This window comes from Vombatus ursinus, unplaced genomic scaffold, assembly GCF_900497805.2.
Source record: "Vombatus ursinus unplaced genomic scaffold, bare-nosed wombat genome assembly UNPS02014973.1, whole genome shotgun sequence".
NCBI classification, from domain to species: domain Eukaryota; kingdom Metazoa; phylum Chordata; class Mammalia; order Diprotodontia; family Vombatidae; genus Vombatus; species Vombatus ursinus.
Genome location: NW_020954751.1, coordinates 5,285,298 through 5,429,476, shown reverse-complemented (window position 1 = coordinate 5,429,476; position 144,179 = coordinate 5,285,298).

The window sequence follows — 144,179 nt, the reverse complement described above, 5'->3', positions numbered from 1 at the left end:
TAGAGCACTATATAGACATCAGCTATTTTTCTATGTTCACAAGACAATTGGTAAGTGTGATACAAACAGCAGTGGAAAATTTGCAAGTCATTCCTCATGATCTCCCCAGGAAGCATGTGGATCTTTTTTAGTCAAAAAAGCAAACTTAGCAGACTGCCCTTTCAAAAACATACACCCTGTGATGAGCATTCTGTGGCAGGAATGAGAAGGCCAAGTGGTTTCTTAATTGTCTTCAGCCCTACTGAGTCGCTCCTTAAGGCAGCAAGGCAAGGTGGAAAGAGCACAGGTTCTGAAGTCATGGAATCTTAGGGCCATAGAACACGAGACAGAAAGGACCTCAGGAGCCAAGTCTAACCCCCTCATTTACAGGTGAGGAAACTGAGGCCCAGTGATCACACTATGATCATTTCTCATCCTTTTGGCTAAGATGAAGTGTATCCCAGGCTCTTGTATGTCCTTTTATAAAAATCTTCCTAGAGGACTTTTAATAATTTAAAAAATACTCTACGGTACTGTCTCAGCACCTACAACTTAAGTGACTTATCTGAGGGAATAGGTTTTAAATGTGAAAGACAGGATTTGAACCCACTGCCTCTGATTCCAAAGTCACTGTTTGTCTCTTATGTTTACTACCTGTGTGACTTTGGGTAAGTCACATCATTTCTCTGTGTCTCAGTCTCCTCAATTTTAAAATAATAGGGTAAGACTTTTTGGCCTCTGAAGTCCCTTTCAGATCTAATTCTATAATGCTATCCCATGATGGTAGCCAGAATATAACTTAATACAAGACTGGGAAGATTCAGCAACTTTGGGAGGAACCAAGAGGCAAAAACATGAGGCTAGGAGGCCCAGCTCTTTTAGTTTCCACTAAGTTTAGTTTCCACTTTAGTTTTCAATAGTGAACAAGACGCTCTCATAGTAGAGCTTCAGTTTCTTCATGTGTAAGGAAAACATTTTGTAAACCTTAAAATAATTTATAAATAAGCGCTCTTGTTATTATCCCTCCATTAGAGTTTTAGTCTCATATAAGTCTGACCAAGTTATAAACTCTTCCAATATAGACCTTCCAATAGTCTGAGTGCCCATCACAGAAGCTGAACTAAAGGGCTAGCACAGGAAAGTTTAAAAGTTTTTTGTGTCATAGATCCCTTTTATGGGCTGTGAGCTACTTGAGAGCTAGGACTTTATTTTGCCTTTCTTTGTATCCTCAGCACTTAGCCCAGTGCCTGACACATGTTAGATGCTTAATGAATGCCTATTAAAGCAATATTATAACAATAATCAACTGTGAATTTTAGCTATTTTAATCAATACAATGATCCAAGACAATTCCAAAGGACGCAAGGTAAAAAAAAATACCATCCAAATCCAGAGAAAGAATTGATGAACTCTGAGTCCAGATTGAAGCATTGTTTTTTCACTTACTTTTTCTTGCTTTTTAAAAAAATTTTGCAGCTTGGCTAATATGGAAACATATTTTGAATGACCTCATTTGTGTAATTGATATACTTCTTGCCTTTCTCAATGGGTGGGGAAGAGTGGTGAGAGTGAGAAAATTTGAATCACAAAATTTTAGAAAATGAATGTTAAAATAAATAAAGTATAACTTTAATAAATAAAGAAATGTCTGTTGATTGAGCGACTGACTGGTGTAACCTATGGATCCCTTCTCAGAATAGTGTTTTTAAATGCATAAAAATATATATAGGATTATTAATGAAGGCAATTGAGATTCAGTTACTAAATTTGCCAACTGAATGCTTTGCTTTTCTTATTGGTCTTCCTGATCCATCAAGTATTCCTTCCTTGCTAAGTATCTTACTTATAGTTATCAAAATATTAAAAAAAAACACAAGTTTGAAGACAACATGTTAAGACTCTCTGCCATTTAGAGAATCTTCATTAGGGCCTTGGTCACCAGCTGATGAGTTTTTGTCCATAGCAGTTCACAAAAGTCACCTCCCTACCAAGTCATGGAAAGGCTCCAACTCTGTATCAGTAAAAGGAAGCCCCATAACAATGAAATCATATATCTTGGAAGCATTAAAGGATAATTATTAACTCAAACACTATCTCCTACATGGGGTTCTTCCTGCCACTTCCACTGCATTGAAATTACCTCACGTTTATTTTGTGTTTATTTTGCATATATTTATGTGTGTACATGTAGTTTTCCCTGATAGAATTTAAGCTACTTGAGAGCAGGGACTGTATTATTTCTGACTATGCATCCCTAGCACTCAGCACAATACCTGGAGTGTATTAGGCACTTGATAAATGCATGCTGATTGATGGGTTGATTGGTTGGTTGATTAATGCTGATGATGTTAATGATGAGGATGATTGCTCATTTCAGTTAGCAAGATGGTACCTAGAAAAACATTCAAATCACTGGATCTTGGTCTTCTCTGTTTCTCCTGCTCTGCACTGGGTAAGACTTTGCCATATAGTTAGATTTATTGGGTAGTAATTACCCATATTTCTTTTTCTCTTTCTTAAAAATCGCTACCATTTTGTACTTATCGTCTGTGACTGTTCAAAACCAATTGCTCGGCTCATTAAGCTTATTAGATAGTTCTCCTGCACCTTGAGACACAAACACTAAATTTTCCGACTGAATGCTTCTGGGAGCTCTTTTACTTGTCTTTTGTGATCTGCCAAATATTCCTTCCTCACTCACTGAATATTCTGCTTAACTTCCTAACTGGATAGCCAATTTAAGACCCAATAGAAAATATACCAACCTAGAAGCCAGAAGACCTGGGTTCAAATCTAGCTCCAAGATTCATTAGCTCTGTGACAGTGGGCAAGTCATTTCCATCTTTAATCTTCAATGTCCTCATCTGTTGAAAAAGAATAATTCTTGCACTGCCTACCTCACAAGCTTGTTCAATAAGTCGATCGACATGAATTCATTAAGTGGTTACTATGTGGCAGATACTGTCATTGGCAGTAGAGATGCAAAGACAAAAACTAAACAGTACCTGCCCTCAAGAAGCTTATATTCTAATGGGGAAACTGCATGTACAGATACAAATATATGCAAAATACTTATATTCTATGAAGGGACATTATGTATAAAAGCAATGATACAGAGATTATCTGCAAAATAAATATAAGATAATTTTGGGCATTGGGGAAAAGGAAGCACTAGCAGCTGGAGGAATCAGGAAAGGACTTATGCAGGAAATGCTGTATGAGCTGAGCTTTGAAAGAAGCAATCAATTCTAAGGGATAGGAAATAAGAAAGAAATACATTCCAGGTATGGGAATCAACCCATGTGAAGATATGGAGATAGGAGAAGGAATTACATATTTGAAAACAGCCAAAAAGTCAGTCTTAATAGACCACAGAATGTGTCAAAGGAAGTTATGTATACTAAGTGTGGAAAGGTAGGCGAGAACCAGACTCTAAAAGGCAAGTGCCTAACAAAGGGGTTTGTATTTGATTCTAAAAGCAATAAGGAGGCAATGGTGTTTATTGAGCCCACGAGAGTCATGGTGAGGCCTTTGTTTTAGTTCTGTGGAGGATGGAATGGAGAGGGGAGAGACTTGAGGCAGGGAGACTGGAAATAAGATTTGGGTTCTAGCCTCAGTTCAAGGACTGAGTAGCTAAGTGACTTTGAGCAAGTTGGGCAATCTCTCTTGAGCTGTGGTTTCCTTGTCAATAAGATGTGGATAATAACACTTGCACTACATGCCTCTTATGGTTGTTGTGAGAGAAAAAAAAATTCTCTATAAACCTTAAAGTACTATGGAAATATGAATTGTATTTATTTTTAGAAGCCAGGGCTTCTGATTCTCATTTCCATGACTTTCCCATTCTACCATAGCAAGCATCATCAGTTACGCCTACCTACTGTATATCCCAACTGCATACATTCGTGGCACCTGAAACTCATCATGTATAAAAGAGCTCATTATTTGCCATCCCACACCTGCCCTGCCTTCTTACTTCTTCATTGCTTTTAATGGCACCACCACCCTCCTAGTTAACAAGGCTGGTAACTTTGGAATCACTTACTATTGCCTCTTTCTTAACTCTTGTGTCCAGTTGCCAAGTCCTGTAGTTTCTAAACCCTCTCCAAGCTCTCTACAACAACCCTACATCAGGCTCCCATTACCTCTCACGTCAACTATTATAATATGCTCTTAGCTGATGTTATTGTCTGGAATCTCTCCCCTCCACAATCCATTATCTGTACTGTTACTCAAGGAATCCTTAGTTTGATTATTACTGCACCACTTCCACACTCAAAAAACCCTCAATGGCTGCTCATTGCCTACTAAATAGAGTGTAACAAATTCCCAACCATGTTATCTAAGGCTTTCCCCAATGTGACTCCAGCCTATCCTTTCCAGTTGTATCACAATGTCTCAGTAATGTAGCCTTTTACCCCACCCCAAATCCATCTGTTCAAATCCCTTCCTTCTTTTGAGGCCCACATCAGGTACTACCTCCTCCATGAAACCTTCCATTACACATCCTGATGAAAGCGTTCTTTCACTCCTCGGGTTTCCCATAGCACTTTGTCTTGATCTCTCCTCTACATTTATTTCATCTGTTCCGTAATTATTTGTGTTCTAGTCCTCTAAGTAGATTGCAAAGTCTTTGAGAGAAAGTCTTGTGCTAAATTTAACTTTGAGTCTCACACAGAGAAAGTACAAAACAAATACTGATTTAAATTGAATGGCATGAATACATTTACTAATTCTTTTTTAAACTGAAGGGATCTTTTAATTGGGAGCTGGGGCAGGGAGCAAGCAGGAATGCACCAAGTGCCTTAAAAAGGGAAGATAAGGGGGTGCAGCTAGGTAACTCAGTGGATAGAGCACCAGCCCTGAATTCAGGAGGACCTGAGTTCAAATCCTCAGACACATAACACTTACTAGCTGTGTGACCTCGGGCAAGTCACTTAAACTCATTGCCTAGAAAAAAAAAAAAAAAAAAAAAAAGGGAGGACAAGACACACTATTATTTGAAGACAAAAAGCAAAAGGGAAGACTAGGGTCTGCAGAGCCCAATCCCACTTCCTTTACATGATTTTGGCTGGCTTGAGAGGTTTTTTTTTTTTAATTTGTGGAATAAAACAAGTATTTCCATGATATAGTATAATAATAATTATTATTATATTATACATATTATATATTACATATGTTATTATAAAGATTGCACATGATTATAAATCTATTATGTACAATTTGCTATTCCACTTAAATATATAATAAAGTTATCATGTAAATTTATTTTCTTTTTTTCCTCTTTTTTCTTTCTTCTCCTCCCCCACCCATTTTTGAATTTAATCTCTGATATCATTGATCTAGAGAACTCTCAGTGAGGATATTCTTTCTACCAAAGCAGATTAGCACCTGTCAGCAACTTAGTCTTGGGAAGTTGTCTAGGACAGTAGTCTCAAACTCAAATAGAAATGGGAGCCACCAATCTGGACACAAGGATTCCTGCAGGCTGTATATTGACTTAGTTTTAAAATGTAACATTTTCTCTGTTTATTATATTTTTACTTATTTTGTAAAATTTTCTCCCAAACAAATTTTAATCTAGTTCCATGATACTCAGGGGAATTAAGGATCAAATGCAACCATTGGGCTAAGTGTTTGATGCTTCTGGTCTGGAGTGCTGAGAAATTTAGTTTTGCTTAGTCTTACACAGCCAATATGCATCAGAAATGGGACTTAAACTCAGGTCTTCCTGACTGAGACCAGCTTTTGATCCATTTGGCCATGCTAAATATTATTTTCCTAAACCCCATCTCCAAGAACTATTTATCTAAAAGAGAAATGAGAATTTTAAGGCAAACTGAAAAACCAATGTTCATCAGAGATGCAAGTCTTTCTAATTTAAGTGTCAAAGTATGGCGATGGGGGTTAAAAGGATGACTGGGGTAGGCAGGTTGCAAAGCAGAGTTGGGGTAAAGGAGACAGTGGCAGCATATTTATCCTGCAGGGTCATACCCCAGAGGTAGCAAGGAGGATGGGATGACATAGAAAAGAATGGAGAGTTCCCAACTCTGCTGAGGAGGCTACAAAAGAGAAAGACTTGTTCTTTAGAGACATTTGAGGAGATAGGAGAGAAGGTAATAGCAGATATTTGTTTACTGAGACACAGAGGCAATGAAACACAGATCACCTATCCCAACCAAAGGCTTAAGAAATGTGGCAAATTATAGGTTTTTGAGGTAATGGGCAACTCCAGGAATGGCTGAGCTAACCACAGGCTTTTATCATAGTCTATCCCTAGGAAACGACATGGGTAGTGAGTGATTGAGTTTGTGTGTGTGTGTGTGTGTGTGTGTGTGTGTGTGTGTGTGTGTGTGTATTACACAGAATGGCCTCCACAAAGGCACTAGAATCATAGTTAGCATTAAACCAGAGGTACAAAACATATGGCCCAGGAAACACCATTCCCAAATGTAGCCCAGACTAGAACTGGGAAAAACAAAGTAAATAGAAATACAATAAAACATAGATAATATTAGATTTTAAATCTAGGTCAAATGAGGCCTGCAGGGGTCCTTATATATAGATTAATGACCCAGGTTTCTATTTGAATTTGACACCACTTCTGTAAAAGTCCCCTTTCTGTTCCTGTTGTTTCAAATATGTATAGCCTGGCTCCCCAGGAAGATGATCTGTTTCTCCAAGGCAGGGGCTAGAGCCATTGATCTAGGATTCCCCACACCTAGAACAGGGCTGCCCAGGTGTGGGCACTCAGTAAATGCTTGTTAACTCACCGACTTGTTGACTTGGGGTCAGTAACTTGTAATGGAGCAGGGTAAATGGGCTCATAAACCAGACAAGGAAGCAGTTGCTGGTGGTGTGGACAAAGTCACCATTTCCTAGGGTTTCTGGAACCTGTGAAGAAAGGTCTCTCCCATCTACAAAGTGATCTTGCTCTCCCTATTGTGTCCCAGAGAAGTTTCAGTGAGTAATGCATTCATCATCACCTTTTATCTTCTTAACAGTTTCTGATAATCACTTATTTTTAAATAGTGCTTTACTGTTACAAAATACTTCCCCACAGAGCTTCAAGTATTTGAAAGGCTGTCCTCTATCAGGGGAAATACCTTACTCTGTTTGGCCCAATGAATGGAACCAGGAGTAACAGGTGGAAGTTAAAAAGAGGCAGTTTTAGACTCAGTGTAAGACTGTGTGAAAATTGAATGAGCTGCTTAGGAGGAGGGAGAGGAAGGAGTCTCCCATCACTGGAAGTCTTCAATCTAATTTATCACTGACCAGTGATATTATAGACAAGATTTGTATTTCCATTCAGTTCAACAAGCATTTATTAAGTAGATATGGGTCAAATGAGATGACCTCTGGGGTCCCTTCCTACTCTACATATCTATATATGTCATTTTCCATATGTTTTATGCAACTAGAAACCGCCATCGAATTCACTCATTCATTTCTGCATCTATTGATTAAACAACCATGTACTATGCTCCTGTGATGACTATAATACTGTATCAGTTATAAGGCAGTGTGATACAGTTGATAAATAGTTGACTGGGCCCATGTCTTACTTCTAATACATACTGCTTGTGTGGTCCTGGGATCTTTCAATACCTTTAAGAGTACAAGTTTCAGACAGAGTATTGATGTGCATTAGTAAGGGAAATTCCTAAATAGGAGTTCTCTATACAACAAAATTGCACATCTGGTTCAAAAAAGAAAAAGACACAGGATAGATACAAAAGATATTGTCCCTGCCCTCAATGTAATTTGCGTAGTTCTGTCATTCATTTTTCCTGTCATCTCTGTATCTTTACACAGCCATCACCATAGTTCAGAACCATCACCAATTACTCAGACTATTATAATAATTTCCTAATCACTCTCTCTACCGTTAATCTCTTCCCTTTCCAATCTTTCCTTCACAGAGCTGCCATATAAAATCTCCCTAAGGAACTGTTTGTGACTAAGTCACTCCCCAGCTCAAAAATCATTAGTGGCTCCCTATTACCTCCAGGATAAAATATGAACTCCCTAGTCTGACATTTAAATCCTTTAACAATCTGGCTCCCACCTTTAGTTCAAATTGTATTTCCCAATGTTCCCACTAATGTACTGTATGTGGCTGCCTATCATTCACTTGATGAAGGTTCATTCTAAACTGACACCTCATTTAAAATATCATGCACACCTTTTTGTTATATGCTTAATAGATCACACACAATCCTCCATGCAACAGCAAACATTCATTTACAAAATACAAAAAAAAAGAGTCTCAAGAGTTCAGTTGCAAAAATACTTGATATTCACAACATTCATCCTCTAACAAGTTGTCAGAGTGCCTCCTATGTGACCAGGACTGTATCAGGCACTGTCAGGAGTACAAAGAAACACATAAAAGGGCCACACATCTCATGGAACTTACAGTCAAGTCATTTCTCCAAGTTATACCATCTGGGGCCAAGTGGAGCAAGTTTTAATACTCTTTCCAGATGGGAGTCCCAATATCTAAGAACAGTAACTATGTTCCCAAGTGACAGCCTTTTACATACCTAAAGCTAGGCACCATCCCTACCTCTCTCACCCCACAGAGTTACTTTTCAAAATTATAAATAGGAAGGGAAAGTTTTTCACCAAACAAGAGGTAGAAGTGTTCATAGCAGATAAAATGGACCAATTTGACTACATGAAATCTAAAAGCTTTTGCATAAACAAAATCAATGCAGTTAGAATTATAAGGAAACAGTGAACTGGGAAAATATCTTTGCATCAAACTTCTCTGACAAAAGGCTCACATATAAGGTATATAAGACCATTCCCCAACAGATAGTCAAAGGATATGAACAGGCAGTTCCAAAAAGAAGTGAAAGCTCTAAACAAACATACGAAATAATGCTCCAAATCACTAATAATAAGTTGATTTCGAATTAAAACAACTCTAGGGTTCCACAACACACTCACCCAATCAATAAAGACAAAAAATGAAATGACAGTTTTTGGAGGGACTGCAGAAGACTTTTAGGTGGTCTTTCTGCCTTAGATCTCTCCCTACTCTAACTCATCCTTCACTGAACTGCAAAGTGAATTTCCTAAAACACAGATCTCATGGTGCCACTCCTCACTCATTCCCCAATAAACCCCAGTGGCTCCCCATTATCTCCAGGATTAAGCACAAAATTCTCTTTCTATAGTTTAAAACCCTTCACAACCTGGTCCTGGAGCTAGGATGCTAACTTTCCATCCATTTTATTTTTCATAATTTATGTCTTTATTGCTGTTGTTCAGTCATGTCTGACTCTTCATGAGCCCATCTGGGATTTTCTTGGCAAAGATATTAGAGTGGTTTGCCATTTCCTTCTCCAGATCATTTTAAAGATGAGGAAACTGAGGCCAACAGGGTTAAGTGACTTGTCCAGGGTCACACAGGCAGTGAGTGTCTGAGACCAGATTTGAACTCAAGAGAATGAGTCTTCCTGACTCCAGGCCCAGCTCTCTATCCACTGTGCTAGCTAGCTGCCCTGGATTTACATCTATTTGTATTTTAAATGACTGTTTACCCCCAAAGAGTGAAATTAATAATAAAGGCTTATGTTTGTAAAGCATTTTACATATAGTAACTCATTTGATTCTCTCAACAATTCTGTAAGGCAGATGCTATTAATTATCCTCATTTGCCACTAAGGAATCTCAGACTCATAAAGGTTAAGCAACTTGCCCAGAGTCACAAGACTTGTGACTGAAGAGAAATTTGAACCCAAGTCTTCCTGATTCCAAGGCCAATATTCTTTTTATTACTTCATGCTAGAGATATGCATACATTAGTGGAAAAGTGAGGAAGCTTCTTAATAAAAGGATATTTTTTAATCAGAAGTCTAAAGGGTGTTTTTTCTCCATATTTTCTTAGCAAGTAACTACTGAGGTTTTGGTTCCAGGAGGAAATCTGATTCAACATTGTCCTCTGATGAGTCGTATTGCTCTGGTAGACAGCTGGTACTGCCTGAAGAAGGGAAATCGCTCTGTCTCAGTTCTGGTTTTTTCTTCTGTTTTGGGGTAGTCATCCTTCCTCTGAATACAATTTAGAGTGCCCTAAAAATAACATGTAAAGAATCCTGAGCGCTGAAGAGAAGGGTGAGGAAAGGTGATGCTGTGATGTTTGATTTTTTTTATTCTTGCCTTTGTTCCAGGAGGCAGCAAGGTATAGTATGCAACACCTGGAATCTGCAAGACCTAGGTTCAAATCCCACCTAGGTCATTTACTAGCTGCAAGTTCATTTGCAAGTTTTTTAACCTCTTAGGGGTTCAAATGTGTTAAGTGTCAGTTAGTATTACTGCAGCCTTGAGAGTCCATCCAACATACAGCTGTGGTGCCACCATAAGAGCGTTCAATTCGGCAACAGAAGACAGAATTGTGGGTGATCTGTGGCTTCTGCAAAACTCCCAAAAGATTCCCATTTAATTTCTAATGCTGACCCACAATATATCAAAACTGCAATGGGGAAAGTCATGATATGGAAGGAATAACTGTAAAGCGATTTGCAAACTTTAAAGTGCTTTATAAACATTAGCTATTATCATAGTTCTTATTTTCAGTATTGAATGAATAAGTAGTTGTTGAATGTTGAGCCAATATGTGCATTGCTTGGAAGAAAATAAACATACAGAAGACAGACTCATGCCCCACCTTCAGTTTATTAGTGGTGTGATCTTAAGCAAGTCATTTGATTCCCTGAGTCTATTTTTTTCTTCTGTGAAATGGATATAACAGTAGTCACATTGCCCGCTGCACAGGGTGCTCTGAAGAAATTGCTTTGTAACTGTAAGTCCCTTGTAAATGGGAGCTATGATCAGTTGTGGAGCAGGGATGGTATTTCCTTTTATATAGGTATCATGTTGTAGTAGATAGAGAGCTATCCTTGGTATTAGGAAGACTTGGGGTCAGATCCTGACTCTGACATATTCTGAATGTGTGTCCCTGGATACTTCTAACTCCTCAATGCCTCTGGCCACTGTCTAAGGATATTCATTGCAGAATAACTATTGACCTGCATTGATAAATGGAGCTTCCTCATTGGGAACTCTGTACACTAATGAAATCAGAAATCTGGACAGCCTTCCTAAAACAAACAAAGAAACACTTTCTGTATATTGATCACATGACTGCTCGTAGAAATTAGTTCTGGTCTTGTATAGGGGGAAGGGATGTAGTAAGTGATCTTTTTATGGCTTGTCTTTTAAAAATAAGGAAGGTAAAAATATGAAATGGAGCTAAAGAAATAAATCAGCAACTAGGTGAACAGCTAAATTAGGAAGCCCCAAGTTCACATACCAACATGGGTGCTTACCCTGTAAATCTTGGCATGCCATTTGATCCTCAGTCTCATTTTTCTCCTCTGTATAATGGGAATAATAGTAATTCCTACCTCACAGAGTTGTTGTAAGGAACAAGTGAGATAGCAAATAGAAAGTGCTTCACAAATCTTAAAGCATTAGACAGCATAAATGCTTTATTATTATTTTATTATTAAATCATCAGTCATTGAGAAGGTGATACAAAAGAAGTTCACTGGGTCTATTTACATACATTTTTTTAAATTGTCAAATAGGGAACTCCCTGGTTCAGGGTGGAGTTTTCTGCATGGTTAGGTTAATCAAAACACAGAGAGGAAGTGAAAGTCCAAGAGAGCCGAACCTTGGCCTGTGATGCAAAATTTTATGCTGTTGCAATTTTTGTAGGGTTTGATATGTAAGGACTTAAATCTGAGTCCTATAGGGTCAGAGTTATAGTACTTTAGAACTGGAAGAGACTTTAAAAATCATTTAGTCCAATCCACTCTTTTCACAGATGAGGAAACAGACTCAAAGAGGGAGGGATTTGCCCCAATTCACAAAGCAAATTAATATCAGAGCCAATCTTGTCTATACTACACCAAAACCACCAGTCATTTTAGTCATCAGTCAATCAAATGACCCAGAGAGTTTTTTTTTCAAGTCTAAACTTTTGTTTTCTTTACATTTTTACTTAGGGAATGGAGGTGGGGAGAGGGAGTGGAAATGATCATGACAGAGTTGCCCCTTCCATACTCCATGTATCCGGTTACTTCTAAAGGATTTCAAAAAGAGCTCTTCTCTGAATTCTTTGATGTATATAGTGCATATTAATAACAAAAATAGTAATAATAGTAAATGTATGTTATGATGATGTTACCAAGAACAATGTTCATTGTATTTCCATGGTACAACAAAAATCTTGGGTTTGTTGATCAAGTAGTATAATTCCAATTTTACTAATAGATACATTGAGATAGAGGTCACACTGGGAATTCATTATTTCATTCAAGAAACATTTAACTGTCTACTATGTACCATGCATTGTGCTCATGGTTGGATCAGAAATAAAGGCAAACACATTCAAGGAAGTCTATATTAATAGGCAAAATGGTGGAGTGGAAAGAGTTTGAAAAATATGGAGTACAACATAGATTTTGCTCCCAGATGTAAGACCTTTGATCTTTGTCAGTCTCATTTCCTCATCTGTAAAATGGGAACAATAATAGGACCTAGTTCACAAGGTTATTGTGAGGATCAAATGAGGTGAGCCAGTATATATAGAGTGTTCAACAAAGTTTCAAAAATTTTTTAAAAGTTAGGTATTCTGAATTCTTCAAAGATCCTAGTATTCCATGATTCATGGTCACACATCATCATTGGAAGAATGCTATAGTTAATGAGATAGAAACAGCAAGGAATAGCTTGGAGATCATAAATTTTCCAAATTAAGTCCATCACCACAAACCATGCTTCACCCTTCCACTTGTACTCAACTATGAGTCCATTTCAATATTCATCAAATATATTATATATAGGCATATGTATGTATAAATATGTGTGTACATATATTATATTTATGTAGTAGGGAGAGACAAAGAGAGAGAAAGAGAGAGAGAATTGTTGTTTGGTCATTTTTTGTCATATTTGACTCTTTGTGACCCCTTTGGGGTTTTCTTGGCAAAGATACTAGAGTGGTTTGCCATTTTCTTCTCCAGCTCATTGTACAGATGAGGAAACAGAGTGACTTGCCCAGAATCACACAGCTAGTAATTGTCTAAGGTCAGATTTGAGCTCATGAAAAATGAATCTTCCTGACTCAAAATCTGGCCTAAGACACCCTGTTTGCCTCAGTTCCTCATCTGTAAAATGAGCTAGAGAAGGAAAAGGAAAACCACTCCAGTATTTTATTAAAAAAAAACAAATGGGGTCACAAAGAGTCAAACTTAACTGAAATAACTGAACAACAACAAAATATGCATAATGAACATGTATACATATATACATATTTGTGTGTGTATACATGTATGCCTAGGCATATGTTCACACATGGGTATGTCTGTGTAGGCATACATGTGTGTGTATATAGATAGACTTACTCAATGTCCTGGTTGCCCATCTAGCTGTGTGGTACTGTTATGATTATTATTGTTTTAGTATCACACTTGAAAGATTATGTCAATACAGAAATCCATTTTGACTGACCTACCAGGTCAGTTTTGCAAGAGTACTAACCAATTTAGTGAAACAGTTAGTTGATTTGGGGATTTTTTCCCCTGCCTCATTGATTGGTCAAGGCAGTTAAAACAGTCTATGCAGGAGATGCACAAGCAACATTTAATCAGACTATAAGAAAATTACTGGATATTTACTAATAAAAATCTGTTCTCTTTTTTAAAAAAAAAAGCCTCTGAAATAATGGTAAAGGTTTCAGAAATACTTTAGAAGCGAGGACTGTTTGCTTATTCTGCAAGGATTCATTTGATAAATATAATCAAATCTCACTAAGTCACATCAACTAGGGGTAGGCCATTTTAGTGGTCTTCTAGTAGCTAAAGATTGGAAGAGCAATCAGAATTTTGCTGATTGTTCCAGAGGGCAATTCAATTCATAAAGCATTTATTAAGCATTTCCAATATAAAATGTGAGTGGTGTGACAAAATGGATAGAGAGCTGGCTTAGATGCTAGGAAAAACTAGGTTCAAGTCTCACCTCTAAGACATATGCAATGTCACTTAATACCTCAGCCCTCTAAGGCAGTGGTATTGAATTTAATTAGAAACAGGTGACTAAAACATACATAAGAATCCATGAGGGCTGCATATTGACTTAGAAAATCATATAATAATGTTATCTATGTTTATTGTATTTTTATTTATTTTGTTAATATTTCCCAATTATATTTAATCTGGTTGGGCCACACTCAGGAGTATTATGGGCCATGTACTGGACACGTTTACTCCAGTCAATTCTCCAAAGCTAAAAGTTGCAGAGAAGATGCCAACTTGTATTGGCAGAGTCATTTTTCACCTGGGAGTTCCCTATACCAATCAAATTACAGGTCAAGTACACATCCCTCATTTCTCTATACAAGCTGCTGGTGGGGAAGCAGAGGTTATCAAGATAAAATCAGAGTCCCTGCTCTCAAGGAGCTTGTGATCTAATAGGAGGGATCCAACATATATAAAAATGAGTTTGAAACAAGGCATAATGTGATGAGGGCAAAAGAGAGATCTGGGCCATTTTTTTTTTTGCTCTAAAAAAATATGAGAATAAGTGGAAAGAAGTTACATCAAGGCAAATCTTGTCTCAAAATAAGCAAGAACGTCTTATTAACTAAGACTGACCACAGATGAATGGGCTGCCTCAGCCAGTCACTGGAGCTCTTCAGGCACACATTGCATGATTATTTGTGTGAATGTTATAGCAGGAATTCATCCTGTAGGTATGGGTTGGACTGATATTGAATAAAAATTGTTCTCTGGGGAAAGCAAACAAAAAACCCACGTGGCTTGTATTTGGCATCTTCTTTGAGTAAATGAACAAGAAAAAAAACCGTCATATAATGTCTAAGGTCATTTCCAATTAACTCTGAAGTTCTATGATTCTCTGAATAAGTTAAAACACTGATTTACAGACTATTTAAAAGGAATGCAATTGTTCTATTTTCAAACTAGGCAAACAGTAATATTTAGTAATAGTGTATTGGTCACCTGCTTTAGTAAAGAAATAAGAATGATTTGATAAGCAATCATCTGATTGATGGGGTATTTTTAAAAGTCCAGAGAGTGTACATATGGTGTTCTCTTCACTATTTTTAATGTGTCCCAGGAATTCTGTTCACACTATTTACTTAGGAAGAAATGAAAAGTACAAGAAGTGCTATATTTGCCATGTTTCCAAAACCAGGTAATACAATTCCCCTCTTTCTTAACCATCTGCCCATAGCCCTAGAATCAAGGCAGACGATTCCATATCATTATCTTGAAATGTTAATAAATTGAGGAAATACAACTCATGGTACGGTCATCTTCAAACAGGAAAGATGAAATCACCACTCATCAGATCAAGAAGAATGAAGAAACTAAGAAGAGAAATGTGGGGGGAGGGATGTGGGGGAATGACCATTGAGGAAGAAAATCCAATCAGAAAAGAGACAGCAACAACACAAGTTCAGAGGATATCTCAGTTTTTTCACAAGTCAAAGTTAAAAAGAGGCATGATGAAGGGTGGAGGAAACATATTATACAGACCAGTAGTCATCAAAATTTGTGCCAATCCAACTCAATCCAAGAAGTATTTACAAAGTACCTAGTCACTCTTAGTACAGATTGAAGCATACTTTTTCACTTTATATTTTTGGGGGTTTTTTTTGCAACATGGTTAATATGTAAATATTTTTTGCATGACTTCACATGTATAATTGAAATCACATTGTTTGCTTTCTCAATGAATGGGGGGAGGGAGAGGATGTGAAACTAAAAAAAAGTTTTAAATGCATGTTATAAATAAAGCACCTAGTCAGTGCAAGGCTCAAATCCCAAATAACATTAACAATAAGAACAATAATAATAGCTAAAAATTATATAATTCTTTTAGGATTTTCAAAGCACTTTACAGATATGATTTCATTTGATCCCTACAGCAACCCTGGAGAGTAGGTGTTATTATTATCTTCATTTTGCAGACATGGAAACTGAGGCAAACAGAGGTTAAGTGACTTGCCCAAGGTTACTAGCCCAGCCAGCATGCAAGACAGAATTCAAACCTCAGGTTTTCTTGCTACAGGTCCAGCCCTCTACCCATTATGCCACCTAGATTTGAAATACATAGTATGACTAATAGATGTCTAATCAATCAACAAACATACGTTAAGTACCTTCTATTATCCAGACACTATTCTAGCTAGTAGCTGGGGATAGAAATGTAAAAGTGAAACAGTTCCTGACTTTAAGGGATTTACATTCTCCTCATATATTCTACTCATATATTCTAAACACACTGAAATCTGGCAATAACATGGTCATAAGACTTTTTATTTATAAATTTATTTATTTATTATATTTATTTTATTTCATTCTGAACTTAAGAAATAAAACAAGCATATCTATAACAGTAGAATAGAAAAAAAAAGATGATTGCACATGAAATTGGAATTCTATTATATACAACTTGCTATTCCTTTTAAATATATAATAAAGTTATATTATTATATTACATTATATTTTATAAATATATTAAAATATTATATACAATAAATATATAATATGTAAATATATTATATAATAAAGTTATATTATATTGTATTATATTATATTATCATGTAACTTTCTTTTTTTCCCTTTTTTCTTCCCTCTCCTCCCACCCCCGCACTAGAGATTGCTACCATTAGACTTATATGTGTATATATGTATATTATATATATGTAAAATCATTCCATACAGACTTCTATTTATCAGTTCTTTCTCTGGGTACAGATAGCATCTTCCTTCGTAGGTCATTTGTAGTTAATTTGAGTATTTATAATAGTCAAAATGACTTAACTGCTCAAAGTTGTTCTTAAAAGAATATTGCTGTTAATGTACACAATGTTATTTTGGTTCTGCTCATTTCATTCTTCATTATTTTATGCAAGTCTGTCCATGTTTTTTCCAAGATCATAGAGCTCATCATTTCTTATAGCACAATAGTATTCCATCACAATTATATACCACAAGTTGTTGCAATTTCCGGTTCTTTGTCACCACAAAGAGAGAGGCTACAAATATTTTAGAACATATAGGTTCTTCTTTTTTTCCCTAATCATTTTGGGAAACAGACCTAATAGTGATACTGCTGGGTCAAAGGGTATAAGCAGTTTAATAATTCTTTGGGCATAATTCCAGATTGCTCTCCAAAATGGTTGGATTAGTTCGTAGTTCCACCAACAGTGAATTAGTGTCCAACATTTGTCACTCTCCCCTTCAATCATTTTAGCCAATCTAATAGGTACAAAATGATATCTTAGGGTTGTTTTAATTTGCATTTCTCTAAACAATAATGACTTACAGCATTTTTTTCATGTGACTATAAGTTGTTTTGATTTCTTCATTGGAAAACTGCCTGTTCATACCCTTTGACTATTTATCAATTGGGGAATGACTTGCATTCTTACAGATTTGACAAAGTTCTTTATATATTTAAGATATGAGACCTTTAACTGAAAAACTATTTATAAAAATTTTTTCCCATTTTTCTAATTTCCTTCTGATCTTGGCTAAACTTACTTTATTTGTACAAAACTTTTCATTTAATGTGGTCAAAATCATCCATTTTATGATTCACACTGTTCTCTATCTCTTATTTATTCATAAATTATTCATCTATCCATAAGTCTGACAGGTAATATGTCCATGTTCTTCAAATTCCTTACAATATCTCTCTTCAAATCTAGGTCATGTATCCACTTTGACCTTATCTTGGTAAATGGTATAAGATATTGGTCTATACCAATTTCTGCCAGACTGCTTTGCTGCTTTCCCAACAAATTTTTTCCAAATGATGAATTCTTATTCCAAATTCTAAAGAGAAGCAACCATCACAGAATGCAGTACACATATTAGTATTTAAAAAAGAAGAAAGTGCTAAAAGAGAATTATTAGATTTGGAAGAGTTTGGGCCCTAGTTCTGACTGTATGACCTTAGGCAAGTCACTTTAGCACTCTTGAGTCTGAGTTTGTTGATCTGTAAAGTGTAGATAAGAATAAAGTTTGCAAAAGGTATACCTTGCCTCATTGGATCCTCAGAGCAATCCTGGGAGTTAGTTAGCACCAGTATTAATAATGAAATATCTCACTTTTCATGCTACAGCACTCATGCTCTTGTTGTGTGGACTCAATGATTAAAATCGTTTGGTAAACCTTAAAATGTCCTAGAAAATACAGTGCCATTGAAAATTTCTCTGAGGAGAAATCCAGATATATCTGATGCTTTCAGTCAATGTCCTTGGCCCATACTGTTTGGTTTAACACTCCCCAGTCCTGGCATCTTCAGTCTAGAATGTTCAGGGGATAGTTGAGCATTAGAGATGTAATAAATTCACAAAGAGACTAGTATAGATAATTAGCTGATGCTTGAGGAAGTGTTCATTTGATAGGCAGATAGCCCTAATTAGAAACTTGAGGTGCTGGCCCTAGAAATACTTGTGGGATTTGAATACTTCAGAAAGAAGAGGGTCACTTCCCAAACACCTTCTAACTCTTTGGATCAGGTGGCATTTGGGTCTCATACAATACTAGCCCTGATACAGAGTAGAAATAGAGGAGAAGGGAAGAATTTATAACCGAACAAGAGATAGAGAACATTATGGAACAAAAAATGGATAATTTTAATTACCTTAAATTAAAAAAGGTTTTGTACAAACAGAACCAATGCAACCAAGATTAGAAGGAAAGTAGAAAGCTGGGAAACAATTTTTACAGCCAGTGTTTCTGATAAAGGCCTCATTTCTCAAATATATAGAGAACTGAGTCAACTTTATAAGAATACAAGTCATTCTCCAATTGCTAAATGGTCAAAGGATATGAACAGCAGTTTTCAGATGAAGAAATTAAAGCTATCTATAGTTATATGAAAAAATGCTCTAAGTCAGCATTGATTAGAGAAATGCCAATTAAAACTACTCTGAGGTAGCACCTCACACCTATCATATTGGATAACATGACAGAAAAGGAAAATGATAAATGCTGGAGAAGATGTGGGAAAATTGGAACACTAATGCATTTTTGGTTGAGTTGTGAACTGATCCAATCATTCTGGAAAGAAATTTGGAACTATGCCCAACGGGCTATAAAACTGTGCATACCCTTTGATCTAGCAATACCACTACTAGGTCTGTATCCCAAAGAGATCATAAAAGAGGGAAAATGACCCACATGTATGAAAATATTTATAACAGTTCTTTTTGTGGTGGCAAAGAATTGAAAATTGAGGGGATATGCATCAGTTGGGGAACATCTGAACAAGTTGTGGTATATGAATGTAATAGAATACTATTGTGCTATAAGAAATGATGAGCAGGCAGATTTCAGAAAAAACTGAAAAGACTTACATGAACTAATGTTGAGTGAGGTGAGCAGAACCAGCAGAACAATGTACACGATAACAGCCACGTTGTGAGATGATCAACTGTGATAGACTTAGCTCTTCTCAGCAATACAATGGTCCAAGACAATTCCAAAAGACCAATGATGGAAAATGCTGTCTACATCCAAAGAAAGAACTGTAGAGTCTGAATGCAGATCAAGGCATACCATTGTCTCTTTTTTTGTTTTTTCTTTCTCATAGTTTTTCCCTCTTATTATGATTCTTCTTTCACAACATGACTAATGTGGAAATACGTTTAACATGATTGTACATGCATAGCCTATGTCAGATTGCTTGCTGTCTGGGGGAATGAGGAGGGAAGGTAGGGAGGCAGAAAAATTTGGAACTCAAAATCTTATAAAAATGAATATTGAAAACTATCTTTACATGTAATTGGAAAAAATAAAATACTAGTAAGTGTATTTTTTTTAATTTGAACATTAATTTTTTTTAAAAAAAATAAATTTCCTCTATAGAAAAATGACTCACATAAAATCCCACGTGTAGTATTTGATGTCTTCTTTAAAGGAGAGAAGCAAAGTCTGAAGCTTAAAGGAAGAGACAAGACCTTTGGCTTCCCTTCCAAATATTCAACCCAGTTGGTCCTAAACAGAAACTCCTCCAGTGGAGGGGAATTGCAAATAACCACCATAAGGCCTCAGGATTCAAAGCTTCCTTCTTCCCAGTCCCTTTTAATTGTGAAGGAAACAAGAATCAAAGGGCCCTGATGGGAGTGTCATTACCATGAAAAAAAAAAAACACAAGGGTGCTAGACAGAAAATCGATGGGAGTGCCACTGGCACTCAGGATTTTTTTTAATAATCAAAATAAAACAAAACTCAAAAAGCCTTTAAAAAAATCCTTTCCTGAAATCCAACCTTAATTTCCAGGAAACAATGGGACATGTTTAGTGCTGCAAAGTGACGAAGTTGGGAAGTTCTACATTAAAAAAAGAGAAAACAAAACAAAATAAAAAACAAGGTTACCTCAAATCCATTGGTATGACTCATATCACTAAGCTTTATCTTTCTTTTGGGTTTTTCTTTTTGCCACAGAGGAATTGAGAGGACTTAAGACAGTTTCTCTGGAAAACCTTAAGAGAAAGTTCCTGCTAGCACTTTGGAGACAGATTTTCTCCATTGGTAAGATTTAGTAACTGAGACATAATAGGAACTATGAGGCAACTAGGTGTTATAGTGGATAGAGTCTTAGACTGGGAGTTAGGAAGTGCTGAGTTAAAATCCTAGCTATATGACCCCAGGGAAGTCACTTAATGTTTGATTAGCTCAGTTTCTTCAACTGTAAAATGGAGATGATGATATCTACCTTACAGAGCTGTTGTACTGATCAAATGAGATAATATTTGTAGAATGCTTAGCAAAGTGTCTGGCACATAGTAGGTGCATAATAAATGCTTTCTCCCTCACTTAATAACTGCTTCTGGAAGGTAGAAAGGAAGAAATGAAGGATAATAGCAGACATGTTTCTTTCAGGTTTGCTAAGCACGTTACAAATCAATAAGCATTTAATAATCACTCACTATATGCCAGGCACAGCTAGAGATTAAAAGTCAAAAATAGAATGATTACTGCTCCAAAGAGTGAGACAACATGTATGTATGAACATATATTGATATATACAAAATAAGTATAATTCCTGGAGGTAGGCACTAGCAGCTGGGGGAATCTTTGAAGGAAACTAAGTATTCTTAAAGGTAGGAGGTGAGAACAGAGTGCATTTCAGGCATCTGCAACAGTCTGTGCAGAGCCATAGAGATGAGAATTGAGGCATTGTGTGTGAAGAAGAGCAAAGAGGCCATTCTGACTAAACTAGAGAGTGTGTAAAGGAGAGTACTGTACAATAATGCTAGAAAGGCATTGTTGGAGCCCTATTGTAAAGGACTTAAAACGCCAAACAAGGAGTTTCATTGGGTGTTTCCAGAGTTTGTTAAGTAGAGGAATGTCTTGACCAAATGTATGCATTAGGAAAATGGCTTTGCCAGCTGTATTCAGGCTAGACTGGAACATGGCAGAGGCTTGAGGCAGACAGATCCATTAGGAGGCTATTTTAAAAGACTAGATGAGAAGTAAGGAGGGGCTAGCTTAGTGGTAGCTATGGTGGAAGTGTTGACTTTGAGTAGAAAAAAGGGGATGGAGGTTAGAAGTGTGGAGGTAGGAGGAAAAAAAGTATGACAGCAACAGATTAGATATGTGATGTGAGAGAAAGTGAAGACTACAAGAATAATCCAATGTTGAAAACCTAAGTGACCAGAAGGATGGTGGTGCCCTTAACAGAAACAGGAAAGTTCAAAAGAGGGGCAAGTTTGGGGGAAAAGATGAGTTCTGTTTGGGACATACTGAGTCTGAAATGCCTGGATACAATTTTCTAGGTACAAATTCTTTTATATGATTTTTACAACAACCCTATAAAAGTAGGTGTTATCCAAATTTTTCATGTATGGACATATGCGAAAATTGAAGCTTACGTTCTTCAAAATTTTCTTGTAATATGTCTTTTTATATCTAGGCTATGGAAATGCTTGTTTTATTTCTTAAGTTCAGAATAAAATAAATATAATTTTAAATTTACAAAAAAAGAAATTGAGGTTCAAAAAGATTAAGTGATTTTTTCTAAGGTCATATAGTTAGTAAGCATAAGAGGTGGAATCTGAATCCCATTCCTCCGATTCTAGATTCAATGCACTATACATATTGTCATGAGGGAAATGCTCTAGTAGAATGGAACAAAGAGGATAGACCTGAATTTGAACCTTGCCTTTAATACTTCTGGCCCACAAGACCTTCAGCACATCTCTCAGTGACTCAGCTTCCTTGATTATAAAACAAAGAGATTGGATCAGATGACTTCTGAAGTCCCTTGTAGCTCTTATCCTATCACCTTCCTCTCCCCATTGGGAAGAAGGCAGCAGCTTTTGGAATGACCCACAATTTAGCCGCTTCAGGCTGGTCAGAGGGCAGCTCTATGCAATAGTTAGTTCTATCCCTGTGCTCTGGATGAAACACACCAACAGAGCACAGTTCAATTCCATAGTTCAAGTTTGAAGTTACAATTAAAAGGACCTTAAGCCTCAGAGAGTGTTTCTCAGACCCATGGTATTTTCCCTTTTTCTTGAGAATGAATTTCTACATTGGAAAGTAGAGCAATGGGGCATTCAATAAATAATAATGCTACAAAGGGTCATTTAATAAATTAACTTATTTCAACAATTTACAGAGCAGCTACTGTGTAGCACTGAATTAGATGCTAAGGCATAGTCTGTCCCCGACTTCTCTGAGATAAGTATTAGTCAATCACCAAGTATCTATTAAGTGCTTACTGTGTGCCAGGTAGTATGTTAAAACACTGGATATAGATATAAAGAAAAAGCAAAAACCATCCCTGCCTTTAAAGAACTTACATTCTAATGAGGAAGGCAACATTGACAAAAATAGGGAGGTACAAGACACACACAGAGTAGACAAAAGGTAACCTTGGAGGGGAAAGCACTATAGTTGGGGAGGTTGGGAAAGGCTTCTTATAGGAATTAACACTGGACTTTAGTCTGAAGTAGTTAAGGATTCAAAGAGGCAGAGGTGAGGAGAGAGAGGATTCCAGGCTGGGGATTTTCCAGGGGCCTTGGCCAATGCCTTTTACTTTTGTAGGCCTTAGTTCTCTCAACTATAAAATGTCAGTTAGACCTAAGTGATTTGTTAGATGCCCTTTCCAACTCAACAGAAAGCCTGAATGCCATGAGTAAAGGCATGAAGCCAAGAGACGGAGTGTCACGTGTGAGGAGCAGCAATAGCTGGATGTATAGCTGGATGGTAGAAAGGAGTAATGCATAAATATTAGGAAGGTATGAAGTGACCCAGGTTGTAAGGAGCCTTAAGTGTCCAGCAGTAGATCATATTTGTGCTGGAGGTAATAGGAAGTCCCTGGAGTTTATTGAGAGCAGGGAAGTGATGTGGTCAAACCTTCGCTTTCAGAAAGCCAGTTTGGCAGCTGTATCTCAGAGAATAGACTGGAGTAGGTGGTGACTCGAGTCCATTTAAGAGGATATGGCAACAGACCAGATGAGAGACGTCAAAGACCTTAAACAGTGTGGTGGCCATGTGAATGAAGAGGAGGAAATGGATGCAAGACTTCTTGTAGAGAAAGAAATCAAAAGATTTGGCAACTGATTAGATATGTGGGGTAGTGAGAAAGACGAGTGTATTTACGGATGACACAAAGCTGGAAGGAACAGTTTTTTTTCTGAATTACAGAGTTAAGAATTAGCAAAGATCTTGTTAGGCTAAAAGCATGGGCCAAATCTAAGATTAAATTTAAATAAAGATGAATTTTCTACCCTATGACTGATCATTCAAATTTAACTACCAACTATAGAATGGTGAGACACACCACTGCATCAAAGATTTTCAACTTGAAGATTCATCAGCATTCATCTAGCCAAATTCCTTCATTTTGAGAAAGAGGAAAATGAGGCCCAAAGAGGTTAAGAAACTTGACTAAGGTCCCGCAGGTAATTAGTGGCAAAGCCAGGATTCAAACCAAGTCCTGTAACTATAAATTCAGTGCTCTGTTTCATAGTACGCTCCCTCAGGTAACATTTTGTGTTTTCTTGTGGCAGTTTCAGTGGATTAAAAACTCCACTTGAGCTTGAATCAACCTATGACATGAGTCAATAATATGACATGGCAACCAACAAAGCTAGATTGATAGTAATAAAAGAATAGTGTATAAGATGAGGAAAATGACAATCCCACCATACTCTATACTAGACAGATCACATCTTTAGCATTGCATACAATTTTGGGTACCTTACTTTAGGAAGGATCTGACAAAACTGGACAGTGTCCATCCAAAAGAATACAGTTACAATGGTGAGATGATGGAGGCCATGATGTATGAGAACTATTTAAAGAAAATAGAGAGGAAAAAAAGAAGAGAAAAATCAGAGGAAGAAAAAGAAGAGAATTAGAGGTTTAGAAAAAAAAAGAGAAGAATTGGGGGAAGGAAAGGCAACATGACAGCTGTCTCTAAGTATTTTAAATACTGTCATAAGAAAAAAAAGAGTAGATTGTGTTTTCTTTTGGGTGCAAAAGAAACTATTTCTTGAGAAATATAGAAGTTCTTTAACATGGGTGATGATTAGGAGTATATTGCAGCCTACTTATTTCTGCCATGTATCTCTCTATTGCTCTTTGGTAGACTACAATTTTAATTCCTTAGAGATTGTGGTGTTTTAGGGTTCACAACCACAGAGCAGCACAGGGATAACATAGGTGTTAAAAATACAGTTTATTTTGGGAGTAGCTTTTGGAATCACGGAAAATGTAGCACCATTTCCTGAATAAAATTGATACCTTTCTTGTCTTCCTCTTCAGTTTTAGGCTTAGATTCTTTTCCATTTGCAACGCCTGTCTTAAATGTATGTACTGATATAGTTACTCAATGGACTGACCTTCCAACACTATGTGATTGTCTGAACAGTGTTTTCCAATCAACTAATTTTTTTCCTATACAAATCATTTGGTCAATTATTTTTAGTAATTATGTATCTCATTGAAAAGGCTTAGTAATGTTCTGGGGCTTAATGTAATCAGCACAATGTTGTATACAAACAGGAGAGTCTGGTCACTGCTTCATCAGGGTTCTGAAATCCTTCAAAATTTCTTCCTTTTATGTTATTATAGTCTTTGTATTAATTGTTTTCTTGGTTTTACTGTCTTCTTTTACTAGACTGTAAGCTCCCTGAAGGTAGAGATAGTCTTTCTTTTTCATGTATTTATATTCCCAGATCTTACCACAATGCCTGGCAAGTAGGAAGACTTAAAAAATGCTTATTGACTTGACCCTAAATCCCTACACTTGAATGACATGTGCATTATACTTGGGTTCAGAAAAACAACTTCTTCCATTGCCAGCTTGTCATAGAGGGTATTCTACTTAGGTTTGGGTTATACAGGTTAGTCTTTGAGGTTCCTTCCAACTTTGAGATTCCATTTGTATATGACAATTTTTTCAAGTATTTGAAGTTCATCATATGCAAAACAGATTAGACTAATTCTGGTTGGCCCTAAAAAGCAAAAATGCCATGGACAAAAGTTGCAGAGAGGTCAATGTCAGGAAAATCTTCAAAAGAACTGGAGCCATTCAAAAGTAGGATGGAATGACTTTAGCAGCAGGGGCTTCCCCAACACTCAGAGGTCTTGAAGAGGGCTCTAACATTAATCTCAAGCAATGGCCATTAGGCACCCACCTTGGGCATCAGGATAGAGAAGGAGGGATTAAGAAGAGAGGTGGAAAGGAAACTAAGAAAAGCTTTTTTAGACTTCACAATTACCTAAAGGTCCGCACCAATAATAAGTAACACGCTACTGAGATACCCACAATGAGATAAGACCACTTTAAATGGATAGTGCAGAGGCTGATTACAAAAGCAGGAATCCTTCAGCAATCTCAGCCATCCATCTCCCTACAACATACACCCTTGTCAAATATGTCCCTTTACCTGGGTCATTCAGTAAAATAGTTGTTTGGAGAGTGAGTAAGCTGGAAATGTGACCTATTAGAGGAAAAGGGATAGGTCTTGACCCTTGTAATTTGAGTTAACATCAAATGGAAACTTGGATATATGATAAATATAGGAGTTTCAAAAGAGCAAATAACAGGAAACTGCTGACAAAGCACACATCAGTGACAGTATCTTTCTCTTTATCCCATGTACCCAATTTCCTATTTACTCTAATCTACAATGAAAAGATGCCATGGGGTTCTAGCATCAGCTGATATCTATAGCACCAACATCAACAACAACAATTCACACTTATACAGTGTTCTAATGTTTGAAAGCATTTTTGTCACAACATCCCTGAAGAGGTAGGTAGCATAAGAATGATTAGTCACATTTTCCAGATGAGGAAATTGAGGGCACAGAGAAAATAAGTGATTTGCCCAAGGTCACACAACTAGTCAGAATTCAAAAGAAGGGAAGTAGCGAATGTTTTTATTTTAAAGCATCGGATTAGACCTTGGGGGCACTGATGTTATCATGATTCAATAATACATAAAATATACCCGTGAGCCCTGTATAAACTAAATAGTACTGCAGCTAACACAGTGCTTTGTGCACAGCAGGTTCATAAGATGATTATTGAATTGATTTCTTCCTCTAAAGGATGTGCTTCCTCACATTGGGCTCAGATCCTACGTCTGTAGAATGAAAGGACTGGACTCCCTGATCTGTCAGGTATCTTCCAAATTCTCCAACTCTGAGTTAGAAGACTGGATTTGGGTCCCATCTCTGCCACTCTAGCTGTGTGACCTCTAGTAAGTCACTGCCTTCATCTCTTTGGATGTCAATTTCATTTTCCATCAAAGAATGGAGTTGGACTAGGTAGTCAGCCACTCAAGTCTCCTCCAGTTCTTAGGATCTGTGAATCTAAGCCCCATGCTTTCCTTTCTTTTGGTTCCAGAGTCATGTTGAAATTAGTGTCACAGGAGATGAACGGAAACACTGAGGCAGGAGAAAGAAAAGAAAAGACTTTTATTCTTGTATGTCCACAGTATCTAGAATTGTGCCAAGCACATAGTAGGCACAATATATTGCAGTGTTATAAAATTCTGGACTCGGCATTAAGAAGATCTGAATTTGAATTTTATCTCAGACATTTACTAGTAATTTGGAATGGCAAATCATTTAACCTTTTCCAGCCTCCTTTTCCTTATCTAAGAAATGAAAAGAAGAAAAGAATAATGACACCTATTATTTTATGTCTGGCCTCAGACACTAGCTGTGTGAACTTGGACAAGGTACTTAACCTCTGTCTCCCTCAGTTTCCTCAACTATAAAATGGGGCTAATAATAAACCTCAAAGGGTTGCTGTGAGGATCAAATGAGATTTGAAAAGCACTTAGCCCAGTAGCTGGCACATGTTAAAAGCTTAATAAATGTTCATTTTCTTCCTTCTTTCTCATCTACTTCACAGGGTTATTGTAAGGATCAAATGAGATATTGCACTCAAGGCACTTTGCAAAATCTTAAAGTGTATGTGTATACATACACACAAACACATGTATATACATATGTACAAATATGTATATATATATATATATATGTATGTCTCTATCTATAGATATATAAATAGAGATAAAGATATAAGCTAGCAGTGGAGTAGATGTTTCATTAAACTGAAAACTGCCAAATGAAATTGACATGACACAAAATCAGTCAGTCAACAAGCTATTGTTTATTAATTGTTATTGTTATTAATCACCTATTACCAGGCACAGCATTGGGGATACAAAGAAAGGTCAGAACATGGTCCCTGCCTTCAGGAGGCTTGCAGTCTAATGAGAGAAACAACACATAAATGTACATCCATGATATATACAGTGTAAAGGGGAGGCACCTTCTCAGAGGGAAGGTACTAGCTATGGAGTAGGAGGAGGTGGGGATGGACTGCAAGACCTCTTGCAGAAGCTATGATTTGTGCTGAGAGGGGAAGGGAACAAATATTGAATAAGAGTCTCTATGTGCCATGCATTGAACTAATATCAAATATCTCATTTAATCCTCACAACAACCCTTGGAGGAAGATATTAAGTGCTATCATTATTCTCATTTTACAGTTGAGGAAACTGAGGCAAATAGAGGCTTAGTGACTTGCCCAAGCTAGTAAGTATCTGAGGCTAGATTTGAACTCAGGTCTTCTTGACTCCAGGGCCTAGCACCCTATCCACTCCAAGGCTTCTTAAACATTTCCCACTCCTGACCCCTATTCACTACAGTGTTTGTTGGCATTGCCTGGCCTGAGGGCCTCTGCAGGTCAAAGTGTGCATGCTTTGTGTTCAGAACCAGGGTTGCAGTGAAGTTACATGATACAACACAGGCTAGCATTGCCAGAAACACCTCAGATTCATTACGCATTTGATTTTGAATTAATTTTTGTCCATTGAGCATTCGTAAACTTAAAGGCTAGGTTTGAGTTGATCCAGATCTTCTCGAGGTCTAAGTTAAGTGTCTAGGAGAATATGAGGCATCTTGGGAAATTCCATTTTCTGTTCATGTATGGGCTCGTGTAGCTGGCATGATGCCACAAGGGCACCAAAGAGCTAAGGTTTCTTCCTACAGGATTTACTCATTCTTCATGAGAAGCACTCAAAAACTTGAATTCATATCCCAAAGTTGAGTCTTATTGGATTTTTAGCCACGATGGGGAAAAGGCCCGGGATTATAGACTAGTAGTACAGGAAGGAATCTTAGATATCGTACAACCCAACCCCCTCATTTTATAGATGTAACTACAAAGGCCCAGAGACAAGAAGCCTTGTCCAAAGCAAGCACCCCCTTCCAGCAGAGTGAGACAAGCGATGTGCAGCATGATGCACCAGAAAGGACACTGGCCAGGAGCCAGAAAGACCTGGCAACCTATATAACACTAAAAGGTAATTAACCATCTTAACCTTCAGTTTCTTTATATAGCAGATGGAAATAATATCTGCCCAGCCTCCTTCAGAGGATGGGTTCAGATGAGATACTGGACATTGAGAACCAACAAAACTTGTAGCAAGAGATTGAACCTGGAGTCTGGAAAGACCTGGGTTTAGATCTAGCTTCTGACACTTACTAGCAATGGAAACTACATATAACTTCTTGCTATTTTATTTTCCTCGTTTGCTTAATAAAGATAATACTACATGTAGTACTTGCCTCACAGAGTTGCGATGTTCAATGAGGTCAAGAGATTTGCACACTTTAAGGCGCTAAATAAATGCCAATTATTGTAAAAGGTGTGTGTGTTGGGTTTATATATGGGTTCTAGTTAGCATGTTAAAGGAGTGGGGGTAGGGCAAGGAGAGAGAGTGTGGCACATTACAAAACTTATCATAATAGGATTTGATTATATAATATCTTGATTATAACCCAATGTCCCAAGAATTTCTAGCAGGCTGCTGCCAACAATTTAGCTTATCCCAGGCAAGAAATGCAGTGAAGAGAGGTGCTAGGTGGCTTTGTAAACGCCAGTCCCCCTGGCTGTGAGAAACCTGGCAGCTACTTAAATATTTATCCCCATGACCCTCACTCTGCAGCATTAAAGCCTCAAAAACTGATAACAAGGAGCACAATCCAAACTTTCCACTTCTTCCTTACTGATCAGCTGCACAGTAGGTCATTACACAAAAATCACTTCATTTCTGAGAAATGCCAGGGTCATTCCAATGGTCCTGCAGCCCACGACCCAGCCAGGTCCTGCCATTCCAGGAACTAAGACCCATTGAAAAGGCTAACGACAGAGAACTTGTCATACAGGTGTCCAAAAGGGCAGAATTTAGTAAAGCTCAGAGGGCAAGTGAGTGGTTTTGACCCCACATCACCCTGGGAGGCCAATGCCTTTTTTTTTTCAGTCCCATTTCCCTTTTTTTAATTTTTTTTTTTAATTCTCTTACTGAACTCAAACATCTTCCTATAACCAATCATCTAGACTGGCTTTTAAAGTGTTCTGAAAATTCATACATGAAAGTCCCATAAATTGCTTTTATCATTTTGTTCCATTACCCCCTTGTTTGCATTATTCTGCTGGTAAATAGTTTTGTGTAAACAGCAACCTTTTAATTGTATTTGGTAGAGCTTTGGGTATTGCCTGAGATACTTCCAGGGTTAAAACGCAGACTGGCTCCAGATTGGTGCTAATGCCGAATAGGAGCTCTATAGAGTTAAGAAACTCATGCAAGACTAGTTACCCTACCAACCTCAAAAAAAAAAAAAACACATACATTTCAATCTCTTTGGAAACCAGTGGTGTACCAAGCTTTTCCTTGTGTGTGTGGTAGGGATAGGGGGTGGTCCACAACCCAGGTTCATGGGAAACTGATGAGTCTCAAAAAGTTCTGAGTTTGAGTCCTGACTTCCTGTTTGACTGTCAAAAAGCCACTTTACCCACCTAGGCCTCAGTTCCCTCATTTGTAAAATGAGTTGATTCTTCACATTTTTTGTACTATGGACCCCTTTGGCAGCCCAGTGAAGCCCATAGACCCCTTCTCATAATACTACTTCTAAATGCATAAAATCAAATACAAAGGATTAACAAAGGAAAACGATTGTATTGAAACACAGTTATCTAAATTTTCTTGAAAACAAGTTCATGAGCCCCAGAATAAGAACACCCTTCATTAGATGATCTCTGGGTACCCTGTGTTTCTGGGAGAGCAAAGATCATTGGTGGAGCCCTGTGGTTCTCTTTCTACCTCTCCATCTGTGGGAAAGATGGAGATGGGTTCTAATGTGAGCTTGTAGGGTTACTAGAGGTAGCCAGCGCTGATGAGACCTGGTTCCAGACTAGTCTGGTGAGATTCATGCTCAAGGGTATTGTTTTGCATCCCACCCTTTCACTGACTCCACTCTATCTCACTCCATCCCTAATGGCAGATAAAAAAGACATTAAGGGAAAAAACAGCATCCTCTGAATGGAGTCCCTTCCAGCAGATTTCTAAACAACAAGAAAACAATGTAACACTGATTTCCTTTTCTCCCGGCAGAAGCCCTCCCTGACAGGTAATGTCCTTTCTAATTTTTGTTAAAGTCTAAGCAAATAACCATATACTATGCAAGCAGACAAATACACTGTGGAAAGGGGAGGAGGAAAACTGCACCAGGCAGCACCAGTCTCTGTTGATCGAGCACACACACAGGAAGCCAAAGCAATTAGTGACCTGAAGAAAGGGTCGGCAGGATCGACTGCCCAACTCTAGAAAGGAAAATTCCCTACTCTGGCAGGGCCCCATCCAGGACGTGGGGGTGAGGTCAGTTCTCTCAGGGCTGGGTTCTACTGGAACGTATCATCCTGGTAAATTGTCTGTAGAATTAGCAACCTGAGGCCATGATCCCCCAATGAGTCACAGCCTAAACCCCAGAAAAAAACAAAGGAATATGAAGGAGGCTAATCCTGGGAAGGACCACAGGAGCTGCAGGACCTGGGATCACAGAAGCATTCCTGGACCCCGGGAGGGGAGCAGAGGACAGGTAGCTGTTCCTCTGAAGATGACCACATTCCTAACTTTAGCCAGCCCGGCCACTAGTTCTTTTCACCCCTCTGGCAAAGACAGCCCCCTGGCATTCCATGAGCCAGCTCCCTAACTGACAGATGTGCCTGTTCTGAGTTGTTAGGACCTGGAACAAAGTAGGCTTCAGCAACCCAGGGACAAGCGTGACTTCAGAGGAGCCCCATTAATTCCCTGTGCCCCCCTTTACTGAGGGCCATAGACTGGACCAGGGATTTAGGGCCTCAGGTCAGTGAGGCTGGGCATGGAGTGGAACATGGAGCAGCAATGCAAGAGATGGGCAGGCAGGCAGTAGGTCAACAAAGCATTGATGAAGCACTTACTATGTGCCTGGTATTGTGTTAGGCAATGGGGAACAAAGAAAAACAAAAAAACCATCCCTGCCCTCAAGGAGCTTACACTGGTGGTGGAGAAGGGAGGATAGATATAGTTTAACGCAGAGGGTAATCCAAGGTACGTAGTGGGGAACAAAGCACGAAATTTGAAGAAGTGAGTTTAAATTCCAGCTCTGTTACTGAGCTACCTTTGTGACCTTGTACAAGTCATTCCATAGGATCTCATTTTCAACATCTGTGAAATTGAAAGTTTGAATTAGATGGACTCTAAGGCCGGCCTCTCTTCTAGCTCTAAATCCTATGATCTTAATATAAGTTAGCTCAATTAAATGACAGTTCCCAATAGGAGAACTGGGACCTAGTTTTTGAGGGAATGGGAGTTTTGGTTTTGTTTTAAGGGAGAAAGGGGGCTGGATAGGGGGAAGGGTCCTTTGGGTGAATGGGAAGCAGCAAAGAGAGGATAAGCTACTTTTTGTTCAGTCGTGTCGGACTCTTTATGACCCCATTTGAAATTTTCTTGGCAACGGTACTAGAGCAGTTTGCCATTTCCTTCTTTAGTTCATTTTATAGATGAGGAAACTAAGGAAAACAGGGGTAAGTGACTTGCCCAGGGTCCCACAGCTAGAAAGTATCTGAGGTCAGATTTGGACTCGGATTTTCCTGACTCCAGGCCCAGCACTCTATGCACTGTGCCATGTAGCTGCCCTAGAATAAGCTACAGAGAGTACTAAAATGAGGACTTTGGGCATCATGAGAGTGTGGAGTACCTATGGAAAAGGGGAATAGAGAGACCAAAGAAAAATTTGCAGTTCTGCCAAGGAGTTAATCCCTGTTCCTTCCGCTCCTCCCAGAAACCAAGTGGGAAGAGTCAACTATCTACAGAGTGGGCTTAGTGAATTCCCGACACCATAACTGGTCCTCTTGGAAAATGGAGCCCAAGAGGAGGGAAGTGAGCCATTTGACCCTACGTTGGCATTATCCTGGCCTAGAGAACCGGGTGGGGTGAGGGTCAAGGGGTGGAGAATCATCCCAAAACCTAAGTCTACTTCCTGCTGAGGGATCTTGCTCACAAGGAGGGTGAGGAGGAAGAATTCTTAAGAACAGGGAGTAAACCCACAGACCTGTTAGCTGACTCCACTTAGTCTTGAGTCTTAAGAGTTTCATTTTTGTCTTTGTATCCTGAGCACCTAGAGCCAAGCCTGGCCCATTTAATAAAGAAATGTTGATTGATCTATCTAATTGATGTTTCCTTTTGCTTTCTTTTGGCTACACCACTCCCCAAAGCTGTGGATTACCTTCTTTCTAAGAAATAAATGTTCATGAACAACTGAATTGAAGGGATTAGTCCTGCCTGGAACCAATTTCCTCTTTTGGAGGTTTAAAGGCTAAGACAAACTCCTAGAGAGATTTCTGAGCATTGGGGCCATGAGAGACTCCCACCTGTAAGCCATTACTTACGAAGCACCAACCGACCTGAAAAGTCCCTAATTCCATTCATTCATTTATTCATTTAAATAAATTTATTAAATACAACATTTATGTGCAAGGTACTGTACTAAGCACTGGGGACCCAAAGGCAAAACATAAAATTGTCCCTGCCTTCAAACAGCTTACATTGTATTGAGGAAAGACAACATAGTAAATTAAATAATGCTACGGAAGGGAATGGGCAGTTAGGTGGCTGAGTGGATAGAGTGCCAGGCCTAGAGTCAGGAAGACCTGAGTGCAAATCCAGCCTCAGACACTTACTAACTCTGTGACCCTGGGCGAGTCATTTAACCCTGTTTGTCTCGATTTCCTCATCTATAAAATGAGCTGGAGAAGGAAATGGCAAACCACTCCAGCATCTTTGCCAAGAAAACCCCAAATGGGATCACAAAGAGTCAGGCATGACTGAAAAAATGACTCAACAACAAGAAAGAAGGGAGTGAGAAAAAGATCCAAACTAGGAGGTGACAGTCCAATGAAAAATGAAATTTCATCCTGCTTCATTGTTTCAGTGTGGTCTTGTCTGGAAGCATGGGAACTATCCAGTTAGTTTGGAAGAAATGAACAGCTGGTTAAGATGGTGTCTGACCCACATGTACAAAAATATTTATAGCAGCTCTTTTTGTAGTGACAAAGAATTGGAAATTGAGAGGATGCCCATCAATTATGGAATGGCTGAACAAGTTGTGGTATATGAATGTAATGGAATTTTTTCTATAAGAAATGATGAGCAGACAGGTTTCAGAAAAATCTGGAAAGACTTATATGAACTGATGCTGAGTGATGTGAGCAGAACCAAGAGAACACTGTACATAGTAACAGCAACACTGTGTGATGACCAACTTTGATTGTCTTAGCTCTTCTCAGCAATGCAATGATCTAAGACAATTCCAAAAGACTCATGATGGAAAATGCTATCCACATCCAGAGAAAAAACTATGGAGTCAGAATGCAGATCAAAGCAAAGCTATTTTCTTTTTTTTTCTTTTTCATGATTTTTCCCTTTCGTTCAGATTCTTTCTTCACAACATGACTAGTGTAAAAATATGTCTAATAAGATTGTACATGAATAGCCTATATAAAGACAAATTGCATGCTGTCTTTAGGAGGGTGGAAGAGAAGGAGGGAGAAAAAAAATTTGGAACTCAAAATCTGACAAAGATGAGTGCTGAAAACTATCTTTACATGGGAAAAAAAATAAATATTAAATGGCAGGGGGGGAGAAGGTAGTATCCAAGAATAGTACTTCTATATCTGGACCACTGTTTAAGATTAATCAATAAACATTTTTAATTGCCTACTCTGCTCCAGGTGCTATGCTAAGTATTAAGAATGCAAAGGAGGCAGCTAGGTGGTGCAGTGGATAGAGCACTGGCCCTGAAATCAGGAGGACCTGAGTTCAAATCCGGCCTCAGACCAAACACTTGACACTTACTAGCTGTGTGACCTTGGGCAAGTTGCTTCACCCCAATTGCCTAAAAAGGAAAAAAAAAAGAATGCAAAGGAAAAGAAATGCCCTCTGCTTTCTAGGACACTGCATATTGTTCTAGTAGGGGGAAATGACATATCCACAAATCAATAAATACAATACAATTTCCAGGTAGAGGGGATAATACTAACAATTCTCAGGGGAAAGGAAGGGGAGAGGAAATCAGGAAGGAGAAGAAATCCTATAGTATATGAAAACTGAGATAAGACTTGAGAAGAACTGGAATTCCAAGAGGCAGAGATGAGGAGAGAGAGTATTCCAGAGTTTCCTATGAAAAGCATGAAGGTAGGAATCCTGTAGTTCAGAAAAAGGAGAAACCAGTGCTAGCTAAAATAATTTAGGAAAACATTAAAGTTTCCCTATCCTTCTTTTTTTCTGGTATCACCTCCTTACTGTCTAACCTGAAGAATTTGATTGCAAGGAGGATATGGTAAGGAGAGCTGCCATTTTGTTCCATTTCCAGCCCAGTTGGAAAATAACAGGAAAACAACTTGTCTTGCTCATTGCAGGGTAAAGATCTCTAAGAGAATGCCAGTTTGCCCTCTGAGTCTCTCCACTCACAGGTCCTTACCTCCTCAATATCCCTGGTCTTCACCTTCACTTAGCCACATGATCCGATGAGTATACACTCCACTCCTTGAGATCAACTCACTAACTCACCCCTTCTGAGACTAATCTCAGCTCCTGGGTTCCTGAGTAGACTCCTGAGCAGCTCAGCCATCCCTTTAGGGGCAGGTATCAAGGGATTTTTTGACATGTTCTTCACTGCAGAGTCACTGATCAAATGATTTTCTAGTTCAGTTCACCCTGGCTGCATGAGTTCCGCCTGACTGCATGTCAGAGGCTTAACACGGAAGTTGTCCCTTTGGGGAGGACAGCATCATCCATGGCCCAGTTCAGATGTTGAGAGACACTTCTGACGGAAAGATGTTCCGGAGGGCTCACCCTTCTGTTCCTTCCCCAGACAGTATAATCACCAAATAAATTATTTTTTAAAATTGCAGGATTCAGAACTGGACAAAAATTTAGAGATCATAGGATCATAGATTGAGAACTAGAAGGGACTTCTGATACCATCTAGTGCATACCCATCATTTTACAGATGAGGAACTGAGGCTAGGACTTTAAATGGCTCAGGCCACAAGGATAGGAAGTGGCAGGGCAGAGATGTGACTCGGAAATCCAACATCTTTCCCAAGGCACTATGTTGCCTCTGAATTAGGTCATTTTACAGAGGCAGAAACAGAACTATGAAGCAATCTGCCCAAGGTCACATAGCTTATAAGTAACAGAGCCAATATTGGAACCCAAGCTCTCTGCCTCTAAATGAAATGCTCTTTCCACTTCTTCATTCTGTGCTGTATACTAACATTTCTCAAACTGTAGAAAGATAGGGGACTAAGTAATTATCCAAGGTCACTTCTAGCTTCGAACCTATGACATTATTATCTCATTAGATCTTCACAACAACCATCTTAAGTGGACAAAGCAAATACTACGAACCTCACTTTGCAGGTGAATGTGGAAAGGACACTAGGTTTGAAATTAGGAGACCTAGATTCAGATTCCACTGCTTAGCAGGTCTTGATCTTAACCAAGTGAGTTTTTAACTTTTTGAGTCTTGGTTTGTCCATCTTTAAGAAGGGAATAATAATATACTTTAAATAATATATTATTAAAATATAAATGCTAGTTCTATGATGCTCCTATGAACCTATGATTGTGAAGAAAGAATTTTTATAAACCTTAAAGTGTTAGTTATTTCCTAAGGAAATTGAAACAGAAAGGTTAAGTGATTTGTAAAAGATCTATGCATCCAGCTAGTGACCACACTAAATGATAAAACTCAGGTTAGTTGACCACCAGCCCAGGATTTGAGAGAATAGGCAGGGCAGTTCCATTTCTAGGAATGAGAGGTGAGAAGCATGACAGAAAGCATTTGAGTGATGATCAATGAAGATAGAAACAGAACCTGTGCTGTTGCCATAAGAGTATAATACAGACTATCTGAAGAGAAAGAAGAAACAGATAAAGAAATGGATACCTATCGAAAACTTGACATAGATCAATTAATCAGTTGATTGACAAGCATTTATTAAGTGCCTACTATGAGTAAAGCACTATTCTAGGCACCGAGGACACAAGTAAAAAGAAAAAATGGAACAATCTCTATCCCCACTATTATAGTTAAGATGAGGAACTTCAATTAATTGAATATCCATTAGTCTCAGTCTCAGTCTCTCTCTGTCTCTCTCTTTCTCTCTCTGTCACACACACATATACAGCAACTAATCCTTTTTTTAGTTGCCTTAATGATAATTCCATCTTTCAAAATGTAAAGAGATCAACAGAAGGGAAGTCTATTCTGGATCTATTCTCACCAACAAAGAAGAATTGTTTGCTGAGATGGAAATTATGGGTACCATGGGGGAAGCAACCAATTCATCTTTAGAGCTTGTGATAGAGCCAGGGAAAGCTGAGAATGGTGTCATATGCACTCTAGATTTGGAGAAAACAGATTTAAAAGAGTTCAGAGGAAAGAGATGGGAATCTCATGGGCCAAAATTCCAAGGGGGAAGTGGGAAGTGAGAGTGGGAAGATGTCAAGAAAAAAAAAATTCTGATGACACAAAGAGAAACAATTCCAATGAAAAGAGGAAGCTGTCTAAATAGAATAATGCACATAGACAGTAAACTCACTGACCAACTTTAATTTTTTTTTTTGCTTTTTTTGAGGCAAATTGGAGTTAAGTGACTTGCCCAGGGTCACACAGCTAGTAAGTGTCAAGTGTCTGAGGCCTGATTTGGACTCAGGTCCTCCTGACTCCAAGGCCAGAACTCTATCTGCTGCACTACCTAGCTGCCCCCCAGCTTTGATTTTTAAAAGATACGTGCAGATGATCACTGAGGATGAATAAAAAGACAGTTCTGAAAGGGCAGGATTAGCAAAAGTGCTAAAAAAAACTGGACAAGTAATCTAAAGACAACAAAAAGGTGATTGTAAGATAGTTGGGGGAGAAGAGGAAGATGAAAGGAGGGATGGGTAGGATGACAATGATCACTGCTAATGGAGAGGAAAAGTAGCTTGATTCCTGGATTGGACTAAAAGGGACAGAATGAAAATGGATAAAAGGGAATTAACATTCAAAACAAGTAAAGAGATAGTAAAAGAGCAGTAGGCTTCCCTGAATGAGCTCAAGTCATTTGACTCAGCTGACCATTATTCTTGGACACTGAGAGAGCCCCGGTCAGAGATGTTTGATAGGTCAGAAAAAGGCAAAAGAGGTAGCACAGACCTGGAGAAATGTAAATGTCCCACTTTCCTACAGGCAACAAAATGGAATCTTCAAACTATAGGTCACTAAGATTAAATGCAAATCCTGGGGAAATCCTCAAAGCTATTATTAAAGGGGTGGTTAGTTGACATCTAGAAAAGGAAGAGGTGTTTTCAAGAACCAATGTGGTTTATTAAAGAACAGGGCATACCAAAATAAACTTACTTTCTTTTTGGATAGATTACTTAAAAGGTAGGTAGATCAGAGGAAAGCCATAGCTATAGTTCACCTATATTTTAGGAAAGCATTTGATAAAGTTTCTCATGCTGCTTTTGCGGAAAATATTAAGAGATGTGGGCTAAATGACTGGACTGATTGATTGATTAGATTGATTAGATCCAATTAGATTGATTCAGTTCAGGTTGAAAGACCAAAATAAAAAAAAAAGTTATGTATAGTTTAATGTAAAATTAGCAGGACGTTTCTAGAGGAATACCACAGGGATCTACACTCAGTCTTGTGCTATTTCACATTGTTACCACTGACTTAGATAAAACCATAGATGGTATGTTTAACCAAGTATGCAAATGACGCAACCCTAGCCTTGGAAGGATAGCTAAGACATTGTATGAGAAAGTCAGGATCCAAAAATTCTAAGCAGGCTGGAACATTAGGCCAAGGTGAGTAAGATGAAATTTACTAGGACAAATGTAAAAATCTTACATGCAAAGTAAAAAGTCACCTTCACAGGTATGAGATGAAAGAGATGTGACCAGACAGTTATTCATCTGCAAAAGATTTGAGCCTTATAGCAGACTGTAAGCTTAATATAAATCAAAAGTACAATATAATAATAATAACTAGCATTTATATAGCACCTGCTATGTATTAGGCATTGTGCTAAGTGCTTTACAAATATTATTTAATTTTATCCTCACAAGAACCCTGGAAGGCAGGTGCTATTATTATCCCCATTCTACAATTGGGGAAATTGAGGCTAGGTTACTTACCCAAGGTCACACAGCTAGTAAGTATCTGAAGTGAGATTTAAACTCAGGTCCTTCTGACTCCAGAGCAAGCATTCTGTTCACTGTGCCACCTAGTTGTCCATACGGCAGTCTTGGGCTATGTTAAGAGAGACAACTTCCAGGCATAAGGAGATGACAGTAGTCTCTGCCCTACTGAGACCACAACTGGGATATTGTATTCAGTTCTGGGTGCCAAGTTTAGGGAAAGACATTGTGGGAATTGTCCATAAAAGGGAAGCAAGAATGGTGAAGTCCATGCTGTATGAGGACTGGCTGAAAGAATTCAGCATGTTTAGCCTGGAGAAGATTCATGAAGATGAAGAACATGACAGAGTTGGAAAGGCTATCTGTCATGTGAAAGAGAGTTTGGGCTTCTGCCTTTGGCCCCAGAGGATACAACCAGAATGATGGCTGGTAGTTTCAAAGAGCCAAATTTAGGCTTGATGTAAAGAAAAATGTCCCAAGGGGAATGCACTGCTTCCAGGTGGTGGATCCCTCCTTAGAAACTTTCATGAAAAGTCTGGATGATCAGTTGTTGGATAATGTGAGAAGGAATTCTTGTTCAGGTGTATGTTGGGCTTGGTCCTGAGTGTACCTTCCAATGTGGTGTGTATGGCATGTTCAGGGAGACTAGCATCTCTGGTGTGAGAGCTGCCAAGCCCTTTTCAGGGCTGTTCATCCACCTTTGGTGTCCACCCATAGCCCAGCCATCACCTGTAGCTCCAAGAAGCTGTAGCATGTGCAGTGGCCACACCCCAGTAAACTGTCTTGGCAAATGAGATAAACCAGGTTGAGAATAACTGATAGGCCTCTAACCTGATGGTGAGTTAATGGGATGTCTACCCCAAGCATGTGAAGACATCCCCCCAGCAGAATGGGTAGATGACAACAATTTGTTCCAATGGCCATGAAGGCAGCTGAAGCAGGCACTATGTAGGGCTTAAAGCTTGGTCAGACATCAAAGATGCCAAGGTAATCTCCTGCACCCTGGGCCATCACCAGTCATCTTGACTTTTGTCCTGCTACTGTACTTCAATGACTCTGGAAGAGAGAGTGAGGCTAATGACTTGGTGCAACTCTGCCTCACTTAAATTCAATTCATTAGCAAGTCAAGCCATCACTCCACTATGTCATTGGTCCTCTACAAAAACAAAGGATGAACAACACTTTCCAATGTGGCAATTCTCTAGCTACATCTACAAGTTATCTTCTAATTCAAATATTTTGAAGGGAGATAAGAAGAAAAAGAATATAACTGAGGAGACAACTTTATGATAGGAAGAACACCCAACAATTGTTTCTGGAGAGACCCACTTGTACTAGAAAAACATACATGCAGATCAACTCTTTCTGTTCTTGAATGGACTTCATCTGAATACTCTTTCTACCTCAGACCCATGGCAACTCAACTCCTTACCCAGAATGATGTGAAAAGAACAGACTTCAATATGACAAGTAGAAAAACCACAATGAGGGAGAAGTGGGCTAGTTTAAAAAAAAAATCATGAGCTAATCATTTCTTTGGTATTTATTACAAAGACTGCCCTAAATTCTTTCTCCATCTCTGCCTCCTGCCTCCTTCTGTCATCAAAATTCCACAAATAAATACGTACTTTCACCCAAGCTAATAAGTCCCATTGCTTTATAAAGCTTCAGTCATTTGCTTCAGACCAGACAGTTCTGAACAAGTCCTCTGTAGCCAGCAATTTTGTTTCTCCCCCAGAACTAGAAATTCTAAGGTTTAATAGGTACCTTAGCATAACAGATATGCCTCAATTTTATAGTACAAAAATAAGTCATTTTTATTTCTTCTCAACATCCTACCATCTCTACCTTCCATAACCCCATGATTTATCATCTCCACTCAGAATCTCAAGACCTAAAAGCTGGACAGTGCCGTAGAGGTCACCTAGTCCAATCTGTTTATTTTACAGAGGCAAAGAGATGGATTGGCTTGCCCAAATCAAATAAATGATGAACTAATGTCATTGACAAATGTCTACTATGTGTCCAACACTGTGCTCTACATGTTCTAGTTATAGTGAATACAGTACTGAATGTAGAACTGGAAAGGTCTGGATTTAAATCAAACTTCAGGCCCTTATTATCTCTGTGACAATTCTTTGTAAACCTTAAAGCTTTAAATAAATAAATGTGAATACTACTGTCATATCTACCACCATGGTTGTGAGGCTCCAAGGAGATCAATGAATCAATCAATCAACATTTATTAAGTGCCCATTATACGCCGAGCACTGTGCTAAATGACAGGAACACAAAAAGAGACAAAAGACAATCCCAGCCCCCAAAGAGCTCACAATCTAATAGCAGAAACAAGTAAACAAATAAGTACAAACAAGCTCTATACAGGATAAATAGGTAAAAATAACAGAGGGAAGGCAAGAGAATTAAGAGGGGTTGGGAAAGGTTTCCTGTAAAAGATGGTATGTTATTTGGAACTTAAGGGAAGTCAAGGAGGTCTGTAGTCAGAGTGGAGGAAGGAGAGTGTTACAAACAGGGTGACAGCCAGAACACCTGCAGCTGAGAAATGGAATGTCTTGTTTATGGAATATCTAGGTGGCCAGTATCACTAGATCAAAGAGTTCATGTCAAGAAATAAAGTGTAAGAAGATTGGAAAGGTAGGAGGGGCTTATGAAGGATTTGAATGCTTATTTTTGTTTTTGATCTTGGAGACAATAGGAAGCCAACAGAGTTTATTGAGTAGAGAGGTGACATGGTCAAATTTTTGCTTTAAGAGGGGGCCATCTCCAGTCATCCTGATCTATATCTTGCCACTGGACCCAGATGGCTTCAGAGGAGAAAGTGAGGCTGGTAGTGACTTTGCACTGCCCTTCCTCACTTAAATCCAATTCACTTGTAAGTCATGGCATCACCTTCCTGATGTTGTGGTCCTCTTCGAGAATGAAAGACAAACAACAATTTGTTGTAGGAACATCACGTTAGTGGCTGAATGGAGGATGGATTGGCATGAGAAAAGACTTGAGGAAGACAGACCCACCAGCAAAATATTGTAATAATCTAGGTGTGAGATGATGAGGGTCTGCAGCAGAAGCGTGGCAATGTCAGAAAAGATAAGGGGACATAGATGAAATGGACAGACCTTATCAACAGCTTGGGTATATGACTTCACAATAATAAGGAATCCAGTATGACTCCTAGATTGTGAGCCTGAGGGACCAGGAGCATGGTGTTGCCCTCTACAGTAACAGGGAAGGTGGAAGATGGAGAAGACTTAGGTGGAAGGGTAATGATATGTATGTAAACCACTCTGCGCATTTTAAAGCATTAAATGAGTTATTGTTCAGTCCTTTCAGTTTTGTCCGACTTTCTGTGATCCCATTTGGGGTTTTCTTGGCAAAGATACTAGAGTGGTTTGCCATTTCCTTCTCCAGCTCATTTGACAGATGAGAAAACTGAGGCAAACAGAGTTAATTGACTTGCCCACGGTCACACAGCTAGTAAATGTCTGAAGCCAGATTTGAATTCACAAAGATGACTCCACACTCAGCACTCTATCTACTGCACCACCTAGCTGCCCTAGATTTGTCATTAATTGTTATTAGGACAAAGAAGAAACATAAGGGCTACCACGTGGTACCATTGTGACCAAAAGGGAGCTGAGAGAATCATACATAAGCAAATCTTATGATAATTTGAAGACATTTCTTCAATACTTTAGGCACAGACTGCAAAGTGCCTTCCCTGTAAGACCCTGTTAGGTAGGTAGCTAAAGTATTACTCTCTTCATCTCACAGATGAGAAGAATGAGGTAGGCTCTGCCACACATAATTCCTTGCCTATGAAAGTAAGTATCTGAAGGGTGATTTGAACCCATATCTCTAGTCTCCAGGTCTTATGTTTTGTCCATGCTGTCTTCTCTATTGATAGATCTTAAGGTATCTTGTCATTTTTTTATATGACACTAAGAGAAGGAAGGAAGGAAGGGAGAGAAGGAGGGGGAGGGAGAAAAGGTGGGAAGGAGGGAGGGAGGGAAGAAGGGAGAGAGGAAGGGAGAGAGAAAAGAAGGAAGGGTAAAAAAAAAAAGTGTTTTAAGCACCTACTCTTGCCACAGCTTGTGCTAGGAATTGAGGTCTAGAGAGTACAAGGAAGTTGAGTAGAACCATAGGGCAGATTATCACTCTTTCCAGGAGCAATGATATTATTGACTTTATTATTGTTCCTCGGGGAAAAGCAAAAGGTAAAGTGTGTGTATGTGTCCGTGTGTCCCTGTGTCTGTATCTCTGTGTATGTGTCTGTGGGGATGGCGGGGGGAGGGAGAGTTTGCAAGTGTGACAGTAGGGCCGACCAGGTGGTCCTGGTTTCCCATGGATGACTGGCTGGAATGTGAAGAATGGCCTAGGGCAGCTAGATATAATGAATAAGGTGATTTTACACTCACTATTCACTCACCCACCAATCAGAAAAGCTCAGCCCCAGGGCCAAATTCCAAAACTGAGTGGATCAATTCTTCCAGAGAAAGGGGGCATGGCCTCTTGAGATCTGATCTTCTGGGTCATTGGTCCAGGTAGAGAGAAAGGGGGAGGCATTAGGGTAGATGGTAAGATGCTTGGGTGTGCCCTGGTTTCCTGCTTGAAAGATGGTTGGGTGGGATATAAGGCATGACTAGGTAAATTTTTTGATTATTATAAAGTCAAATCAGAGGCAGCTCCGTATAGTAGATGGAGGACAGAGACTTGGCCTTGTGCTTTGATCTTTTGGAGCTATTGTTTCCTCATATGAATAGAGCATGAGGGCAAGAAGGGACAGGAGACATTTAGACTAAAAGGGTCCTTTACAGCACTAAAATTCTGAGTCTATGATATTAAAATTCAATCTTTTATAAATTCTGAGTACTGAGATTAGTCTCCTTGATGCTGAGCTCTACACTTCAATTTTGTCATCTATAAAATTGCAGTGACACTTAGCTTGCTAGGATATTGGGTGAGATGACATAAAGTTTATGAGATACATATAAAAATGATTATCACATTTCTAAAGCTCCATCTACGCAGTCAGCTGTCTCATAAAGGCTTTAGAGAAGGGTTGGCCAGGCTTCCTTTCTGAGCATCCCACCCTTTAGATGCTTCCACTTGAGCACTAACTCGAGTGAGTGTGGTTAAGTAAAGTTTCTAAAATTCTTATCACCTCTCATCCCCACCTTACCCCCCACTTAGTTCAACTAACACAGCAAGAATTAGCCCAAATCATCAACAGATTCCAGTTCCTTCTTGAAAACTGCTTACTGAGGAGCACATATGATTTAAAATCTTACCATCTTGCTTCAGGCTACTGGAAGCCTGCAACACAACTGTGTCCTTTCTTGACTCATCTTCTGAAATCTTCCATAGTACTATTTAGAAGCAAAATGGTATGGTACAAATAAGTACTAGCCATGAGGTCAGAAGTCCTAGGTTCAATACCCATCTCTGCTGCTTGATAGTCCTAGGACTAAAAAGAAATCTCTTGCTTTTCTGAGTCTCAGTTTTTCCTTTTGTAAAATGGGAGTATTTCTCCTTCAGTATAATTACCTTCCCTTTGGACCTCAAAAATGACATCATTTGGCAGTTCACTAAAGTCAGTCAGCCAATAAACTAAATGCTAGGATAAATGCTTCCTTCCAGTGCTAAGTACTGGAGGTAAAAAGAAAGGCAAAAGAAAGTCGTTGCTGTCAAAGAGCTCACTGTCTAACGGGAGAAGACAACATGCAAAATATGTACAAACAAGATGTGTACAGGATAGATCTGTGAAAACCAAGAGAAGGAAGACAATGGCATTAAGGGGTATCTGGAAAGGTTTCTTACAGAAGGTGAGATTGTAGCTGGGATTTGAAAGAAGCCAGGGAAGCATCAACTATATTATGTAGAGTCATAGCTAGAAATACTTTTACTTGGGGTAAGAGGATGGGCAGAGAGGCACAAAGGATGGTAAGAATGAGAGGGATATGGTACAAAGGAAAGTCAGAGGGTGGTGACAACATCACAGAAGATAATCCACCTATGGCTGCATTGGCACCAGGAGAGGGAGTAGTCCATCTCTAAGAGAAATAACCCTGTACCCTATCATGGGGGTGGAAAAAAAATGAGCTCCCAGGAGAGGATGGTCATGAGATTCTGGGGATAGGGCTGCGTGAGGAAGCAGAGTCAGGTATGAAGTTCAGGATGGCAGAGGGTGAAATCCAAGGGTAGTGCTTCTAGGGGAAGTGCTTCACTATTTGGTGCCAGCATCCTGAGACAAAGCCTTGGTAGCCCCAACCTAGTTACAATTCTATTTCACAACGTTACTTTGAATAAATCATTTGCTCTCTCTAAGCCATTGTTTCATCATGTGTGTATTGGGAATGGGTCTGGGTAATTATACGCCATTAATAAGTTGACTTCCATCTCTAATATTCTATAAGTCCATGTGTTTATGATTCAATTCCTTACAGGTTCTGTTACCTGAGACACTTGTCCCAGTAACACTCCGGTGTTCAGTTCCTCATTCCACGAGATCTAGTTTGCCAGCATTGTGCCTCTATGATTTTTATCCTCTAAATTCTACTATTAAAGAAGTATTTATTTGATTTAAACCGTTGCCCCACGTTAAAAAGTAATTACATCTTGGGTGAGTAACCTATGAAGCCAATAACCAATTTTAATATATTAGTATGAATTAGCTTACCAAATCCTTTGCCAGTTTAATATGATTGAGAGAATAGTTTGATTGGCCAAGGAAAATATAGAAAGTGACCCAGAGTCAAAGCTGCCTGAAGACAGATGGGCAGAATGTCATGGGGACCTTAGGGGTGGGGTGGTTTTGTTATAGGGGAAAAAAAGGATCAGAAAAGGAAGGGCAAAGGTGACACTTCAGAGTTTTTGTACAGGGGGAGTTTGCTGAAGGAAGGAGTGACTTGATACCTGTCTTGTGGTTTAGCTCCCACTGTATAATTCCAGAAGAAAGAATTAGTCAGGGATAGAATTAAGTAATTGCTTCAATATGAAAAAGAAATTCCTCCCATTTCAAGCTTTCCAGCAATGGCTTGAGCTATTCAGAAGGAGAGTGAACTCATCTTTGCTGAAGACTGTGCTCTTATTGTTTGTCCTTCATTTTGAAGAGGACTGATGACATCACCATCACAAGGGTGACGTCTTGGCTTATGTGTAAATTGGATTTAAGTGAGGCAAAGTTGCACAAAGTCACTAGCCTCACTGTCTTCCAGAATCATTGAAGCCCAATGGCAAGAAAAAAAGTCCAGATAACTGCAATGACCTAGGATGCAGTGGTTGACCCTGGTCAGACATCAAAGATGTCAAGCTCATCCACTGCTGAAGATATACAACCAAAAGTTCTTGCTCAAGGATATAGTAGAGGGGGTTCCTGCGGTGTCTGGGAGGGTGGGCTAGACCGGTGATGCTAAACTCAAACAGAAACTTATCCCTGAAGGCTGCATATTGACTTAGAAAACCACACATTAAGATTGTCTATGTTGTATTGTATGTTTATTTATTTTGTTAAACATTTCCGAATTACATATTAATCTGGGTCTGATGCACTTGAGAGTTTTGCAGGCTAGGGCCAGGAGTTTGACTCCTCTGCACTAAATTACCTTTCAGATCTCTTCCAGCTCTATGATTCCATAATAATCTGTTAGGGTTAAAAGTACTGGCAAATATTTAACAATCAGCTCTCCAAAGTTTAATCTGCATTCTTAATATTTTCTCCATCACTTTCAATCAATAAAACAACAAAGCAATACCCGGTTTGTAGGTTTTTCTGATTTCTAAGGTACAGGTGCTTATACTGAATATTTAACAATCAGCTCTCAGATGTCAGTTCAAGATGTCTCCAGCATTAGTAGGTTTGGAATTAAGGTTAACATTTACAGAGGAGCAGCATCCTAAGGGCACTTTGCCTGACCAACAATGTTCATATCAAGGAACACTAGAAGTCCAGGCTGGGGCTCTTAGGATAGCAAAGGATGTCAAAGGTCAAAGATGTCCAAGAGAGGAAAAGGAAGGAAAAAAGAGAAAAAGGTTCTTAGACTGGATTGTGGCCAATTCAATGATGGGGTGGTTGGGGGTTTGAATGGGAATCATATGTCTCTTTCCTTTGGTTGAAGGATACCATTGCTATCCATAAGAGTTACAGAGGCCCAACCTATATATCCTAATGGATGTTTCAAGGGGTGTTCCATTTTTTAGGGATTTCCAGTGAAATAAGATTGCAGCTACGAGTCAGGGGAATCTCTCAGCACCCTCCTGAAGGCCACAGAGCGTATTGAGCAACAGAAGGGTCACTTACACAATAACACACCTACAGTCAATTGGCATGTGCTCCAAACCTAACTGCCTCCCCCACCCTAAGACCCACATAGAATTTGCATTTTAAATATTTATTTGCCTGGTAATTGTTGTACAGGGTCCCTCGTGCTCATTTTATGTCAGGACAAAGCTTCCCAGTCTTTGAAGGTGTTGACTATTTAAATTAGGCTGAGGAGTTGAGCCACTTCAGAAATATTAGTCCTGTCCAACAGTCTCTGAAAACCATACCCTAAAACTGCCCTAAGGATATCAGATTCAGCTTCTTCTAACAAAACTCTTTCATAATTGGAGAAAGCCTTAACGACTGGCCTAGCAAGCTTAATAATAATACTTACCCTTTAGGGCCATTTCTTTCATATGCTGGTTTTAAATGGTAGCAACCATAAGACTTCGTGCTATTAGCAGACACCACTCTGAAACAGTTATGCCCTGCACCATTTTGAGACACCCTTCCTAAGAGGCCAGCATGAGGTTGGGACCTAAGCTAGGGATACAGACACTAATGGAGGAAAGTTCCCAGTACCACCAATACCAACACCTCCAGGCTAAGCATCCCTAATTTCTTCTACAGTAAGCAGGCTAGTCTAGTACATGGACTAGAAGGCTCGAAGGGACCATGAAAGTCATCTATTCCAACATTCCCATTTTATAGATGAAAAAAACTGAGCTTCTTCCATTCTTTTCAGTAATGTTTATCCAACACTTACTGTGTGCAGAGCATTAAAGGGATTCTGAGTTTGGATCTCTACTCTCCTGTGGCTTCCAGCTTCATTGGAAGGATGATAAAAACATTTGTTTTTGGAAGGGTGTGGTTTGGACAAGCAAGCAACCAATACCCCTCTAATTCTGGAATTCTGTGCTTTTATTTCCTGTATATAACATTCCCATACCTGGAATAATTTTCCTCTTCAATTCTGTCTCCCAGAATGCTTAACATCTTTCAAGGCTCAGCTCAAGCATGACTTCATGTAGGAGGCCTTTCCTGATTTCCCGTTATTAGTGCTTTCTCCTTTCCTGAAAAGTCTTGCCCAGGGGATAGAGAGCTGGACCTGAATTCAAATCCAGTTCAAATACTTATTAGTTATATGACTCTGGATAGGTCAGTTAACTTCTATCTGCCTATAAAATGGGGATAATAATAGTACCTACATCCCAATGTTGTTGTGATGCTAAAATGTCCCTTGCCAACCTTAAAGTGATACATAAATACTAGCTATTATATCTATAATATATGTATGTATGTATATGTGTATATGTAGGTATGTGTACACATACAATGTATGCATATATATGTGCAGTGTACATATATGTATAAATAATTGTTAAACACTTACTCAAATTAGATACTGGGATTATAAATACAGAGAATGAAGCATCTTAAGGAACTTACACTCTGAAGAGACAGATATATTTGGCATTTATTTATCTGTGTGTATTTTTCCCCCTCCCATGCCCACCCCAGTCCCAGAAGCCTTCTCTGTGAAGTTATGCCTGAGCTGAGCCTTGAAAGAAGCTAAGCATTCTGGGAGACAAAGTTGAAGAGGAAGATTATTCCAGGTATGGGACATAGAATTTGTCTTTGAATTGCTAGTGCCTAACATAGTGCCTTTGCACATAGTAAGCAGTTAGCAAATGGTCATGGAATGTAACGAACTTTATAGATTGGAGGACCACCAGCTGAGACAATTCCCTTCCTTCCTAGCCCCTCCCAACCCAAATCCAGAGCAGCATTAAGCATCTTGTCAATAAAAAGCAGATAAAAAAAGAATTATAAAACCCTCTGGAAAGTTAAAACACTTCTAAATTCCAAATAATTACTGGAGAGCACTGGAGTCAAGTAGGAAATAGCCTACCACAGACTGACCACAATGATTATCTTAGCTGTGAGTTACTGCTTTACTATGTACAGGCTATCATGCCAGAAGATGTCCACAGATGTCAAATCATTCAATCCACTTTTGTTTTTCCCCTAAAGACATACATGAATGCACTTGTATGTGTAAGTATATGATCGTGTGTATATTTTTCTATATTTGTGATTTTCTTGAATTTCAGGTCTGATCATGTCATCCCCTGCCTCCTACTCATTAAACTCCAGTGGCTCCCTATTGCTTCCAGGAGCAAATGGAAATGCTCCATTTAACTTTCAAAGCCCTTCATAACCTAGCCCCCTCTAACTTTCTAGTATTCTTACACCTTCTTCCCCTAAAAGTACTTTTTGATCCAGTGACACTGGCCTTCTGATTTTTCCACAAACAAAACACATCTCTCTGCTCCAAGCATTTTCTCTGACTCTCCCCAATGCCTAGAATGCTCTCCCTCCTCTGTTCCTACCACTCACATCCCTGACTTCCTTTAAGTCCCTACTAAAATCCCACCTTCTACTGGTATCCTTCCTCAGCCCCTTTTAATTCCAGTGCTTTCCTTCTTTTAATTATTTATGTATCCTGTATATAGCCTGCTTTGTGTGTGTGTATATACATATATATGTATACATATGCATATATACATATATGTGTATATATGTGCATGTTGTTTCCTCCATTAGATTTTGAACTCCTTGAGTTCAAAGACTATCTTTTGCCCCTTTTGTATCCTCAGCACTTAACATAGTGATTGGCACATAGTAGATACTTAATAAATGTTAATTGAAAGTTTATTGAATGACTGACTATATTAGTAATATGTCTGTATGTATCACAGACTGTTGAGCTGGAAGACAATATGGCATGATGGAAAGATCACTGAATTCGGAATCAGAGAAGCTAGGTTCCAATCCCAGGCAGGCTACAACATCTTTGTCTCAAGTGGGTTCATTTCTCAGGGCCTCAGTTTGTTCACCTGTAAAATGAGGGGGGTGGATGACCTCTAAATTTCCTTCCAGCCCCAACATTCTATGGGACTTTAAAGGTCATCTAGTCCGAATTTCTCACTTTACAAAGAAGGAAACCAGCCCAGAAGGGGAGAAGGGACTTGCTTCTAGCCAAAGAGGTAATTATGGGCTGAGCCAGGAGTAGAACCCAGGCCTCTTAAGCCCCTCTCGGGGAATCATCGCACTGCCTCCCTATGTAAAAAGGAGATGTATTTAAATGGTAAGCATCAGGAAAAAATGTTTGCCCCAAATAAGGGAAATTTTTGGAGGGAAAGAGGCCCTTGGGATATCCATTGCCTTCTCATTTTAATAGGTCAAGGAAAAGGACCAGAGAATGCTCTTGTGACAAATGATGCTAAGACAGCTAATGCATTTTAGCATGTGCCCCCCCCCTCAAATCCCCCCCAAGAAAGGCTAAAGCTTAAAGAAGTCAGGCTCCAAGCAAAATTCACAATCGGCTCCCCCACATTTGTTATAGTTTTTCCAAGGGATGCCATCAACTGCCTTGTTGCTAAGAAACAGGGTGGGTGGGAAGGGCTAGTAACAATGTGTTTTTGAAGCTATCTGCAAAACTGGTTTTGCCTATGCTCACTCCAGGGGCTCAGATTCCTTAAGAGCAGGATATTGTAACTCCACTGACGCACTTTTCCAGAGATGAGGAGTATGTTTTTTCCAGAGGTGAAATCAAGCTTTTTCCTGGGGAATCCATGCAATAGGAGGGAGTTCTCGGACCTGCAGATCTAGGGCTCTGATGCTGAGACGGGAGATGAGAAAAGGGCGTGTGACTCGATGAGATATTATGTTTCAGATTCCAAACTCCTAGGAAGTTTTATTTATCAGCTTGCAGGCTTGCGGTCTGCTAGAAGAATGCAGGACCGATTTTGTCATCCGGAGGGAAAGGGGGAGGGAGAGGGTAAGTATTTAAATACATTCGGGACTTTCCTTCTGGGCTGCACCCCTATTGGACAGTCTCAAACCTGGCCAAGTCATTGCATTGCTCAATGCCAGAAAAATTCTACTGGAATGTAATTCATGTGAACTTGAGCTCCCCCCAAGTCACACTAGCGAGAGCAGCTTTGTAACGCCCAGCATGGGGCATCCACTATAAATACTCCAAGATGAAGCAGATACAAAGACATGAGTTAAACAGGGGATTGGCAAATTCAGAGTAAATGAAGCTAAGAAACACAATAGGTAAGGCCCCCTCTGCAACATTCCTCACCCACGGTCTTTGTATCATATAACAATGTTCGCTTATGAGCCTAACAGGCAGAGAAAACGATGACATGCCTGCAATATGGGGAATTAATTTTTTCATGGCTAAGCAAGAATGTGTCTCCTCTCCTCTTCCCCGGCTCTACATTAGGCTCTCCAAGATGGAGTGAAACCATCAGAATCCTTCACTTCAAAATAACCCTAATAAGTTGATGATGCATGTATGCATCCAGTCTCCCAGTGATGATATTCTCAGCAGGACTCTTTATCATGCTTTCAAAAAGAGCATAACTTAGTGTACCAGAAACCCATTTAGACCTTTCAGGATGTTCCAGAGCTCTGGGACTTGGCTTGTCATATAATCACTGCTCCTGGGCAAAGGCTTCTGGGTAACTAGACACAAATGACACCCCTCAACACACTAAGAACCCTGGAGAAGGAGTTTCCATTCTTTCGAACATCTTCAAGCATCAACAATAAAGTAGTTGCATATAGACCACTCAGTACAAGAGTTAGGCAGACAAAGGTATTCTATCCCTGATACTGCCACTGAACTCACTGTGTGGCCTTGGCCAAGCTATTGAACTTTTATGCCCCAACATTCCAACTTATAAAATGGAATCATTGCTGTAACTTTCCTTTATAGAGCTATTGAGAGATTTAATAAAAAGCATCAGCAAGTTAGAAATAATTCACATGCATTTGTTTAACACCTACTATGCGTCAGGCACTAAGCTAGAAGGTAGGAATACAAAGACAAAAAATAAAATGGTCCCTGACCTCAAAGGGTTTATATTCTAGTAAGTGATGTTAACATACCATTGAAGCCTTTTTTCTTGGATCTCTATATCAGTGATAGGAGGATGGAGAAGGGGATCCAAAAGAAATAAGACCTGAGAATAGAATAGTTAAGAAGTGACAATAGAAAGTTTAATTTTTTTTCATTTAAACTGTAAAAAATCCTAAGAACAGTCTGTAGTTATTTGTTAATTTAATATAATGCTGTACCAAATGAAATACAAATAAACATGTGGTCCTTGTATTATTCTATTGGATGTGAATAATAAATCTTTAGCCTAGAATTTAAGGCTGTCCATTATAATGCAATTAGGTGGTGTGGTGGAGAGAGAGCGCTAGAACTAGGTCTAGAAAACCTCATTTTAAAATGCTCCCTCAAAAACTTACTTGTTGCGTGACACTGGGCAAGTCACTTAACCTCAGTTCAGCCTCAGTTTCATTTGTAAAATAGGAATAATAATGGTATCTACATCAAAGGGTAGTTTTAAGGTCCAAATAAAATAATATGTATAAAGTATTTTGTAAACTTTAATGTTATATGCATGTTAAATATTATTATTTAACTCTAACCTACCTTTCCAGCTCTTTCCACCAGAAATGAACTCCCTTTCAATTACTACCCATCCTTCAAGTTCCACCTTTCCAATTACTACCCATCTTTCAAGACCTCATTCAAAAATCACCGCCTTCTTGATCTCCCCAGATCTGTCAAACATAAATTATTTCTCTTTCCTCTGAACCAACATTAGCATTCCATATCTTATATTGCTATTTCAAATTCAGCCTTGTAGCATTCATTAGTTGTGTATATGTTTTATTATCCACTACTTAGCTGCAAGTTCCTTAAAGAAATGGTTATGCCTTATTCTTCTCTATATCTCAAAAATCTAATGATTTTCATATATACATACACAAATACATTCATATACACATGAAGGTCCGCAGTGCCTCCATTCCCCTCAAAATTGCTTTGTGTGTATGTATGTATATGTATATTTTTTTTATTTAAGAGAAACTATGTACATAATGGAAAGAAACCTGGCTTCAAGGTCAGAGTGACCTTGATTCAAATCTCCCCTCTGAGACATACTCTGTGACCCTGGAAAATCACATAACCTCTCTTAGACAACCAGTTGCCTCAGACAACTCTAAAAGATTGTAAATTTCAAATTAGTGCCAAATTAGTGAAGAAGTTACCTCACTAGTAGTAATATACCAATAAAATCCTAAGCCCAGTCCAAAATAATAGATGATCTCTCTGGGCCTACACACACACACACATACACACACACACACACCCATTCACACACATATGTACACACATATACATATACATTTTACAATATAGATATATATATAAGCATATATGTGTATATATAATGTATATTTGTAAATATATATGTGTGCATACATCTATTTTGTTTAAGAGAAACAGTACTGAATAATGGAAAGAAATCTGACCTCAAGGTCAGAGTAACTTGAGTTCAAGTCTTGCCTTTGATACATACTGACTATGTGAACTTAGCAAATCATATAATTTCTCTTGGGCAACTCAGCTGCCCCAAACAACTCTGTATTACAAATTTCAAAGTCAGTGCCAAACTGCATTGACTAAGGAAGTTTCTGCACTACTAATGCTATACCAATAAAATCATAGGCCCCATCCAAATACACACACACACACACACACACACACACACACACACACACATTTATTAAAAACCTACTCTATGTTTGACGCAGTGCTAGATTCTAGAGATGCAAAAACAAAATTGAATCAGATTTGTTTCATTTTCATCTTTGTATCTCAGTGCCTAGCACATGGTAGGCACTTCATTATATATATATAACACATATTTATATATATATAATATATCCAATAAAGATATACATATATATGTCTACGTATATTCTATGTGACCTTGGAAAATCACATAACCTATTTTAGACATTTTCTCCCCAAATAAAATGTAAGTTCAATCAACAAGCATTTATTAAAAACCTATGATATATTCAGCATGGTGCTAAATGTTGGGAAACAGAAGTGTCTCATTTTTGTCTTTGTGTCTCCAGGGCTTAGCACACAGTAGGCACGATAAATACTCATTGAAAAATGAATGATTGATGCCCATAAAGAAGGTTAGAATTATAAGGGAGCATGGTGTAGTAGAAACACTGAACCTGGAGCCAGGAGAGAGACTGAATCCCAGCTCTGCCACCCTCTAGATGTGTTACCTTAGGCAAGTTCCTTCATTTCTGGGCCTCATTTTTCTTATGTGGAAAAGGTATGTGTGGGGAGTGGAGGAGGTGACACTGAATGATCTTTGAGGCCCCTTCTAGCTCTAATAGTCCATGACTGGAGGCACATGAAGTGATAAAGAAACTTACCAACATACGTTTCTCTGCTTTCTCTTTTCTCTCCTTCTGAGTAAACCAGGTGTCAGTAAGTCATTAGTCAGTTTGCTAAGAGTGAAATACTTTGGCAGATAACAGTTGATGATGCCACACAGAAAATTTTTTTGTGATTAGTTCAAGAGAATCAGACACACTTCAGGTCCTATGTATTATACCACAAGCCAGTTCAGAATTATCCTTCAGCAGTAAAGCAGTCAAGTTCTAGAAGCTTCCAAATTCATGAGTGTCTTACACCTGTACAAGAGGGCAAAAGGTAGGGACAAGGAGAGGATTAAATGCAGATGCACTGTTATACTTCTTCCCTCCCCCAATGACCATGTACCATCTTGTAACTTCAAAAGAGTGGAAGATATGGAGCTCCCATTAGTGTCAATGGCAGTGTGTACCTCCCCCCACCGCCCCTGCAGCTGATAACAGCATCTGTATCAGAAGCAAAGAAACGTAATGAGAACCTTCTCAATACACTAAAGAAAGGCAGTTTCATGAAAGAGCAACAGCTCTTGGAATCCAATAGAGAGTTACACCGAAGGGGAACTTAATAAGGACTCCACAAAAGGAAAAAGAAACTTCCAATAAATAGGAGATGTAGCTACATGTGCTAAGTTTGAGCCCACTCTCCCAGATACTCTGTGTATACAAGGGGAGAGTGTTTAGATAAATATTTTGTACCACTCTTCTTATATTAATAAATATCTTTTATAAAAGCTAATTAAGTTTAGCTGGCTAATAATCAGTGAGGGGCACACTACAGAGTGTGTGTGAGTGTATAGTGAGTGATATAGAGTGATATAGAGAGTGAGTGATTGTATTAGAAAAACCCAACCCCTCAAGCTTACCCCTAGGACACTAAAGGGAGAAATAATTAGCTATCCTCTAGGGTTCTAGCTACCAATGTGAGTGGACACTGGAAAATAACCCTAGAAGGGGTATAACAGACTATATATGCAAAATATACATGAGGTAAATATTTGGTGGACATGATGCTCATGTAGAAGATAGCACTTGAGCTGAGCTTTGAAGGAGGGTGTGTGTTCCACTCATGGTGTCTGCCTGTACCAAAGCATGAAGATAAGACAGGGAATGTCCTGTCTGAGGAATAGCAAGGCCAGTTTGGCTGGACTAAGAATGCATGAAGAAGAATTAACATATAAAGAATTAACATATAATGAGGCTGCAACGGCAGGTGGAGAGCCAGTTTGTGAAGGGTTTTAAATGCCAAACAAAGAAGTTTGTACTTGATACTAAGGTAATATTGGAAGAAGCTTATTCAGAAGAGAAGTAACATGGCCAGGCTTGTGCTTGCGGAAAATCACTTTGGTGAATATGTGAAATATGGCCTGGAGAGGGGAGATACTTGAGTCAAGAAGACCAATTAGGAAGCTATTGTAGTAGTCTAGCTGACAAAGACCTGAACTAGGATGGAAGCTGTATAAGTAGAGAGGAAGGGATGGATGTGAAAGATGCTGTAAAGGGAGAATCAAGACTCAGTCACTGATTTGGGGTGAGGAAGAGGGAGATGTTAAAAATGACTTTGAGATTACGATCCTGGATGACCGGAGCAATGGTGGGGCCCTTACGGTGGTGACAGAAATAGGGAAGTTTTGAAGAAAGACAATTTTGGGGGGGGGGGGAGAGAGAGAGAGAGAGAGAGAGAGAGATGATCATGAGTTCTGTTTTGGATACAGGAAGGGACCTCAGAGGTCCTCTAGTCCAAATGTCTCATTTTACAGATGAGACAATGAATACCCAGGGATGCCAAGTGATTTGCCAAGTCATACAGGTAGTAAGCATCAATAACATCATTTGAACCCATGTCATCCGCTTATGGGCAGCTAGGTGGCACAGTTGATAGAGTGCTGGGCCTAGAATCAGGAAGACTCATCTTTGTGAGCTGAAATCTGGTCTCAGACATTTACTAGCTAGGTGACCCTGGACCCTTAACCTGTTTGCCTCAATTTCTTCATCTGTAAAATGATCTAGAGAAGAAAATAGCAAACTACTCTAGTAAGAAAATCTCAAATGATTCACGAAGAGTCGGACATGACTGAAAAACAACTGAACAATGACAGCATCTGCTTATGGAGTCGGATCCTTCCTGTTATACCACATTTTAAGTTTGAGATTTCTATGGGGGACAGCCAGTTCCAAATATCCAGTAGATAGTTAGTGTTACGGTCATGCAGCTCAGAAGAGAATAAGGCTAAATATATAGATGATGATGTAAATTTTTATATAGCACTTTCAGCATTTGCAAAGCCTTAATATACTTTAACTCATTTAATCTCCACAACAACTCCTTGAGGTAGATCTGGGTCATTTAAACCCACAATCCGGTGGGAAGCACAAAATTGACTTAAGACAAAATCCTTGCCCCCAGGGAACTTCCATTCTAGTAGGAGGATGAGACCATAACCAACACAGTTATAATATACAACATTTTATAATAAATGAATTCAGAGCCTGCCTTTAGTGTCTTTCCTCCGAGATTACTTCCCATCTATTCTGTATATAGTCTGGGGGGACATAATTATTTACATATTGTCTCTCCCCTCCCCGCTTAGAATGTGAGCTCCTTGAAAGCGGGGACCAGCATTGTGTCTGGCACATAGTAAGCTCTTAATGAAAGGTTACTATTTTCAAAACTATACTTCCAGTTCTGAAATATTAGGATTTCAGGACTTTTGCTATCCTTCAGACCCACTTCAAGATCATTTAGAAGCACAGATGTGAAACACTGAAGAAGACTCATGCCAGAGTTGACCTGCCCCCACCTGTTTGGGGCCTGGCTTGATTCCATAACCAACAGTTCCCCACAAGAGACCAGGAAGGCAAGGGGGAAGTGGAGTTCAGAAGGAATCTTTCTTTTTTGGACCTAGTCAAGCCCCTGGTTGCCACTGAAAGAGCCAGGAGAGGAGCCAAAGGAAGAGAAGGAGAGAAAGCAGTGTAGAGGAAGCCACCCCAGCTCCTAGAGCAAAACCAGATCCCCGGTGCTAATAAACACAAACGGTGAAACATCAAAGAGAGAGTGAGCCAATCCAGGAAGGCTCAGTCCAAACAATGGAAAGGCCCAGGCCAAGCCTGTGTATTATCAAGGGGCCAATTCTGCACATGACATTGAGATATTAACTCTTTGTTAGGGCCAGAATTGACCTCAGTCACTCGTTCAATTCAGTTCAGCAAACGTATATTGAGTGCCTACTATGAATAAGTCACTGTACTAGGTTCTGGGAATACAAAGACAAAACCAGAATACTCTCTGCCCTCAAAGAGATGGGGGTGAGGAGAGTAGAGGGGCTGACAAAAATTCATTGAATGTTTATTAAGCACCTAGGGGCAAGGCATTCTGTCATTCCCTAAGAGGTTACTTGGGGGTCCAGGAATCCTCCTTTGGATACTTGTCAGTATCAGATCCCTCAAAACTTAGAAACTTGGAAAATTACCCTGACTGATTCACCAGTCCCTAGAAACAGATTTTTTTTTTCCAAAACAGGGAGAGGTATGAGAAACAGCCTGGTTATTCTTTGATTTCTCCCTATCATATAATAATCATCCAAGATCTTTTTTTCTATAAAGTTTCATTGCTTACATGCTGTTTTATTCAAAACATTCCCGTGACAAAGGTAGTACATCATTATCTCCATTTTACAGATAGGCAAACAGGCTTAAGAACAAGAAGTAATTTGCCCAAGATCAGTACTTCAGAGCTTCAAAGATCCCTGATTTCACCAGCTTAAGTACTCACTCCACCAATTCATATTGCGACTCCTGCATATCTTCTTAGATGATGTTATAAGTTGATGTGATTTTTTAAAGAGTCATCATTCTCTTAACTTAGTTAGCTAGGTTTGTCCTCAGATAATAAACACATCAAAACTCATCATCAGGCCTGTGTTCCAAGGCTTTCCAGCTCAGTAAGACCTGCCAGAGCTTGTGTTCCAACAGTTAGAGCCTCCTAAAACTAGGCTTACCTCCATATCATCAAGCTACAATTTCAACCGAGGTTGCTCTGGGGCTGCACATGTTTTACAGATTCACCATCAAATCTCCTGACTCCACACTCCATGTTCTTTGCTCTGCACTAGCCTAGAGTGGAACAGCCCACCTCCTGGAATTGGTCCCATCCCTGGATCTCTCCTTGCAGGGTGTAGAACCTAGCTTTCCTGTCTTCTCATTAGTCTGGATTAGAGCCCTTGGCCTCATGAAGTTGCCACTCTGTTTCCTAGTAGTCAGAGAAGCACAGACAGGATAAAGCTAGAGTATATTATTACGAGGCAGGGTGAGGAGAGAAAAGGAATCTCCAAATAGGAAGGGACCTTGGTAGCAATCTAATCCAACACAGAAATGAAAACAAATCCTCTCTCCAACATCCCTGAGAAGAGATAATGCATTCTTCCCTTAAAGAATTCCAGGGAGAGGCAACCCTCTAACTTCTTGAAGCAGCTAGGTGTCACAGTGGATAGAGCAATGGGGTTTGAGTCAGGAATATCTAAGTTCAAATCCAGCCTCAGACATTGACTGTGCCACCCTAGACAAGTCACTTAATCTCTGTTTACCTCAGTTTCCTCACCTGTAAAATGAGGATAATAATAGCACCTCCCTTCCAGGGTTGTTGTGGGGATCAAATGAGATAATATTTGTAGAGTGCTTAACACAGTGTCTGGCACATAGTAGGCACTATATAAATGCTTATTCCCTTCCCCCTCCTGAGGCAGCCCATTTCATTTTTGGAAGCTCTGATAATTAGAAAGCTTTGCTTATTTTGAGCTTAATTCTGCCTCTTTGCAGATTAACTTCTACAAACTGCCCCTAGTTCTGTCCTTTGAGGACCAGACAAGCCTTGTTGCTCTTTCACGTGACAGTCTTTCAAATACTTGGAGATAGTAATTCTATCTTTCCAGCCTTAGTCTTCTTTTCTTCAGACTAAACATTGCTAATTACTACAACTTTATATCCTCATATAAAATGGTTTCCCAGCTCCCTCCTGATCTGGCTTCCCAGTTTGTTGCTGCCCTTCACAAATATTGCACCCGAGCCTGAACACAACGTTCAAGGTGTGTTGTCACCAAGAGAGAGTATGGTGAGGGTATGGCTCATTCTAGAACCCGGTGCCGCTGAGGAGCTGGCCTGGAAGGCTTCAGGCTGCTGAGCTATTTGGAAGGTAAGTCTTTGAACAGATAAAAGACCAATTTGGAACGTGTAGCAAAAATAGAGAGAGTGACTGGTGTTTCTAGGATGAGAAGCACAAGCAGTGACAAGCACTGTACGGAGCAGTTGTAGCTTCTAATCAAAGAGTAATTGGCAAGAGCGGCAATCTTAACTGCCCTGGATCCCCAGGACAAACTCTCAAATCCAGCCAAGCCTGTCTTCTCACTGTTTCTGTATGTGCCATACCTTCTTTATCAACTTACAATGCCTTCTAACTCTTCTTCAACAATCTAAAACCTCCTCATACATCCTCTATTCCTCATGTTCTCTCACTTCCCATATCCAATTGGTTGCCAAGTCCTTCAATTCTACTTCATACAATCTTTTATATTTCCCTTTATCTCCTCTGAAATCGCCCCCACCCTGGTAGGTCTTCATTACCTCATGCCTGGTCCGATGCAATAGCTTGCTGTTAGGTCTGTCTGTCTCAAGCCTCTCCCTGCTCCACAGAATCACAGAATTTGAAATTTGGAAGGAACCTCAGTAACCTATCTATTCTAACTCATACAGTCAGTCAATAAGTCAGTTAGTAAGCACTTACATTCCAAATACTATGCTAAGCATTGGACTTTTTTTTTTTAAAGAAGCGAGGGCAGGGGAGGGAAGAAACTCTGTTTTCAAGTAACTAACATTCTGATGGGGAAACCTGTAAATACCAAGAACATACAAGAATCATAGAGAGTAGAGGGAAAGTAGTCTTAGAGGCAAATGTACTAGTATCTGAGAAGACCAAGAAGACCTTCCTTCAGAAGGTGAGATTTTGTCTGATTTTTTAAGAGATCTAGGGAAAATAAGAGGTGTAAGTAAGGAGTAAGAGCATTTCTAGTCTTGGAGGATAGTATAAGGTCATAGACATAGAAGATACTTCCTTTTGGAAGAACTGCAAGTAGACACGGGAGATACAAAATTGTACTGAAGGAACAGCAAGTAGACTGGCACAGCTGAATGGGAGAATGCAGGGAGGAGAATAAAGTGTAAGAAAATTGGAAATATTGCAAGGGGCTAGGTTATAAAGAGCTTTAAATGCCAGAGAGGAATTTATATTTGACCCTGGAAGTAATAGTGAATTATTTCATTGGGAAAGGCTACAAGCCAAGACTAAAGTGGAGGGAGATTTGGTGTGCGTCTTTTTGTTCACAGATTATTGTGCCCTCAATGTAGCCTCTGAGTCTGAGATGCAACAGATTATGGATTCGTTCTCTGCTGCTTTTGCTAATTTTCAGCTGATGATTAACACCAAGAAAACAGAAGTTTTCCACCAGCCAGCACTGCACCATCCATACATGGAACCATCAGTTACAGCAAATGGAGAGATTTTGAATGTTGTAGATAAGTTTATTTACCTTGGCAGTAAACTTTGCAGGGATGTACACACTGATGATGAGGTTGATGCACGCGTTGCCAGAGCTAGCTCAGTGTTTGGGAGGCTCCAAAGGAAAAGTGTGAGAGAGAAGCAGTACTAGGCTGCCTACCAAAGTGAACATTTACAGAGCCATTGTGCTGATCTCATTGTTGTATGCCTTTGCAACCTGGACAGTCTACCAGTGCCATGCCAGGAAAGTGAATCTCTTCCATTTGAATTGTCTTGGGGAAAATTCTGAAGACTACCTGCCAAGATAATCTACCAGACACTAAGATCCTTTCTTGAGCTGAACTGTTAAGCATTCAAATTCTACTGCAGAGAGCACAACTTTGATAGACTGGCCACATTGTTTGAGTGCCAAATGTACATTGGCCTAAAAAACTGTTTTACAGAGAACTAATGCAAGGAAGGCAATCACATGGTGGTCAGAAGAAGCGACACAAGAACACTCTCAAGGTCTCTCTGAAGAACTTTGAATGAAGGAGTGGAGATGTCCAATCTGAGTACTTTCCTTAAAATGAAAGTCTCTAGAACAACTGACCAATCACCAAAAGGGGCCTCAAGGGCAGAGCTTATTTTTCAGGGATCATGGTAGAGAGAGGGGTCAGTATAGGATCCCAGAGAGGGATGAAAGAGTCAAACACACACACACACACACAGACACAAACTCAGGGTCCCATAGGATCATAGAATTTAGAGCTGGAAGAGACCTTTGATCATACGGTCTAACTGCATCATTTTATAGATGAGGAAACTGAGGACCAGAAACATAAAATGACTTGCCTTGCCATAAAACATTAGCAGTAATGATCCCATTATTTAGATGCTGTCATAATCCAAATGATATCTTGCCTCAATTCTAGAAATATTTGAAGGCCTAACCTGATGCCTTTGGATCATTGATAATATTCCCATCGAATGCAAGAGGCATTTCTTAAGTAACTCTGACAGGAAAGGCAGTTGGCTTTTTTTCTGGGTTCTAGGGATGCAAAGATAGTACAAGAGGTATTTGTGTCCTCAAGGAGTTTATATTACATATTGAGCTCTAACTTTCTATTTCCATTAAATAATTGACAATTACATCAGAGAAAAATCAGAAACTGCAAGATTCAGACTTCTAAAAAACTGTCTATTATGAAAAGTCTTTAAAATGTATACAATAATTAGCCAAAGGAATGATTAGCATTTTAGATGACAGTGTAATATAGTGGAGAGAGTGCTGGGTTTAACATCAGGAAGATCCGAGTTCCAATCCTACCTTGAGTTCTTACTAGCTGTAAGGCCCTTTGAATTCTAGGAGATCCAGAAAATTTCCCAGGAATTTTTTTGGGGGGCGGGACAGTAGAATAGCACTATTTCTGCAGACAGGGATCTGGGTTTGAACTCTACCTTTGACGTATTACCTGTGTGACCTTGTACACTTCCCTGGGGTCAGTTCCTCAAATGTGAAGAGCTTGGACTAGATGGCCTCAGGGGTCTATTCTATCTCTAGTGCTGCAATTCTGTGATCTCCCTAGGCATAGATATCTCCCCACTGGGAGGAGAATTGCTATAACAGGAGCTCCCTACTTGCTGTAAAAATCATGGGTCTTTGGTGGATTTGTGTAAGAGCATAATTCAATTATAAAAACATAAATTAGAAATACTGATTTAATCTCCCAGGGGAAATAGCCCAGACCCCTGAACTCAAAGCCTTGTGAACATCAGCGTCCCCAACACTACTGACCCCTGCTTCCAGCCTGGGCCTTGTAGCCATCGTTGAGGGGGGAAATCACTAGGAGGAAGGATCCCCTCTCCTTGCCACCACCAACATCAGTTGCTGCTCAGTCGCCGTCATCAGGGAGATAATCCCAAAAGTCTAAAGGACTGGCAGTAGCCCCCAGATGGCCGGTCCTCCTTCCAGCCCAACCTGTATAATTATCCCCCAGGGAAGCAATTCCTGTGGAGATGCAAAATGGTAATTACTTCTTTGGGTTCAGCAGACCTCTGACTCCTCAGCAACCACAGCTATTGAAGAGCTAGAATAAAAAATTCTTGCTACTGCAGTTTTGGGCACTGTCAAATAGTTCCACATCAAAAATGAATATGATTATCAATTGAAACGTCATTAAAGAAGACGCATTGCCTTCTGCTTTGCTGCTGAATTCTAAGAACCTCTGTGTTTGACTTAGAGTTAAATGGTTTGTCTCCCTCATTAGAATATGAACTTGAGCAGAGGCTGGCAACTTTGTATTAGTATCTACAGTGGCTAGCACAGTACTTGGCGCACCCCGTAAGTGCCTCATAAATGCTTGTTGCTGTTGTTGTTGTTGTTGTTCCTTTAATCATTCATTCATAGAACCTTATTAGCAAGGTCTGTGATAAAATACCAGCCAGGCAGGTCAAATGCCAGTAGGATGACAGTCCCAGTAACATAGGTGGCTTAGACAACAGTTTTGGGAATTTTCCAACAGCTGCATGATCATAGGTATTACCTTCCCTTATGTTCTTCTGAAATTTCCTCCTTCCCCATCCCCCAGAGATTGGGGCCAGCACAATGGAGGGCTCTATGCATTGCCAAACAAAAGACTAGAATTCACAACTTCACAAATCGGGGCACCAGCTGCATTTGCTGTGGCAGGCAAGAGACGTGCCCAGGGAAATCCCTCCTATGCAATAAGCGGGGGACTGAGTGTTGAAAAGATGAGGATTGAGCAAGAAGACAGACAGAAATGATGAAATCCTTCAGCCAGGTACAGCAATTAGCTGAAATAACCCCAACCACCATTACCTTCACTCCCTAATTGCCTTGCTGGGCTTGTGGTTTTGTCTACTGAAAATTCTCCAGTTGCAGTGACAGAGTATTGTTCAAAGAATATAAGAGGCCAGAACTAAGTGTATCTGTCCCAATGACTGATTCTGACAAGTGGAACACATTGTAAGGAATTGGACCAAAGAAGTAATAACAACAATGATGATGATGATGATGATGATGATGATGATGATGATGATGATGATAGCCAGCATTTATACAGCATTTTAAGATTTGCAAAGTGCTTTACATTTATTAATTCATTTGATCCTCACAATAATCCTGTGAGGTAGGTTGAATTTTACAGATAAGGAAACTTTGGCCCAGAAGTTCAGTAACTTGGTGAGGGTCACATACCTCCCTAGTATCTGAGGCAGGATTTTAACTGAGGTCTTCCCGATTCTAAATCTTAGAGTCTGTCCACTGTGCTGCCTAGAGAATGTGTAGGAAACTCAATGGTATCCCAATGTGGAGCCCTTCATAAGGGGAAAGGTTTATATACCACATTCAAAGTTACGTTGTTAGGGACTAATGGTATTACTTCAGACAGGTCTTTTTGGAGTTGTGATATATTGGAAAACATTCAATTCAATAAACACTTGGGCAGACTCCCATGGGAAAATCACTGAGCTAGGCATTGGAAAATGCCTATCTAGAGTCTGCCTATCTGGAAAATTCAAATGGAAAAGGGTTTATATAATCCCTCTCCTCAGAGAGAAGGCTTATCACATTGTGTTATATAGAAGATGACACTTTTCTGGAATCTGGAAATATTCTGAAAGGTGAAAGGTGGGACATTAACACACTCATAAAATCATAAAATAAAGGGAGTGGTGTAGAAAATAGAGAGCTGGCTTCTAAGGCAGTATCTGTCCCACTTTGGACAGATACTGGCTATCCAACCCTGGGTAAGTCACTTAATGCCTCAATGCCCTCAAGGTTCTAGATATTACTCCACACTTTACTCCTTTAAGGATGCATTATTTCATTGGGGTGAGTATGTCCATTGATATAAACTGTAACCCCCCTCTGCTTTGGTAGCTGGTTTTATAAGTTGCTGAGGCTGAAAAATTCTTGTTGTATTAGCGGCCATATTTCTAAATGATCCTCATTGTGCTAGAAAGAAGCTCCTTGGGGTAGTGGACCAAGTACTGGGCCTGGGGTCAGAAAGACCTAGCCTCAGACACTTTCTACCTATGTGACCCCAGACAGTCACTTAACTTTTGTCTCAATTTCCTCAACTGTAAAACGGGTTTAGAGGACAGCTAGGTAGTATAGTGGATAGAGTTCTGGACCTAGCACTAGGAAGACTCATCTTCATGAGTTCAAATCCGGCCTTAGATACTTACTAGATGTGTGACCCTGGGCAAGTCACTTAATGCAATTTGCCTTAGTTCCTCATCTATAAAATGAGCTGGGGAAAGACATGGCAAACCACTTTAGTATCTTTGCCAAGAAAACCTCAAATGGGATCCCACAGAGTTGGATATGTCTGAAATAACTGAACGATGAAATGGGGCTAATAACAGCACCTCTCCTATAGGGTCATTGTGAGATCTTATTTGCAAAAGCACTTAGTAGGCAGTACATAAATGCTTATTCCCTTCCCCTTCTATCATAAGTTCCCAAAGTGGGTGATACCACCCCCCAGGGAGGGAGTGCTGGAAATATCCAGGGGGGTGGTAGAAGCCTCAGATGCAATTGGGGGCCATTTAATAAAAATAAGGGGGTGGTGGAACCATAAGGAAAGAAAATAGGAAAATTTTGAAAAACTGTTCGTACATGTTTCATATGTTGTGTAACAGAGTTAAAGTTGCAGTGATTACATTATTTTCCAAATAAACATACAAAATGCAAGTTATAATTGATCAGTGATGGTCTGCCAACAGGACTTAACAAGCAAGTGTTGGCAGGTGAGCATGGCAGGAATATGTGCATGTAATAATTTGTTTACAATATGATACTATACGGTTAAATGATACAATATTGCATCATCAAAATTTCAATGCAGGAAAAAAACCCACACATTTACAATAAATTGTTAAATTTAAGACGTGTCACTTTTTTAAAAAATATTTTATATTTTTTTTGAAATGATTCAAATTTCAAAAAATGTTAAAGGTTAAAGAAAGTAGATTTCCAGAGGGGCCCTGAGTAATTTTTTTTTAAAGGGGGCAGTAGGCCAAATAGATTTGGCTAAGCTGATTCTTGTATAACAGATCTACAATCCATTCTGAAATCTGTATTCAAGTTCTTTCTAGTATGACAGTACCTTTGAGAGCTTGAGCCCTTCTAACAAAGAATTTCTGAATCTGGACCATCTCTACTCCATTCCATGAGACATCAGAGGAAGTCTTTAGAAGAGGATAAGCATCACTTTCCTTATCTAAAAAACAGAGATAATAATCTCAGTCTCAGTTTCCTTACCTATAAAATGTAGATTTTTGTACTACATACCTCATAGCATTGTTGTAAAGAAAGAATGTTATAAATCTTAAAGTGATGCAAATGAGTTATTACTGTTATTTAATCTACTATTATGTTAGTATTATATTAATGTATTAACCTATAAACTGATAAAATGTTGGGATTTTTCTCTTCTTAAAAAAAAAAACCTTAATCAGAAGAATGAAAAAGTCAAATTGTGGTTTATCATGTCTGATTTGATAATTGTACTATTTCTCAAACAGATTGTTCTTTTCCAAAGTCAGTTCAGGAATGTTCGGCCAATTGAGATACATGATGTTAGGCTCTGGGGACGTTCAAGTTGAGAAGCAGACAGCTGTGCAGGGATTGGCAGGGTGGGTAGGCAGCTACTCACAGCTGTTAGGTATGTCTGCATATTCCCTAGTATCAATGCATTCCTTTGATGGCGGTGATCTAGCATGTTTGGCATGACAATGGGCAGTACAACCCTGAATGCTTTTGACAGATTTGTTTTTTAATAACAAAATGTGGTATGTGGTGAATGGAATACGGATGGAGTTAACATTTTTTTGGTCTGAGTGATTAAGTTGATGTAGGGATTAGGAGTGAGAGTTAGAGCATGAGAAAGTTGATAGTGTGAGTGAGTCAGCCTCTGTGTGTATGTGTGTGTGTCTGTGTATGAGAAGAGTGGGTGGGAAAGTGACAGTGAAGGTATGATTGCTGTGGAACTAAGCAGTTTGGGAGTCCATAAAGGAGAGAATTTGTGCCTGGATTTGTGGGAGAATAGAAAGAGTGGACATAGGTGAGACTCATAAGGAATCCATGATAGCTGGTGGTGGGCCTTGAGTTGGGAAAACCTGAGTTCAAATCACATACTAGCTATATGATCCTAGGCAAGTTACTTAATCTCTGTTTGCCTCAATTTTCTCAACTGTAAAATGAGGATAATAGGTCCTAACTTGCAGGATTGTTGTGAGGATCAAATAAGATAATAGTTGTAATTAGCACTTGGATAGGTGCTTGGTGGATAGAGTGCCAGGCCTGGAGTCAGGAAGACTCTAAATCCAGCCTGAGAAGTTACTAGCTGTGTTACCCTGGGGCAAGTCATTTAACCCTGTTTGCCTTAATTTTTTCATCTGTAAAAATGAGCTAGAGAAGGAAACGGCAAACCATTCCAGTATCTTCTCAAGAAAACTTCAATGGGGTCGCGGAGAGTTGGAAATAACTTGGCACACAGTAGGCAATTAATAAATGTTTATTGATTTGGCATATAGTAGGCACTATATAAATGCTTGTTCCTTTTGCTTTCCTTCTCATTCTGCCATACTATGAAGCCTGTGACTTTGTGGCTCTGGCTTTCACTGTTCTACAAAACAATGATATGAGTATTTGGAAAGCAATGAGGGTCTCTTACTATACTGATTGGCACAATTCTGGGACCCCAGAAGTCTCCACATATTAAGATCTGCACGTTAAGAGAAGGTGCCAGAGTAGGGAAGAGACTAAAGATGAACTTCGTAAGTTTGACTAAGGTCAACCTGAAGCGAGCTAAAGAGGGGAGCTGATCATCAAGTTGCCTTCCGTTTATTTCTGGCAGTTACTAGCTCAGTGACCTTAGATAAGTCCCCTCCCATCTCTGAGCCTGAGATCCCTCATCTATAAAATTAGGATAATAATATATGCTCTGTGTGCCTAGCAGGGTTATTGTAAGACAAATGCTTTGTAAATCTCAGAACTCTAAAGAATTGTGAGCTCTTGTGGTTGTGGTGGTGATGGTTGTGATTATTGGTGAGTGGTTCGGGCTTATATCGTGGTTGCTGTTGGTAGTGGTGGTGGTACTGGCTAGGACAGTGCTTGTTGTTGGTAGAAGTGATAGTAGTGGCTGGTGAGTGTGGTCGTATTTGATTCTGATCATGGTGGCTGATGGTGGTCACTTGGTTGGCCGGAATGGTAGTTGTGGTCGTCATGGTGGTAGTGGTTGGTTATAAAGGTCATGGTCATGGTGGTGGTTTTGAAGGTGTTTTTTCAGCCCTTTCCCCTCCCTATCAAGATCACTATATCCCTTCAAGCCGCAAGGAATACAGAACTATAGAATGCTAATTGTGTCATCTCCTGAGAATCATAGAAGCAATTAGGCCATGAAAAAACTTTAGAGGTGATGTAGTCCAAGGGTTTGAACTCAATTGAGTGGTGAAGCTTATGAGCTGACACAGGAAATTGAAAGACAGAGTAATTGCTATCACCACGGTCCCTTTCTGACAGCTCAGCAGTCATGCACAAGCTCTACAACCATCATTCAATTCAATTCATTTCAGTTCAAAAAATTGTCATGTACCCATTGTGTGAATTAAGGCCATGGGGGAGGGGCATATAAAAAGTTCCTCCCCACAAAAGAGGTGAGGATTCTTATGGAAAAGCCAAGACCAGAGAGGCCAGATGAATTGCCTAATGAAATGAATTATTATGCTTTCTAGCCATGATCTCATTGGAACAGAAAAATCAGGGCAGAGGATCAATCAGGGCCGATTGCAACCCATCTAGCACATCCATGCCAAGTCAACAAGTGTTTATTAAGCAGGACTATGTGCTCGGCACTATGCTAAGCACTGGGAATACAAAGAAAGGTAAAAAAAAAAACAGTTCCTGCCCTCAAGGAGCTCACAGTCTAATGAGGAAGATAATATTCGAACTATGCACAAACAAGATATAGACAGGGGAAAAAATGAAGACAATCTCAGAAGAAAGGCACTAGTTTTAAGAAGGATAAGGAAAGATTTCTTACAGATGGTAGAATTTTACTTGGAAACAGAAGGAATTTAGGGAAGCCGAGAGGCCGAGATGAGGAGAGAGAATTGTGTTATTAGAAACACATTGCATTTGTTTATAGACATCATTGTCCTTTGGGTCATCTGCATTATAAGATTATAGTATTTCATGATACACAGCTACATAACAGTTCTTGGAGAATATTGATTCACACATCTATCATTATTATTAACGGTTCAGGATGCCTGACATCTTCATTTATTTTATTCATATGTGTGCATGTTTCATAATCCTTCACCTTCACAACAATTTGGGGACATAGATTTGTTCTACTTTACAGATAGGGAAACTGAGGCACAGAAATAATAAGCCACTTGCTCAAATTCACTTTTTTCTGACTCGCCAAAGAGGTTCAGTTTCTGTGAAGACGTGGAGGGAGGGGCAGAGAAGAGGAAAGATAATCTAATAGTTTCCCAGAACCAGCTTTGACCATCACTCTTATTCCCATTTATTTGTGGTATGAAAAGTTGGAAGACAGAGGGCAAAGGAACAAGAAGAGACAAGGAAGGGAAAGGACGAGGAGGGGAGCTTCGTAGGGGGCTGTGTCTCCCAAATTAAAAATGGAGAAACAGAATAAAAGACAAAATAAGATCATTTAGAGGTTTCCTCCTCCCTTGAAATCTTCAAGCAAATGCGAGATGACTATTCGTCATGGTATGTTGTAGAAGGGCATCTTGTCCAGGTATGGGTTGAATGAGATAGTCCTTGAGTCTCTGAGAGTCTGTGAAGAGCACTTTGCTTCCTCTTTTCCTCTCCTTTTCTCTACCTTCTACCCCCAAAACTGGGTAAGAATACTCCCATGACTGGCACTTATTTTTTGAGGCAATCAGGATTAAGTGACTTGCCCAGGGTCACATAGATAGTAAATGTCTGAGGCTAGATTTGAACTCAAATCCTCCTGACTCCAGGGCTGGTGCTCTATCCACTGTGCCACCTCGCGGTCCCTCTAACTGGCACTTTTATAACAATCTTGCTATGACCAAATATATGTGGCTGGGGGCGATAAGGTGTATTATAGGAATGAAGGAAAGCCAGAAGGAAAGGAAACTGATCTAGAGCCTGAGACCATGTGAAAAAAATCAAAGTCACCAAAAACACTGGCTATGGTGCCCCTATAATAAGCCACCCACCAAATAACATCTGAAGCTTCCGGCTCACTGTTAAAGCCCTGAGGACAAGAGGCAGCCTTGGAGGTTGTGAAATGTTTCTGTTTAGTGTACACTTCTCCCATCCTCCCCTGAGAACCACAAGAAATCATTTCTTGAGAATGGCTAAATAGAGGCAAAAGCAGGGCTTGTCCTTTCTGGAGGTCCTGCCTGAGACATACCCACATCAAAATGACTGTGTTGCTTCCCACACTGACAAACAAAACAAATGCATGTGTGCCTCAAAAAACTAAAACAAGCCAGGATGTCATTTCCAAATGGCTTCAGATTTCAAGGAGCAGAGGGAATAACAGATCTTTTAAGTCATCTCTTAACTAGATTAGATATTTCCCAGAATGACTTCCATGTCTATCAAACACTGGTGCCTGGACCATGGACCACATTTTAAGGAAAACAGTGCTATCATAACTATTCCTAGAAATTTGGGAGTATGGGGCAAGCAGCACAAAAAACACAGTTATTCCTTCCATATCATCACTTTCCCCATCACAGTTTCAATATATTGTGTGTCAGCATAAGAAATTAAATGGGAATTTGGGGGGAGTTTAGCAGAAGCTGCAGAAGACATGAAGGTCAGCAGATGACACAGAAAAAGTTTAGAAATTCAGAAATGCATAAAATGTATGTATAGTATTGTATAATATCAAACCATATTTTACAATAAGGTACTGTAAACACCCCATCAAAGAAAAAATTCAGAATCTTCACTGCTAAACACCATTTCCTGAAATCCAGACATCATTACCTCCTCACCTCCAGTTCACTTGTAATGTGTTTCCTGTAGCCCTAATTTTTACTACCCTGTCTCTGTCATAGCTAGAATCTATGTGACCCTTCCCTTCATGACCTAAATGTCCAAAACCAGCTTGGAACTCTCCCTATCCTCCACCATGGTATTCATATTTGTCAATAAGGATGACAAATCCTTCAGATGGTCCACCTGGGCTCTGTCCTTCCTGACCTATAAGATGCCTATCCTTTCTAAAGATGCTAGCACCAGAGTCACTACTCAGTCCTTTCCTACCTCAGCACTCCTCACTGAGAAGGGCCCTCCAAAAGAGACTAGGCCCGACAAGGAAGCCAAGTTCTTTTTTTCTCCCTAGCCCCTCTTCCTTGGGCCTTGGGATTTTAACTAAGGAAATTCAGGCTGGGGACTGGGTCCCTTGGGAGAACATGGATGGGAAACACTGTCGGAACCCCATCGACAACTTCCCTGGTAGAAATACATCACCTGGGTTACCTTGGTCCAATTTCTTGGTCTTCTCATTGTGGAGATAAATTTATTTTAGTGTCAGTGGAAAGCGATTGTGAGTGAGGAGAGGGGAAAAAGTCTCAACCCCAAATATCTCAGGATATCTCCATCAACCCATTTCACCACGGCTGCAAAGGGCAATCAATTGCAAATCAACACTGAGATCATGTCTGTTGCCAAAGGCTCTCAAAATAAATCATTAGAAATCACATAGCATGTTAAATAAGGGGTCAGTTGCAGAATGTAGGACTATGGAATGCCAAGTACAAGAAACGTAGGGCCTTGGAGTATTTGAGCTGTGCCCAGAGTTCCCGGGGGAGTCACATGAGTTCTCCTTCAACCTGAATGAAAGGGAAGAAAACATATATGGGGACAAATAGGAAGGATATAAGAGAAAAAAAAAGAAAAAGAAAAAATGTGCTTCAGTTTCCCTGTGAAATTAGAGTAAATTTATTTCCCCAAATTATTGTGAAGTTGAAGGATTATACAACATGCTCAAATATGAATATAATAATTGAAAATGTCATACAAATATATCTGATATAGAATATATGTAGAGATGATCCTTGAACTAAGTGGGAGGATTGGATAAGATTCTAACACTTTTTAGGGGAGATGGAAGAAGGACCTATGATTTCATCAATGCAGAGAACTCCCAATGTAGAAAATCTTTCACAATGAAGAGTAGACTGCCTCTCCTTACAACTCTAGGACTCTTTAATTCTAGGTCTTTCCAGGAATAACTCCTTTATATAGAATCTAAGACAAACCAGCATGATAACAAATCCTCCTTCCCACAGGTAGTTTTAAAATGGAGTTTTTTATATCTAGTTGATTCAACAGGTACCTGAAAAAGAGAAGGAAAGTGTATTAGCCTGGAGAGAAATTTCCTCAAAGATCACAGGATCCAAAGACTTAGAGGTGGAAGTTATTTTAAAAGGTCATGTAGTCCAAAGATGGAATCCTTGGGACATTTTAACATAACTAGGCCAAAAATTCACTCTGAAGTGATGCATCATTGAAAGCTAAAGACTAATAATCCTGCTTTACTTCTATTTCTGCTGTTCCTGGAAACTTACCATCCTACCCCCATCTCAAGAACCCAAGTTCATCTATTGTATTAGGAAGCCTAAGAAAACTTTCTGATCCCCATTGGCAGGTTAATCAGGGAAAGAGAAGTGTACCCTCAGTAGAGACAAAAGCACACTGAGCTTGGCAGCTAGAAGTGAATTCTCAACCCGACTCTGATGCTAACTGGCTGTGTGACTGACCTTAAGAGAAATTTAATCTTTCTGGCCCATTTTCTCATCTGTGAAATGGCACAGACTAGAGGATATCAAAGGTTTTTGTTTTTTGTTTTGTTTTTCCCTTCTATGGCTTTAAAAATCCCAGGGGATGACAATAGCTTCCAAGAAACAGGGTTTGAAGCTATTCTGGCAATAGAAACAGATGTTAAAAACACCTTGCTGAGAAGTCTTTCAACAGGGCTGGCCTTGATCAAAACTGAAAAGTGAGTACAATTCTATCTGGTACTCTTAGTGTCCCTATTCATCCTTTCTCACTCATTCCCTTCCCCGGACTCCCAGCCTAAACATCCAGTTTTTCTGTCTCGTTCTCTCTCAGCAAAACTTTTTCTCAGATACTTCATTCATATCAAAGAGTAAATCGCTGATTGTAGCTTAAAGTGTAACCTGGAGAGCTGAGGGGAGGAAGAGTGCACCTTCACAGGGTGCAAAGCTTGAAGCGAAAGAGATGAAAGTTTGACTGAAATTTCAGACAATAATCTACCAAGTTTAGGGGAGGATAGTGCTAGAATTTTCCTGATACTCTAACATTATAGCACAGTAGTAGCCAGATAAAGTCACCCTTATGTGGGCCACCAAAACCCTCTAATCTGAAGCATTTAAGCCTTCATCAACATGAAATCAAGGAACCTTTGACTTGAAGGGTACAGATTACAGGCATACTAAATATTTTTACTAAGAAATATTAATAAGCCAGGTGGGAAGAAAAGCTCTACCCAGTCTCCCAAGAGACTCCTTCCACTGTTTCCTAATCCCAGCTTCTCCATTTCCTTTCAAACTATTCAACTCTAAAGACACTATTAATAAAAACCCACTTTTTTAGACAATCTTGGACACAGTTTAGACATTTCTCTTTAAGATGATAGACTAGGTCAGTGGTCTTCAAAGCTGAAGTTGTGGGTAAATGATCAGTCAGAGAGGAGAAAAATATATTGCATCCCACCCTCCAACAACAGAAAATCCTACTCCATCCTGTCCCTTCATTGTAAGCTGCCAAGCTTCCTCTTGGTGTTCACCTATCCAAGCAGTTAAAACCAAACCTACTCCAGGAAACTCTCATCAGTAGCTTCATAAGCAACATTGGGGAGGTATCCCCCACTCTCAGCATACCTATCCCTTGCCCCTCAGATCTCCTTGTGGCTTTGCAGGTGCTCCTCAGTGGGTTGACTCTCTGATCAGGGCAATGACCAGAGCTAGAGCCTCACCCTCTTTTCATTTTGGGTGGGACAAAAGGAAGTCCCACAGAATAAGCAGGCACAGATGGGTCACGATCCTTATCATGCGGGTCTCATTACATTATCTGTTCCCTAAAATCTAGCCCTGTTGAAACTACCCTATTACTTTTATCACCATTCTTCCAGTCACCCAGGTTTACAATCTTAATGTTACTGTGGATTCCTCAGTCTCCCTCACCCCACATATACAATCAGTTGCCAAATCTTATCATTTCTACTTCACTTCGGTTCCCTTCTCTCCACTTACCCAGCCACCATCCTGGTTCAAACCCTTACCATATCTCACCCAGACTATTGCAATAGCCTCCTAATTGGTGGCTGTACCTCAAATTTACTTCCTCTAATCTTCCCAGAGATGCCAAAGTGATTTCCCTAAAGATCAGTCCATGTCATTCTTCTATTGAATAAATTTCAGTGAATCCTTATTGATTCCAGAATTAAATATGATTTAAACTTTATCTCATCCTTTTTAAACTTCTGTTTTTGCAAATTTCATAATGGATGCAATTATTAGTATGATAATATAAATATATCATTCATAAATAAGTAAATATAAACAAATTAGAAGTACGTGCTCAAAAATATTTTGTTGATGGAGTGTTTCATCCAAAAAAATGCTTAGAGATCACTAAACTAGATGATCCCTTAAGGTCTTTGCCAGCCTTTGGATTTTGTGACTTCATAAACACTATGGTCATGTAAAAGAGAATAGGGCAAAAGAAAATCTGGGTGAAGAAAGGATACAAGGAAGTACCCACCCTGAATCATTAGGCTCCATAATCCAAACTGTCCAATACTGGAAGCTGCAGATCTTCAGGTCTTCACCAGGGTTGCTTAGAATAGATGTCTCCATGGGGGAAACCAGTCTGGAAGTGATAAGGGCATAAATCAGGATGCTAGCTTCTCTGACTTCTCTATCAGAGAGGAAGGAAGGCAGCCCCAAGACACTATGGATCTCTCCCCACCCCCCAGAAAAAGTCCCTCCTGGCATTGTAGCAGTGCTTATCCTTCCTTCCTTCCTTCAACAGGACTTTAGGGAACACATACTATGCTCAAAGCTTTGCACTATGTTGAAGGAGATGAAAAAAGTAAATGCCTTTTTTCTCCCAGAGCTTCCCTCATCTAGAAAAATTCCCCTTTCTTTCCCTTTCTCCCTCCAGTTTCTGCCTTTGGAAATCCTTCTCTTCCTTCAAATCACAACTGAGATGTCACCTCCTGCTGGAAGATTTCCTTGATTTCCCCCAGCTAGAAGTGGTCTCCCTTTCTATGAGCCTCTCATAGCACTTTGGTTCCTTCTACTCCTACATTCTAATTCATATTATGGCTATTTTTATTATTTTTTATTTAAAAAAACAGGTCTATTAATCCTTTTGAGGACAGAAAACTTTCATTTCATCCTTGTTCCCCAAGCACTTTGTCTGAGTGTCTGGCACACAGTAGGTGCATTTATCAAGTACCTATCACATTTCATTCACTGTACCAAGCACTGAGGATAGAAAGATAAAAATGGAATAGTCCTTACTCACTAGGAACTTATGATCTACTTCAGGGACACAACATATTTAAAGATAAATAGATACAGGATACAAAATATATCTCAGACTCTAACACTCTTGTACATAATATACCTCCCCCTTTTTACAATATATTTCCACCCAATTTAATATAATCTGTGATGTCTGTGAAGGGGATGAGGGCATTAATAATTAATGGGGTCGGCAAAGACCTCTTGAAAGAGGTAGCATGATATCCTATGAGATGGAAGTGAGGAAGGATAGCTTTTCAGGAATGTGGGACAGACTATGCAAAGGCACAGAGGAGACCAAAGATGAAATATCATGTGTGGGGTGTAGCAAAGTACACCAGTTTGTGTGGAGTATAGAGTATGTGACAGGGAGTAATGTGTAATCAGTGTAGGAATTTGGGCTGGAACTAGATTGTGTAGGGCTTCAAATGCTAAACAGAAAAGTTTATTTTTTGTCCTAAAGGCAATGCTGAAGCTTCCCAAGCTTCCTAAGAGTGATATGGTCCCTTCCATCCTAAAAATGTGAAAGTGTATAAAAAGAGGTATAAACAAAACGCTGTGAATGATTTAGAACCTCTTATAAATTGTGGGGCCCCAAGTGAGCTCTCACTTCTCAATGGCCAGAACTGGATCAACTCTACCTCTGAACCTCGGTTTCTTCAACTATAAAACGAAGGGGCTGGATGGACCAGAAGATATCTATGGTTGCTTTGGGATCTAAACAATTGATTAGCCATAACAAAGGATTTTTCTTCTTCCTGTGTTATAACTATTATTGTTATGGACATGTAGTTGATGCTTAGCAACTACCGGTTGAAGTGAGAAATGTACTGTTATGTATAAATATATACTTGGTGTGCTTTTATAAAACTACTTGTCTAAGTACTCCAGGTACCAACATAAATAGTAATTTGAGGCATATAAGTCAAAATGGCAAGGGGCAGCCTCTTTATCATTTGTTTCTATAGGGGAATCCAGTCTGGAAGTGACAAGGGCATGAATCAGGGTGGAAAGCTCTCTGACTTCTCTGTTAGAGAGGAAGGAAGGCAGACCCAAAATAGCTGTTGCTCCTCTCCCCACACCCTTAGAAAAAGTCCCTGCTGGCATCCTAGCAGTATCTCTGCTTCCTCAAGGAAATCCCTCTAGCATATGCTCTCTCCCGTGATCTCTAGTAAAGTAAAATATACCAGGGGATGGAGATGGGAAGGTAGAGAAGGCATGAACAGAAGATGGAAATGTTGATGATGATGAATGGAGATGATGGAAATCAAGCAGAAGGATGATAGAGAAAAGTTGAATGAGGAGGAAGCAAGGAAGGGAAGCGAACCAAGCATCTCTTCCCCTCCTGGATCTCAGTCTCTTCATCAGTAGAATCACAGGGTCAGATGAGGTTAAAAGCAACCTCAGAGGCCTCTTGTGCAAGCTCTAGCTGAGTAAGAATCCCCTCTAGTGCATACCTAATAAGTCATTATCCAGTCTCTGCTTGAAGATCTCCTGGGAAAGGAAGCTTATTGGAATCATCCAATCATTCATCTAGAGTTGGAAGAGACTTTGGAAATCATCTGGTCCAACCCTTTTGTATATGAGAAATTGAGTCTCAGAGTCACATAGGTCATGTGTCAGAGCTGGGATTCAACCTCAGATCCCAAGACTCTAAGCTCTAAGTGCTCCAAATTCAGTCATCTCTGTCCACCACAGAGGCAATTCATTACTCTTTTGGCTAGCTCTAATTGTTGGGAATTTTTTATCTAGTTTTGGTTTTCTAGAAAACCAAAATTCACCAGTCTCTGATGAGGAGGTGGCTCTCCTCCTTGCCAAAATCAATTCACCTACATAAACCTTTAACTCCATCCCCTCCTGTATCCTTCAGCAGATTGCTCCTACTATCATCTCCCTCCTCTTTCTCTCTAAACATCAGTGTCTCCTTATTTGCTGATTCCTTTCCTAAAACCCACAAACACGTCCAAGTCTCCCTTATATATAAAAAAGCTTCTCTAGATCTTACCAACCATGCTTGCTGTCATGCTTAGCTCTCTTCCTTTTATCAGACAAAATCTTTGAGTAAACCATCTACACTTGATCCCTCCACTTCCTCTCCTCTCATTCTCTTCTCATCCTTTGTGGTCTGGCTTCTGATCTCATCACTCACCTGAAACTGCCCTCTCTAAAGTTCCCAATCATCTCCTAATGACCTTTTTACAACCTTTATCCTTCTTGATCCCTGCAGCATTCAACCCTGTTGATTATCCACTACTCCCGGATATTCTCTCCTCTCTAGGTTTTCACTCCTATATTCTCCTTTGGTTCTCCTCCTGCCCATTTGACTATTCCTTCTCAGTATCTTTTGCATTGTCTTCAACTATGTCATGCTCACTAACTATAGGTGTTCTCCAAGGATCTGTCCCGGAGCCTCTTCACTTTTCACTCTACTCTTTCCCATTTTTAAAAAAAAAAAAATCTCATCAGCTTCCATGGCTTCAATTATCTTTTCTAAGCATATTGATTGCAGGTTTATCAGCCAATCTGCAACCCTTCAAATAGTGTCATTTCCCAAATCATTTTTGATGATTATCAAAAGCTAAATGTTTGTCCATTCACTCAACAAACATTGAATGAGTTATTCCTATGTATAGTACATTGTACTAGACACTCTGTACATGGAATGGAGAAATGATTAAGAAATAGTCCCTGCCCTCAATGAGCTTATAGTCTAGGCTATAACTTGTACACAAACAAGTACCACAAAAAATCAACAGTTAGCACAGCAAGAGAAAAGCCACCAAAATTCTATGGGATGTAAAAGGCAGGAAAGGTGACTTTCTGCCAGGGCCAACTGGAAAGGCTTCATAAAGCAGGTGGCATCTGAGCTGAGCCATGTCAAATGGATAGGAATTGGACAAAATTTCCAAAAGATGGCTGGGGAAGTTTGTTATAGGCAGAGAGCACAATGAACAAAGGCATGGAGGTAGATGTTGTCAGGGAGGAGTAAACACCTACTTTTATTTGGGCTATGTTAAGTCATTGCGGCAAATAGTTTAGTATGTTAGGTAACACATCTTCCACCCTTCTTTTCAATAATAGAACCATTTCTACAAAATGCTTCTGGATTTGCCTGCCTACTTTGTCCAGTTTATCTGGTATAATAGTGTCTTGAAACATGCACACCCCATGTGGTTTATGTCTTGGTATCCATTATCCTCTAAATGTTTACAGACTTCAAATATTTTTTCCATTATTTGACTAAGTACTGACGTCAGACTAACTAAATACTGATTTTCAGGAACTTTTTTTTCCACCCAAGAAGACAAGGTAGCTGTGTCTGCATTCATTAAGAAATAAAAATAATTATATATAGAAATGTGCCCATTTGCAGATAGGCATGCCTGTAATAGCCAGGTGGGCCCTGTTCAAGTACAGAGAACTAGCCATGGTCAATTGAAAAATAAGGGAACCATCAACCTGGCAGTGAAAGAGAACATTAGTAATATAAACATCATTCCATCTCTGACTTGATAAACAGAGTGGACAACAAACCCATAATGCAGTGAGAAGAATGTTTGGAGTCAGAAGAGCTGGGCTCAAATATTGGTTTCACTGTTTACCATCTGTGTGGTCATGGGCAAGTCACCTAAGTTCTCTAGGCCTAATTTTTTTCATCTGTAAAATGAGGGGATTGGACAAGATAACCTCCAATGCACCATCCAGTTCTAAATCCTACTTAAGAAACATATTGGTTTAACCCTTCTCAGAAATACAAGGATCTAAGACATCTCCAAAGGCCTTGTGATGGAAAATGTTATCCACATCCGAAGAAAGAACTATGGAGTTTGAATGCAGATTGAAGTATACTATTTTCTATTTTTTTTCTTCTGTTTTATTTTGTTTCCTCTTTCTGGTGGTCCTCCTATTGGTTCTAATTCTTACTTACAACATCACCAATGTAAAAATATGTTTAATAGGAATGTATATGTATAGCCTATATTGGATTGCACTCCATCTTGGGGAGGGAGGTGGAGAAGGAGGGGAAGAAAAAATTTAAACTCAAAAGCATATGGAAGTGATTGTTGATAAATCAAAATAAATTAATTTAAAAAAAGAAAAAAATATTTTTCAGGAAACTTTAAAAAGTACAAAAATACTCTGAATACTGCAACCATCCTCTAAAGATATATACTGAAAACTCCACATACACCACCTCCAACAATGGCTACTCTCTAGTTGAAACCCAAGATGAATAGGGAAAATGTAAGAGAACACCTAGCTGCCCTTGAGAAGTTCAAGTCATGTGGTTCATGTGCTTTATAATCTTTAGGTACTGAAAGAAGTGGCAGATGTGATGGGATAACCTCTTTCAGTGATTTTTGCAAATTTGTGAGGGATAGCAGCAGTGCCCCATTATTGGAAAAAGGCAAATGTTCCACTTCTCCCACACTGTCAAAAAAAAGGAAGAGATAGTCTTTGAACTATGAGCCAGTGAGCTTGACTTTAACTCCAGGAAAATTCTAGAATACATTATTAAAGGGATAGCTAGTGAATGTCTAGAAAAGGAAGCAGTTATTGCAAAGAACTAATACAGTTTATCAAGAACAGGTCATGATATTCTAACTTCCTTTCCTTTGTTGACAGGGATTACTAAACTGGTAGATGAAAGTAATTCTGTAGCTATAGTTTACTCAGATTTTAGCAATAGACAAAGTTTCATGCTATTCTTGTGGACAAGATGAAGAAATGTGGGATAAACAATTACAAAGTTATGTGTATTTGAAACTGATTAAATGGTTGGACGCAAAGAATGGCCCTGAAAGATTTCAACATCAACCCAAAATAAAGATATTAGTCAAGTACCCCCAGGATCTGAGCTTGGTCCTGCCATATTGAATAACATTACTGGTGACTTAAATAAGCATGCATAGATGTCATTGATGTCATAAGACCTGGAGGGACAGTTATGTTATATGTTTTGGATGTCTGAAAGTCAGAAAGTCAGGATTAAAGCCAAGGGGGAATGAAGGCTAAGTGGCTTTGGCCCCTCAACAAAATGGAAACCCTGGGAGGAACTCACCAATGAGCGAAGAGGCACAATTTGGTGGAGAGATATTCCAGGGTAAGAAGTCTACAAGGGCAGTTGTATGTTATAGGGTAAGGAGACGAGAAGCACTGAAGAAAGTTCCAAGATGAGACAGCAATTGAGGAATGGTTTTGAGGTCAGGAAATCAGGATCAGATCCAATAAGGTTTCTCACCTGGAAGCTCCCTATATTAATTGAATCAAAGATCCAGCTCCTATCCCTATAGATTATAGCTATTATTCTGTTTCCCATATGGTTAGCACAACAACCTTGTGAGTTAGCCAATACAATTTTTATTGTCACAATTTCACAAATGAGGAAACAGGTTCTGTCTTTTTTAGTAACTTTTCCTGTAAGTTCAAGATAAGATATTTAAACCTTTGTCTTCTGATTCTGAATCCATTCCCTTTCCATTACACCATGCTGCAGGAGATGGGATTCAGGGATGGAGCCTAAAGTGACCTAGAAGCCTATTTCTTTTTCACCAGTCCAAGCTTTGATCTTCAGCTAGGCCTTCTTTCAGATGACCCAGCCTTTGCCTGTGTACACAGTGCTGCTGGCTCAGTCTCCCCTTGATGACACCAATTTCAACATGAGGGCAAATAGGGAGGCTTTGCCTGAGTGTCCTCATCAATCTGTGAAGACTTCAGGTCCCTAGAGATGACAACTCTGGTGTCCTTGTGGTTTGTTTTGTTTGTTTTCTTCTCTTTTTTATAGGACAAGCAGAAAGGAAATTGAAAGTGTACCCTGTCAGTATGTCAGGCTCAGGCCTGCCCATAGGGACTGAAAAGTCTGTGACAGTAGTATTTAGACCTCCCAGCTGGCTCGATATCACAAAGGTAATTTGCAAACATCTGCACGCCAGCCAGGGTCACAACAGTAGAGGTGGTAGAAGTCCATGGAAACACACACACATTCATTCATTCTGTTCCTCTCTCTCTCTCCCCATCCCTCCCCCCTTTCCTCCCTCCTTCCAGCTGTTCCTACTTCTCTGGCTTGGCCCACAAAGGGAGGATCACTGGGGTGGAATGTAAAATTCCAATCCCCCTCCCACCCTGACCACCTTCAATCTTCTTCTTTCTCTTTGGGCTGCTTGTTTGCATCCTACCCATGTGTACTTTGGCATATACCCTCCTTGTTTACAAATCCTGCCTTAGGGAGTACTGGGCTTCACACAGCCTAGGACTCACAGAAGCTATCTGGGGGCATCGTGTGAAAGGTGGATTATCAGTGCAGCCAGGCTACAGGCATGCCTCTTTAAATTTTTTAAATGACACTCAAAGATGGAAAAGCACTCACTTCCCCCAAGCAGCCCTGACATTCCACGGGAGGGAGAATCTCACAAGAGAGGCCCCCTTCTCATTATTTTTCTTCCATGCCATGTATTGAGAAGAACAGTAGCACTCCAGTACTGTGTCTGTCACATAGTTGCTCTGTGGCCTTAGGCAAGTCAAGCAACCTACCTGGGCCTCAGTCTCCTTATTAGTTAAAAAAGAATAATACCAGTGGTCTTTGCTAAGCATCGCTCTGAGTTTCAAATGAGATACCGCACTGAAAAACTCTTTGAGAATTGAAAAGTTTTATACAAATGGATGTAAGGTACTTATATTCATTGTCATCTTCATCGATCAAGGATGTCTTCAACAGTCACCATGACCGAGCTCTGGGGCTGTTTCTCCACACTGGTCCTTGGTCCTTGGATGATAGACACAGTCTATTTCCAATATAGAAGCTTTTTCCAGCTTGCGAAGACCTGCCAGATCTATAAAATAAGGATTATTTTAAAAAGCATGCTATACATCTCCTGACAGAGAGGTCATGGACTCCAGATATAGAATTAGTCACATGTTTTCAGGCACAGCCAATGGGGCAATGTGTTTTGCTTGAGTATCTCTTTTTGTTGAGGGATTGTTTTCCTTTTTTTTTTTTTAATTTGAGGGAGGGGTGATCAAAGGGCAAGTGGGAAATAGGATAGCAAAAAAAAGAAAGAAAAGCAAATAAGAGTCATTGAGGTATCTTTTTTTATTAAAATGCAGAGAACAGAAGCAAGGTCAGAAAGAACAAACAAGCAGGGCAGCTTTGAAAGCTACAGGTTTAATTTATCACATATTTTAAAATAAAAATAAGTTATAAATAATAGAGATTCATAGTTTCATGTACAATCTTCTTTCTCTGTACACACACACATATACATACATACATGTGACATATATGTGACAACTTTATGTGATGTTTGGGATCAGTTCCATACCATCAGCAAGCATCAATGTAAGTCTTTAATGAAAAATTATCATCATTTTCATGAGTGAAAGGGCCTTTCTGAAATGTTTGCTTATAGAAATAGTAATATCTAACATTGCATAAGTTTTCAAAGCACTTAACATGTTGTTGAGGATCATTTGATCCTCACAACAATTCTGTGAGATAGGGGCTATTATTACTCTTATTCTGCAGATGAAGCAACTGAAACAGACAGAGGTCAAACGACTTGACCAGAGTCACACAGCTAAAAAATAAGTGTTTGAGGCAGGATTCTAAGTTGAATATACCTAACTCTTAAGTCAAACACTGTATTCACCTCATCCTTTAGCTGCTGAATCTCTAGTTCAGGGACCCAAAAATTAAACTTGCATTGCTAATCAAAGGAAGGTAAAAAAAAATTCTTGATTGTGAACATAGAACAAAGAGAGCCCCAGAGAAACTCAATAAGGGTGGATCTCTTCTAAAGTGGGTCTCTGTCACCATCACAATCTCTCCCCCTCTTAGGGCCCATATTCCTTTTGATGCTTCCATAGCATTACCTAGGGACCATAGACCACAGCAGAACAAGGGTTTCCAGGACTTGGGGAGAAAGGTAGTAAGATGGAGGCCACAGTTATAAGAGGTCAGAGTAGACAGAAGCAAATTCAGGAAGGCAAAACATGGATGGAAGAGCCAATGGTGTCAAACCTTCAGGAAAGCACTACAAACAGATGGGAAATATAGAGGGTCCCAGATTTAGGACTGGAAGGGATCTTCAAGGCCATGGACTACAATTCTTTTGTTTTCACAAATGAGGGAATCTGGGCCACAAAGCTATTAAGTAGAAGGATTTGAACCTGGATATTCTCGACTCTCCCTAGGTCCAGTGCCTAACCATTATACCACACTGCCTCTCATATGAAGCACCAACAATTGGAACACTCTTAGGCTAGAAGTAAACCTTATGCTTTGATAAAGTTCCAGCCCATCTGGAGGCTTCTTATATACTTCCTGTTAGGGAAATCGGCCATTTGGCTTAGAGGAGTCTCAATCAAAAAACAAACATTTCTTAGGTGCCCTCCGCATGCTAGGCCCTACACTATATGCTACCAATTCAAAGACAAAAGAGAAACAGTGGCTTCCTTTATATATCTTAAAGGCAGACCCCAATCCCACAGTATCAGGGAAAATTTTAATGTGGAATAAGTTCAAAGGACATGAATTCAAATCCCAACTCTTTTGCTACTTACGTGACCTTGTGCAAAATACTTAAACTATCTTGGCCTCAATTTCTGCATTTCTGTAATGAGGGGGAAGGGCAGGCAGGAAGATTTTCTGGATCTCAGAAGCAGCTCTGTGGCTGCCTGTCCCTCAAGGAAAACTGATTAAGGGGCTGGTACAGGGGACCCACCATTCATCATCAGGCCACAAGTGCTTATGAATTGGTCTCCACATAGTCTGGTTTATTTAGATAGTGTACCCATCCCCATAGGTGTGAACAGGGCCTTTCATCTCCCACACACCCCCAGTGGCTGTGCCAAACTGGGGATGTTTTGTGGAAAGCCTGTGACAAAGTGTTGCAAACAGCTGGCTTTTCTGAGTAATCTTTGCTGGACAGCGGCAACACACAGCCCTGTCTGAGGAAGGGAAAGGCATGTGCTGGAGCCCTGTCATGTCACCCTGAGCCAGACAAAATGCCATCTCTTCAACCTTTCCACAAGAATCTATAGGGATGTCACAGGGGGAGGTGGAAAAGAAATTACCTGAGGAATAGGTTCTGTTTGAGCTTAACTTCTCGGGCTCTTGGGAATTTCTCCAGACATTCCTGAGCCATAGAACGGGCCCAAGAGCCACACATACACACAGAGTCCTCTTCCCTCCTGGGCTGTATTGATGTGGGTCACTGAGCAAACAAATGGGAAAGACATCCCTACAAGTATGGTTTGCCTGTGGTGTGTCGAGGTAATGCAGGGCCATGTGCACTGTGCATTCATAGTTCATAGCATGTCTGAGCTTAAGGAAAATTAGAGAGTATTAGTCACAGCATCTTCAAATCTTACATTGGAACAGAACTCAGAGGTCATCTAGTTTAACCTGAAGCATGTGTAAGATCCAAGTCCGAGGGACAGGGGTTGTCCTGGGTTCAAATGGACTGGATTCAGTCCTGGGAGAGTGTGCCTCTCACCCCCAAAAAAGAAGTCAGGCTATTTCTCAAACTCTCTGACTAATCATGCCTCCCACCCATGAGTCTTAGGGTTTAGTTTGTTTCTAGGGTACTCCCGAAAGCACTTAACAGTATCTCTCTAGAAAAACTACTCAATGTACCAAATAGCAAATAGCAAATGTAGGATATTTCTTTCAACACAAGAGAAATTCTTAAACTACAAAAGATTCATAAGGGCACGTTGATGAATAGTATGCGAAATAGTAACTCATCACAATACATATGTGCCAGATGCTGTGCTAAGCATCAAGAATACAAAGAAAGGCTAAAATAGTTCTTGCCCTCAAGGAGCATACATTCCAAAGAGGGAGCAAAACATATACACAGTAGATGGAAGATAATACGGGAGGGGAAAAGTCTAGCATCTTGGGGATCAGACCAGGAGGTCTGGGAACCAGAGCTCCTGCAGAAGATAGAATTTAAGCTGAGTCTTGAAGGAAGCCAAGGAAACTGAGAGGCTGACGTGAGGGGGCAAAGCATACCAGGAATGAGAGACACCCAATACAAAGGTACTGAGATGAGAGATGGAGCGTCATATTCAAGAAACTGCAAGTAGGTCAGTGTGGTTGGGTCATAGAGGGCACAGAGAGGACTAAATTGTAGGGTAGTAGGAAGAGATCCAGGTTATAAAGAGCTTTAAATGTCAAATAGAAAAATTTATATTGGATCCCTGGCTCATTTCACTCCCATCCATTAAGCAACTCTTTTTATTACAAAAGCTTAAAAAAAAGAAAGAAAAAATTGCTCGGACTCTATCACTTTCCTATCACAAAATAAAGACACAGAGACAATTTACTTAATATAGCAAGCAGTATAAGATCAAGGAAATACATCAGAAAACATTTCCAACACCCATGGACCAAACAAGTCACTGCATCTTCTTCCAATCTCTCAGAGATAGAAGTCCAACCCATTCCAGATTCTCTACCTGGCCCCAGGCCCAGCGTCAATCTAGAGAAACAGGAAACTGATATAATAACTCATGCTAACAACTAGGGACATCAGAAAAAAAAAAGATGAATGTAAGATATGGCATGAGAGTTGTGCTTTGAAGGAATTTTATAAAACATAGAAAAGGAGAGAGTGTGTTCCTGATATGGGGGTCATTGGGCAAAGGTACAGAAGTGGGAAATGGAATGTTGTATTTTGGGGAATTATTAGCAGACTATTTTAGTTGGAACAAAGTGCTTGAAATGAGAGACTACAAAATAAAACTAAAAAAATAAATGAATACTCTCAAAAGTATTTGCATTTAAACTTTCTTCTTCATGATAGAGTAAAGGGATTTGTCTAATTGACAAATTAAGTATTTAATTCCCACTGTGTACCAGGCACTGTGTGCTAGGATATGGGGATACAAGTAAAAAGAAAATGAAACAATCCATACTTGCAAGAATCTTCCATTCTAATGAAATAAAATAAGTTCATACATGGATATACACAGCTTAAATATAAAGTTTATATATAATATATATAGAGAGAAAGAATAGTTAAATATAAGAGAATGTGGGATTAAGGGCACTAATAGGGTGTGGGATCAGAAAAGGAAAAGAACTCTACGAGGTAGAAGAAAGGAAGGATCACTTGCCAGGTCCTTGGAACATCCAGTGCAAAGTTACAGAAACAAGATGGAACATCAAATTGGAGGAACAGAGAAAAAGCCAGTTTAGCTGTGTGGCAGAGCCCAAGAAGAGGAATAATGTCCATTAAGGCTGGAAAGATAGGCTGGGAAAAGATTGTGTAAGACTTTAGATGGTAAAAAGAGGAATCCATGGCTTATCCTAGAGGTAATAGGAAGCCACTGCAGTCCACTGAGTAAAGGAGTCACATGGTCAGATCTGCACTTAAGAAAAATTCCTTTGGCAGCATTGTGTAGGATGGACTAGAGTGAGGAGAGAGTGGAGGCAGAGAGACTAATTAGGAGATAGTTGCAATAATCTAGGTGAGAGGTGATGAGAGCCAGACCAAGATGGTGGCATTGAGTGGAGATGCAAGAGATGCAGTGAAAGTTAAAATGGCGAGATTCGGCAGCTGATTGAACATGTGGGATGAAGGAGAGTGAGGAATCCAGGAGAATGCTGAGGTTACAAACTTGGAAGGCTGAAAGGATGGTGGCACCTTTAATAGAAATAAGGAGGTTTGGAAGGGGGAGTTTTGGAGGGATGGATAATGAGTCTCATTTCAGAAATGCAAATGCCATAGACCATGAGAGGAGGTCAACAAGAAGTGTAAAATTTCAGGAATCAATAAACACATGAGAGAGCTCTTTCTTCAATAAAGATAAGGAGAAATCTTCCTGGATCCTCTAAAAAACAATCACCTCAGCAACTCACCTATCTTACCTATATATAAAACTAGCTTTTTCTGTGCTTTTTGTTACTCTCTGTCTTCCTGGCCCAGTCAATGCCCCCATGTTGACTCATCTACTGAAGGATACACCCTTCCTAGGGCAGCACTCCATGGACCTCTGTACATTTTCTTTCCCCTCAAAACTTACTCATCCTGTTTCCCCTTTTTCCTGGGCCTTGTACTTTGCTAAGTGACAGCTGGCTAATCTGGCAAACTAATCTACACTAATGCATTAATGAGTACTAATAGGCTGATACATTACTGTTATGTGAGTCTATGAAAAGCAAGGATAGACAGACACATTATGTGGCTACTCACATTGAAATAGTGATTCATCAGATGATGGGAAGGGACTGTCCCAGCCAGCTGTCAGTGATTCACAGACAACAGGACTCTGCAAGCATCACATTCAGGTCCTCTTTCTATGCTCCCAGATTAGTATTTAAAGTGTTAGGGGATCTAAAAGGGTGGAGATGGAGAGACAGGGTCCAGAATGGAAAAGCTGCCTGTGGGACCAGAACAAGAGTTGAGTCAGAGAGAGTGAGAAATCAGGAGGGAAAAGGGGGAAGTTCTGGGAACATCTGGTTAGTTGAATGAATTCCTGAACCTTCTTCCATCCCAGGAAGGACTTAGGAGGAACCTGATGGCTCTGGGCAAACTATTCTAAAAATTCAGCTCTGACAAGAGGAAGTGTAAGGGCCGCAGACACCCTACTTTGCAAGAGTCCCAAGGTAGCTCTATGATCTACCCCTCTTTATTCTTTCCCCACCAGAAAAATATAGAGTTCAAGGTCTCTACACCTGGAGTTCTCAAAGCTTGGCCGATGAACAAACTCGATTTTATTCTTCACATAATGCAGTGAAATGAGCACCTGCCTGAAGGCCAGAAACATCCTAAAGTCTTGGGAAAGTTATTTCTCTTTTCCAAGATTTTTTTCCCCTCACTTGTAAAGTAAAAGGATTATTAGATCAGAGGTGTCAAACACACAGCCCAGGCCACATTGTGGCTTGCAATGCTCCCAGTGTGCCCTAAAATGTAATTGGGGAAAAATTAACAAAAATATAGTAGAATGCAGATCAACGTTAATATTTGGTTTTCTAAGTTAATATGCAGCTACAGGGATTCTTAATGATAGGTTAGAGGGTCCTGGTTCTATTTGAGTTGGCCCCACTGTGTTAGATGGTCTTTAGGGCCTCTTCTACTTTTATTGTTCTATCATGAGGGGTTCGAATCCTCCCTCAGATACTTACTGTGTAACCTTAGTTTCCTCATGTGAAAAATGAGGGAGCTGTACTCAACCACTTCCAGTGTTTCTTCTAGCTCTAAAAGTGATCCTATGTTCCTGTGAGCATTTCCTGGGGTGCCAACTCTGTGTTCAGCATTGTGCTCTACCCTATAGAGGACACTGAAAAAAGAACATTCCTGTCCTTCATGAGTGTACACACACACACATACCTCAGACGACAATATAATACAAAATGGACAGACAGCTTTGATAGGTAGAGAAACAGTCAGAAAGACCTAGGTTCAAATCCTGCTTCTGACATGTACTGAGTGACCCTGGATAAATCACTTAACTTTTGAGGGCCCCAGGAAATCTCTAGGAGTATAAGATAAAGATCAGATGCCTATATGCATTGGTAAAGGAAGCTTCCTTACCAAGAGTTCCCTATACAAATTAAATAACAGGTCTGGAGTTCTTTATTCTAATAATAAAAATAACCCCCTCAAAGTCCAACCCATCATCCTTGGGCAGAGGGGAGGGAGGAAGGGAACAAGGGAATGACAAAGCAGGGGAACCCCAGCCAGAATCACATACAACGAGGACTTCATGTGTCATGAGACCATCACAGCAATTGTGATATGCTGGCAAGAACCCTAAAATGCTGGAGAATTAGGTTTTATCAATGACAAATTGGGTTAGCACACCCATCAGCATGATATTACTGCTCCTCAAAGAGATGGGTAGGGTATCAAAGAGTTGCCCTATCTGAAAGTGTCCTTGAAAGGATAAAGGAGGCAATGGTACTCTCTCATATTCCAGTATCACAAGAAGACCATATACAAATCAGAATCCTAGTACCATACCTGCTAGCAATGCTTCACTAATGGCTTCACTTACTACTAAATTGGCTCAACCAGAAATGTGCATCAACTAGAGATACAAATATTTTCATTATGTGCCAGTACTATCTCATAATGAATTTGGAAAAAGATCTTACCAGTTATAGACAAAGAGTTTGTTATACATTTTTTTAATAGTACCCTAGCCCAAAGACACATTTCATATTGTGAAATGCAAGGCAATTGCAAGAAATAACTTTATCCCTAAGCCTCCTAAATTAGATTAAATAAGAGCTTCAGTGGATATGGACACTTTAATTTTTTGTGGAATAAAACCATATTCTCTGCTTTACAAGGTAATATTTGCTCAAAGCTTTTACTAAGCAGTTGTCCAACTGGGAAATACCACTTTCTCTGAGGCATTTTCCACTTAATGAATCAAGCATCTTATATACAGCCCAAACAGGAAAAGAAAACATTACAGGATATCTGTTAGCTTCAGACTTTTCCACAATGTCCAAAATGAGACATCCTGTTGTAAAACACAAACAGTTATTGGGGGAAGGGCAGGAACTTAAGAGTTACCTAAGGGTCACTTCAATTAGGCTGTCTTTAACAGCTGGACATCTTCCTGGACACGAGGGTGTACAATTTGCAGTTACCAAAGGAAAAGGGAGGGGGGAAATGGAGAGCAAGGGTATAGAGATATGTGTTTCCCCACTATAAGTCACAGGAAAAAGTATGTTTTTAAATGGAAGTAACAAAACTGGCTTCTGCATCATCTATGCGGTTCCAAGACATACAATAAAATGAAAATTTCAGTTGGATCAAATGAAAAAATGGCATGTGCAACATTAATGTAATGAACAATAGAAGAATTGCATCAAGGGAAGTAACAAACTCTAATTTCTCTGCAAAACTGGAAAGTGTTATGGCCAGATATGATCCATAATTATTGCATCAAATGTTCCAAAGTAGCATGTGAAATACTAGCAAAAACACTTCACCAGCTTCCCTTCAGACATACACTTCATCCTATCTTTCAAAACAAAAGATATCACTTATCTACTACCAAATGGCAAAAATGCAAGTGATCACTCCAAATTTAGGACAATTACGTGCTAAATGTGACACATAGTTGCTATAATTTTTTAATTAATTAAAAACATATCAAAAATAATATATTGGCTGGGCGAGGGACAAAGGGGGAAGGAGTTCCAAGAAGTCCCAGGAAATATAAAGAGCAACTTATTATTTCAATAATTATTGAAAAAGCCACCAGAAAGCCCCATAACATTTACTTTGTCTTTATTGATCATCATAATCAATTTTGCAACTCATTTTTATATTGATGGCGTATTCACGTTCTAAAAATATATGAGATCCAAGTATAATGAGAATACTAGAATATTTAATGTCTACATGGAACACTGCTCTTCATTGAAAATGCAATGTCAAAAACTATTTATTAAAAACATGGAATTTTCAGGGAGAAAGTTTAAACCCACATATTTCCACCCTACCTAGCTTAAAATTCATTATGATTTTTCTAAACAGAAGTAAGTATGGCTTCCAAGTTAAAGAGGCAGTCAACTCTTATTGATTTGATCTTATTGATCATTAGATGTCATTAGTAATGTAGTACAATGGATAAAGTGCTGGGTCTGGAGTCAGGAAGCCATGAGTTCGAATCCAGCCTCGGATAATTACTAGCTGCCCTTGGGCAAGTCACTTAACTGTGTTTGCCTCAGTTTCCTCCATCACATAATGAGGATAGTAATAAAGCCTACCTTCCAGGATCATTGTGAGGATCAAATGATAACATTTGTAAGCACTTATCACAATGTCAGCATATAGTTCACTCTTAATTAATGTTTATTCCCTTCCTCTTCCCACTTGACTTACATGCATGACATCAAGCCATATGGCTTTACCAAAAACACATTAAGGAACTCCTGCATCTCCTGGAATCTTTCTCCAATTATATCAAAATGTTACTTGGACTTCCTCAATAAAAAATTCTTACGATACATCAAGAAAAGACAGATACCAAAGGCTTCAAGTTTGTAGATAGAAGTCAAATTGAACCAATAGATGAAGGCATGAAAGAAGACCTCGGTATCCCATAGGCAAGACACATTGAGCACAAAGACATCAAGAGGAAAGCAGTGGCTGAACATGTGAGAAGATTTACTGTCACCTGAAATCAAAGATCAATAGGAATAATATATTTAAATCAATTAATACCTATGACATACTTTAATGTATATTCAGAACTATAAAATAGAACAAAACAGATTTGGAAAATATCTTAACCAAAACCCATATGATATTAATGTAGGTTCTTAGATTACTCTAAGTCATCCATAGAAAGATTAACACTTCCTCACTAAAAAGATTTATAGATAATGTCAGAGCACATAATTAGCAGATAAAAATACCAATATAATTACATTTGGAATGAGCAGACATCGCTTCTCCAAGCAATAGTAAAGACTGCCAACAGGTACAAGTCATTAGATTTGTCTAATACATGTGAAAGTGGTTTATCTCTGGATGAAATCTGTGAAGTAGCTAAGTTCCAAAAAGGGAATCAAGAGGCTTTTCATGGGTACCATCCACAAGTACTCAACCAACAATATGTCAACAAATGGCTGAATTCTACAAATTTGTAAGTGGATATATAGTCATTTATGATGACAGTTCAGGGCCAAGTCATTGCCAAAAGAAATTACCAAAAAGTTATCCTTAAAGAACTGAGACTAATTGATGAAATAAAAACCATTTCAGAAGCAATTTGGAATTATGCAATAAAGCAGCTACAATGTTTATACCTTTTGACCCAGACATTTCATTGCTAGGCATCTAACCCAAAGAGGTCATTAATTAAAATAAAGATGCTAAAATATTTGTGGTAGAACTTTTGTGGTAGCAAATAACTAGGAAAAAAAGTATATGATCATTGATTGAGTAATGGCTAACCAAATTGTTGAACATGAATGCAATGGAATATTTCTGTAATATAAGAAACAATGAATATGAAGAATATAGGTAAGCATGATAAGATTTACTTGAACTGATTTAAAGTCAAGTAATCAAAGCCCAGAAAATACTATATATAGTAACTACAGATATTGAAATGCAAAGAATAATCACCATGGGGCAATTAAGGATGAACACTGAAGAACTGTGTGAAATGAGCTTGTCCCTAGAGAAGAGATATGGAAGAATACTTCACCTCACTCCTTTAAAGAGGTTTGGGGGGGCAGTATTTCACAGAAATGAAACTATCTCTATGTATACAGAGAGAGTTAGATTTTTTCAATGTAAAAATCATTTTTTTGTTGATTTTTTCTTCCTTTTTCTTTTTTTTTTTAATAAATTGAAATTTAAATAAATAAATTTGTTTTGGGGGGATAACTCTCTGAGAGGGAGAAGCAAGAGAGATATGGGGAAAATTTAGGTAGATATATTTGAGCTAAAATGAATTGATTAGGCTAAATGATCTTGAAGGTTACTATAAGTTTTAAGTCCAATCATTTCATCAATGTCTCACTGCAAATAGCCTCAATCTTTCCATCCCTTCCAGTCAGGGTTTTGTTTTGTTTTTTGACCTCCATGTTAACAAGTTAGAGCAAGTAGGTTGGGTGGTCCATTAGGTCAGTTATCTTCAAATCAGTGGTTCCTAAAACTCATTTGGTAGTTACAATCATTGCTACTCAGAATTACAGAATCTAAGTTTTAGATTGGTGAGGGCTTACTGAGCTCAACTAGTTAGACTTCCCACTCAGTTCAGGAATTATGTAATGCCACATCATTCTTTATTTTCACACAAATACTTAATTGTCTTGTCTCTCTGACCAGAATATAAGGATTTTGAAGGCAGGTAACATGTCCTTGAGGCAACTAGGTGGCTTAGTGACTAGTGTGCCAGTCTTGAAGCCAGGAAGACCTAACTTTGAGTCCTTCCTCAAAGACCTAGCATCTACTTGACAATGTTATTGTGAAGATCACATGTGATAACAAATGTAAAACATTTTGCAAGCCTTATAGTGATATATATATATATATATATACACACATATACACATATATATACATACATATATATGTTAGCTAGTATTATTATTATTCTCCTCCCATAGCACCCAAAGCACCCAGGACAGGATAGATTTTCAATAAGTCAGTGTTGATGTCTTCAGAACAAAGAAGCCTGAGAATCACTGCTCTCATACATAACATTGAATGTTATGGGGTGTTTTGGGGTGGGAGGTGAGAATGGCTGGGGGAAAAAATAAGTATTTTCAAATCAATAGGCCAAAACATATTAGAATGTTCATCAAGAGCAGGGAACTACATTCAACGCTAATGATGGGGTAAAATTGGGATTAGTTGGAAGAAGAGGAAGAGTGGGAAAAAGAGCACAAAGAAATGAACTGGGACCCATTTGAGGACATTGCCAAACAAGGGAATTTGTTTTGCTTGACTGTATTTTTGTTTCAAGGGTTTTGTTTTGTTTTGTTTTTCCAGTGGGGGTACAGAGATGAGAAGGAAAGAAAACAAATGTTTGTTCAATTAAAAATAATAAAATTTAAATAACAAAATGAAGTTTAAAAAAGAGATGGGGGAAAAAAGAAATGGACTTACGCCTTCCCTTTTTTGAGCATACACACACCCTATGCCCAGAAACACTACCTTTTGGTTTACAACTTCATTTAGAGATCCAATAACCATTCATTATTTTATGTCTTGGGGTCTAGGATAAGTTAGAAAATTTTGGGCTCCAAAGGCTGAACGTTTTACACATTGAGGCATAACATTCAAGTGGCTATTTTCCAGCTGGTCAAGACAAGATTCCATGGTGGGGAGGCTAAGCTTCAGGACATCTCGACAGGGTTTCTCCCTTTAGCCTTTTCTACAGTTGCTTCACATAATGGTTCACCAGGCAACAGTCCCCACCTCCATCCCCAAATTCACAATTCAATCAGAGTAACTAGAGTTTTCCCCAGGGTGTCAGAATTCAGAGGAGGTGCTGACAGCATTTTCAGACCATCATCAATATGGAAATAATTGATTTTAACATGCAGTTGGCAGGAATGATTATTCAAAAAGGGAAATTACAAGATAGTGATGGCAAGGTGGCCATGCCCCAGGTCAGTTCCTCTTTGGCCTGACGCTTGCCCCATTGCCCCCCCTAACTCTTTGGACCACTCTGTTCCCAACTGAATTGGAGACCTGTTTTGTGTACTCCATCCCAACTACAGTTTGTCCTACTTGGCCTAAAAGATGCAAAAATCTCTAGTTATAGCTCTGCAGTCTCCAGATTTCTTCCACACATGATCTCCTGGATTTGTATGGTAATGGACACTGCTGATTGAGGACTGGAATAAGAGGAAAAGAGACAGCAGAACACCTGACTTCTACCTAGCGGTCACTCCCTCCCCAACCCTGCTCCCATTGTCACATATTCACAGAATCTGAAAAATGTTTAAGCTAGGTGAGTCCTTACAAAAGAATATTAGAGCTGAAAGTCAGTCAGTCAACAAGCATTTACTAAGCTCTTACTATGTTCCAGGGGTTACTAGGTGGCACAATGTCAGTGGATGGAGTGCTGGTCCTGAAGTCAGGAAGACTCATCTTCCTGAGTTCAAATCTGGCCTCAGAGAGTTAATAGCTATGTGATCCTGATACTCCTGTTTGCCTCAGTTTCCTCACCTGCAAAATAAACTGGAGAAAGAAATGGCAAACCACTCCAGTATCTTTGCCAAGAAAACCCCAAATGGGGTCAGAAGATTTGGACACAACTGAACAACAACATACTCCTGGCACTATACTAAACCCTTCTTGTTGTTGTTGTTGAGGTTGTTGTTGCCGTTGTTGTTGTTTGTCTTTCATTCTCAAAGAGGACCATGACATAAGGGAGGTGATGCCATGATTTGCAAGTGAATTGGATTTAAGTGAGGGAGGGCTGTGCAAAGTCACCAGCCTCACTCTCTCCCCTAAAGACATTTGGGTCCAGTGGCAAGATACAGATCAGGACGAGTGGAGATGACCCCCATCCTAAACCCTAGAGATAGAAAGAAGGGCAAAAACATGATGTCTGCTCTCAAAGAGCTCACAAGGAAAGACAACTTGCAAAATAACTGTGTGGGTACAAGAAATATACCTTGTGAATAGAAAGTAACCTCAAAAGTAAAGACACTTGGGGCAGGGGGACAAATGAAATCGGCAGCTTGTGGAAGGTAGGATTTGAGTTGAATCTTAAAAACCAGAGAAGCCAGGACGCTGAAGATCATAGAACATCTGAGCTGCAAGGGATCTTAGAACACAGACTTAAAGCTTGAAGAAGCCTAAAAATATAGAGTATCACACAGAGGGAACCTTAGAGATGACCTAATTTAACCCTACCTTTTTTACAGACTCAGAGATTCTGAGTGACTTGCCCAAGGTCATACAGCCAGCTAGTTATTCTGCTGTTCTATGACAGGGCATTCAATCAACTTATTAAGTTGGTTAACAATCAAGTGCTTAATATTTGCCAGGCACAAGACAGAAATTTTCAAAAGGTGTCACAAAGGTGGAAATGTTCTTGGGGAGTGGAGGAGGGAAGGGAGAAGGCGATTCAAAAGAAAACTGAGAGGAAAAAAAAAAACAAAGGTAGTTATAATCAAAAATAATTTCCATGCTGCTTCTGATCTTTGATAGACCATTTTTCTGCCTCTTCCTCATGTCTAAGGCCTGCCAACCTCAATCCCTTTTGCAAATTCGAGCAAACGACGCCAAACACCACACTCAGACTACAGAGAGAATCGAATTAAAGCAGAAATGAGTGAAGTGCTTCCCTGGTGGTCAGCAAGCCCAGAAAGCCAGCCTAGCTGGCGATCCTCGCTCCTAACTCCCTCCTCCTGGGCCAGCGACTTGACCACCCTAGTAAAAAAAAAAAAAACCCACTTCCCCCTGCAGGTCCCTCCCAAGTGCAGGTTCAGCTCAGGTCTCAGGAGGGGAGGCTCTGATCGGATTACACACCATTTTCTAAAATACCAAATATCCAGTACAAAGAGGCACGGGTGAAATCCAATCCTGCTTCGGCGAATCCGTTGCGCCCCCCTGAACGTAGGAGTTAACGTGTGTAGCCACCACCTGCCTGCGGCTTTTCTCCTGCTCAGGGGAAATCAGCAGCCTCCCTCCCGGGTCAGAGAGGTCGCCAAGCAGCGCTGGCTGGGCTTTTTCTCACTCTTCAGCCAAACGCTCTCCACTCGGGAGGGACCAGGAGAGGGAAATTGTGCCAAAGGTCGTCGTGTTCCAGGGCGGCTTGTTCCTACTTTGAAGTCAAGAAAGCAGCCAGTGGCATGGAATGAAAAAAAGAAAAAACACATTTTAGCCTGTTACACCTGACAGGCTCACACCGATAAACTCCAGCTGCGCTGCCTCCCTCCTGACGCGCGGACCCGGCTCCTGCCAGCCCCCAGCCAGCAGCCCGGGCAGCTGGCCCTTCGGACAGTCGCTGAGCGACATCTGGGGCTGCGCTATGACAATCTTTGAGATGGGCGCGTGCCGGGCGCCCGGAGCCCGGCCCCGGCTAGCGAGAGTCAGCAGATAATGGAGGGGCAGCTGAAACAATGTTCTCTCCAGCTCCTGCTGCTCAGAATGATTGGATTGGGAAGGCAGCCAGCCTTCTCTTGAAATGACAAATGTCTTCAGAAAAGAAGTCTAACCTTCTTCCTGCTCTTCCTTTCTCCCTCCACATTCTTCCGTTTTCTCCCCTTTCTTTTTCGCCTTCCTCCCCAATTTTCCCCTTCTCCTTTCTTCCATCTTTCTTCCCTGTCCCTACCTCTTCCATCTCTTGCCTCTGCCCCTCCTCTTCTTTTCCATCTTCTCCCCCTCTCCCTCCCTCCTCCAATTCCCTTCTCTGACTTTTCCCTTTCTTCCATCCTTTTCTTTCCTTCATCTTTCTCCCTCCTCTTTCTTTGAGATCTCCCTCCTTCTTACCATTCCTCCTCCCCTTCCTCCCTCTCTCCCCCCCATAATTCTAGAATCTTCCCTCTGAGACTACCATATATATATATATATGTGTGTGTGTGTGTGTATATATATATATATATATATACACACACACACACACACACATATATTCTGTTTACATAGTGGCTCGCTTATTGTCTCCTCCATTAAAATATGAGCTCTTTGAGGGCAGGATCCATATTTTTGCTTTTCTTTATATCCTTTGCTCTTAGCATAATGTCTGGCCCACAGCAAACGATTAAGAAATGCTTATTGGCTAACTTCCTTCCTCTTCATCCTCTCTCTCCCCTTCCTTTTCTCCCTCTATCCCTCCATTCTTTCTCCCTCCCTCATTTCTTCCTCTTCCTTCTACCCTCCTTTCCCTTTCTCCCTCTCTCCTCTGCCTTCTTCTCTACCCCCTTTACTCTCTCCATCTACTTCCTGTTTCCCTTCTCTCCTTACTTTCTCTCTTCTTTCTTTCTCTCTCTTTTCACTTTTCCCCCTCACCCATCCCCCAAATATGCAAAAGGCTTTGCAACCATGTTAATAGATTGTTTTGGCCCGTATCTTGGGTTTGTAAAATTGTGCCTGTTCTTGGAAGCTGGCGGAGAGGACTGTATAATAAAATGTCATCAATTAAATTAGTTCAAACAAACCAGCAACACTGAGCTCACAGCAAATGATAAAAAAAAATAAAACAAGCAACATAAAACAGGCATCCAGTGAAAAACCAGTGGGCCAAGTGTCAAGAGGCCTGGATCCTTGCCCCAGTTCTGCCTTGAGCTAGCTATGTAACCACAGGAAAGTCACTTCTCTGCACATTGGTGTCATCATCGATCAAATTGGAATAATAAAGTCCTCTACTTCACAGGTTTCTTACGAGCATAAATGGAAATGAAAAATTTGGATGTGAAAGTTCAGTGAAAAAGTCAAGAGCATGTTAGAAATATAGATTATTCTTATGTTACTCAGAAGAATGTAGGTTTCTGGAGGGCAGGCATCATTTTCATTTTTGTCTTTGTATCCCCGTTGGCTAGCAGTGCAGAGTCTAGCATATAATAGGAGCTTAATAAATGTTTATTGAATTGAATTGAGGCCCAGCCATGTTATTGGGAAGGTTTGCCACTATCCATGCTAACATTCCCTCCAATAAGACAGATAACTGTCACTCGACTGTACCCCGGAGCCTGCAGCCTCCAACCCCTTTCATTCATATACTGTTTCAGCCCTTTGGGCTCCAGATCTAAAAACAGGCATTGTGGTAAAGTGGAGTCAGGAGATCCAAGCCCCTGCCTAATTATTTAACATGAGCTTCAATTTTTTCAACAGTAAGTTGGGATAACGCTTACTCTACCTATCTCATGGGGTTATTGCAAAACTCAAATAGGATAAAATATGTATTATGTTTTCCATTGTGATTTATAAATTTATAAATATAAATTATATTATCCAGAGATTGTACCCCATGGGACACAATCTGAAGGGCCATATGCTAGTGTTATATCCCAGGAAGGCCAGGGTAGCAGAGAGGTAGTCTAACTCCTCTACAAAAGAGACACACAGATAATAGGAATGAAAGCTTAAAGAAGGCAAATGCTGCAGCTTTGAGGGGAGAAAAAAATCAAAATGTATTAAAGTGACCATTCATATGTCAAGAAGCTCAGAAGCAGATTAAAGAATGCAGAATGGAGAACAAGGGGGAAATTGTATAAGAATAATGGCTTTTGTTGCATCCCATGTTCAGTCCCATTTCATTGCTTTGCTTGTTTTCCTCTGAAATAGTTGTTCCCCTCTTCTCCAGCTATTTAAATATTACCCATCTTTAAAGGACCAGGACAAACCCACCTTCTCTGTGAAGCCCAAAGTGATGATCGTCCATCCTAATCCCTGTCTCTTCATAGGATCGTAAGATTAGGACAACAGAGACTTTAGATAATAATAATTGTTACTATTATTTAAAATTACTATTAGCATAATGTTATTATTATGGTTAGCTTTTATATGGGGTTTAAGTGCAAAGTGGTTTACAAATATTAACTCAATTTAGCATCGAAACAATCCTGAGAGGTAGGTACTATTATTATCTCTATTTTGCATTTAAGGAAACTTAGGCAGACAGAAGTTAAGTGACTTGCCCAGGGTCACACAGCTAATATGTGAGGTCAGATTTGAACTCAAGTCTTCCCAACTCCAGTCTGGGACTTAATCCTCAGAAATCATTGGGTCCAAGTCCTTTGTTTTACTACATGGGTAGTAAGTGAAAGGGCTCTGATTTAGACCCTGATCTTCTGACTCCTTACTTCTTACTTTTACCATGACAACAAATCTTCCCTGTGCTGCTAACAGTGTATAAGGAACATTATTTTATTCTGACTTATCCTTGAAACATTTTATTTCATGACTTGTCAGCCCCATAGACTTGTCATCCTGCCCATGAGGGCAGGAAGTATTATGAGAAGCGATTATTACTCTCTTGTATTAATAACTAATTATTGTATTGAGACCAAGGTTTTTCCCCTTTTCTACTTCCTCATCCAGAAATCAACCAGTGTGAGAAATCTTTCTAAAATCTTATCCAGCTAGGATGGCTGAGATCTCATCCAAGACAGTAAAAGAAATTCCAGGCTTGGGCTAATGGGTGCATTCCTGCTTATTGGGTTTGCTCAGACAGGTCTGGGAAAATGTGACTCCTCCCTTTTGTCAAACAGGTGATGTGGAAATTGATAAGTCTCTTTGACCAAGATTTGGGTGATCGGAATCACATACTCGAAGACCTTCATTGTAATACAGCCCATCCTCTCATTGTAATATTCATTTTCTCATTGTTAACCAATCAGTGTTGATTGCCACCCTGAGGAACACCTGCTCTTCCAAGGGCATATAAGCTGTGAGCACACCTCCATGAGGGGTCTTTGCTCTAAGACAGACAACCAAATGACCATCTTTGTATTAATAAACATACTGGTCTTGTTGATAAATTTATTAAATTACCCAGAAACTATGTCTCTCGGAACTTTTGTAAATACCACCCACGCTATCACATACTTCTCTGAATCTCCAGCTGTTATGCTCAGTAAATACTCATTGATTAGTTGATTAATCCCATGCTTACAAAGCTGAGGAGAGAGCCAAACCAAATCCTTCCTCTGCTCAAAAATCTTTTGTGGCTCCTAATTGCTGAGTAACTTCAAAATGTTAAGCCTGGCGTTCAAGGCTCCACAGTCTGACCCCACCTTTATATCATACTACTCTCCGTGCACTGGTGTCCTAGTCAACTGCTCTACTCAGCCCCGCCCCTGTTCTTTACTACCTTTGTTGATACTTGCCCGTATGCCTAGAATATAATAGAACCATAGATCTCAGGATCATAGATCTAGACCCAGAAGGAATTTTGGGGTCACCTAGCCCAACTCCGCTTCTACCCTCACAGAAATCAAGTGGTTTGTCCAAAATCACACACATAGTAAGCATCAGAGGTGGGATTTGAACCCAGGTCCAATGATCAGAGAAAGTACTCCCTCTATTCTACCATGTTCCTATTTTCACTTTTCTGCTTATTGAATTTCTATCCATCCTTTAAAGCCCAATTCACAGGCCACTTTCTCTATAAAACCTTCTCCAGTCCCTCAAATCAATAATGATCTATCCCACATAGCATTTTATTATGTACTTTTTAAAAATGTATTTATCATCTAAGATTGTCTATCTTAGTTATTTCTATATATTCATGTGCAAATTACTTGAGACAAGCAATAATTGTGTTATGTTTTTATTCTGTGACAGCACTGATCAGGTATGTATGTGTGCTTCTGCTGACACCAGGCTGACTCAGAACACTTGACCTTGACCAGATGAATCAGGATTGAGCTGGTTTCCTCACCTTGGCTTATATAAGTCTGTCAGTTGAGTGCCAGATTTCAAGCCATGGACATGTTTCACAGCTCTCTTTTGATGTGTTGTAAATTCTGAGGTTTTTAAGAATGGATATGACTCCAAGGAAGTGTGCCAAAGTTGGATCCCCTAAATAACACACTTCAATACCTGCAAGAAGCATAGTAGCAGCTTTTGATGAGGGGAAGTCAGGTATTTAGAAGGTCACACAAAGCTCATAATGAAGCTGGATCAGTCATACCAAAGTGCAAAGGAAAGTGTGGCCAAAAACAAACAAACAAAAAAAGCAATGCTAAGAACTTGGAAAAGATCACTGTAAAACACCCTAATTAATTCTCAAAGAATAAGCAAAGACCTTCAAAAGGAGAAGACAGCTGGAGGGGTCATTATTGATTACCCTACAATTCCTTATAGGATTAAGTAAAGTTGAAATGATAGAAAATAAAAACAGCTGCTAACTATTTCTTTGAATTTAAAAAAAACTCAATGATGGATGAGACAAAACAAAGACAAGTAGTGAAGATTAGAAGAAGATAAAGTGGTGCAGTGGATAGAGTGCCTGAGTTGGAGTCAGGAAGACTCATCTTTCTGAGTTCAAATCCAGCCTTGGATACTTACTAGCTGTGTGACCCTGGGCAAGTCACTTAACCCTGTTTGCCTCAGTTGTCTCATCTGTAAAATGAGTTGGAGAAGGAAATGGCAAACCACTCCAGTATCTTTGCCAAGAAAACTCCAAAAAGGGGGACATGACAGAACCAGATTTTACTGATGAAATTCTCTTTTTCATTCAAAGTTCCACCAAAAACTCTTGTCAGAAGAAGCTGAAGTGAGCCTTGGGGGAGCTAGGTGACCAGTGCATAGAGCACTGGGTCTGGAGGCACAATAACACATCGTTGGGAGTCATGCTCATCCATCTATCAATACTAATACCGCAGGAAGGTCAGTGACTGAGAGAGAGAGAGAGAGAGAGAGAGAGAGAGAGAGAGAGAGAGAGACAAAGGATTAATTTGTTAAAAAATATTTATAGCAGCACTTTTTGTTCTGACAGAGAAGTGGAAACAAAATAGGTACCCATCAATTGGGGGAATGACTGAAAAAAGGATATATGAATATGAATGGTATATGAATGCAATGGAATTTTACTGTGCCACTGGATGGCACATTCAGAGAGCTATGCAAAGACATACCAACTTATGAAGAATGAAGAACAATTTACAAGATGACTACAATAATAACAGAGTTTTGGGCCTGGAATCAGGAAGATCTGAGTTCAAATGTGACTTTATCGACTTCCTAGCTATGTGACCTTGGGAACGTCATTTAACCTCTATCTGATTTAGCCTTCTCATCAGCAAAATCAGAATGATAATAGCACCTACCTTCCAGAGTTATTGAGAGAATCAAGAGATAATATTTGTAAAATGCTTAGGACAGTGCCTGGCATGTAGTAGGTGCTACAGATCAGTTAAAGAATGTCTATACATGCGCCAGTCCCTCCAAGGCACTTATTTTACATGCTATCACAATTCTCCTGGAACCAGGCTCCCTAATGTCTTCCTCATGGGGAGATTGCATCAGAGAAACAGGCTGGTGGGGTCTACTCATGTGCTAGACCCTCATTAAATATACACTTGAAAATCACAAAACTTACTGTGTGGAATAGATTATCACAGTTCCTAGCAGAGTACTTTTCTCTGTTCTTCCTGTTTTGAGATGTTTGTGATTGTTGACTACTGAATTTTTAATCAGGAGAAATAATGGAATTTGGTACCACTGTATCCTGGTTAAAATTCAACACTTGACAAACATTTATTAAGTATCTAATATGTACCAGGCACTAGACTGGGCCCTTGGTGTATAGAAGCAAAAGTGAAACAACCCCTGGCTTTCAAGCAGCTTATATTCTATTGGGGAAGAAACAGCACATATTCATATCCATAAATACAAAATAGATATTCCATTATATGTGCATGGCTATACACATACACAGTAATATAGGAGACACTAGGAACAAGAGGTTTCAGGAAAAGTCACATGTAGAATTGACATTTGAATTGAGTTTTGAAAGATAATTGGTACTCTAAGGGGCAGTAAAATGGCACAGTGGATAGAGCTCTAGACCTGGAGTCAGGAAGACCTGAGTTCAAATCCAGCTTCAGACACTAGCTGTTTGACTCCAGGCAAGTCACTTAACCCTGTTTGCCTCAGTTTCTTCATCTGTCAAATGAGCTGGAGAAGGAAATGGCAAACCACTCCAGTGTCTTTGCCAAGAAAACCCCAGAGTCAGACACAACTGAACAAAACATGCTTTACAATAATGGATAAAGGCATGGAGATGGGGGAAGAAATGTTGTATACAAAAAATAGTAAGTGGACTTGTTTGACTGATATATAGAGTTCATGGATGGGAATAATGTTCAGTAAACATGGGAAGGTAGGATGGAGCTTTAAATGCCCAACAGGAGGGATTATATTCTATCCTAAATGAACCACTGGAACAAAAGAGTCACCAGATCAGACATGTGCCTTAGGAATCAGGATTGGGGCCAGGAGCCCACGACAATCAGATTTTAAACTCTGCTGCTGCTTTAACTCCTTGTTTAGCACATTAGGTTAAAAGGGGAAGACAATCTGCATGAGCTGTTAGAAGGCAGCCTGATGCTGTGTGTTCCTAGGCCAGGCATAGGGAGCCAGTCATAGACTGGAAGAGCCTGGCTTGCCAGACAACCATTCATAGACCTTTTCCCTCAGCCACCCAAAATGCCAGAGTCGCGGCCAGAGGGTGAGAGGGGATCGAGGAATGGTCAAGGGATGAACAGGAGTAGATCCCTTCTCCTGGCACAAACTCATATCTACAGTTCCTCTTCCCCAGCTACTAACCCTAACCTCCTTCTAAACCTTGACTGACAATAACAATTTCTGATACCTATTATTCAAGCATTTTTACATTAATTTGATTTTTACAATACTTGTAGGCACATTGAGTCAAGAATTCCACATTCAGAGCCAAAAAGGATGGGATTTCAAGACAAAGGATCTGGGTTCTAATCCTGGCTTTACAATGAAGTATTTGTATGACTATGGGCAAACAACTTCCCCTCTCTAGAACTCCTTTCCTTCAACAAGCATTTCTATAGCACTTTAAGGCTTGCAAAGCATTTTACAAATAGTATCCTATTTTAGCCTTACAAAAACTTTGGGAATTATTAGCCTCGTTATATGGATGAGAAAACTGAGGCAAGACAGAGGTCAGGTGACTTGACCAGTGCCACACAGCCCATAAGCATCTCTAAAATGGACTTGAACTCAGATCTTCCTGATTCCAGGTCTTGCACTCTATCTGCTAGACCACCCAGAGGACTCCAAAGAGCCCTTCTAACTCTAAATCCTATGACCCTGTGTCCCACAAAAAAAAAAAAGACCCAGAAGCACAGAGAGTTTACTTGACCTGCCCCCAGGTGACAAAGCTATAACATTATAGAATGAGGACACCTGGTTGAATATTCTTTCTTAAATCATACTCTAGGGCAGCTAGGTGACTCAATGGATAGAGTGTCAGGCCTAGAGTCAGGAACACTGACTACCTGTGTGACCCTGGACAAGTCACTTAACCCTGTTTGCCTTGGTTTTCTCATCTGTCAAATGAACTGGAGAAGGATATGGCGAACCACTCCGGTATCTTTGTCAACAAAACTCCCAGTAGAGTCAAAAAGAGTCAGACACGACTGAAACAACTCAACAACAAATCGGCTAATTTAGGTCTCTAACCCTCCTAGTTCCAGGTTATTCTAACTGCTCCCTAAACCTGCTAGCTACCTACCAAGACATATAGTTGCTGGCAGACGATTGTAGGGGTGCTGAGGAAAGAGGAAGTGAAGTTCCCATTCACAGACTCACGGCATCTTAGAGCTGGAAAAGACTTCAAAGGTCATCTCACTGAGTCCGTCTCTGAAGTAGGAATCTCCTTTATACAGTTCTCTCTGTGCTTCTATTTCTTGCCTTTCCCTCCCCCAACTCTACACTAAAAGTCAACTGGTAGAGAACACTGCTCCCCTGGCTATACCAGGCCATCTGGTTGTAATTTTTCCCCTGATGTTTAGCAATGTGCCTGGCACAAAGTAGGCGCTTAATAAATGTTTATTGATTGGTTGATTGTTGAATGACTGATTGAATGTCATATAGATCACTGTGGCTCTATAGGATCAGAATCCCCTTCTACAGTTTCACTGAAAACCTTTCAGGACCTCAAGTTCTCCAGCTCACACAAGGACTGTTTCTATTTTTGTACTTTCAGAAACAAAACAAACTCAAATGCTGGAGAGCAGACGTTGAAAACAATAAATTGCACCAGACAAGGCCACATCCCCGGCACGTAGGAGAGAAAGGGGAAAAACATGCACACGCAATTTTGAATAACCTTTCAGAGGCAGATAATATTGAACTTCACCACGAGGTTGTGATTCAAGGTCTGCGTTCCTCTTCTCTGAATGAGGGTCATATGTTGAGCTTGTTTTTGACTGTGTGGAGATTATCTGGGTTCCAACAACATCCAGACACCCTCACTGGCACCACCTCTCTGGCTTCCAAAGTGGAAAACACTCCAGAAAGATTCAGGAACAAACACTCCTGAAAGAATGAAGTAATGGGGAACCTTTCACAGGTAACCAATCAACTCTCCTGTTAAAACACCTCAGGTATAACAAGAACACTGAATTTGGAGTGAGATTCCTAGATAATATCCTGGCCCTACCACTTACTATCATTGTAACTTTAGGACTTTAATGTCTCTGTGACTGAGTTTCCTCAACTTGTAAAATGAGGAAATAGACTGGATGACCTCCGAGGTCTCTCCTTTTTTTAAATTGGTGATCCTATGATGCAGTAAGATGTTGTGGCTTTGGTGGGGTAGGGAAACAGGAGTTCAGGATTTCCCTGTTACCATTAAGCGCACCACCATCCTACTAGTCATCCAGACCCATAAACCTGGTGCCATCTTTCACTCCTCATTTACACTCATCCCACATATTTAATCCGTTGCCAAGGCCTGTCATGTCCACCTTTACATCTTTCATGTACATCCCCTTCTCTTCTCTGATATAACTGTCCCCTTTGTACAAGCCCTCAAAGCCTGGACTATTGCAATAACCTTCTGGTCGGTCTACCTGTCACATGTATCCCCACTCCAGTCCATTCTCCCCCACACCCATCCCCAGCTGCCAAAGTGATCTTCCTAAAGTAGTGTCAATCTCCTACTTAATAAACTCCAGTGGCTTCCTATTGCTTCCAGGGTCACAACCTGACCCCTCCCTATCTTTCCTGCAGTCTTACATTATTCTATTTTCCATATAATTTATGATCCAGCAGTGCTGGCCCTCTTGCTGCTCCTCCCACATGATAGCCTACCTCCCACTTCCATGGTTTTTCATTGACTGTCTCCTATGCCTAGAACACTCTCCTTTTTCATCCATGCCAGAGATATCTAAAAACGTAGCCAGAAGGCTGAATTATGGCAGGCAACACTTCCCAGGGGAGCCAGCAGCAGATTAAAATATCATTGGGAAATAATTAGCAAAACAAATCAAAATCTAATAGAACATAGATAATGTTAATATTTGGTTCTCTCCCTCAAAATGCAGCCCACAGAGATCCTTAGATACAATTAAGTGGCCCCATTCTATTTGAATGTGACACCACTAACTATGTCTCCTGGGTTTCCTGACTTCCTTCAAGACTCAGATCATACCTCACCTTTTGCAAGAGGTCTTTCCCTGCTGCCTTCTCCCTGCTAATTTCCTTTTTCTGAGGTTACCTCTAATTTCTTACATATGCATATATTCATTCACATACATATATATACACATGTATTCACATAGACATGCACATAGACACATATATGTATACTTAGAATTTAGGCAAAGAGGATTCCCTTTAATCCGGGCTAAAATTCCTATTTCATGTCCAACATCAATCAACATATGTGTATATGTTTGCTTATGTATATACATGTATATACACAAATAGACAATACTATATGCATGTTTTTATGTATTAATGTATATATGTACTATCACATACTTGTTTGCATGTTGCCTCTCCATTAGAATGTGATCTCCTTGGGGGAAGACACAACATTAGCCTTTCTTGTTATCCCCAGTGTTTAGCTCAGTACCTAGCACAGAGTAGGTGCTTAATAAATGTTTGTGACTTGACAAAACATGCAAAGATGTGTAAATCACAGTTCTGCCTGATGGAGGACCATGGCAAGTTCCAGCAATGGAATAAACTGAATTTGGATTTAGAGGATCTGGGTTCAAATTCTTACTCTTCTGCTTGCTATCTTTTTTACTTTGGGAAAATCACTTAAATTCTATATTAAAGTCAATTATAAGTTAAAACAGTTGGTTGAGATGAACTCGAAGGTCCCTTCCAGTTGTAAGTTCTATGATCCTACTTGACATCAACCCATTAATGACTACTCTTTGGGTATAATTATTCAACTCATTAGGAATCCACACTATATTCAGAGGACCTGGCCCCTATTTTGTATCGATCATCTGTTACCTGCCTTTGCTTCCATCTTTTTTCATACATGTCTTTTAAAAATCTAAGTAAATTGATGAATTTCCCCATGCTTTATATCAGTCCCCTTATATACAGCCTTCTTTCATTCCTCTTCATTGGAATTGTTTCTACTTGCATTTTCAGAATTTCATTCTTGAAAGCTTTACATAATCCCTTAGGAGCTCTGCCTGGAGTTGATTTTAGGCTATGGGATCCTACGTAACCTTGGGGATACTTCCTCTGCTTGATTTTCAGCTATGGAATTTTACATAATCTTTCTCAGAGCCCCTCTACAGGAAGCCTTTCCAATCTTTCTGGATTCTGGGCCTGCTCTCTGTTGATGACTTCCTATTTATTCTCCACGTAGCTCATTTGTACATATTTGTTTATGTGTTGTCTCTCCCATGAGATTGAGAGCTCTTCAAGGGCAGGGACTATCTTTTGCCTTCCTTTGTATCTTCAGCACTCAGCACAGTGTCTGGTACATAACAGGTATTTAATAAATGCTTATTGATTGACTGACCCTTGGAACTCCCTTTCTCAAAAGCTAAGACACCTTATCTGCCTATGCCGATTTCTCTTTGCCTTCTCTATCAGGAATTCTAAGATGAGGTGCTCACTGCTCCCACCCCTGGCCAAGGTTCATATCATTTCTACTTCTTCCTTATGTATTAAAATCAGCTCTTGAACAATAATTTGTTTCCCTCACTGGTTCCTCACTTTTTGAATAACAACCTTAGATGTCATCTGGTCTCACCTCCTCATTTTAGAGATGAAGGAACTGAGTCTTATGTGACTTATGAGATTAAATGACTTACCCAAAGTTACGCAGGTAGGTAGTCTGGGCTTAGAATAGAAGGGCCTTGAATACCTAGAGAAGAAGCTTGGATCCTGTCTTCTCTACAATAGGGAACTGTCCAAAATTTCTGAACAAGAGAGTAAAGTCACTTGGAAACTAAAAGATGGAAAAAAATTAAATGCATTGAAACCCTATGATATCATTATAAGGAAACCGAGACAATTACGTAGAGGAAAAAAAACCTCTCTAGAACTTTTGGCCAAATCATAAAAAGAAAAAGAAAAAAAAAACTTGTTTAACATAAAAATTACCTGTCTAGCCCAGATATTTGTTGAGAAAGTCAGAAGTTGCATAGTACTAACTTGCCTTGAAATGAATAACCCAGGTATATTGACCCAAGGTAAATATGTTGACCAAGACAAGATCAAGATGATGTTTCAATTCAAAGTCTGTTAAAAGCTGAAGTAAGACTGTTTCCTGGATGTCTTTTATCATGAATATCTGCTACAGGTTTATGAGGCCTCCTTCCCTGTCTGTCTCTTTCTGGGGTTATAAAAGTGCTTTTAGGGGATTTTATATTGATTTCAAACATTGTAAGAGAAAAGACTTTTTTTCTTTTTTAGAGTTTCCCAAGAACAAGAAGAGCCACACCATTTTAGAGAGACAAATTAATTTGACTCAATAGGCATTGATTAAGTGCCAACTTTGTGGAGACATTTAGTTATGTTCTGGGTATACAAGACAAAACAAAAAGGAGTCCTTGCCTTCAAGGAGCTTACATTCTTCCTGAGGATTTAGGGGAGGAGGGACCTATCTCTGCACAGATTAGCAAATATAAAATATATGCAAAGTTAGTACAAAATAATTGGGGAGAACACTAATAATTGGGGAATCAAAAAAGTCCGGTGCACTTTCTGCACTTTGAAGTTAGGTAGGGTTTGAAAGAAGTAAAGATGAGGAAAGAAAACATTCCAGTTATGGAAGCAGCCTACAAACTCAGACAAACCATTGCAGAAGGAATATTTATTTGGTGAGTATATAAAATAACATTTTTAAATGGACCACTTCTTTACCCCCAAGCTCCGCACAATTTTCTATTGGGCCAGCCTCCAACATCCCCTACACAGGACTTAAAGTATGCTAGACCTCAGACTATGAGCCTCTGCTCTATAGAGGCTTAGTTTCTTCATCTATAAAATGAAGGGTTGAATGTTATAAACTCTGAAATCTCTTCTGATGGAGATCATGATGGTTTTACCCTGAATATCTAACACAGTTCCTGAAACACTGCAGACACCTAACAAATGTTTGGAACTCAGCATGGTACAGTGACAAAACAACTGAACTTGACCATCCTAGGACCTGAGTTCAAATTCCACTTAATGGCTTTCACAGCTTTGGTCACCACAGGCAAATACCTTTACCTCCTCAGTTTTCTCCCTTATAAAATTAAGAGATTGGATTGGAAGGTCTCTTCCAGCTCTAAATCTATGATTACTATGAATTGAGCTGGATTCTGTTTCTAAATGCTATGATTGTTCCAAAAGCCTCAAACAAAAATTCAATATCGTCTGTTGTTAATTCAATCCCATAAGCATTTAAACATTTTTCATCTATTTCCCCAAATGCTCCTATGCAAACTTCATCAAGGTAGGAATGGTTCTAGAATGTGATACCCTGAAAGAAGTAGCAAGAAAGTGGGGTGGAGTAGGGGAGGCTCAGGATGGAGCTCCTGACTATTAAAGATACTATTTATAAAAGATGACACTAAGGGATATAATTTTGCCAGATTCTTTCTTTCATGTCATGGAAGAAGGAAAGAGGACAGAAAAAGCACTGAACAGAGAATGAATTTTAGTGGCTCACACAATTCACTGTAGCCAGTCTAGGTACGGTCAAATCTATTACTCAGTATTCTACTGATGGGAACTTGTAGTTCAATGACCTATCTCAAGTTTTCTCATTAAAATAAAAACTTATGATCCTGACCCAAAACACAACCCTAAAGGACTCTCTGAATCACCAACAGAAGATTAAACTATGTTTAGGATAGGTTCTACATTAAATGAAATTTACTGAAATCTAATTATTTGAAAAGTGATATTCTATGATAGGATAATTTGGGATAATTGAAAAATCTTTTGGGATCCAGAACTAAGACAGACTTTAAGTTATTAAAGCTTAAAATTTCCCTAAGACTTTTCTGACATTATGTATATATAAATGTGTGTGTATGTATCCATATATCTACATATTAGCTTTCTATTAACCAGAAAACTCCATTCCACGACTATGCCAGGTAACCGATTTTACCTGAGTCTGAATTTTATTGCTTGCCCAGGCATCAACTCTGGGTAAACTTGCTTGAGGCAGGAAAAGTTATTCAGCCATAGACTGGGATTTTCACATTTCTAGTGCAGCATTTGATCTTAAGGGGTACCATGGAATGCTTAGAGTTCATACTATGCTCAGTATGCTCTCATGATAATTAATGGTGAAGCAACATAGTGTAGCAGAATGACTTCTAGATTTGAAGGAGTCAAATGACCTGTCTTCAAAACTCAGCTCTGCCATTTATTAACTGGATGCCCTTGGTCAAGTCATTTGACTTTGTTGGGCCTTAGCTTCTTTGTCTGGAAAATGAAAGGGTTGGAATAGATGACCTCTAACACTCTTTCTGATGCTAAGCCTGTGATCTCATTATACATTAAGGGAGACAAACCACTTTTTTTTCTTCCCCACAACAATCCTGAGAGATAAGTAATAGGTCTTATTTTGCCTGTGTTGAAAATAGAAAAACTAATGTTACAAATGTTAAATGATTTGGTCAAAGTCACATGCCAGTAAATATCAGAGCCAAAATTAGAACCCATGTCTTGTAACTTAAAATCAAGTACTTTTCCATTACACAATAATGGAATTATGAACATTAAGAAGGGAGGAAACTATTGCTGAGGTATGTGGAATGCTTAGGAAAAAATTCAGGAAGCTAGATAGCTCCTGAGGAAGCATGGAAGGCTTAGGGAAATAAAACACTTCATTCTCTGTGAAACCCAAAGAGTTACATTGTTTAAGGAGGTGGTCAGGAAGAGTCACAGGTAAATCAGTATATCAGGTAGACTTTGTCCTCCTTCTTCGATTCTTACTATCCCTTCCCAAAATACAGACCTCAAAACTGATTGGACAAGGGAGAATCCTCCTCTATATTCTTCACCTCTAAGGGTTTTGTGAACTTTTGTTCCCTTAGTGGCCTTTTGGGGGATTACTGATCCCTGGCTCCCGAACCTACTACTATACTTTCTTTCCTTATTTCATGTGTGACAATGAACCTGTTTTAAGATCTTTGCCTCCTTGCTTATTCTTATCAAAGAGGCTTGCTTTCAATCAACTATTGTTGACTTTCCTATGTGGCTGAAGCATCAATTATCTGTCTTTTTTTAAAATTAAATTTTTTTTCTATTTTCCAATTAATCGATTCCATTTTCTTTCCCTCCTATCTGGAAAAAAGAAAAATTTGATTGTAACAAATATGAATAGTCAAACAAGACAAATTCCTACGTTGGTCATGTCCAAAACTGTATGTTTCAATCTGCATCTTTGGTTCATCACATCACTGTTGGCAGGTGGGTAACATTCTTCATCATTGGTTCTCTGGAATCATGGTTGGTCATTACATTGAACAGAGTTGTTAAGTCTTTCAAAATTGATCTTTTGTAAAGTTTCTAAAGGGGGCCAAGGTATTCAATTGCAGAAGAGCTGAGCAAATTATGCTATTTGAATGTAATGGAATACTATTTAAGTAATGAAAAATGGAATCATTTCAGACACTAAATATCTTTCAGTAACAGCCTGACTGGTATAGTGGAAAGGGTGAGAGACTGAAGTCAGAAGACCTGGGTTTTGATCTTGGCACTAACTTTTAGTAGTTTGTGATTATGCATGAATCTATGAGCCTCAGTTTCCTCATCTACCAATCAGAAATAGAAAGCCTCTAATTTCCATTCAACAATCATCTTTTAAGCATGTACTACTTGAAAGCACTATGCTAAAAACTGAGGATACAAAGGCAAAGCCTGAAACAAATCCTGTCCTCAGGGAGCAGGGTAGATATAATCTGCTCAAAGATAAATCAAGACGAAGTAATTGGGGATGGGGTTGGGACTGAGGGGAGACACTCTAACAACTACAGCAGACAGGAAAAGCCTCATGTAGAAGGTGGACCCAAAACTGAGCCTTGAAGGGAGCCAGGGAGTCCAAGACAGGGAGGCAATATTAGTCCTGCTCCCTTAGTTCTGGCTCCTACTTGCCCAGATTCTCCTGGCTTCTTCTGTGCCCTCTGTCATTGAATTACATGGCCCAGCCCTTGTGATTTTTTGAGAAGGAATTCTGAACTTCGGTTACCACATTTGCCTGCATAGACTCTACCTTCAAGGTACTCCTATCAGGGGGACTTTTGGTTGGCAGCCATCTTATTCTGGTGGTCAGAAAAAAATAAAAAACCACCAGAAATAACACAGTGTCCTTGGGCAAGAGGAACATCGTTAGGTTATTTGAGAGTCATTTTACAAGACAGCAAACAGTGATTGAGAAGAGATTAAGATAAAACAGACCAGGTACAAAGCAACAGGTCAAAAACCATGAAGCTATCATAATAGGTTCAAAGAGTAGCAGTTACCAAGTTCAGTGATCTTCCAAAATTCCTTAATTTTTGGTTCCATGAGGCTTTGAGGTTCCAGGGTCAGGGTTAGTCATCGGACTCTTTCCTGCCATATCATCACAGATTTAATATTGAAAGGGATTTTAAAGGTCACTTGGTCCAACTTCCTCACTTTACAGAAGAACCTGAAATCCACAAAAGATTTGTGGCTTGGCCAAGGTCACACAGGCATTTGGTAGCCAAGTTGAGATTTGAGCCTGGACTCTGACTCCAAATCTTGTGTCATTTCTCCTTTACCACAGCTGCCACAATACCCTCCCCACCAAGCGATATTTTTGATAATATTTATATAGCAACTTAAGGTCTTCAAAAGATTTTACATATTTTGTCTCATTTGACCCTGATAATATCCCAATGTAGTATTATTAGTATTAATATGATCTGTTATTATCCTCATTTTTAACAAATAAGGAAACTGAGGCTAAGAGACATTAAATGACTTGCCCGAGATCACACAACTAGTTAGCATCTAAGGCAGGATTTAAACTCGGGTCTTTCTGACTTTGAGTCCAGGGCTCTATCCAGTACAACATCTAGCTGCCTTCTGCACATTATACAGGAGGCTGTGAAAGTCTGCCCCTTCTCAGCCCCAAACCTCACACTGCAGAATCACAGACTTTCTCAATTAGAAGGGACCACAGGGGTCATCTAGTTCAACTTAACAAGAATCCTGTTTACACCATTCCTGAAAAGTGGTCATCTAGCCTTTGCTGAAAAACCTCCACTGAGGGAACAACCACTCCCTCCTGAGGTGGCCCAACCCATTTCTGGATAGCACTAATTAGTAGGATGTTTTTCCTTACATTGAACCAAAATCTGCCTCTGTATAATGTCTCGATTTCTAACAGAAGTCTAAATCTATTAAATTTCAGACTAGTCAAAACACTTTAAAAACCAGAGAGGTGAAAGATCAAAGCTTTCAAAGGAAAGATATAATGGAAAGACACTACCCAAATCAATTGCCTCTCAGTATCCCTACTGTTTCCTCTAAGACCCATTCTCTAGCTGGCTCTGAGTTTCTTTCTAACCTGATGATACAGAGTTTCCTCCTGGGACTTCTCTTTGCACTTTGGTGATTTGGTGACTCGGGCTCCTCATTTTTTTTATCCTCTGGTTCCCTAGTAATACTTTTGACTCACATCTTCCTCTTTGTGTGTCCACATAAGTATCTGGTAATCAGTTCCCCTTCCCAGTTTCAGAAGACTAAGGAGCTGAAGGGTTAAAGATACGAATGAGAGGATCCACTTCTATGCTGCCTCCCTCTGGACCCTAGCTGTCAGACTCTAGTGCCCCTAGTTAATTCCATGAGTCCTGGACCTTCAGGCTAGGAAAAGGTCAATAAACCAAATTTCTTTAGTTGACTATTCTGTTTGTAGATCATTTTATAATCTCAGAATTGTAAGGGAACAAGGTAAACTTCAAAGTAAACACCTTGAAGGCAAGGCCTGACAGTTTTGTCTTTGTAATTCCAACACCTAGCACTATGCCTTGCAAAAGTAGGCACTTAATACATGGTTGATGAATTTAAATGGAATTGATCACAATTAATCTAGAACAAGTTATTATATCTGAAGCAGAAATCCTCACTACAAATTCCCAGCAAATAGCCACTTGAGCTGAGCCTGAGCACTTCCAGGGATGGGGAATCCAGTCCATTCCATTTTCAAATAGCTCTAATAATTAGGAAGAGTTTCCTTATTTGGAGACAAAATCTGGCCCCTTGAAATCTCAGCTCATTGCTCTTAGTTCTATCCTCCACTGCAGTATTATCCTCTTCCTATGACTGAATTTAAACCCATGCAAATCTGTGTTCTATAAACCAGTGAACTTTCAAAAAAAATTCCAAAGCCTGCATAGAAATGACCGTGAATATAAGTGATAGAGGTTCTCACTACTCATTTGCTTATAGTATGTAATGGTTACAGGTCACTTTCATTTACAGCATGGTATATAATGGAAAGAAAACTAGATTTGAAGTCTAAACAACATAGGTTCAAATCCTCACTTTACCACCTTAAGATGTTGGATAAGTCATTTACTTTCCCTGAGCTTTGGTTCATTTACAAGTGAGGCAGTGAGTAGAGGGTGATCTCTAAAGGTCTCTTCTAGTTTTAAATCAATTATTTCATTGTAATAATAGCTAATATTAGTTAGCATTTACATAACACTTTAAGATTTGAAAAGTATTGAATATATATTATCTCATTTGATCCTCACAATAATCCCATGAAATAGGTACTATTATTATCCCTGTTTTACGTATGAAGATACTGACAGAAGTTGATTTGCCCAGGGTCACACAGCTAGTAAATATCTGAGAGTTTGAACTCAGGTGTTTCTGATTCCAAGAACACTGCTCTTAACCTCTGGACCACCTAGCTACTTGAAAAACAAGGCCATTTTTCAAAAGGTACTAAATCACCAAAAGGTAGGAAATATATCTTTTTCATCTCAACTAGAAATGGTTTGCTCCCTTAAATTGCAATGAGAAAGCATTGGATTTATAGTACAGAGTTTCTTAAGCTGAGGTCCATGAACTTGCTTTATATATATATATATATAGATATAGATAAAGATATAGATATAGATATATAGATATAGATATAGATATGTAACCATATTTCAATATAATTGGTTCACTTTGTAATCATATTTATTTTATGCATTTAAAAAAAATTATTGAGATGGGATCCATAGGCTTCACCAGATGGCCAAAGTGATACATGACATACACATACATACAAAAAAAAGACTAAGAATCCCTGAAGGAGTCACGTTACTAGAGCTGATTTTGCCACTAACTTTGAGGACTTGGGCAAGTTATTCCCCTTCATCGAGTCTCAGTTTCCCACTTTGTAAAATAATGAGAGTGAAATTAATGACACTGAAGGTCTCTTCAAACTCTCACGTTCTTGAGTTCAATGACTGATGTTTTTAATCCAGTTAATAAAACTGTAATACGTGCCTGTTGACATATAATATGTGTAGAAAAAGCTCCCATGGTGTAACAAAGAGGACCCCATCTGTGGTGACTGCTGTCTTGATGTGTCTTAAAGGGAGGCAAAATAGATATCTCTAGGCTCTTCTCACCTGACCCTTCTCCAAGAGAAGTTTTCATTTCTGCCAGGAAAGGAAAACAGAAGTTAGGACCAGAGACTGATCTGTTTTCATCAGAGAGGAAAGGTACTAGGCTAGAATTATATCTATCTGCTCCCTTAAATATTGTTAGTCTAGGGGATGTGATTGGGTTCCAGCTAACTTCTGATCACTTTGTCATTATTGGACAGTGAGGGAGACCCCAAGCTCTACATTCAAGGTTTGACTCTTTTCCCATCAAATGTGAGTTCCACATTGAACAGACATAGCAAATAGCAAAGAAACCCATTTATCCAAATCACAAGAATCTAGAAATCAGAGACAGTATATGTAGAAGATTATGTACCAGACCATTTAGCATGAAGGAGCTCTCCTATTGGGAATGAGGAAACTATGAGGCTCAACCTAGAGAGATTATCCTAGATCTCACCCAAAAGTGAGGGGAACTCCCCAAAGTGTCTAGAGTAGCAAGCTACATATGTGGATATGAGGGAGACTGTCAGTGCCTCTTATGTCTTCCCAGAGATTTTTACTTCAGCAACCCAAAGTTGGGGCTGGCCGCTTCTATCTTCTCTCTCAAAGCTGAAAGCTAGAAGTACTCAAAGTGACTCGATGATTGAAGGGGACTTGAAACTTGATGAGTGCCAAGGTGGATTGGCACTTGAAGAGTCCCAGAGGGGATTCACAGGAACTGAAGTTCCCCTACTTTTCACAGTCTCTACCCTACCCCTCCCACAGGGCAGGACATTCATCTCCACCAATAAAAAAAAAAGCCCCATGTCAATGGGCCTTTGGACAGGGTTACATATGTATCTATCAAGTATGCGCCAGCACAGAATAGTACATAGATTATTGGACTTGTCATCAGGAAGGTTTGGGTTCAAATCTCATTCTCAATACTTCCTAGCTATATGATCATGGGCAAGTCATTTAAGATTTCTAAGCCTCAGTGTCCTTATCTGTACAATGGGATTATAGTACAATAAAAGGCAGCTTAATTCAGATAAATTATAATGACTAATATCCTGCAAAGTCATTGCAATGACCAAGCTCCTGCAAATCCCAGAAAACAGATGATAATGTATACTTTACTCCTCTGGGCACAGATATGTAGGAATATGAATGTGGATGTGATTTTTGCTTTCATGTCTGTCTTTGTTATATTAAAGGGTTTGATGCAGGAGTTGAGAGGAATAGATTGGAAAGCAACTGCATCCATCAACTGCATCAATAAAGCCTTTTTTAAAGAGAAATTTGCAAAAGTCTGCCTTTTAAGGCCATGTGTGATGTGGTCTTGCCTAAGCAACCCAACAGAGGAGGAAAAGTCACAGATCCCTGACGTCAAAGGCTTCTCCATGGTATTTCTGCTGTCTCTAAAGCGAAGGGGTGGGGGGTGAGGAAGGACCACATCCAAAGAAACCCAGACTTCATTGCCTGAGTGGGTTCCTTCTCCTCTCCACTCTCCCCCCCCGCCCCGCACTTCCACCCTCCTGCCAGCATAAGGAAGATATTTTGGCCGCATTGCCCTTCCAGTCAAACTAATGTGATTATGTGGCCAAGGGAGACAGGAAATGACCGATAGTCACAACTGGTGGTATAGAGAGGGTGACTTCTGTACAAACAGTGAGCAAGAACCACAAGAATTTGGTCTGCTGCAGGAATAGTTTAGACATATGATTTTTCCAAAACAAATTAAGTGATGCAGGTTACAGAAAAGCCTTGCAGGGAGACTACACTGAATGAGACACTAACTGGTCAGAATTCCCAATTAACTGAAATCTATAGGTTTTGAGGGATCTAGAACTGTGAGAGGAGTAAATGATTGGTTTATCCAACCCCCTCATGTTACAGATGCAGAAGCAGGTCCAGAGAGGGAAAGTCATTTTCTCACATAAGTGACAAATACAGGACTCTGTCAGGCTTGCTCTTTCCTCCTTCCACTACCCCGACCTTCAACACTTCATTTGTAGAGAAATAGAAAATTACATTCATATCAAGCATTTAGTAGGGGAGTGGGGATTGGAGAGACAATTTGGTAGGATTTGTTCTAAGTTCAGTACATACTCAGCCCACTCTCCTATACTTTTTGTAGGCCTACATAGTAATGGAATTGAGACTCAGAACATGACTGCCTATATTTGTATAATGTTTTGTTATTACTAAGTATTACACATGCATTATCTCATATAATTTTCATTACAACCACATGAAAAGAGTAGTATGGATATTATTATCTCCTTTTTACAGATGAAGAAACTGAGGTTCATTTAGTATTCAAAAACCATTTAAGTAATTGTACATATAGGGTACTATGGCAAGAATTAGGGAAAATGTAGATATCTCACATTTATATGGTAGTTTAAAGTTTAAAAATCCTTTTGCTCAGAATAGCCCTGTGAGGTAGATAATACATGTATTATTTCCATTTTATAGATGAAGAAGATGAAACTCTGAGTAGCTAAGTGATTCACCCAGGGTCATGTTGCTAATAAGTATCTTAGGTGGGATTTGAAACCAGGTGTCCTGGCTCCAAGACTATTCATTCTAAATGCCACAAAAGTGTCACATAGGCAGATTTATGCATCAAGTTAAGTGTCTTAGACAAGGTCACATAGCTGACAGAGTTGGGACTTGAACCTAGGATTTCTGATTGGAAATTTGGTGACCTTTTCACTGAGTCAGGTTGAGATATTGATCCTCGATCAACTTAATTGCATTAATTCCATTCAATTAAACAAACTTTTATTAAGTACCTGATATTTACCTTTCTTGGTCTCTCTAATGCTTGTCACAATCCCTAGCATATAGCAGATGTTTAATAAATACTTATTAACTTGACTTACTATGTGCCCTTAAGCAAGATACAACCCCTTTGGGACTGTTTACTCTTTGTTAAAACAGGATGTTGAACCATTCCCAATACTTGATCCCATTGACCTCTTAGATCCCTTCTAGCTTACCTTCCAAGTCACACTCACTAATTGTGGATATCATACAAAGCTCTTTCCTTGAAACCCTTCTCCTTAGTGACCCCATCAGTTTCCATGAATTCAATAATCATCTCTTATAGATTTACTGCTAGATCAATATATCCAGTTTCAGAAAAAGAACTGATAAATAGAAGTATGCATAGAATAATTTTACATATTTAGTATGTGTATATGTGTGTGTATACACACATGCGTGCAAACATATATTTGTGTCTAATGGTAGCCTTTTCTTGGGGTGGGTGAGAAAAAAAGAAATTTACATGATAACATTATTACATATTTAAAAGGAATACCAAATTGTATATAATAGGTTGGCAACTTCATGTGCAATCATATTTTTTATAAATGCTTGCTTTAGTCCATAAATTAAAATGTGTGTGTGTGTGTGTGTGTGTGTGTGTTTGTATCCAATTCTAAACTTTTTGCTGCACTCTGCTTCCTCATCACCAACAACTTGTTGGGCATTTTGAACTGGATATTACATTAAGCATCCCAAAGTCAAAATGCCCAAATAGAATTAATTATCGTTCCCTAAATTCCTTATTACTGTTGAAGACACCACTAGCCTTCTAGTCATCCAGGTTCACAACCTTGGTGCCATCCTTGACCCTCTCTCTCTGTCTCTGTCTCTCTGTCTCTCTCTGTCTCTCTCTTTCTCTCTCCCATATCAAATCAGTTGACAAATCTTCACATTTCTTCATCTATGACAACTCTTGCCAATGTCCCATTCTCTCCACTTGAACAGCCACCACCCCAATTTAAGTCCTTATCACTTCTGGCTTGAATTACTGCAAGGGCTTCTGATTGCTCTCCATCTCTGTCCAATTCCAATCCATTCTCCACAAAGCCGACAAAGTGATTTTCCTAAAGCAAAAGTCTAACCTTGTAACCCCCTATTCAATAAACTCCAGTGAATCCTTACTACTTCTATGATCAAATATAACCTCTTCTGTTTGGAACTCAAAACTCTTCACAATTTAGCTGCAACCTGTCTTTATCATCTACTTACACACTACACCCCTTCACACATTAATCCAGCCCTACAGTCCACGTGTTGTTCCTCAAACGTGATGCTCTATCTCCAGCCTCCATGCCATTGCAATGGCTATTCCTCATTCCTGGAATGCACTCCCTTATCACCACTATCTTTTGGAATCTTTTCTTTCCTTCAGCTTCAGTTCAAGTGTCACATCTGCTAGGACATTCTCTCCCCGAACTACCTAATATTAATTTTGTATACCTTGTTTTATTGCACTTTATTGCACTTAACAGATATTGCATTTTGTTTTGTTGTGTTTTGTTTTCACTAAGTTGAAGGTTTGTGGCAACCCCGTGTGAAGCAAGTCTATGGGCACCATTTTTCCAAGAGCATGTATTCACATTGTGTCTCTATGTCACATTTTGGTGATATTCACAATATTTTAAACTTTTCTATTTTTATTATATCTGTTATGGTGATTTGTAATAAGTGATCTTTGATGTTAGTATTGTAATTGTTTTAGGCCCCATGAACTGTGCCCATATAAGACAGTGAACTTAATCCATAAATATGTGTGTTCCGACTGTTCCACCTACCTGACAGTTCCTGTCTCTCTCCCTCTCCTCTGGCCTCCCTATTCCCTGAGACACAACAATGTTGAAAGTAGGCCAATTAATAACCCTTCAATGGCCTCTAAGCATTCAAGTGAAAAGAAGAGTCAATTGATTAGGCAAAATTCATTGTTGCCTTATTTTAAGAAATTGTCACAACCACCCCAACCTTCAGCAACCACCACCTTGATCAGTGCAAGACCTTCCACCAGCAAAAAGACTATGACTCACTGAAGGCTCAGATGATGGTTAGCATTTTTGAGCTACAAAGTATTTTTTTAATGAAGGTTTGTACATTGTTTGTTAGACATAATACTATTGCACTTAATAGACTGTAGTTTAGTGTAAATATGACTTTTATATATACTGGGAAACCAAAAAATTCCTGTGACCTGCTTTATTGCAATATTCACTTTATTGCCGAGGTCTGGAACCAAACCCTCAAAATTTCTGAGATTCGCCTATATATTCTGTATGTATAGTCTTGTACATACATATTTCTCTCATTAGACTGTAAGGTCCTTGAAGGCAGGGATTATTTCACTTTTGCCTTTGTCTGCCTAACACTTAGAGCAGTGCCTTAGAATATAGCAAGTACTTAATAAATGCTTGTTGACAGATTATATTTGAAAGGAATTGTGTTCATTTGCATGGATAATTTCTGGTGTGTGAACATAGAGATAGATAGAAAGATAATTGCCCACATATTTTTTTTAATAAAACCATTCACTTTATATTAAATTCATACTTTGGAAAAATCTCAGCATGTGGCCAAACTCTTCTCACTGAGGCCCCTTGTGTCCCTGTTTCGCCTGGAAGGGTTGGTCTCTCTCAATGTTTCAGCTCTGCTAATCTAGGATATGACTTATGATTGGATTTAAACCCTGCTCTGTGGCCCATATGTGTCCCACCCTGAATAATGGGCCTGCATCCTATTGGAGCAGGTTAGACTAATTAGTTCTGTTTTATTTTGCATATGGTGTGGCAGAATGTAAATGCATGCAAAACAACATGCAAATTATCAGAGTCCTGGCACTGGGTAAAAACAAGCCTGCAGTACTGATGTTAACGACAATGCCTATTAACAATGGATATAAACAATAGACCTTAAAAAAGACAAAGGGTATCTATTGGGTTTTTGTTTCATTGTTCTGTTGTTTTTTGTTTATTTTTTTCTGGAACATTAAGTCACTTTTTAAATTATCCAAGCCTGTTCTCCTAGTCACAATGAAAAAGGGAAGAAAAAAAATGCCCCTACTGATAGGAGGCTTTTCCTGGTGAAGAGAGAGGTGGACCATCTGAGGAGGCAGCTGTTTGTTCTCCTAGGGATGAGGATGAAATTAGCCAGGGGATGTCAAGAATAGCAATAGAGATGTCCAGAAATTCACAGGAACAACAATGTAAAAAGAACTAGCAATAAAGCCTATGACCTTAGATATCTATGAACAAATATACAAAGTATGGATAATAAATGAATTGAACTGTAGGTCCTGACTAAAACTCTCTAAAGCTTTAAGTTACAGAGTATGGGCCAACCTGAATTGTAACACCAGACTTTCTGAAGCTCCTTACATCCCATCTCCTAACTCTAGATCTTTGCACTGTCTATTAACCTATACCTCTAATTCTCTTCCTCCTCACCTCAATCTGGCTTAACTGGCCTCCTTTGAGACTGAAATTCTGACTTCATATGGAGTCCTTTCCCCAGTCTCCTCTCCAAAGCCTTCCCGCTGAAGTTGCCTACCACTTATACTATCTCTCTATCTATTATCTATCACCTATTTATCTATCAACTGTCTATTTCTCTATCATCTATCATCTATCTATCCATCATCTATCTACCTATCTCTCTCATCTATCTATATATCTATCATCTATCTACCTATCTTACACACACATATACACATACATACACACACATATATACACACATATACACACACACATACATTTCTTGTGTATATTTTTTTATGTTGTCTCCCTCATTAAGATGTACATTTCTTGAAAGCAGAAACCGTGTTGTTTTGTCTTTCATTGTTTCCCCAGAGCTTAGCATTGTGCTTGGCAAATAGTAAGCACTTAATAGATGCTTTTTGACTGACTAAGGAGGGGAAAATTTGGCTTCGTAGATGTCGCTGAGATTTCATGGAATAAGACTCATGCCTGGAAGCTGACTCTGGAAGTGATTATCTGAAAGGAACAGAAGAGGTCAAAAGTAAGAGCTTGAATGGCAGAGTAGCATTATATATTAAGGAAATTTATTTGTATGAGGTATTCTAGAAAACAGGGAGGAAATATGGTGGAAGGCATTTGGGTAAAGATCAGGGAACACAGAAAGAGATCTTGTATGAGCACAGAAGATGAAAAAGCATTCAGGAAACTAGATGCAAATTTGTTATAGATACATGTTATAGTGATGAGGGACTTCACTTAACTGAATTTCTGCTCTCTGTCTGTGTGTGTGTGTGTGTGTCTGTCTGTCTCTCTGTGCATGTCTGTCTTTCTCTCTCCTCTTTGCCTATCTTTCTTTCCCCCAAGCTAATAATTTCTGATCTTAATGATAATTTCATCCTCCAAAAAGTAGAGAAACTAGCCAAGAGAAATTCTATTAGGTATCTGACTTACCAACAAAAAAGAACTAATTGCTGGGGTGGAAATAGTGGTAACTTCAGAAAGAAGTGACCATTTCATCTTGGAATTGATAAGGAGAGGAAAGCCGGGCACAGACTGACCAGCATTCTGGGGTTGGGAGTAAAAATTTCAAAGGATACAGAGAAATGCTATGGAAGATCCTGGGACGTTCTATCACGTAGAGTTCTATAGACACAAAGAGGTAATATTTTAAAAAGGAGGAAAGGGGACATTTGTCTGAGGAGACTAATATGCATACACTCAGGACTAATTGACCAGTTTTAATATTTTAAAGATGCATATGGAAGATGGAATTAAAAGCAGCTAAAGAAGGATAAAAACAAAAATATGACATGGTCCTGTAATAATAGTACTAGGAATGATAAAGCCTGGAATGAATTGAGTTGAGCTAAGGGAAAAGAAAACTGCTTCTATTTAACTATATTGAAGAAAAGAAGAGGATCAAAGATGGGACTGGCCTGATATTCTGGGAGGATGAGATGAGATTAACTTTTATTCTGCTTCTATTTTCTTTATTTCCCTAGTTTTGAAAAGAGAAAAGAATGGCTAGTAGAGATGTGATACTAACATAAGTAGGAAGATAGAAACAAATACCTAGGTACCCTTGATAAGTTATTCGCCAGGCCTAGTTGAACATGCCAAGGTAATTAAAAGGACACCAAAGTTAAGCTGGTATTTTTTAAGATCATGAAAAATAGGTGAAGTGTTCCATTTGCCCTTTTCTGCCAGAGAAAGGTGAATGTCCTGATTTTCAAAATAGGGAAGAGAATGGAATTTGAAAAGTAGAAGCCAGTGCTCTTGATTTTGATCCCTATCCAAATTCTAGAACATATTAATAAAAATATGATTAGTGAGTTGTTTGCCCTTTTAGAAGATAAGCTCCTTGAAGACAGGGATTACTTCATTTTTGTCCTTGAATCCCCAGGGCCTTGCACAGAGGGGGCACCTAATAAATGCTCAATGAATGCTGAATAAATTCAGATTAAAGTAAGCATTTATTCCAAAGACTCAGCAAGGCTACACCAAGAACAGGTCCTGCCAGACTAACCTCTTTCTTTGTTATGATACAGTTGCTAAACTGGTAGATTTATATTTTAGCAAAATATTTAGCAAGGTCTCATGCTCTTCTTGCAGACTACAAGGAGTGTTATAGGCTAGACAGTAATGTTGTTAGGCACATCAGGAAAAGAAAAAAAAAGTGGCACCTGCAATGCCCAGAACTGCATCTATAAGGCAGATGAACTGAGTATTTTAAGAATTAGCAATCTAACCCCTTTTATTAGGACTAAAGAAAATAATATATAGTCTCCCTCCCTGTATCACCATATCGAGTTATTTCTCTAGAGACATATTTGATCCATGATCCATCCAAATCTGGGTGATACTGAGCTGTATGATAACTCTACTACATTATTATCTAATCAATCAACAAACATTTAAGTGCTTAGTATGTGCCTAGCACCGAGCTAGGCAGTGGGGATAAAAAGAAAAAAAAATTTTTAAAGTCCTTGCCCTCAAGGCGCTTACATTCTACTCGCATTTAGCTCAATGCCTGGCACATAGAAGTGCTTAATAAATGTTTATTAACTATGAAGGGAGACAACAAGAAGTGTATATAGAATAAATACAAGGTAGTTAGAGGAAAGGGCAGTAATATCTGTGGGCATCAGGAATAGCTTCATATAGAAGGTGGTGTAAAACCAACATAGATGCAGCTAGATGGCTCAGTGGCTAGAGCACTGGGCCTAACGTCAGGAACACCTGAGCTCAAATCTAACCTCAGACATTTATTAGCTGTGTTTTCCTAGGCAAGTCATCTAACCTCTGTTTGCCTTAATCTACTAAGAGAAGAAATGGCAAACCACTTTAGAATCTTTGCCAAGAAAATCCCATGGACAGTATCAGTGTGCTATGGTCCATGGGGTCACAAAGAGCCTACATGACTGAACAACATAAACCAACATGGGACACATGTGCCAGTGAGCATCTTCAGTTTGAAAGGCAGAGAATTGGTAGATAAAAAAACTCCACATGACATCAAGATTCCCAGATCCAATGCCAGCTCAGACATTTCCTGAGTGGAAATGGGGAAGTCACCTTGGGCAAGTCACCTAGGGCAAGTCACCTAAACTTTCAGTGCCCCCGTTCCTTCCCCCTGTAAAATAGGAGTGATGCTAATACCTATGCTACCTGGTTCACAGGGCTATTAGGTGGAGAGCTCAGTGGAAATGTGAGTTTTTATTAACACACCATTTCAGTCATTGCTTAGAGCCCCAGGGGTGTTGGGCTGAGGAAAAAGACCAACGTCATCCCTCAGACTGGTAAACACCCACAACAAAAATGGAATTAAATCCAGCTTAAAGTTCTATGAGCCCAAAGAGACTGGGCATTGAATGTCCAAGTCTCTCTGTTGCAATTCCAAAAGGCAGCCACAAAGGCCTATGTCTGTTATAAAGCTTAGCCTGCATCCCCCACCCCACTCGCAGCCTCCCTGTGAGGGGACAGTGGGTGTACTGTTTGCACTCCAGTGTTTTCTCGGAAAGACCAGCCGTCTTTTCCTTAGAGTTGAAAGTCAGAGCATTCCGACCATATGGCAAGGGTCCTCATGCTCAGTAACTGGAGCCCACCCGCCCGGAGCCCAAAATAAATAAGCGGCTGTTGTTGAAACAACCTGCTCACCCACCCGTGCAAGCATAAGCGCACAAACACACATCCTGAAACTCAATTTCTATTCCTAGTCTGTTTCCAAAATATTAGTGGCTGGGTCAGGAGGATTGTTGCTTGAGCAATAAGTAGCTAAGCCATTTCTAAAAGGCTCTGTGTGTTATCCAAGTACACAGCCTAATGACTGTGTTTGAGTCTATCCTGAGCCAAAATTCAGGGCTCATCCCTGCTGACCTGTCTACCCTAGACCCTTAGGCCTCTGAGAGGATAGGAAGTTGTCTAAGGAGTAGATCCTTTCCCTCCTTTGGGGAGGAGAAAAAGTCACACCCTGGGAATCTAAACATGGGTTTTGCTCCTAGCTCTGTTCTAAGGCAAGGTCAATCACTGATCTTGGGCAAGTCACTTTTAGGACCTCACCTTTAACAGGATGGGGATGGACTAGATTACTTATAAGATCAATTTCATCTCTAACTTTTTATGAGTGACCCAGTCATGTTGCCACAGACAAGGTCCAACCCAGGTTTCCTGACTCAGGGTCCTATTTTCTTTTCATATTAAACCATTCTGCTTCTCTCAGAACAAGCCTGCCCTCTGTCCCCTTTGAACTAGTATCATCCAACTTCACACCATCTTTCTATCTCCAGTCTAACTCAGCTACCCATAGGTTTAGTTATATATCAAAACCCTGCCCTTTCCCAAGACAATTGAATTTGACCCAACTGTCAGAATTTCTCATAAATTATAAGCTCACATTCATTTGCAAAGCACTTTATGTATACATATAGATACACATGTATATGTATATACACACATGTGTGTATATATACACGTGTATGTATATGTGTGTATACATGTGTGCATATGTGCACAGCGTGTGTATGTGTGTATATATGTGCGTATATGTTGCATCTGCTCTTCACTACTCGATGAAGTAAGGGTTGGGAAATTGAGAATAAGAGAGATTAAGTGACTAGCCTAGAGTCACACAGCAATCATCTGAGACAAGATTCAAACTCAGGTAATACTAGCTAAGGATAGCTAATTATTTGTATAATGCTTTAAGGTTTGCAAAGTGATTTATAAATATTAAAATAGCTAACATTTATGTTATACTATGTCAGGCACTATGCTAAGTGCTTTACAAATATTCTTCTTTGAATGTCACAACAATACTGGGAGATAGGTGCTATTATTAGCCCCATTTTACAGATGAGGAGACTGAGGCAAACAGGGTTAAGTGATTTGCTCAATGTTCAAACATCTAGTAAGTGTCTGAGGCCAAATTTGAACTCGGGTCTTCCTGACTCCAGGCCCAGCCCTCTATCTAGTGAGCAATAATCATCACAATAACCCTGGGAGGTAGGTGCTATTATTATTCGCATTTTACAGATGAGGAAACTGAAACAAAGGTTACATGCTTTGTCCAGGTTCACATAGCTAAATGCCCAAGGCCACAGTTCTAAACTCAATTTCCCAACTCCTAGTCCAAGTCTCTTTCCACTACCCAAGCTCTTTTAAAACAAGCTCTTGGCAGAGAGAAGGGTCCAGAGAAAAGTCATATTCCGTTGTCTGCTGCCTCCCTCTCAGCCCACTACCACCACCTTCTTTTCTGCTCCCAACCCTAATCTACAAGGTGGATCAGCACAATGGAGGGATCAATTATTGCCCCTCTGCTGTTCTATAACAAAAGACCCTCAGTTTCCCTCACCCCATTCAGAAAACTCTTATGCTTTTTTAAAAGGAAATCACAAGGAAGAGGATTGACTTAGCAGAGGTAGCAGAGCCTGTTTGTCTTAGCTTGACATGAGAAAAAAGAAAAAAAAGAAAATTGTAAATCACCTTTTCCCAGGAGGGAGGAATGACTTGCACTGGCTTTGATGACTGATGCTGAAAATTACTACTTTGAATCTTCACGAATCACACCTACTGTGCCCCAGCATTCTGCTAGGTGCTGTGGGCCATACAAAAGCAGCTAGAGACTGAATGTCCACATCATTTTATCACCCTTTAAGCCTTTTTTAAGATTGTAAGGCAGAAGGAAAGAAAGAAGCAAACAAACAAACAACAGTAGGCCAAATCTTCTCCCCACCCCTGACCCCAGCTCTAAGCATCTAGTGGTTTCCTGGATGTGGTCCACATGGGATGAATTCTGAACTCATTACTGGCAGTCCTGGACTGGAGTCCCACTTTCTTCATCTTTAAAATGGGGACAATAAAGCATGCACTTCTTAGCCCACAAGCTAAAAGAAATCCAACAGAGACTACATCTCTCTTTGTGAGCTAAGAAGTCCACAAAATAGTCCATGTATTTCTACTTGTAGAAACTTAAGGACCTCAGAGGTACCATATGTCATCTGTAAAATGGAATTCTTAATAAGAGCCCATCCTCACAGGGTAATGTAGATCAAATGTGACAATGTATATAAAGCAGTTTGAAAACATTAAAGGGATATATAAATATCAGCTATTATTATTAGCAGGGTCCCAAACTGCTACACCAAGAATCTACTTGGCTTGGGGAAGCTAGGTTCGGCAGTAGATGGAGCACCAGCCATGGAGTCAGGAGGATGTGAATTCCAGTCCAGCCTCAGATACTTGACACTATCTATGTGACCCTGGCCAAGTCACTTAACCCCACCCCCATTGCCTCACAAAAAAAAAACAAAAAAGAATCTACCTGGCCTAGGGTTCAAAACTGTTCAAAATGATGCTCTAAGCTCACACCCAACTGAATCTGCCACTTTAGGTTTCATATCATATTGAGAACAACGGAACAATTTATTTCAAATAGGAAGTATGATAGCAGATCAGCATCAAATGACAAATAGCAAAAAAAAAAAAAATCCACCAAATGAAATCACCTACCCAAGGCACATTTCCCAGGCTCCCTACTCTTGGCCCTCAGGTAATTCTTATCTTGAGTCCAGAGCCTCCAGATGAATAGCTAAAGGAGACCTACTCTCAGCCTTTGGAGAAGGGAGAGGGCCTGCTACAGATAACTGCTAAAAGTGCTGGACTTCTCTTCTTGCTTCTTGACGAGGGAGTCCCAAGAGCTTTGCATACGTAGCATCCCACAAAAGGGCAGAAGCACACTGAGTACTCAGGTATCGATGATAAAAATACCCCAGCAAGATGGGCTATAGCTCAAAGGAGGCCCCTGCCTGACATGGCAGCCATTCTATCTTTTTTCCTGTTCTATGTTTCTGTTCCATGTTCTAATGTTTATTTCATTTTCTATCAGTGGCTCTTCTTGGCTTTGATTCTATGAAACACCCCATTCTGGGTACCTTCTGGTGGCTGCTGTCTCCTCCCACCCCTCCCCCCTGCTTTTCAGCTTCCTTTTGCATGTTGTCTCCCACCCCATCCCCCATTAGATTGTAAGTTGCTTGAAGGGAAGGATTGTCTCTCTTTTTCTTTTTTGTATCCCCAGCACTTGGCACAGTGCCTGGCAAATGGTAGGTGCTTAATAAATGTTTATTGAATTGAATTGATGTCCTACTCTCAGCATTTTTTATGCCTGCATCTTCTCTTGAAAGATCAAACTGGATGAGCTAGCTATATATGTAAGACAGCCAGGTCTGTGAACTTTTTTAAAAAATATTTTGATAACTGCATTTCAATATAATTGATTTTCTTTCTAATCATATGTATTTCAGTTGGTGCATTTCAAAACATTTTTTTTTTCTGAGAAGGCTTCACCACAGAGGTCCGTGAAACGAAAATAGTTAAAAACCCTTGGTTCAGAAAAAACTAAGGTCCTGTTCCTCACAGACACACCCCTTACCTCTGCCATACAAATTTCTGCTTATGAGCCTTTGTGTCTTCACATGGTGATCCTTTCACATGGAATATCCTTCCCATTACCTTCCTCTCTATCCACTTTCTCCCCATTCTTCAGGGACCAAATCAAAGCTCTGATCATCATAATTCAACTTAATGACTCTCTTCTCTGAGTTCTTGAACATAAATTAGCACATATGTATACTTTTTTTAAAATCTAAACTTGTGATTTCATCAATATGAGGGAATTCTCAGTATGGAACCTCCACTAATACAAAGAGGTGATTTGTGTGTAATTTTTGGCTTTAGCAAGTTTCCTGGGGCACCTAGAGATTAAATGATTTGTCTATAGTCTCACAGCCACTAGGTGTCAGAGATAGGGCTTGAACCTAGATCTTCATAACTCTAAGGATAACACTCTCTCCGATACTGTGCCCCTCATTCAAACAAATGTAACAGGGGGCTAGTGCCCTTTCACCCCGAGACAGCATGAAGCTAAGAACACAAGGTGAGTATAATGGTGTACTGGTCAAGAAGCCCAATCCTTATGAGCACATACAGAGTACTCAGCTGATGAAATTTACATATGAACTTTGGAGCATAAGTAGACATTCTTTAACTAGTTCCAGTCTGCTAACCACTTGGTGGATAGGAGTCTCTTTGGTTGATAGCTGAAACTGGAGTTGCATTTAAAAGACATTAGTGGAGAGAGTCCTTCCAGTCTAGCAGCATTCTGATGAAAGGTAATGCAAAAAGAAGAGAGGCCTTGGGTACTTCCCATTTAAGGCCAACATGTGGCCTGGATTTCAGACCTTAGTTTTGGTGTTTTGGTTTTGGTTTTTTCTGTTTTGTTTTGTTTTTGTCTCAGTGTTTATTTAGATGAAAGAGATTGGAGGTTGGGATGAATTTTGAAAGGTCAGGTGAGTGATCCACTAGGAGATCTAGGAGGTTTTGCAGATGGTCCAACTCTGAGGCTCTGAGGAGCAAAAAGCTGCCTTTAGGACCCAGTCCAGATTGTTGTTGTTCATCCTTCCTTCTCAAAGAAGGCCAATGACATCAGGAGGGCAAAGTCTTGACTTGCGAGTGAATTGGATTTAAGTGAGGTAGAGCTGCATAAAGCCATCAACCTCACTCTCTCCTCCAGAGTCACTGGAGTCCAGTGGCAAGACATAAGTCAAGATGATTGGCAATGACCCAGAACCCAGCCAAGAAATAGCTGAACCAAGGACTTATGCAGCAATAACATTGCAAATGGATATGAACCTGGTAAGACCAAGGCTATCTAGAAACTATTTTAGCTCTAAGCCTACTCTTTCAGAAATAGGTGTGTTATAGGGAGAGTGTTTCCCACAAAATGTTGGGGGAAATGTTGGCACTTTTCATATGAGATATTTGAAGTAAATATCACTTTGTAAAAACTAGTGATAATTGGTTAAATGGAATTGGGGAGTTAGTCACTGGCAACCAATAGTGCAGGGAACACACTGGAAAGGGAGTTTGGGCCAATAGTATTAGAGAAGAGACACCCTGACTCCTCATGGAGTACCTCTAGAACCCTGAAAGGGATATGTATCTGGCCTTGCTCTGGGAGAGTGAGGTCAGAGATTATTGTCTGCACAAATATATATACAGTTAAAAAGAATCACCTCATTAGGATGAATAGGAAGGCCTGAAAATGCATGCTTATGTAATTCTTTAACGTTTATGGAAGATTCATAGAGTCATAGATTCGGAGCCAAAATGGATTCTAGAGGTCATCCCGTCCAAGCCACTCAGTTTATACATGAAGAAATTGAAAGAGGTTAAATGATTCACTCAAGGTCACAAAGGCAACAACAAGAGACAATTTTAGGATTGGAACCTAGTTCTTTTGGATACAAATCCAGTGTGCTTTTTTCCATGGCACCATCTTTTCACACAACAGTCCCATAAGGTAGGTAGAAAAATTATTTTTATTCCCATTATATATTTATTATACATTATTATTTACCCCATTACATATTTATTCTATATTATATTTACCCATATATAGATAAGGAAACTGAGTTTTAGGGAGAAAATGTGCCTTTCCCTAAGTAACATAGCTACTAAATAGCAGAACCAAGATTCAAAATCAAGGGCATCTGCTGCCAACTCCACTGCTCTTCCACTGTACCACCCACCACTTAGGTAAATGATACAACATTAGATTTGGGAGCTACACCTCCATGAAACTGGGGTGTTTTTAAGGTTGTTACTGAAGGACAAGAGAAAGAAAAATAAACAGTCGTTTGGCCTCTAGCATGCCTGCTCTTCCTTGTACAAAGTGACAGACACCCCCAGCCAGTTACATTGAAGTGTGGAGAGTGTGAGTTTGTATGCAGAGCTGTGTGCCTGCACATGTATAAATTTGACTACTAGCATCCCCCTAGGAGTTCTCTGAAGAGCAAGGGCTCTCACTTAGATGGTCCTAGTGGAAAAGGGATTGAAAAAATACACACATTCAGGCAACCTCAAACATTGGTGTTGAGAACAAAAGGGAAGACAGTTTCTTATCTTCCCAAGAACTGGGCTCAAGCACAATCCCTTCAGATCTGATAAAAGTAGGTCAGTCTTGTAGATTCTATTGCCTCTTCTAGTATACTAGTGTGATCAGTCTCCCTCTCCCCCTTCACAACTTACAGGTTGTATTTCTCAGCAGACACATCATTCAAAAGTTAATGGATTCAATACATCTAATTAAATCAATCTTGGCACCCATTCAAAAGGCTTCTTTTTCTTTTCCCTTGGGCTACTGATAGTGTTATGCATGCTCAAGTATATGAGTGCATGTGTCTCTCCTGGGGAGAGGATGTATGGTGTGCATTTATGTGCATTACATGAATGTATATTTTTGTGTGTGGCATTGGTATTTATGTGTATGTGTACTTGTGTGGGTATGTGGTGTGTCTGTGTATATGTGTCATGTGTACTTGTGTGTGTGATGAGTGTGTATTAGTATTAGTGTAATATCCTTTTAAGGATTTTAAAAATCCTTTTAAGCCACAGATGCCTTCAGTGGGGACAGCCAGCTCTGCCTTTCCCCCATTCACTTTTTGAAATTCTTATTAGAAATACTTTATTGTTTAAGTTTAATCTTATTTTTTTTAAATTAACCAAAATCTCTTTTCTTTCCATCCTGCCTCCCTCTCTCTTCCCTTTCCTTTCTGGAGATCTTGGAGAAGCCTACGGTGATTGGCATAGCTGAGGCCAGCTGCTTCTAAGGAAAATGGTGAACAGAAACACAAATGGAAGGAACTCTAGACTGAGTGCCTCTCCAAAGCCCAAAAGACTCAGTAGGAGGTACTCTGAAACACTCGGAATTCTTTTCTCCACTCCCATGTTGCCTTGCATAGAATCATAGACCCACAATATCTTGGTGTTGGAAGGGACATTAGAGGTCATCTAGTCCATGGATAGTCATCTATCCAATGCAGGAAACCCTTCTACAACACCCCTGAGAAGTGGTCATTCTGCCTTGGACACTTTCAAAGGTTAAGGAGGTCACTAATTCACATAGCAACCTTTTTCACTTTCAAATAGTTCCAATTGTCAAAGGATTAATGAGCCTTCCTTATACAGAGCCAAGATCTGCCATCCCATTGGTTTTAGTTCTGCCTTTTGAAGTTAGACTGAATGTCTTTCTCCTTCCACTTGATAGCTTTTCAAATACTTAAAGACAACTATCATACCCCCTAAACCTAAACACCTCCTCTCCTCCCTCTGGCTTCTCTTTCATACACTAACATCTTAAGTTCCTTCACCTATAACATAGTTTCCAGACCTTTCGCCATTTCCTTTACCATCCTTTGGGCAATTTTAGGCTGGCCTACCTCATAACTGATAAAGGTTTGAATAAGTAGGAGTTAAGTGTATTAGAGGAACATTTGCAGAGATATTATTCACTGTGTTACGTACCTCTCCTTTGCCTAACAAATCTTAACTTGTTCAATGGTTTCTAATGCTAACCTTTTACTTGTCTGTCCTTCGAGTACATTAAAAAAAAAAGTATCAAGGCAAATTCCTCCATCCTTTTGAGAATTTCACCAAATCTCTCTCCCACTTTCCTAACCCTGGTAACTAGGCCTTGTTCCACTCTTTCAGAGGTTTGCTTATATCCAACACTAGGGCAGCAGTATTCCCCAGGTACTCCTCCTGACTTCCCTGTGGAGTACGGGATCATTAATTCCATTCAGACAGCATTTGTGGAATGGAAGAAAGATTATGTTCAATTTTTTTTAGAATTGACATATCTTTCACTCTCAGACTTCTTCAAAAGGCAGTTTATAGTTGATGTCCCCACTTCCTCCTTACTATTCATTCCTCTGTTCCCAGCAATATGACTTCTGTTTCCATTCCAATCCTGGAATATACTAGGAACTTTAATGCCAGTTGATCAACTCATAGAACCTGTTCTATCAAAGATTACCAATGGCCTCCTCGCTCCAAATACAGTGGCCTTTTCTCATCACTCATCCTCCTTTATTTCTCTACAGTTTTCAACATTATTAGTAACCCTCTCTTCAGAAGATGCTCTTCTTCCTGGTCTCCAGTACTATACTTATTCTCCCTCTTTTTCTCTCATTTTTCCTTTACTATCCCTTTGACTGGTTCCTCTTCTGAGTGCCTTAATGTTGGCTCTCACCAAGACCCTATCCTTTTTTTTTTCTTTCTGTATGCTTTCCCTCTTGAGAACCTCATTCACTTTCAAGCCTTTAATGATCACTTTACACAGAGGTTCCCAAATCCATGTCTCTAGCCTTATCTACTCCCTGAAATCCTACATTTGCATTTCCAGCCACTTACAAGGGATAGGATCATAGGTCTAAAGCTGGAAGAAACCTCTAGTCCAATGCCTTCATTGTACAGATTAGGAAACTGAGGCCCATTGAGGTTAAGTGGCTTGGTCAAGATCACACAGAGAGCAAATATTAGTGGGGGGATTTTAACTTATCACCTCTTAATTGAAAGCCAGTGCTCTTCCCACTGTATCATATTATGCAGGGAAAAGAATGCTAGATTTAGTCAGAGGACTTAGATTCAAATCCTGTCTCTGCTGTCTGTTACTTTGGGTAAGTCACTTAAACTTTCTTAGCCGAAGAAATGGAATATATGTGTGTGTGTGTGTGTGTGTGTGTATAAATTCTATAAAATGGGAGTGAGAAGTATACTAAATGTTCAAGAAAGTGAATTCCTGATCTAAATCTATAGTCCTACTTTTATTTCCACTAAACCTACTTCTAATTTCACTATTTCTCTTGGCAAAATCTCCCTTTACTCTATAACCCATATTCAAAATCACGATATTATATTTACCTTACCACCCTCTATCCATTATTGTTTTATTGTTTCTGCTTCAGCTATCTTTCTCAAGCTTGCCCTGCCCTCTTTATTCCTATTACTTCAAATGTGTACTATTATACAATTATATTTATTATTATAGTATTATGTACTATATACTATATATGTAAGATTATACTATTATATAAGTATAATATATACTATAATATAATATATAATAGCATACTATTATATACTATATATGTAGGAGTATACTGTTATATATATGTACACTATTATATACTATATATGTAGGATTATACTATTATACAAGCATAATATATACTATAATATGATATATTATAGTATACCATTATATACTATATACTATATATGTAGGAGTATACTTTATATATATATATATATGTACACTATTATATACTATATATGTAGGAGTATACTATTATATATTTAGGAGTATACCATTATATATAAAATATACTTATATGTATATACACATATACTATGATATATATTATATATGTTGTAATATTATCCAACATGCTGCTGTAATATATGTTGTTATATTATTCCTTACTGATTTTAAGACAGATACTCTCTTCCAATATATGTTTTAATCAGCTTCTAGAACCTTCTTCTACACTGGTCATGTGACACCTTTACTCAGAAGTCTTATGAGTTCTCTGTTGCCCACTGAATAATATTCAAATGATAAATTTGATATTCAAAGCCTTGCACAGTCTGGTGCCACCTTCCATTTCCAACCTTTTTCATGCTACTTTCTTCTGCATGTACTGGACTGCAACCAAACTGTACTACTTGCTATCTCCATACCATCTCCATGCTATCCCATCTTGGTGCTTTTTTTTAGATCAAACTGTTTTTTTTATTAGTTCTAGCTTTTCACTAAAACTGGGCTTTACGCAGAAGTGGGTTGGAGCCAACTCAAATCAACTTATAAGAGCTGATTACTAAATTTTTAGTGTGAGTGAGTATGTACTCCCTCAGAAATCAGCAAATGTTACAAATAAGGGCTTGAATTATTGTTTTGTAGGTTAAGAAAGTGATGGAGAAAATGTTAATAATGCAAATTAAACTTAAAAGTGTATTGTGAGTACTTTTTTTTTTTTTCAGAAAGACAGTTGTTAAATATTTACCAGCACATTACTGGCCACATCCACAACTAATATAAATTAGATTTTACCTTATTTGGGTCATGGTTTTCCTGACATCTGGAAAGCCCTCTCCCATTTATCTATGATCCTATAATATATGTTTAAATCTTGCCCTTTAGTCAAGGTCTGACTCAACTCTTCCTCCAGGAAGTCTTCTCTAGTCAATTCTGTCCCTCCTTAGACCATGTACAGTTCTTAGTCTGCACGTTTTTTATTCACTTGGTCTATATCTATGACTAGGGTCTGTGGTAGACATAGCTGAGTGATCCTCTAAAAGCAATCAGGACCATGGACAGTGATGGCTATCAATCAACCCAATACCCCATATATATACTCTGGGATCTATTCTTATGTAAGAGTGAAATTTAAGTACCTTCTTACCTTACACCTACATGGCAACATCTCCTTTTTCTGCTTAGCAGCATGTTGTGTCAATCAAGCCTTTGCAAAAGTGTTATTCTGTTACTAAATAGTTTAATTGATTTAATAAAAGGATAATACCATGCAAGGAATACATCTCAAAAGTTGCAACCATCTTAATTCCCATCATCTCAAAGGATGGAGCCTCACTGTCCCTGCCTCCCATTTCAGAGTGAAAGAAACAGAAAATTCCTTTTTTAATGCAACCTCCCTGGAATTTTCCTCCTGGATCAAATGCTGCAGAAACCACAATTCCCATACCTGCTGGCTCTGTGTGCTTCTTATTCATTGCCTTGACTAGTGATTAGCTTATTTGCCCTATGGAAATCTGTTACCTATGCTATACAGTCTAGTTTTGTTCAGAACCCCTGACTCTAGGGGAAAGATTGTGTCTGTGGCAGCAGCAGACTTCTCCTTGCTTCTTCTTCCTCAGTATCTCTATCTTTTACCTTTAAAGTTCACATAATATATTATATATATAATATATAATACTATATATATATATAATATAATAAAATTCACTCAGTCAACTCAGTCCATCATTATCCATGGGCTCTTACATTAAAGATTCATGTATTCTCTGCACCGAATCTTTTTGGTCTACACAATATATAGGAAGAAAATAAGCAAATCACCAGACACAGAACCACCACACATCATTTTTTATCATAGCCATTTGCATTTGTGTCATATCCCCTTACCAATGTGAATTCTAAGAGAATGAGGAGGAGCTGTGCCTTATACTTCATCATTGTATCTCACCCAGTGTCAGCATGATAGTCTGCACATAGTAGGTGCTTCTTAATTACCTGTTAGATTTGAAGTTGAAACATAGAATCATGGACTTGATCTTAGAAGTCATTCATTCCAACTTCCCTCCCAACATACAAATTCCCTCTGCAATATACCAACAACTTACCAGTTCATTTTCGGTAAATCAAATATCAAATCAAAATATTCTGTAAATCATATATTAATGAACCATATTAGCTTCTGATTCAAGTGACCCCTATCATGAATCTTTCTGTAAAGATTCTCATACACACACACACACACACGCACACACACACACATCTTTTTCTAAAGTTCTTATGAAATGCTAGTTTTTTTGCATATAAAAGTTGCACCTACAAGCTTGACTGTCCTTGGGCTCCTGAGATCCTGTCCTAAAACCATTGGTATTCTGCCTCATGGGTGAGCCTCAAGTGCTGAGTCCATCTGGAGCTCCATCATCCCTACCTGCTGCCTGAAAAAAACAGTAAAAGTTATTGGGCAACTAAAGCAATGTATCGGACCTACATCTCACAGCCAGAGATAGGGGAATTCTTTGTTAGCCAATCAGTCAACAGGCATTTATTAAGCAATTACTATATGCTAGACATTGTGTTAATTCCTGGGGATACAAAGAAAAGCAAAAAAAAATGAGGTCCTTACTCTTAGGGTGCTCACAGTCTAACGGAGAAGCCAAGATGCAAGGTGCATACATGATAAGTATAAATGGGAGATAATCTCAGAAGAAAGGAATCGGGATGGGGGTAGGGTGGAGCGAGGGGCAGGGGAGCTGAAAAAGCCACTTGCAGAAAGAGCTGAGTCTTGAAGGAGGCCAGGGAAACCAGATGACAGAGATAAGGAGGGAGAACATTCCAGGTGTGAAGGACAGCCAGAGTGAAAGCACTGAGTAGGGAGAGAGAAAGCGTATGTCACGGATGAGGAACAGTCAATAAGCCAGTGTAACTGGACCCTTGAATACATGAACAGCAGTAAAATGTAAGAAAAACTGGAAAAATAGGAAGAGGTCAGGTTGTGAAGGACTAAAATGCCAGAGCATTTTCTATATTTGATCCTAGAGATAATAGGGAGCCATTGGAGTTTATTGAGTGAGGAGGGAGCAGTGGCATAGCCAGACTTTAAGAAAATCCTTTTGGCAGCTGAATGGAGAATGGATTCGAAGGGGGAGTGACTTGAGGTAGGGAAAACACCAGCAGGCTACAGCAGTTGTCCAGGCCTGAGTTGATGAGGGCCGGTATCAGGGTACTGATTGTATGAGTGGAAATAAGAGTACATATACTAGAGATAAAGTGTGTTAGAGCCACCTGGAAGTGAAGAAGAGAGCGTTCGTTAAAGCTCTAGTTTAAGGTACCACCAGCTGTTGCTCTTATCTGCCTGAGGTGTCTCCCCTACAGTGCCTGAAATCGGGTCACTGCCTCTTCCAAAAAAGGAACTGGTTGTGCTAAAGACAGTAACCTACAATTTCTCCTCCTCTAAGTAAGGGTTCATGGGGTTTTAATTCTTCCCTTCAATTTAGTGGATCATATTCCCCTTTTAAGCATCTCCCCTCCTCCCTGCTCATACTTACATCTCAGCCTACGCTCCATGGTAGGTACTGCTCTCCCATTATGGCTGTCACGGGTTAATCTAATGACTATATTGATTTCTTGGTTACATCTGCTCCAAAGTAGCCACAGGGAATTAGCTCCTAAAGAGCCAAAAAGATAAAAGGAAAAGAACATAAGTGGGCTTTTCTTTTTCTTTCCATCTTTCTTTTTGCAAATAATAACTACCTACAAATTAGTGTTTGAGCCCACAGCAGAAGCATTTATTATGGCAGACCATGAAACGAGAGCATTAGCAACTTCAGCCAAGGCAGAGAAAACCCAGAGCCGTGCTAGCAGGTCAAGGCCTAGATGGCTGGAGACAGGGCCCTGGGCCTGCACTGAGAAAGGAGCAGAGCGAAGTTTCACAAATAGTGGGCAGCTGTGCTCCATTCTTGGGATCCCACAGAGGCGATACACATCCACAGGGCCCATGTTGCCAAGGCAAAGTGCTTTTGTGGAGAGTCGCTATATGCCTCAATTAACATACACATACACATACATACATATGTTGAAAAATCCATAAACTGGGACAATATTTCTATGAGGCCCTACAAATCAAAATGGTTATTTTATTCAATAAAATTATCAAGTTCAGCCATAGTCCTTAGCCTTCTTGATTCTCTCCCAATATGACCCCCATGAGTTACTTAGAGGTAAAAGCAAACTTGAGAGTAGAAAATTCCACACATCTATCTGCTAAAGTCACATGCTGCCTCAGACATTTACCAGCTGTGTGATCCTGGGCACTTAGCCTCTCTACAACTTTGTTTCCTTATCTGTAAAATGGGGATAATAATAGCTCCCATCTCCCAGGATTGTTATAAGGCTTACATAATATAACACCTGTAAAGCACTTTGCAAACCTTAAAAAAAAACCATACAGATGCTAGCTATTATTATCTGTACATTTGTTGTAATGAATCAGATAACAATTTAATAAGCACCTCCCACGTGACAGATAAGGTATTAGGTGCTAGGGATAGAGACAAAAAATTAAAGCAATCTCTACCCTCGAGGTATTTATATTCCATTGAAACAACTGTTCTGGAATAAAATTGGGAATTATTGGAGATAAGTCTCTGATCTAACCATCCCATTACTGCACATATCACCCTAGGAGGTCCATGGCAGAAAGAAAGGTTCCACAGGAACAAAATATTCATTGAAGCACTCTTCATAGCTGCCAAAAAAAAAAAAAATCCTCAGAAATAAAGAGAGTGCCCATCATTTGGGAAATAGCTGAACAAATTGTGTCATATAAATGAAAAACTCTGTAAGAAATGACAAATGTTAGCATTTCAGCATCATGGTAGAAGATTTTCTGACGTAGTGTAGGGCAAAAAAAAAAAAAGTAGAACCCAAAGAGCAATGTACACAATAGTAATAATAATGTAAATGAAAACAACAATGAAAGACCAACTACAATGAATAACCTTGGTTCCAAAGATCAGAGGACAAAAAGAATAGTTCTTCCTCTCAACTAATAAGTAGGGGAACATGGTGCCATTGATTTATTGACATTCAAAGCTTCAGAGCCAGAGGAACTGGACTCAAATGTATGACCTTGGGCAAATGATAACCTCCATGGACCCACAGCCAGAATGATGGTGAATTCCAATCCCATCTCAGACACTTGCACAACCTAGTTTTATGTGGGCATGCCCAGTTCATCTAACATGGAGGAGGCTTTGAGGAACCTTTGGAGCATGTCCAGATTGCCTGACATGTAGGCCTCTGTGTCCCTTGACATGTGTCTAGCGATAGATTGATTGGATACATCTTTATAACTGGCAAGACTGAGCCATCCACTCTATCCTCCTGTTCATCCCTTCCTGTTGCCCATTCACACCCAGAAAGGGCCCCATGAACTGAAACTGTGAGAGGGGAAGGATTTCCCTATTCTCCTTCTTTGACCCCAGCTCTGAACTTCTATTCTGTCTTCCCTGTTTTCAGATGTCAGAGGTGACCCCCATGGGACCTGATATTTCAGGCTGTGATGATCTTGGAGCCAAGACTGTAGGTGGGATGGTGCAGCCAGGCAGTCTGGCAAGGCAGGCCTGAGAAGCCGAGGTGCCTGGGACTTGAGCCCAAGGTGGGTGTTGGACTTGGGAACAGGAGTACACTCTATAGGAACTGAGCTAAACTATGAACCTAATCTCCTTCCCCTCCCCAGAGACCGAGGTATTGAAAAGGAGAGGGAAATGAATCGTGCCTCACATGAGTTGAAGAGTAAGTTTATCCAGGGGGCTGCACTAGATCAGAGGTGTCAAAGATACTTCAAGGGAACAGAAATGCTCTTCAAGGCAGCCAAATCAGAATAAAAAAAAAATGTAATTAGTAAATATTTAACAAAATAAAAATACAATAAAACATAGGTAATGGTGATTTGTGGTTTTCTCAGTCAATAAGCAGCCACAGGGATCATTATCTATGGCTTAGTGACCCCATTTCTATTTTAATTTGATATCACTGGGCTTCATGACTACAGAGATCTGTTCCAGGTCTGAACCATCTATGGTTCAAGGATCCCTTCCTAGTCAATGGGATGATTTTGCTGCACTGGTAGGGCAATATTACCCCAATATTACTCCCTCTCTCTTGTTCCTTTCTCTTGGGAACATTTCTACCTCTCTTCTTTCTATTTGTGGGCCCCCCCCCCACCAAAGATGACCCTAATTATGATTGACAAGCAAAAAAACACGACTACTGAAATAGCTTTTACAAGGCAAAAAAAAGGCCATAGATTTGGATAAGAGATTAGATGCCTAGGGCCACCAATTTCCAAAGCCCTTGAAAATTTCCAGAAACTGCTTAATAATCCCTCAATCTTTCCTCCACCTCCTCTGATAAAATTAGTTTTTCTTCAGGTGTCATCATTGAAAAATAAAGCTATTTGCTATTCAATATTACCCTCCCCTGCTGCCTCTTAATGGTGTGGAGGTGATCCTGTATTTTCAAAGGCTACAGCAGCAAACCATAAGCTCTGGCCTCTTTGACCAAACAACATAAGCTTCAAGGATAGGCCTGGTGGCCAACTCTAGCTTGCTTGTCCAAGGACCAGCCTAACAAGGTGCAAAGGGGCTCATCACTTAACAGAGCATTGGCAAATAAATGGATGATAGACTATTCTTGACCACGGGACTCACAAAGACTTTGGCATGGAAAAGTTGCAATCTGTGTCGGTGGACAGAGCAGCCAGACACAGGAAATCACAGCTCCTTCAAGTATTGAACTTAACCAATATTGGAACAATATTGTTTTCCACTATTTTTTATTATAAAAGTATATAGTATTTCAACCAAATTATGGGTTGAACAGCCTTTTGCGGGCTATCCTGGGAATCTAATCACCATTTGTGATATAGTTTCTAAGATAAAATAAATTCCAAGTTCTAAACACAACAACTTACAAATGAACCTTTGGAAATCAATCCATCTATAAACTGAAAGCTACTGCCCCAAAGTAACAAAACAGCAAATAATAGCTGGTATTAATATAGCTCTTTAAAGTTAGAAAGGAGCTTGACACATATTACATCATTTGACCTTCACAAACAACCCTGTGAGGTCAATGCTGGTATAATCATTCCCATTTCATGGGTGAGGGAACCAAGACCAAGAGGTGTTAAGTGACTTGCTGGGTGTTACAGAACTAGTAAGTGTCTGAGGCAGAATTCAAACTCAAGTGTTACTCAAACCAAGGCTAGCTCTCTATCCACTATTCCACTTAGCTGCCTTTCTTCTTATAAAATATGATAGATGGTAATAATTTTAAATTAAACGATGGCCAACTGTCTGCCAACACACTCATCATGAGATTATGAGTACCCTTATGTATGATCAAGAATAGACGTGTCAAATATAACTCCTGACTATTGACCTGCTCTACCCACAGTGTGGCCTGAACCAGATAAAATGTAATTGGGAAATATTTAACAAAACAAATGAAAATACAACAGAACATAGATAATGTTAATATGCGGTTTTCTGAGTCAGTATGGGCCCACAGGGATCCTCGCATACCATCTAGTGGCCTGGTTTCTAAAGTGACATCCCTTGTCTGGGAGGCATTATAAAAATACCAGTGGAATGAATGTTAGCACAGAAATGTAGAGTTGGAAAATGCGAACATAAGAGCAGGGGATTTTTTTTTTGTTTTGTGTGTATGCATCCTTAATAGCTACCATAGCCCTTTACATATAGGCAGAGTGGGTGGGCTTAGATGGATCTGAGGGACTACGGACTCAGACACCCTCATTTTACAGATAAGGAAACTGAGGCCTAGAAAGACAAATAGACTTACTCAAGATCATACATCTATGTAGTAGTTGAAGTAGGTCTTCGCCCACCTACAAGTCCAGGGTTCCAACAACAATTTCATGCCACCTA